Genomic DNA, 144,179 nt, shown 5'->3' with positions numbered 1-144,179 from the left:
CAAATCCCTCAGGGCCAGGGGCTCCTTCCTTCATTGTATCTGTCTGTTTGACTGAAAAGCAGCAATGACATATTTTTCTTTCAAGCTGGTCTCTCATCCAGGCCTTGGAGAAATATTTCCCCTCCCCCTCAATAGGCTTGAGTTCCAGGGATGAATTATAGTCAGTTGTCCATGATTTTGCAGATGAGGAAACTGAGAGCCAGAGAAGGTGGAGGACTGTCCAAGGGAGAATGGGATATCCTTCCAGGAACCCTGGCTCCTGGGTTTTTAATGAGCTTCCTACCCAGCATGGTCATTAAGTGGCAAGTGTTGACATTGAGAATAAACTATTGGTGGAAATGTAAAAGGCTTTTTTAAAGAGTGTGCTTACCAGGTGTGCATCTTATGGAGTATTTTCACTGTACTCCCCAACCCTTGGAAAGTGCTGGGCACAGGGCAGATGCTTCATCAGTTTTATTGAATAAGCTCAATTTCACATAATTATATCCATAGTGTCAGCAACACTATGAGGTATATTAGAACAGTGATTGTCACAGTTGGTACTTCACAGATCAGTAAAGAAAGAAAACATTTTGTTAGGAAGACTGTATGAGAATTGCTAAGTTTTAAGTTTACCCACAAGGATATATATATAAAAAAAAATGAAACAAATCTCTCCGTTCATCACCAAGGCTATCGGAGGTCTGTTGAGGACCCCACACAAGGGAGGTTCTACCTCTTGGAACATCCCTGCTTCAGCATCTCCCTAAGCCAGAAACCTGGGACAGATGAGTACACTTGAAATTCCTTCCTTGACCTTGGTTATGTTTTTGGAAGTCAATTTTTTGACAGACGGGTGGGGGAAGGTTTTGGGATGTTTCAAGTGCAGTCCATTTATTTTGCACTCTATTTCTATTTCTGTTCCCTGGTGGCTCCGTTGATAAAGAGTCTGCCTGCAATGCGGAAGACTCAGGTTCAATCCCTGGGTCAGGAAGATCTCCTGGAGAAGGAAATGACAGTCCACTCCAGTATTCTTGCCTGAAGAATTCAATGGTCTGAGGAGCCTGGTGGGCTACAAAGGGCTGGACATGGCTGAGTGACTGAACACTTATTTCTAGTATGATTTCATCAGCTCCACCTCAGATCATCAGGCGTTAGATCCTAGAGGTTGGGGGCTCCTGCTTTAGTTCCCTCTTTCATCTTCTACACAGCTCCAGCCTGCTTCCTCCTCCTCTTCCACCTGCAGAATTACCTGCCAGGCTTCTCTGAGTGTGACTAAGAGTCTCCTTCCCTCACTTCCTTTCCTCTGAGTCTCTTCTACTAACTGGGTTTCCCTGATCTCCATTTAGGCACTTTTGCCCCAGGTGGTGCTAGTGGTAAAGAACCTGTAAATGCAGGAATCCGATCCCTGGGTTGGGAAGATCCCCTGGAGGAGGGCATGGCAACCCACTCCAGTATTCTTGCCTGAAAAATTCCCATGGACAGAGGAGCCTGGTGGGGTGACAGTCAGATGTGACTGAAACGACTTAGCACAGCATACCAGAGGACCTTAGAACTGCAGACTCACGTGATTGTTCTGGCTCTTTGGAGTCCCTTGTCATTCCATGTGTATGTTAGGGTCAGCTTGTGTATTGTTTCCTAAAGGCCCCGAGAGGATAACAGACAGGAAGGCCGGGGGTCTTCAGACAGAGGGAATAGGCTGCAAGTGTCAGACGTTTTTTTCTCTCTCTCAAGCAGCCAGAGGAAACAAACTAGTGTTACATTTTTTCCCCTTCTCCATACAAATTTAAAAGGAGGTTTCTCTGAAAATTTTGTGTTGCCATGACGACTCCTGGCTCCACCTGAACTTTACTATTCTCAAACTTTGAGCTAAGCAATGCATTTTTTCATAAGGAAATGTTTATCTTAAGCTATGTTAATATACTATGTATTTCTACTAGATTCTGTCTTCAGGTCGGTTCCCCCTAAAGGCTCAGAACCGACTTGACAAACCAGTATGTCTTACTCATACCTTGTTCTCCTAATCTATGTTAATGAAATGATATATTTGCCTGGAAATCTGCCTTTCTTCAAGATTCATGTCAATCATTTTATGGCCCAGGGTGACTCATCTGCTGCCATTGTTATCTCAATGCATGTTGCGGGTGAGGGGTGTGGTACCATTCTCTGAGACATTGCCTTTCTTTCCTTAGCAGACTGCTAGTGGCTGTATAATATCTGGCTAAAGATCAGCAGGGGGTACTCTTACTGCCCCCATCTGAAGTCTATGTCAGCAGCTTTCTCTATCTCTTTTATACTTTAATAAACCTTTATGACACAAAAGCTCTGAGTGATCAAGTCATATTGGATCTTCATTTCAGATTGAAGATGCATTCCATGGTATTGCCATCTTAAGTCTTTCCATTGCTATAGGATATCTGTACATGTATTCAGGATATTTTTTTCAGCAATCGTGTGTAAGTTCCGGTGTGCCAGGCTTGTCATCCTCATTATATCCATGGCAAATAATTTTTATTAATGTTGACATTATTGAAAGGGAATTGTTTTTTTAAAATTACTTTTCAGATTATTATTTGCTAGTGTATACAGGTAAAACTGTGTAATCATTCATTTTTATCAGTTTGGACAGCATGATAGTTGTCTTTACTTTCTTTACTTTCTCATACTTTAAGATTATCCTGGCTTATATATGTACTGCCTCACCCCTAATCTCAGTCATTTATTCAAAGAACTTCTGTCCTTTTATTTATTTATTTATTTAACATTGAATTATTTTTGACTATGCTGGGTCTTTGTTGCTAGATGTCTAGTTGTAATGAGCAGAGGCTGCCCTCTAGTTGCCGTGCCATGGCTTCTCATTGCAGCAGTTTCTCTGGTTGCAGAACTTGGGCTCTGGAGCATGCAAGTACTTCAATAGTTGTACGGAGGCTTAGTTGCCCCTGGGCATGTGGAATCTTCTAGCACCAGGAAATGAACCCGGGTTCCCTGCATTGGTAGGCAGATCCTTTACCACTGGACCACCAGGGACATTTCCTATTCCCTTTCATTAGAAAACGATATGCAAAACATACATGTAGGAGCTAAATATACTCAGCTGACAATACTCAGAAATATATACATGTATTCCAGCTTACCTTTGAACATATTCAGTTAAAGGTAATTTGTGATGATGTCTCCATGGATCTTGTAACCTTTCCTTTTGTTTCTCTGTAACTTCCCATTCCAATGGTAAGATACCTGGCTTCCACCACTTGTCATGTATAGAATTCAGTGCTTGGCCCATGTGGTTACTGTAAAAGCTGTCAGACTGTCTTCCAAAGGGAGCTGTGCATTCATCCCACCAGTATCTTGAGTATGTTTCTGTAGGATAGTTTACTATCAGTATACCCTCTGTGGCCAGGTGTCTATTTCATTCTTTACCAATTATGAATGGGCTTGATTGCTCTAGTGTTCTTGGAGAATTTGAGTAGAGATTCTTTGTCAGATATGCATTTTTAAGGAAAACAATTGTATTTATTTTTGGCTGTGTTGGGTCTTTGTGTGTGGGCTTTTCCCTAGTTCGGTTGAGTGTGGGCCATAACTAGTGGTGTGCGGGCTTCTCACTGCAGTGGCTCCTCTTGTTGTGGGGCACAGGCTCACGGGCTTCAGTGGTTGCAGTATGTGAGGTCGGCTTTGTGTCTTCTAGTATCTAGAGCACAGGCTCAGCAGTTATGGCACACGGGCTCTATAGCATGTGGGATCTTCCCATAGCAGGGATCACACCTGCATCTCCAGCACTGGCAAGCGGATTCTTTACCACGGAGCCATCAGGGAAGCCCTCAGGCATATTTTTGATTCTAGTTTTCCACACATGTACCTGATGAGAGAGGCCAGGATCAAGAGGCCTGCCTGCTGGGAGTCCTCAGCCACAATTCTAGCTGTGCCATCCAAAGCTCTGGGGCCTTTGGTGAGCGCCTCAGCTTCCCTGGGACTGTTTCCTCCCCTCAAAAATGCCCTGCTGTTGGACTGTAGCCCACCAAGCTCCTCTGTCTCTGGGATTTCTGAGGCCAGAATACTGGAGGGGGTGCCATTGCCTTCTCTACAAGGTAGCATTTGGAAGATATTTTCTCCTGGATTGTGGTTTTGATGAAGGAAGGGGGATCCCTTCCAGGGCTTGAGAGTGAATTCTTATCTGACATTTTGAAATGAATTGTCTGAAGAGAGGAGTACCATCCAAGCGAGAGACTTCATTGGGAAGGGCTGTCAGGGCGGAGGGCAAGAAGGTGAGGGAAATGGAGAGAACTGCTCTGCCACGTGGCTCACCGTCTCAGGGTTTATGGTCATTGGGTTAGTTTCTGGTTTGTCTCTTGCCAGTCATTCTGAATTGGGATCCTTCCTGGGGGCACACACATCACTCAGCCGAGACGGATTCCAGCAAGGAGAATCCTGGGAAGTTGGTAGGACCTCTGGACTGCAGTCTCCCATCTCTTGTTGACCTCTCCAGAATCTTTGTTGGTGGTAGCTTGTTAGTTCCTTGTTCCTTACCAGGACCTCCTGTTGTAAGATGACTCCTGCAAGTGTTTTCTCTTCTCTGTTGCCTGGCAAGGGTGGGTGGTCAGTGGTTCATTTAACAGTTTGTCTTTTGGCTCTCTCGAATAAGGTCCTTCACAGAGTAAATGTATAAAATTGTAAAAGTCAATGTTTTAAATAATGTATATTCCTAATTTGGTAAGTTGGCTTTTTTGTTGTGTGTTAGAACTCATCACCAGACCAAAGGTCATGTAGATCTTTTGTTGTTTTCTCAAATTGTATAGTTTTTTAAATGTCCCTGGTGGTCCAGTGGTAAAGGATCTGCCTACCAATGCAGGGAACCCGGGTTCATTTCCTGGTGCTAGAAGATTCCACATGCCCAGGGGCAACTAAGCCTCCGTACAACTATTGAAGTACTTGCATGCTCCAGAGCCCAAGTTCTGCAACCAGAGAAACTGCTGCAATGAGAAGCCATGGCACGGCAACTAGAGGGCAGCCTCTGCTCATTACAACTAGACATCTAGCAACAAAGACCCAGCATAGTCAAAAATAATTCAATGTTAAATAAATAAATAAATAAAAGGACAGAAGTTCTTTGAATAAATGACTGAGATTAGGGGTGAGGCAGTACATATATAAGCCATAAAAAGGAACACATATATGTCAGTTCTAATGAAGGGGATGAACCTACAGCATTAAACAGGGAAGTCAGTCAGAAAGAGAAAAACATGGAATCGAGAAGGATGGGTCTGATGAATCTGTTCACATAGCAGCAATGGAGCTGCAGACATAGAGAGCAGACTTAAGGACAATGGTGGGGAACAAGAGGGAGAGGGTGAGATGAATAGAGAGAGCAGCATGGATGCATGTACACCAACATTTGTAAATAGACAACCAGTGGGGATTTGCTGTATGATTCATGAAACTCAAACTGGGGCTCTGTAATACCCTAGAGAAGTGGGGATGGATGGGATGTGGGAGGGAGATTCATGAGTGAGGGAACACACGTACACCTATGGATAATTCATGTGGATGTATGACAAATCAAACCAATATTGTAAAGCAATGGTCAATCAACAAAAAATAAATAACTGTTAAAAAAAAAAAAGGTGAAATAAACAGACACACAAACTTTGCAACTAACACCATAATTCAATTTAAAAAACTATACAATTTGAGAAAACAACAAAAGATCTACATGACCTTTGGTCTGGTGATGAGTTCTAACACACAACAAAAAAGCCAACTTACCAAATTAGGAATATACATTATTTAAAACATTGACTTTTACAATTTTATACATTTACTCTGTGAAGGACCTTATTCGAGAGAGCCAAAAGACAAACTGTTAAATGAACCACTGACCACCCACCCTTGCCAGGCAACAGAGAAGAGAAAACACTTGCAGGAGTCATCTTACAACAGGAGGTCCTGGTAAGGAACAAGGAACTAACAAGCTACCACCAACAAAGATTCTGGAGAGGTCAAAAAGAAATGGGAGACTGCAGTCCAGAGGTCCTACCAACTTCCAAGGATCCTCCTCTTGGAATCCATCTCGGCTGAGAATACATGTATATATTTCTGAGTATTGTCAGCTGAGTATATTTAGCTCCTACATGTATGTTTTACATATCGTTTTCTAATGAAAGGGAATAGGAAATGGTTTCTTTATCAGTGCTTTCTAGCTTGCTGACTACTGGTCTTTTATGTCCTTGATTAAGTTTGTTGCTAGATGTTTTATTCTTTTGGATGCAATTATAAGTGGGATTTTCTTAATTTTGTTTCTGATTGTTATTAGTGTATAGAAACGCAAGTGATTTTTTTATATTGATTTGGATTGTAAGTTGTAGTATTTTATATGATTGTAAATTGATCGGAAATTATTCAACTTTACTGAATGTAGTCTTAACAACTTTTTGTGAAGTTATGGGGAAAATTTTATTTGTAAAATCTGTTCCTCTTGCAATAGGTCATCCAGAGGACCCAAGGCATGGTGGTTACTAATAGACATCCCACAGTACTTCTTCATTCCATGTGGACTCCTTCAAGGGCAGTGAGCATCACAGCTTCCCTTGACCTTCGCCTGGGTAAGTCTTGACCTCTATAGGAAAGTTTCATGCCTGTCTAATCTGATTTTCTTTTATGGTATTGACTTGTTTGTTTTGAGATATAATTTACTTTCTGGGAATTTAAAATGTACAGAAAACCCCTAGCAATGGGAAAAAGTGCTCGCATTTGCCACATCATCTAAAATACTCTATGTGTTTTAAACAAAATGGATGCATTCTCCTGCAAAACCTGCACATAATCTCCAAAATCAGGAAATCATATGGTTTCTACAGCATAATGTAACCAACAGCCCCACTTCCATTTCAGCAATTGTTCAGTTGTATGAATATATCTTTTCTTCCCATCCTTTTATTTTTTTAAGAGTGTTACTGAGATTTTCAGTGATTTGGACAAAGTTGATGGATTTAAGCAGATATGGTGAATATGGGATCTGTGTGGCCTTTTCTATATGGATATTTTTCACTGAAGATGGTTTTAATGCTTATTCATGTTTATTCATGATACTCGGGGTTCCATTCGAATCAGTGCAGGGGTATCAGGCCTTATCTCGAGTGGATGGGAAAACCAGTGTCTTTGGCATTGTGGAATGACCCACGAGGGTTCCTGTCGAGTTTCAATGTGAGACCGGCCTCCTCTTGAGTTGCAACGGGAACGTCAGGATTCCTTTCCAGACAAAGCAGGGGAATTGACCCTCATCTCAAGACGAGGAGGGGCAAAGGAGCTCAGAATGAGGTGTGCTGGGAAACTGGGTGTTCCTCTCGAGTGAGGACGGGTATGTCGGGGAACTTCTGGAGTTGCATAAAGGGTGTTGAGTACCGTTTTGAGTTTCAAGAGGGAACGTGGGATTTCTCTCAAGATGATGCAGTGGGAAAGGGCCTCATTTCGCGTTGAGGGGAGAATCCCGTGGTTTTCCTCGAGGCTTGGCGGGAAGTTTGGGTTTCCTATCAAGTTGTGACATGGACCTCAGGGTCCCGCTTGTATTACCTCAGGGAAGTCAGGTCTCATTTCGAGTTGTGACGGGCACCTTGGAATGCCTCACAAGTCACTGCAGGGGAAATAGGCCTCATCTAGACTTGTGTCCAGAAACTCCGTGTTCTTCTCCAGTGGCGAGAGGGATCTCAGGGTTGCATTCAAGGTTCACCTGGGGAGTCAGGCCTTGTCTTGAGTTGAAGCGAAGCACTCTGCTCTTCTCTCCTTATTGCGACAGGTATCACCTGGAGCCCTTTGAGTGGCTTAAAGGGAGTCAAGCCTCCTATGGAGTTTTGAGAGGGAACTCGGGATTGCTATTTAGGCCCTGGAGGAAAAGAAGGGCCTCAATCTGGCAGTGACGGGGGAATCTCATGGTTTTTCTCGAGTTGTGGTGGGAAGTTTGGGGTTTCTCTTGAGTTATGATGGGGAAATCAGGGAGCCTTTCGTGTTGCCCCAGGGAATTCCAGTCCCCATTCCACTTGCAGGCAAGCGTGGGATTGCTCTCCAGTCATGGCGGGGGAATCGGGCCTCAATTCGTGCTGAAGGGGGAATCTCAAGGTCTTTCCCGATTTGTGGCAGGAAACTTTGGGTTCCCTCGAGTTGTGATGGTGACCTTAGGGAGCTTCTCATGGTGCCTATGGGAAGTCAGGAATCCTTTCAAGTTGTGAGGAGCCTCTCGGGATTCCTCTGGGGTTGGTGCAATGGAAGAGGGCCTCATCTCCAGTTGAGGCGGGAACCTCAGGGTTCCTCTCCTGTTTTGACATGGATCTTGGGGTGTGTCTGCAGTTTCAAACAGGGAGTCAGGTCTCGACTTGTGTTGAGGCATGAAACTCTGTTTTCCTCTCGAGCTGTAAAGGATGTTTCAGGCCTCCAGTCAAATTGAATTAAGGACCTGCGGCTTTTCTCAAATTTGCAACTAGGGTATCAGTCCTCCCTTCGTGTTGTGAGTTGATTCTTGGGGTTCCATTCGAATCGATGCAACGGAATCAGGCCTTATCTCGAGTGGATGGGGAAATCCATGTCTCTCGAATTGTGGCAAGACCCCTGGGTTTCTGTCCAGTTTCAAGTTGAGACTGGCCTCCTCTTGAGGGGCAATGGGGAGGTCGGCATTCCTTTCCAGACGAAGCAGGGGAATCGACCCTCATCTCGAGTTGAGGAGGGGAAAACGGGGCTCTTCTTGAGTTGTGGCGGGAAACTCAGCATTCCTCTGGAGTGGAGACGGGTATCTCAGGAGGCTTCTGGGGTTTTATAAAGGGTGTCAAGTTCCCTTTAGAGTTCCAAGAGGGAAAGTGGGATTTCTTGGGAAATGCTGCAGCATAAAAGGGCCTCATCTGGCATGGAGGGGGAAATTTCGTGGTTTTTGTGGAGGTGTGGTGGGAAGCTAAGGGTTCCTCTCGAGTTGCATGGGGACCTGGGGAACCCACTCGTGTTTCCTCAGGGAAATCAGATCTGCTTTCGAGTTGCTAGGGGGACCTTGGAATTCCTCTCAAGTCACTGCAGGGATGAGTAGGGCTTCATCTCGAGTTGAGGTGGAAACCTCAGTGTTCCTCTCCATTTCTGATATCGATCTCGGGGTTTCTGCAGAGTTTCAACAGGAGAGGCAGGCCTCGTCTTGTGTTGAGGCATGGAACTCGGCTTGCCTCTCGAGTTGTGAATGGGGTGTCAGGCCTCTTGTCGAGTTGGATTTGGAACCTGCGGCTTTTTCTGGAGGATGCAATCGGGGTGTCAGTGCCCTTTCGTGTTGTGATTCGATACTCATGGTTCCATTCGAATTGGTGCAGGGGCATCAGGCCTTATCCCGAGTGGATGGGGAAATCACTGTCTTTGGCACTGTGGCACAACCCACGAGGGTTCCTGTCGAGTTTCAATGTGAGACTGGCCTCCTCTTGAGGTGCGACGGGAAGGTCAGGAATCCTTTTGGGACAAAGCAGGGGAATCGACCCTCATCTCGAGATGAGGAGGGGCAAAGGGGCTCAGATTGAGGTGTTCCGGGAAACTGGGTGTTCTTCTCGAGTCAGGACGGGTATGTCCGGGAACTTCTTGAGTTGCATAAAGGGTGTGGAGTACCTTATTGACTTTCAGGAGAGAACGTGGGATTTCTCTCGAGATGCTGCAGTGGGAAAGGGCCTCATCTCACGTTGTGGGGAGAATCCCATGGTTTTCCTCGAGGTTTGGCAGGAAATTTGGTGTTCCTCTCGAGTTGCGACGTGGACCTCAGGGTTCCACTCGTATTGCCTCAGGGAAGTCAGGTCTCATTTTGAGTTGTGACGGGCACCTTGGGATTCCTCACAAGTCACTTGAGGGGAAATAGGCCTCATCTAGACTTGTGTCCAGAAAGTCCGTGTTCCTCCCCAGTGGTGACAGGGATCTTGGGGTTGCATTCAAGGTTCACCTGGGGAGTCAGGCCTCGTCTCGATTTGAAGCAAAGAACTCTGCTCTCCTCTTGAGTTTCAATGGGTAACTCCTGGAGCCTTTTGAGTGGCCTAAAGGGAGTCAAGCCTCCTATCGAGTTTTGAGAGGGAACTCGGGATTGCTCTCTAGGCCCTGCAGTAAAAGAAGGGCCTCAATCTGGTGATGACGGGGAAATCTCCTGGTTTTTCTCGAGTTGCTGCAGGAAGTTTGGTGTTTCTTTCGAGTTAAGACACGGAATTCAAGGAGCCTCTCGTGTTGCCCCAGGGAAGTCCAGTCCCCTTTCGAGTTGCGAGGGTGAGCGTGGGATTGCTCTCGAGTCACGGCAGGGGAATCGGGCCTCAATTCACATTGCAGGGGGAATCTCGAGGTCTTTCTCGCATTGCAGAAGAAAACTTTGGGTTCCCTTGAGTTGTGACAGTGACCTCAGGGAGCTTCTCATGGTGCCTGTGGGAAGTCAGGAATCCTTTTGAGTTGTGAGGGGTCTCTCGGGATTCCTCTATGGTGTTGCAATTGAAAATGGCCTCATCTCCTGTTGAGGCAGTAAGCTCAAGGTTCCTCTCCTGTACTGACCTGGATCTCGGGGTGTGTCTGCAGTTTCAAACAGGAGTCAGGTCTCGATTTGTGTTGAGGCATGGAACTGTGCTTTCCTCTCGAACTGTAAAAGAGGTTTCAGGCCTCCAGTCAAAATGAATTGGGGACCTGGGGATTTTCTCGAATTTGCAACCAGGGTATCAGTTTTCCCTTCGTGTTGTGAGTTGATTCTCAGGGTTCCATTCAAATAAGTGCAAGGGAATCAGGCCTTATCTAGAGTGGATGGGGAAATCCGTGTCTTTCAAAATGTGGCAAGACCCCCAGGGTCCTCCCCAGTTTCAAGCTGAGACCGGCCTCCAGTTGAGGTGCGACAGGGACTACGGCATTCCTTTCCAGAAGAAGCAGGGGAATCGACCCTCATCTCGAGATGAGGAGGGGAAACCGGGGCTCGTCTTGAGTTGTGGCGGGAAACTTGGTGTTCCTCTTGAGTAGAGACGGGTATGTCGGGGAACTTCTTGATTTGCCTAAAGGGTGTCAAGTACCATTTTGAGGCTCAAGAGGAAACGTGGGATTTCTCACAAGATGCTGCAGTGGAAAGGGTCCTCTTCTCACATTGAGGGGAGAATCTCCTGGGGTTACTGGAGTCGCGGCCGGAAGCTTGCGGTTCCTCTCGAGTTGTAACGGGGACCTCAAGCCACGCGTGTTGCCTCAGGAAAGTCAAGTCTCCATTTGAGTTGCGAGGGGCCTCTCGGGATTGCTCTCCAGTCGGTGCAGGGGCATATGGCCTCATCTCAAGTTGAGGTTGGAACCTCACGGTTCCTCTCCAGTTCTGACATGGATCTCAGGGTTCCTATGGAGTTTCAACAGGGGACTCAGGCCTCGTCTCGTGTGGAGACCTGGAACTCCACTTTCCTCTTGAGGTTTCAAAGAGGTGTCAGGCTTCCTGTCGAGTGGACATAGCAGTCTTTTTCTCGAGGTGCCATGGGGCTGTCACACCTCCCTTCGTGTTTTGAGTCGATGCTCGGGGTTCCAGCCAAGTCAGAGCAGGGGAATCAGGCTTATCTGGAGTGGCTGGGGAAATCGGGGTCTTTTTGAATTGAGGCATGACTCCCGAGGATGCACTTGAGTTTCAAGGTGAGACTGGCCTCCTCTTGAGGGGCAATAGCAGCGCCAGGATTCCTTTCCCGATGAAGCAGGGGAATCTACCCTCATCTCGAGTTGAGGGGGGGCATAACGGGACTCTTTTAGAGCTGTGGCGTGAAACTTGGTGTTCCTCTCGAGTGCGGTCGGGTATCTCGGGGACCGTCCTGAGGTGCATCAAGGGTGTCAGATACCCTTTCACATTTCAAGAGGGAACAGGGATTTATCTCGTGACACTGCTCTGGAAAAGGACTTAATCTCACATTGAGGGGAGAACCTCATGGTTTTTCTCGAGCTTCAGCGGGATGCTTGGGTTCCTCTCAATTTGCAACAGGGACCTCAGGGACCCACTCATGTTGCCTTAGAGAAGACAGGTCTCTTTTTGATGTACGAGGGACACATCGGGATTCCTCTCGAGTCGCTGCCTGCAAATAGGGCTGTGTCTAGAATTCAGTCGGGAAACTCAGTGTTCCTCTCCGGCGGCGACAGGGATCTCAGGCTTCCTATCAAGGTTCAACTAGGGAGTCAGGCCTCGCCTGGTGTTGAGGCATGGAACTCTGCATTCCTCTCGATTTGTCAAAGGGGTGTCAGGCCTCTGGTCGAATTCAGGAGGGGAATTTGGGCTTTTTCAAGAGCATAGGCAGGGCCTACAGGCCTCCCATTCTGTTGTGAGGGGATACTCGGTGTTCCATTGAAGCCGGTGCAGGGGAATCAGTTATTATCTGGAGTGCAGGGGGAACTCGGCATCCTGTTTCCTTGCAGCAGGATCCGTGGGGTTCCACTCGAGATTCAATCGGTGACACAGGCCTCCTCTTGTGGTGCGAGGGGAAGTTGGGATTCCTCTTGAGTTGAAGCAGGGAATGGGCCCTCTCTCCAGATGAGGTGGGCACATGGGATTCTTCTCGATTTGTGGTGGGAAACTCGGCTTTCACCTTGAGTTGTGACGGGGACCTCTGGGCCCCCTTGAGTTGCATGAAGGGAGTCAATCCTCCTCTCGAGTTTTGAGAGGGAACTTGGGATTGCTCTCGAGTTGCTGCAGGAGAAAAGGGCCTCATCTCGCGTTGACAGAGGAATCTCATGGTTTGTCTTGAGTTGCAGCGGGAGGCTTGGGGTTCCTCTGCAGCTCTCCCACCGAGAGCTCAGTGGGCCTCTCGTGTTGCCTGAGGGAAGTCAAGTCTCCTTTCAAGTTGTGAGGGCGAGCGCGGGAGTGCTCTGGAGTCACGGCAGGGGAATCAGGCCTCAATTCGCATGGAAGGGGGAATCTCAAGGTGTTTCTCTAGTTGCAGCAGGAAGTGTGGGTTCTCTCGAGTTGCCACGGGGACCTGAGGGAGCCTCTCATGTTGTCTCTGGGAAGTCAGGAATCCTTTTGAGTTATGAGGGGTGTCTCGGGATTCCTCTTGAGTCAGTGGAGGCAACTAGGGCCTCATCTCGAGTTGAGGTGGGAAACTCAGGGTTCCTCTCCAGCTCTGACAGGGATCTCAGGGTCCCTATGGAGATTCCCCTGGGGAGTCAGACGTCATCTCGTGTTGGGGCATGGAACTCCGCTTCCCTCTCTAGGTGGAAAAGCGGTGTCAGGACTCCTGTCAAGTTGAGGTAGTGATCAGGGATTATTTCTAGAGGCGCCACAGGGCTCTCAGTCCTCCCTTCATGTTGTGAGTTGATCCTTGGGGTGACATTCAAGTCATTGCAGGGGAATGAGGCCTTATCTCGAGTGGACGGGGACATCGGTGTCTTTTCGAATGGTGGCACCACCCCTGAAGTTCATCTAGAGTTTCACGGTGAGATGGGCCTCCTTCCTGAGGTGAGATGAAAATATCGGTATTCCTTTGCAGACGAAGTAGGGCAATGGACCCTCATCTCGAGATGAGGAGGGGAACTGGGGGTGGTCTTGAGTTGTGGCAGGAAACTCGGTGTTCCTGTCGAGTGGAGATGGGTATGTCGGGGAACTTCTTGAGTTGCATAAAGGGTGTCAAGTACCCTTTCGAGGCTCAAGAGGGAAGGTGGGATTTCTTTCTAGATGCTGCAGCGGAAAGGGGGCTCATCTCACGTTGAGGGGAGAATCTCCTGGGGTTACTCAAGTCACGGCCAGAAGCTTGGGGTTCCTCTCGAGTTGTGACGGGGACCTCAAGCCGCGCGTGTTGTCTCAGGAAAGTCAAGTCTCCATTTGAGTTGCAAGGGGCCTCTCGGAATTGCTCTGCAGTCGGTGCAGGGGCATATGGCCTCATCTCGAGTTGAGGTCAGAACCTCAGGGTTCCTCTCTAGTTCTGACGTGGATTTTGGGGTTCCTATGGAGTTTCAACAGGGGACTCAGGCCTCGTCTCGTGTGGAGACCTGGAACTCTGCTTCCCTCTCGAGGTTTTAAAGAGGTGTCAGGCTTCCTGTTGAGTGGACATAGGGGTCTGGGGCTTTTTCTCTCGGTGTCATGGGGCTGTCATGCCTCCCTTCATATTTAGAGTCGATGCTCAGGGTTCCAGTCGAGTGAGTGCAGGGGAATCAGGCTTATTTGGAGTGGCTGGGGAAATCGGGGTCTTTTCAAATTGAGGCACGACTCCCAGGGATGTGCTCGAGTTTCAAAGTGAGACCGGCCTCCTCTTGAGGGGCAATGGCAACTTTGAGATTCCTTTCCCAACGAAGCTGGGGAATCGACCCTCATTTCGAGTTGAGGAAGGGGATAACGGGGCTCTTCTTGAGCTGTGGCGTGAAACTCGGTGTGGCTCTCGAGTGGGGATGGGTATCTCTTGGACCTTCCAGAGTTGCATCAAGGGTGTCAGGTACCCTTTCACGTTTCAAGAGGGAACAGGGATTTCTCTCATGACACTACTCTGGAAAAGGGCCTCATCTCGCATTGAGGGGAGAATCTCGTGGTTTTTCTCTAGTTGCGGCAGGATGCTTGGGGTTCCTCTCGAATTGTGACGGGGACCTCAGGGACCCGCTTGTGTTGCCTCAGAGAAGTCAGGTCTCTTTTCGAGTTGCGAGTGGCACGTCGGGATTCCTCTCCTGTCACTGCCATTGAATAGGACCGTGTCTAGAATTCAGACAGGAAAATCAGTGTTCCTCTCCCACGGCATCAGGGATCTCAGATTTCCTATCAAGGTTCAACTAGGGAGACAGGACTCGTCTGGTGTTGAGGCATGGAACTCTGCATTCCTCTCGAGGTGTCAAAGGTGTTTCAGGCCTCTGGTCGAGTTCAGGCGGGAAATTTGGGCTTTTTCAAGAGGCTAGGCAGGGCCGACAGGCCTCCCGTCCTGTTGTGAGGGGATATTCAGTGTTCCATTGGAGCCGGTTCAGGGGAATCAGGACTTATCTGGAGCTGAGTGTGAACTCGGCGTCCTTTTTCCCTGCAGCAGGATCTGCGGGGTTCCACTCGATTCAATTGGTGACACAGGCCTCCTTTCGTGGTGTGAGGGGAAGTTGGGATTCCTCTTGAGTTGAAGCAGGGAATGGGCCCTCATCTCCAGATGAGGTGGGACACACAGGGCTCTTCTCGAGTTGTGGTGGGAACTTTGGCTTTCATCTCGAGTTGTGACGGGGATCTTTGGGCCCCCTTGAGTTGCAAGAAGGGAGTCAAGCCTCCTCTCGAGTTTTGAGAGGGAACTCGGGATTGCACTCTAGGCTTTGCAGGAGCAAAGGGCCTCATCGCACGTTGACGGGGAAATCTCGTGGTTTGTCTTGAGTTGCAGCGGGAGGCTTGGGATTCCTCTGCAGATACCACTGGGAACTCAGGGAGCCTCTCGTGTTGCCTCAGGAAGTCAAGTCTTGATTCGAGTTGCAAGGGTGAGCGCGGGAGTACTCTGGAGTCACGGCAGGGGAATCAAGCCTCAATTCGCATGGAAGGGGGAATCTCAAGGTGTTTCTCAAATTGTGGCAGGAAATGTGGGTTCCCTCGAGTTGCCACGGGGATCTGAGGGCCTCTCATGTTGTCTCTGGGAAGTCAGGAATCCTTTCGAGTGGTGAGGGACCTCTCAGCATTCCTCTCGAATTGGTGCAGGCAACTAAGGCCTCATCTCGAGTTGAGGTAGGAAACTCAGGTTTCCTCTCCAGCTCTGACAGGGATCTCAGGGTCCCTATGGAGATTCCTCTGGGGAGTCAGACATCATCTCATGTTGGGGCATGGAATTCTGCTTCCCTCTCTAGGTGGAAAAGGGGTGTCAGGCCTCCTGTCGAGTTGAGGTAGGGATCAGGGCTTATTTCTAGAGGTGCCCTGTGGCTCTCAGTCCTCCCTTTGTGTCGTGAATTGATCCTTGGGTTGACATTCAAGTCGTTGCAGGGAAATGAGGCCTTATCTCGAGTGGACGGGGACATTGGTTCTTTTTGAATGGTGGCACGATCCCTGGATTTCGTCTTGAGTTTAAAGGTGAGACGGGCCTCCTCTGAGGTGTGACGGGAACATTGGGATTCCTTGGCAGACGAAGCAGGGCAATGGAATCTCATCTCAAGATGAGGAAGGGAAACCGAGTCTCTTCTTGTGTTGTGGTGGGAAACTCAGTGATCCTCTTGAGTGGAGACGGGTATGTCAGGGAACTTCTTGAGTTACTAAAAGGGTGCAAAGTACCCTTTTGAGGCACCAGAGGGAAGGTGGGATTTTTCTTGAGACACTGCATTGGAAAGGGGCCTCATCTCGCATTGAGGGGAGAATCTCCTGGGGTTTCTTGAATCGTGGCAGGACACTTGGGGTTCCTCTCGAGTTGCGACGGGGACCTCAAACCCACTCCTGTTGCCACAGGAAAGTCAAGTCTCCGTTCGAGTTGTGAGGGGCCTCTCGGGATTTCTCTGCAGTCGGTGCAGGGGCATACAGCCTCATCTCAAGTTGAGGCTGGAACCTCCGGGTTCCTCTCCAGTTCTGACATGGATCTCGGGGTTCCTATGGAGTTTCAACAGGGCACTCAGGCCTTGTCTTGTGTGGAGACATGGAACTCCGTTTCCCTCTCGAGGGTTCAAAGAGGTGTCAGGCTTCCTGTCGAGTGGACATAGGGGTCTGGGGATTTTTCTTGAGGTCCCACTGGGCTGTCACATCTCCCTTCGTGTTTAGAGTCGATGCTCGGGGTTCCAGTTGAGTCAGTGCAGGGGAATCAAGCTTATCTGAAGTGGCTGGGGAAATCAGGATCTTCAAATTGAGGCACGACTCCCGGGGATGCGTTCGAGTTTCAAGGTGAGACCAGCCTCCTCTTGAGGGGCAATGGCAACGTCAGGATTCCTTTCCCGACGAAGCAGGGGAATTGACCTTCAACTCGAGTTGAGGAGGGGGATAACGGGGCTCTTCTTGAGTTGTGGCATGAATCTCGGTGTTCCTCTTGAGTTGGGACAGGTATCTCGGGGACCTTCCTGAGTTGCATCAAGGGTGTCAAGTACTCTTTCATGTTTTAAGAGAGAACGTGGAGTTTCTCTAGAGACATTGCTCTGGAAAAGGGCCTCATCTCGCGTTGAGGGGAGAATCTCTTGGTTTTTCTCAAGTTGCGGTGGGAAGCTTGATTTTCCTCTCGATTTGCGACGGGGATCTCAGGGACAAGCTCGTGTTGCCTCAGAGAAGTCAGGTCCACTACCCTTCCACCATCCTCGCACCATCCCCCCTGCACCCTCCCACCACCCTACTCCCATCCTCCCAGCACCCTCCCAGCACCCTCACACACCACCCTCCCACAATCCCTCCTGCACCCTCCCACCACCCTACCCCCATCCTGCCACGACCCTCCCTCCACTCTCCTAGCACCCTCCCACCACCCTCCGACCACCCTCCCACCATCCTTCCATCACCTGCCCACCACCCTCCCACCATACACCCTGCACCCTCCCACCACCCTCCCCTCATCCTCCCACCACCCTCCCACCACTCTCCCAGCACCCTCCAGCGTCTCTCCCACATCCTCCCACCACCTGCCCACCACCCTACCACCACGCTCCCAACACCTGACCACCCTCCCACCAGCCTTCCACCACCCGCCCACCACCCTCCTACCACACTCCTCACACCCTCCCACAACCCTCCCACCATCCCCCGTGTACCCTCCCACCACCCTCCCCCCATCCTCCCACCACCCTCCCACCACCCTGCCACCATCCTTTAAGCACCCTCCCACCACACTCCCACCACCCTATCCCCACCCTCCCACCACCCCCCCACCATCCTCCCACCCCCCCATAGCCCCCCACTACACTCCCACCACCCTCCCCCCATCTTGTCAACACCCTCCCTCCACCCTCCCACCACCCTCCCCCCATCCTCCCACCCCCCCCACCATTCTCCCACCCCCCCACACCCCCCCACTACACTCCCACCACCCTCCCCCCATCCTCCCACCACCCACCCACAATCCTCACACTACCCTCCCACAACCCTTCAAGCACCCTCCCACAGTCCTCCCACCACCCTCCTACCACTCACCCACCATCCTACGACCACCCTCCAATCCACCCTCCCATTCATCTTCTCAACCCTGTGGAGTAGGATGAAGTATGATGAACCTGTTTTCTTATACATACAATGGGAGGATCTAGCTCGATCTGTGGTTTATAAACTTGACCTTTTGGAGCTCTAGTGTACCTAGGATTTATTGGCTTTCTGTGTTGTGATTCTGGGTGAGATTTCATCCAAAGAAAGATAGAGGGACACCATATGGCTTCCCTATCTGCACCCCTCTGGAAAAAGTGTCACTGGGCCATATTCATTATTGCATCATCAGCGTCTACCTCATCCCACAGTAGACCCTCAATAAATACTATATAGAAGGAAACACAAGAAAGAAGGGAAACAAAGTAGATGAGAGGGATGATGAAAGTGTGGGTGGATAGGAGGAGAGATGGAAGGGTGGATGGGAGGATGGTGGGAGGGTGGTGGAAGGATGGTGGAAGGATGGTGGGAAGGTAGATGGGAGGATGTGAGAGGATGTGAGTGGATGGATGGGAGGATGGATGGGAAAGTGGTTGGGAGGGTGGTGGGAGGAAGGTGGGGGGGGGTAGTGGGAAGATGAATGGGAGGGTGGAATGGGGGCTGGTGGGAGGATGGTGGGAGGGTGGTGGGAGGATGGTGGGAGGGTGATCGGAGGATCGTGGGAGGGGTGGTGGTTGCCGTGGGGTTCCTGTCGTGTTGCAACAGGGATCTCAGGGACCGGCTCGTATTGCCTCAGAGAAGTCAGGTCTCTTTTCGCGTTGTGAGGGGCCTGTCGAGATTCCGCTCAAGTGACTGCTGGTAAATAGGGCCATATCTAGAGTACAATCGGGAATTTCAGTGTTCCTTTCTGGCGGCGACCGGGATCTCGGGCTTCCTATCAAGCTTCAACAAGGGAGTTAGGCCTCGTCTGCTGTTGAGGCATAGAACTCTGTGTTCCTCTCGATTTGTCAAAGGGGTGTCAGGCCTCTGGTCGAATTCAGGAGGGGAATTTGAGCTTTTTCAAGAGGATAGGCAGGGCCGACAGGCCTCCCGTCCTGTTGTGAGGGGATACTCGGTGTTCCATTGGAGCTGGTGCAGGGGAATCAGGACTTATCTGGAGTGGAAGGTGAACTCGGCGTCCTTTTTCCTTGTAGCAGGATCCACGGGGTTCCACTCGATGTTCAATTGGTGACACAGGCCTCCTGTTGTGATGCGAGGGGAAGTTGGGATTCCTCTTGAGTTGAAGCAGGGAATGGGCCCTCATCTCCAGATGAGGTGGGACACACGGGGCTCTTCTCGAGTTGTGGTGGGAAACTCCACTTTCATCTCGAGTTGTGAAGGGATCTCTGAGCCCCCCTTGAGTTGCATGAAGGGAGTCAAACCTCCTCTCGTGTTTTAAGAGGGAATGTGGGATTGCTCTTGAGTTGCTGCAGGAGAAAAGGGCCTCATCTCGTGTTGACGGGGGAATCTTGTGGTTTGTCTCTAGTTGCAGCGGGAGGCTTGGGGTTCCTCTGAACGTACCACCGGGAGCTCAGGGAGCTTCTCGTGTTGCCTCAGGGAAGTCAAGTCTCCATTAGAGTTGCGAGGGCCAGCGCGGGAGTGCTCTTGAGTCACAGCAGGGGACTCAGGCCTCAATTCGCATGGAAGGGGGAATCTCAAGGTGTTCCTCGAGTTGCGGCAGGAAGTGTGAGTTCCCTCAAGTTGCTACGGGGACCTGAGGGAGCCTCTCATGCTGTCTCTGGGAAGTCAGAAATCCTTTTGAGTGGTGAGGGGCCTCTCGGGATTCCTCTCGGGTTGGTGCAGGCGACTAGGGACTCATCTCGAGTTGAGGCGGGAAACTCAGGGTTCCTCTACAGCTCTGACAGGGATCTCCGGGTCCCTATGGATATTCCCCTGGGGAGTCAGACGTCTTCTCATGTGGAGACATGGAACTCCGCTTCCCTATTGAGGTGGAAAAGGGATGTCAGGCCTCCTGTTGAATTGAGGTAGGGATCAGGGCCTATTTCCAGAGGCGCCAGGGGGCTCTCAGTCCTCCCTTCATGTCATGAGTTGATACTTGGGGTGACATTTGAGTCGTTTCAGGGGAATGAGGCCTTATCTCGAGTGGACGGGGACATTGTCGTCTTTTCGAACGGTGGCATGACCCCTGGAATTCGTCTCTAGTTTCAAGGTGATACGGGCCTCCTCTGAGGTGCAATGGGAACGTCGGGATTCCTTTCCAGATGAAGCATGACAATGGAACCTCATCTCAAGATGAGGTGGGGAAACCGGGTCTCTTCTTGAGTTGTGGTGTGAAACTCGGTGTTCCTCTCAAGTGGAGACGGGTATGTCGGGGAACTTCTTGAGTTACTAAAAGGGTGTCAAGTACCCTTTTGAGGCACTAGAGGGGAGGTGGGATTCTTTCGAGATGCTGCATTGGAAAGGGGCCTCATCTCTCATTGAGGGGAGACTCTCCTGGGGTTTCTCGAATCGCCCCTGGAAACTTGGGATTCCTCTCAAGTTGCAACGGGGACCTCAAATCTGCTCATGTTGCCTCAGGAAAGTCAAGTCTCCATTCGAATTACGTAGGGCCTCTCGGGATTTCTCTGCAATCGGTACAGGAGCATATGGCCTCATCTCAAGTTGAGGCCAGAACCTCAGGGTTCCTGTCCAGTTCTGACATGGATCTCGGGGTTCCTATGGAGTTTCAACAGGGCACTCAGGCCTCGTCTCATGTGGAGACATGGAACTCCGTTTCCCACTCGAGGGTTCAAAGAGGTGTCAGGCTTCCTGTCAAGTGGACATAGGGGTCTGGGGCTTTTTCTCAAAGTGCCACTGGGCTGTGTCACCTCCCTTCATGTTTTGAGTCGATCCTCGGGGTTCCATTCGAGTCAGTGCAGGGGAATCAGGCTTATCTGCAGTGGCTGGGGAAATCAGGGTCTTTTTGAATTGAGGCACAACTCCAGGGAATGTGCTCGAGTTTCAAGGTGAGACTGGCCTCCTCTTGAGGGGCAACAGCAATGTCGGGATTCCTTTCCCGAAGAAGCAGGGGAATCGACCCTCATCTCCATTAGAGGAGGGGGAAAACGGGTCTCTTCTTTAGTTGTAGTGTGAAACTCGATGTTCCTCTCTTGTGGGGATGTGTAGCTCGGGGACCTTCCTGAGTTACATCAAGGGTGTCAAGTACTTTCACATTTCAAGAGGGAACATGGGATTTCTCTCGAAAGACTGCTCTGGAAAAGGGCCTCATCTCACGTTGAGTGGAGAATCTCGTGGTTGTTCACGGGTCATGGTGGGGTGCAACCCAGGAGATCCAAACTCAGGAGAAGCAAACCCAGGAGATTCTCCCCGTTCTGTAGGTTCTGTGGTGTCTTTTCCTGAACATTTTTCTGGCCAGCTAGCACACATTTGTGTACACACGCACATCTACACATGCACACACACACACACACACACAAACACACACACACACACACACAGGTTTTGTTCTTTTTCCGAGCCCAGGAAACTCTCACTTCAAGTCAACATGTGAAGCCCTGCAGCGGTAAAACCTGGAAAATCTGATTCCCGAAAATTTTCCCCTTTTTCTAAATCAGATCCAGATCATAGCTAGTCTAGGCCATGGGGGATGAAGAACCGAAGTCACACCTCCTGAGCTCCGGCCTGGATGGGCAACTCATACAGGCATTGGCCTGTCTGCATTTGGCAGATCAAGCCTGGGGGAAAGATTCTCACTTAATTTCGCAGAAGATGCTTCAGTTAGGGAAATGGGAGGACATGCCCACAGTCACAGGTCTGGAGCTGAGACTCTTTCTGTGTTTGGGGTCATAGAGCCTGCAGACTCCAGGAGCAAGAGTGTGGGTGGCAGCCGATCCTTTTCCTCTTGTCTCGTGACAGAGTGTCAAGGAGGAGGAAAAGACCCCCCTAAGAAGTACGCCATCAAACTGCCCAGGGACCTGACCAGCAAGTTTGAGCAGGGAGAGGAGATGAAGAGGAAGGAGGCGATCAAGGCTGAGGAGGAGAATAGGCGGAAGCAGGAGGAGGCATGCCTCTTGGTGGGTCCACCATCCTCAGCCCTCAAGCCATGAACTCAGCTCCAGAGAAGGGGCTGCTAGGAATGGGGAAACAGACACAGGCCATGAAGGGATGTGTTTATGGGCCCCCAGGTTCAAACCCCTCCTCCCTCTTCCAAAAACCCCGCCTCCACCAGGCCAGGCGGGAATCCCAGTGGTGGTCAGCCACATGCTAATACTACAGAGCTGTGCTGCCTGGGCCAATTCATTGTGTACTGTGCAGTTCTGGGGTCCTCCTTATTCCAGACCAGGAGCTCACTGAAGATATACCTGCATACACTCTGCATCCATCCTCCATCCACCTTCCCACTACTCTCACACCATCTTCCCACCACCCTCATACACCTTCCCACTACCCTCCCACAATCCTCCCACCACCTCCATTCCACCCTCCCATTCATCTTCCCACTACGCTCCCACCTTCCTCCCACAATCCTCCCACTACCCTCCCATCCACACTCACATCCACCTTGCCACCACACTCCCACAATCCTCCCACCACCCTCCCACCACACTCCCACCACACTCCCAACATCCACCCACCACCCCCCCACCCTCCCAGCATCTTCCCAGCACCCTCCCACCACCCTACCACCAGCAGCCCACCACATTCCCACCACCTTACCACCACCCCAACACCACCCTCCCAGCAACCTCCCACCACTCGCCCACCATCTGCACACCACCCTCCCACCACCCACCCAACATCTTCCCACCACTCTCCCACCACCAGCCCACCACCCTCACACCACGCTTCCACCACCCTCCCGCCACGATCCCACCATCCTCCCACCACTAGCAAACCACCCTCCCACCACGCTCCCACCACCCTGCCATCATGCTGCCACCATCCTCCCACCACCCACATACCATCCTCCCACCACCCTCCCACCACCAGCCCAACACCCTCGCTCCACCCTCCCACCACCCTCTGACCACTCACCCACCATCTGCACACCATCCTCCCACCACCCACCCCCCACCCTCTCACTACCCCACCACCACCCTCCCAGCATCCTACCAGCACCCTCACACCACCCATCCACCATCCTCCCACCACCCTCCCACCACCAGGCAACCACCTTCCCACCACGCTCCCTCCACCCTCCAACTATGCTCCCACCACACTCTCAACACCTACCCACCATCCTCCAACCACCCTCACACCACCAGCCCAGCACCCTGCCACCACCCGCCCACCACCCACCCACCAACTGCCCACCACCCTCCCACCACCCACCCACCATCTGCCCACAATCCTGCCACCACCCGCCCACCATCCACCCATCATTCTCTCAGCACCCACCCACGATCCACCCACCATCCTGCCACCACCCGCCCACCATCCGCCCATCTTCAGCACCCACCCACGATCTGCCCACCATGCTCCCACCACCCGCCCACCAACCTCCCACCACCCACCCAGCACCCTCCCACCACCCTCCCATCACCCTGCCATTCATCTTCCCACCATACTCCCACCATCCTCCCACCACTCTCCAATCCACCCGCCCATTCATCTTCCTACCCAGGTGGAGTAGGATGGAGTAGGATGAATCTGTTTTCTTATACATAAAGTGGGAGGATCTAGCTCGAGCCCTAGTGTATCTAGGGTTTATTGGCTTTCTGTGTTGTGATTCTGAGTGAAATTTCATCCAAAGAAAGATAGAGGGACACCATATGGCTTCCCTATCTGCACCGCTCTAGAAAAAGGGTCACTGTGCCATGTTAATTATGGCATCACCATGGTCTACTGCATCCAACAGTAGGCCCTCAATAAATACTATATGGAAGGAAAGACAAGAAGGGAGGGAAGCAAAGTAGATGAGAGGGATGATGAGAGTGTGGGTGGATAGGAGGCGAGATGGGAGGATGGATGGGGGTGGATGGGAGGGTGGATGGGAGGATGGTAGGAGGGTGGTGGAAGGATGGTGGAAGGATGGTGGGAAGGCAGATGGGAGGATGAACGAGAGGATGTGAGAGGATGTGAGTGGATGGATGGGAGAATGGATGGGAAAGTGGTTGAGAGGGTGGTGGGAGGGTAATGGGAAGATGAATGGGAGGGTGGACTTGAGGGTGATGGGAGGATGGTGGGAGGGTGGTGGGAGGGTGGTGGGAGGATCGTGAGATGGATGGTGGTTGAGGTGGGGTTCCTGTCGAGTTGCAACAGGGATCTCAGGGACCCGCTTGTGTTGTCTCAGAGAAGTTAGGTCTTTTTTCGAGTTGTGAGGGGCCCATCGGGATTCCTCTCGAGTCGCTGCCCCCGAATAGGGCTGTGTCTAGACCTCAGTCGGGAAGCTCAGGGTTCCTCTCTGGCGGCAACAGGGATCTCGGGCTTCTTATCAAGGTTCAACAAGGGAGTCAGGCCTCACCTGGTGTTGAGGCATGGAATTCTACGTTCCTCTTGAGTTGTCAAAGGGGTGTCAGGCCTCCAGTCCAGATCAGGCAGGGAATTTGGGCTTTTTCAAGAGCATAGGCAGGGGCGACAGGCCTCCCATCCTGCTGTAGGGGATACTCGGTGTTCCATTGGAGCCGGTAGAGGGGAATCAGAACCTCCCTCCTACCAACCTCCCACCACCCTCCCACCACCCGCCCAGCACCTGCCAACCACCCTCCCACCACCCACCCAGGGCACTCCAAATACCCACACACCACCCACCCACCACCCTCCCACCACCCGCCCACCACCCTCCAACCAGCCTCCCACCACCCTCCCACCACCCTCCCACTACACTCACAGCACTTTCTCAACACCCTCCCACAATCCTCCAACCACCCTCCCACAACCCGCCCAGCACCCGCCCACCATCCGCTCACCACCCTCCCACCACCCGCCTGTCACCTACCCACCACCCTCCCACCACCCGCCCATCACCCGCCCACCACCCTCCCACCCCCAGCCCACCACCCTCGTACTGCCCACCCAGGACCATCCCACCACCTGCCCACTGGCATCCCACCGCCCTCCCACCACCAGCATCCCACCGCCCTGCAACCGCCTCCCACCACCCACCCAACCAGCCTCCCACCACCCGCCTTCCACCTATCCACCACCCTCCCATCACCCGCCCAGGACCCTCCAAAAACCTGCACACCAACCCTCCCATATCATCATCCCAGCACACTCCCACCACCCGTCCGCCACCCGACCACCATCCTCTCACCACCCTACCAACACCCTCCCACCACTCTCCAATCCACCCTCCCATTCATCTTCCTATCCAGATGGAGTAGGATGAACCTGTTTTCTTATACATAAAATGGGAGGATCTAGCTCGAGCTCTAGTGTATCTAGGATTTATTGGCTTTCTGTGTTGTCACTCTGGGTGAGATTTCATCCAAAGGAAGATAGAGGAACACCACATGGCTTCCCTATCTGTACCCCTCTGGAAAAAGGGTCACTGTGCCATGTACATTATTGCATCACCAGGGTCTACTGCATCCCACAGTAGATCCTCAATAAATACTATATTGAAGGAAAGACAAGAAGGGAGGGAAGCAAATTAGATGAGAGGGATGATGAGAGTGTGGGTGGATAGGAGGAGAGATGGGAAGATGGGTGAGAGGATGGTGGGACGGTGGATGGGGGGTGGATGGGAGGGTGGATGGGAGGATGGCGGAAGGATGGTGGAAGGATGGTGGGAAGGCAGATGGGAGGATGAATGAGAGGATGTGAGTGGATGGATGGGAGGATGGTTGAGAAAGTGGTTGGGAGGGTAATGGGGAGAAGAATGGGAGGGTGGAATGGAGGGTGGTGGGAGGATGGTGGGAGGGTGGTGGGAGGGGGTTGGAGGATCGTGGGAGGGGTGGTGGTTGAGGTGGGGTTCCTTTCTAGTTGCAACGGGGATCTCAGGGACCCACTCGTGTTGCCTCAGAGAAGTCAGGTCTCTTTTTGAGTTGCGAGGGGCCCATCGGGATTCCTCTCGAGTTGCTGCACGTGAATAGGGCCGTGCCTAGATTTCAGGCAGGAAACTCAGTGTTCCTCTCCAGCAGAGACAGGGATCTCAGGCTTCTTATCAAGGCTCAACAAGGGAGTCAGGCCTCGCCTGGTGTTGAGGCATGGAACTCTGCATTCCTCTCGAGGTGTCAAAGGGGGTGTCAGGCCTCTGGTCGAGTTCAGGTGGGGAATTTGGTCTTTTACAAGAGCATAGGCAGGGGTGACAGGCCTCCCATCCTGTTGTAAGGGGATACTCAATGTTCCATTGGAGCCGGTGCAGGGGAATCAGAACTTATCTGGAGCGGAGGGGGAACTCGGCATCATTTTTGCTTGCGGCAGGATCTGTGGGGTTCCACTCGAGATCAATTGGTGACACAGGCCTCCTCTTGTAGTGCGAGGGGAAGTTGGGATTCCTCTTGAGTTGAAGCAGAAAATGGGCCCTCATCTCCAGATGAGGTGGGACACACGGGGTTCTAGTCGACTTGAGGCGGGAAGTTCGGCTTTCATCACGAGTTATGACGGAGATCTCTGTGCCCACTTGAGTTGCTGAAAGGGAGTCAAGCTTTCTCTCGAGTTTTGACAGGGAACCTGGGATTGCTCTTGAGGTGCTGCAGGAGAAAACGGCCTCATCTTGCATTGACGGGGGCATCTCGTGGTGTGTCTCGAGTTGTGGCTGAAGGCTTGAGATTCCTATCCAGGTACCATGGGGAACTCAAGGAGCCTCTCATGTTGCCTAAGGTAAGTAACATCTCCATTCAAGTTGTGAGGGCAAGCGTGAGAGTCGTCTGGAGTCACGGCAGGGGAATCAGGCCTCAATTCTCATGGAAGGGGGAATCTCCAGGTGTTTCTCGAGTTGTGGCAGGAAGTGTGGGTTCCCTCGAGTTGCCACGGGGATCTGAGGGAGCCTCTCATGTTGTCTCTGGGAAGTCAGGAATCCTTTCGAGTGGTGAGGGGCCTCTCGGGATTCCTCTCGAATTGATGCAAGCGACTAGGGCCTCATCTCGAGTTGAGGCGGGAAACTCAGGGTTCCTCTCCAGCTGTGATAGGGATCTCGGGGTCCCTATGGAGATTCCCCTGGGGAGTCAGACGTCTTCTCGTGTGGAGACATGGAACTCCGCTTCCCTCTCGAGGTGGAAAAGGGGTGTCAAGCCTCCTGTTGAGTTGAGGTAGGGATTAGGGGCTATTTCTAGAGGCGCCATGGGGCTCTCAGTCCTCCCTTAGTGTCGTGAGTTGATGCCCAGGGTGACATTCCAGTAGTTGCAGGGGAATGAGGCCTTTTCTCTAGTGGACGGGGACATGGGGGTCTTTTCGAATGGTAGCACAACCCCTGGAGTTCTGCTCGAGTTTCAAGGTGAGACCAGCCTCCTCCTGAGGTGCGAGGGGATCATTGGGATTCCTTTGCAGACGAAGCAGGGAGCTGGACCCTCACCTCGAGATGAGGAGAGGAAACCGGGGCTCTTTTTGAGTTGTGGTGGGAAACTCGGTGTTCCTGTCGCATGGACGGGTATGTTGGGGACCTTCCGGAGTTGCATCAGGGGTGTCAAGTATGCTTTCACATTTCAAGAGGGAACATGGTTTTTTTCTCGAGAAACTGCTCTGGAATAGGGCTTCATCTCGGGTTGAGGGAGAATCTCGTGGTTTTTCTCGAGCTGCGGTGGTAAGCTTGGGGTTCATCTCGAGTTGCGACAGAGATCTCAGGGACCAGCTCGTGTTGCCTCAGAGAAGTCAGGTCTCTTTTCGAGTTGCAAGGGGCCCGTCTGGATTCCTCACAAGTCGCTGCCCATTAATAGGGCTGTTTCTAGAGTTCAGTCGGGAAACTCAGTGTTCTCTCCTGTGGCAACCGGGATCTCGGGCTTCTTATCAAGGTTCAACAAGGGAGTCAGGCCTCGCCTAGAATGAGGCATGGAACTCTGCGTTCCTCTCGAGTTTTCAAAGGGGTGCCAGGCCTCTGGTCCAGTTCAAGGGAGGAATTTGGGCTTTTTCAAGAGCATAGTCAGGGGCGACAGGCCTCCCATCCTGTTGTGAGGGGATACTCGGTGTTCCATTAGAGCTGGTGCAGGGGAATCAGGACTTATCTGGAGCAGAGGAGGAACTCAGCATCCTTTTTCCTTGCAGCAGGGTCCGCAGGGTTTGACTCGAGATTCAATGGGTGACACAGGCCTCCTGTTGGGAGTGAGGGGAAGTTAGAATTCCTCTTGAGTTGAAGCAGGGAATGGGCCCTCATCTTCGGATGAGCTGGGACATACGGGGTTCTAGTCGAGCTGTGCTGGGAAACTGGGCTTTCATCTTGAGTTGTGATGGGGATCTCTGGGCCCCACTTAGTTGCCTAATGGGAGTCAAGCTTTCTCTCGAGTTTTCAGAGGGAACCTGGGATTGCTCTCGAGGTGCTGCAGGAGAAATGGGCCTCATCTCTCATTGATGGTGGCATCTCGTGGTGTGTCTCGAGTTGCTTCTGGAGGCTTCAGATTCCTCTCCAGGTAACATGGGGTACTCAGAGGGCCTCTCGTGTTGCCTCAGGGAAGTCAAGTCTCCATTTGAGTTGCGAGGACCAGCGCGGGAATGCTCTGGAGTCATGGCAGTGAAATCAGTCCTTACTTCACATGGAAGGTGAATCTCCAGGTGTTTCTCGAGTTGCGGCAGGAAGTGTGGGTTCCCCGGAGTTGCCACGGGGACCTGAGGGAGCCTCTCATGTTGTCTCTGGCAAGTCAGGAATCCTTTTGAGTAGTGAGGGGCCTCTCGGGATTCCTCTCGACTTGGTGCAAGTGACTAGGGCCTGATCTCGAGTTGAGGCGGGAAACTCAGGGTTCCTCTCCAGCTGTGACAGGGATCTCGGGGTCCCTATGGAGATTCCCCTGATGTGTCAGATGTCGTCTCGTGTGGAGACATGGAACTCTGCTTCCCTCTCGATGTGAAAAAGGGGTATCAGGGCTCCTGTCGAGTTGAGGTAGGGATTAGAGGCTATTTCTAGAGGCGCCATGGGGCTCTCAGGCCTCCCTTCGTGTCGTGAGTTGATACCCTGTGTGACTTTCCAGTTGTTGCAGGGGACTGAGGCCTTTTCTCAAGTGGTCGGGGACATGGGGGTCTTTTCGAACGGTGGCAAGACCCCTGGAGTCCTCTAGAGTTTGAAGGTGAGACCGGCCTCCTCCTGAGGTGTGACGGGAACATCGGGATTCCTTTGCAGATGAAGCAGGACCCTCATCTCAAGATAAGGAGGGGAAACCGGGGCTCTTCTTGAGTTGTGGTGGGAAACTCGGTGTTCCTCTCACATGGACGGGTATCTTGGGGACCTTCCTGACTTGCATCAAGGGTGACAAGTACCCTGTCGCATTTTAAGAAGAAATGTGGCGTTTTTCTCGAGACACTGCTCTGGAAAAGGGCCTCATCTTGGGTTGAGGGAGAATCTCCTTGTTTTTCCCGAGTAGTGGCAGGTAGCTTGGGGTTCATCTCCAGTTGTGACGGGGATCTCACCCACCGGCTCGTGTTGCCTCAGAGGAGTCAGGGCCCTTTTTGAGTTTCGAGGGGCCCTTTGGGATTCCTCTCGAGTCACTGCCCGTGAATAGGGCTGTGTCTAGCCTTCAGTTGGGAAACTCAGTGCTCCTCTCCAGCGGCGACAGGGATCTCAGGCTTTTTATGAAGGTTCAACAAGGGAGTCAGTCCTCGCCTGGTGTTGAGGAATGGACTCTGAGTTCCTCTCGAGTTGTCAAAGGGGTGTCTGGCTTCAGGTCGAGGTCAGTCAGGGAATTTGGACATTTTCAAGATCATAGGCAGGAGCGACAAACCTCCCATCTTGTTCTGAGGGGATACTCAGTGTTCTATTGGAGTCAGTTCAGGGGAATTAGGACTTATCTGGAGGGGAAGGTGAACTCGGCGTCCTTTTTACTTACAGCAGTATCCGCGGGGTTCCACTCGAGATTCAATTGGTGACACAGTCCTCCTCTTGTTGTGTGAGGGGAAGTTGGGATTCCTCTTGTGTTGAAGCAGGGAATGGGCTCTCATCTCCCGATGAGTTGGGACACACGGGGTTCTAGTTGTGTTGTGGTGGGAAACTGGTCTTTCATCTCGAGTTGTGACAGAGACCTCTGGGCCCCCTGGAGTTGCCTAAAGGGAGTCAAGGTTTCTCTCGAGTTTTGAGAAGGCACCTGGGATTGCTCTCGAGGTGCTGCAGGAGAAATGGGCCTCATCTTGCATTGATGGGGGCATCTCGTGGTGTGTCTGGGGTTGCGGCTGGAGGCTCGAGATTCTTCTACAGGTACCACGGGAAACTCAGGGACCCTCTCGTGTTGCCTCAGGGAAGTCAAGTCTCCATTGGAGTTGCGAGGGCCAGCCCGGGAGTGCTCTGGAGTCATGGCAGGGAAATCAGGCCTGAATTCGCATGGAAGTGGGAATCTCCAGTGTTTCTCGAGTTTCGGCAGGAAGTGTGGGTTCCCTCAATTTGCCATGGGGACCTGAGGGAGCCTCTCATGTTGTCTCTGGGAAGTCAGAAATACTTTCGAGTGGTGAGGGGCCACTTGGGATTCCTCTTGAGTTGGTGCAAGTGACTAGGGCCTCATCTCGAGTTGAGGCAGGAAACTCAGGGTTCCTCTCCAGCTGTGACAGGGATCTCGGTGTCCCTATGGAGATTCCCCTGGGGAGTCAGACGTCGTTTCATGTGGAGACATGGAACTCCACTTCTCTCTCGAGGTGGAAAAGAGGTGTCAGGCCTCCTGTCAAATTGAGGTAGGGATCAGGGGCTATTTCTAGAGTCGCCAAGGGGCTTTCAGGCCTCCCTTCATGTCGTGAGTTGATACCCGGTGTTACTTTCCAGTCGTTGTAGGGAACTGAGGCCTTTTCTCAAGTGGATGGGGACATCATGGTCTTTTCCATCAGTGGCATGACCCCTGTCGTTCCTCTCGAATTTGAAGGTGAGACCGGCCTCCTCCTGAGGTGTGAAGGGAACATCGGAATTCCTTTGTAGACGAAGCAGGGGATTGGATCCTCATCTCGAGATGAGGAGAGGAAACCGGGGCTCTTCTTGAGTTGTGTTGGGAAACTCTGTGTTCCTCTCTCATGGACGGGTATCTTGGGGACCTTCCTGAGTTGCATCAAGAGTGACAAATACCCTGTCGCATTTCAAGAGAGAATGTGGCATTTTTCTCGAGACACTGCTCTGGAATAGGGCTTCATCTCGGGTTGAGGGAGAATCTCGTGGTTTTTCTCGAGTAGCGGTGGGAAGCTTGGGGTTCATCTCGAGTTGCGACGGGGATCTCAGGGACTGGCTCGTGTTGCCTCAGAGAAGTCAGGTCCCTTTTTGAGTTTTGAGGTGCCCTTCGGGATTCCTCTCGAGTCGCTGCCCACGAATTGGGCTGTGTCAAGACTTCAGCCGGAAACTCAGTGTTCCTCTCTGGCGGCAACGGGGATTCGGGCTTCTTATGAAGGTTCAACCAGGGAGTCAGGCCTCGCCTGGTGTTGAGGCATGGAACTCTGTGTTCTCTCAAGTTGTCAAAGAGGTGTCAGGCCTCCGGTCGAGTTCAGGTTGGGAATTTGGGTTATTTCAAGAGCATAGGCAGGGCCGACTGGCACCCATCCTGCTTTGAGGGATACTCGGTGTTCCACTGGAGCCAGTGCAGGGGAATCAGGACTTATCTGGAGTGAAGGGCCAACTCAGCGTCCTTTTTCCTTGCAGCAGGATCCGCGGGGTTCCACTCGAGATTCAATCAGTGACACAGGCCTTCTCTTGTGTTGCGAGGGGAAATAGGGATTCCTCTTGAGTTGAATTAGGGAATGGGCCCTCATCTCCTAATGAGGTGGGACACATGGGGTTCTAGTCGAGTTGTGCTGGGAACTCGGCTTTCATCTCGAGTTGTGATGGGGATCTCTGGGCCCCCTTGAGTTACCTAAAGGGAGTCAAGGTTTCTCTCAAGTTTTGAGAGGGCACCTGGGATTGCTCTCGAGGTGCTGCAGAAGAAATGATTCTCAACTTGCATTGATGGGGGCATCTCGTGGTGTGTCTCGAGTTGCCGCTGGAGGCTTGAGATTCCTCTCCAGGTACCACGGGGAACTCAGGGAACCTCTCGTGTTGCCTCAGGGAAGTCAAGTCTCCATTGGAGTTGCGAGGGCCAGCCCGGGAGTGCTCTGGAGTCACAGCAGGGGAATCAGGCCTCAATTCACATGGAAGGGGGAATCTCCAGTGTTTCTCGAGTTGCGGCAGGAAGTGTGGGTTCCCTCGAGTTGCCATGGGGACCTGAGGGAGCCTCTCATGTTGTCTCTGGGAAGTCAGGGGTCCCTTCGAGTGGTTAAGGGCCTCTCGTGATTCCTCTCGGGTTGGTGCAGTCGACTAGGGCCTCATCTCGAGTTGAGGCGGGAAACTCAGTGTTCCTCTCCAGCTTTGAATAGGGATCTCCGGGTCCCTATGGAGATTTCCCTGGGGAGTCAGATGTCGTCTCGTGTGGAGACATGGAACTCCATTTCCCTCTCGAGGTGGAAAAGGGGTTTCAGGCCTCCTGTCGAATTGAGGTAGGGATTAGGGGCTATTTCTAGAGGCGCCACAGGGCTCTCAGGCCTCCCTTTGTGTCGTGAGTTGATACCTGGTGTGACTTTCCAGGCGTTGCAAGGGACTGAGGCCTTTTTTCAAGTGGACGGGGACCTCGGTGTCTTTTTGAAGGGCAGCATGACCCTTGGAGTTCTTCTCGAGTTTCAAGGTGAGACCGGCCTCCTCCTGAGGTGCGACGGGAACATCGGGATTCCTTTGCAGATGAAGCAGGGGATTGGACCCTCATCTCGAGATGAGGAGGGGAAACCGGGGCTCTTATTGAGTTGTGGTGGGAAACTCTGTGTTCCTCTCGAGGGGACGGGTATCTTGGGGACCTTCCTGAGTTGCATCAAGGGTGTCAAGTACCCTTTCATGTTTCAAGAGGGAACGTGGGGTTTTTCTCGAGACACTGCTTTGGAAAAGGGCCTCATCTCGGGTTGAGGGAGAATCTCGTGTTTTTTCTCGAGTAGCGACGGGAAGCTTGGGGTTCATCTCGAGTTGCAACGGGGATCTCAGGGACTGGCTCGTGTTGCCTCAGAGATGTCAGGTTTCTTTTCGAGTTGCGAGGGTCCCATCGGGTTTCCTCTTGAGTCGCTGCCCACGAATAGGGCTGTGTCTAGACTTCAGTCAGGAAACTCAGTGTTCCTCTCTGGTGGCGACAGTGGTCTAGGGCTCATAATCAAAGTTCAGCAAGAGAATCAGGCCTCGCCTGGTGTTGAAGCATGGGACTCTGCGTTCCTCTTGAGTTGTCAAGGTGTGTCAGGCCTCTGGTCAAGTTCCAGCGGGGAATTTGGGCTTTTTCAAGAGCATAGGCAGGGGCGACAGGCCACCCATCTTGTTGTGAGGGGATACTCGGTGTTCCATTGGAGTAAGTGCAGTGGAATCAGGACTTATCTGGAGCAGAGGGGGAACTCGGTGTCCTTGTTACTTGCAGCAGGATCCCCGGGGTTCCACTGGAGATTCAATCGGTGACACAGGCCTCCTCTTGTGGTGTGAGGGGAAGTTGGGATTCCTCTTGAGTTGAAGCAGGGAATGGGTCCTCATCTCCAGATTAGGTGGGACACACGGGGTCTACTCAAGTTGTGTTGGGAAACTGGCCTTTCGTCTCGAGTTGTGACCGGGATCTCTTGGCACCCTTGAGTTGCCTAAAGGGAGTCAAGCTTTCTCTCGAGTTTTCAGAGGGAACTTGGGATTGCTTTCAAGGTGCTGCAGGAGAAACCAGACTCATCTCTCATTGATGGGGGCATCTCATGGTGTGTCTCGAGTTGCGGCTGGAGGCTTGAGATTCCTCTCTAGGTACCACGGGGAACTCAGGGAACCTCTCATGTTGCCTCAGGGAAGTCAAGTCTCCATTGGAACTGCGAGGACCAGCGCAGGAATGCTTTGGAGTCACGGAAGGGGAATCAGGCCTCATTTCACATGAAATGGGAATCTCCAGCTGTTTCTCGAGTTGCAGCAGGAAATGTGGGTTCCCTCAAGTTGCCATGGGGACTTGAGGGAGCCTCTCTTGTTGTCTCTGGCAAGTCAGGAATCCTTTCAAGTGGTGAGGGGCCTCTCGGGTTTCCTCTCAAATTGGTGCAAGTGACTAGGGCTTCATTTTGAGTTGAGGCGGGAAACTCAGGGTTCCTCTCCAGCTGTGACAGGGAACTCGGAGTCCCTATGGAGATTCCCCTGGAGAGTCAGATGTCGTCTCATGTGGAGACATGGAACTCTGCTTCCCTCTCGAGGTGGAAAAGAGGTATCAGGCCTCCTGTTGAGTTGAGGTAGGGATTAGGGGCTATTTCTAGAGGCGCCACAGGGCTCTCAGTCCTCCTTTCGTTTCATGAGTTGATACCCAGGGTGACATTCCAGTCGTTGGAAGGGAATGAGGCCTTTGCTCAAAAGGACGGGGACCTCTAGGTCTTTTGGAATGGTTGCATGACCCCTGGAGTTCCTCTCGAGTTTCAAGCTGAGACCGGCTTCCTCCTGAGGTGCGACGGGAACATCAGGATTCCTTTGCAGACGAAGCAGGGGATTGGACCCTCATCTCGAGATGAGGAGGGGAAACCGGGGCTCTTCTTGAGTTGTAGTGGGAAACTCAGTGTTCTTCTCATGTGAACGGGTATCTTGGGGACCTTCCTGTGTTGCATCAAGGGTGTCAAATACCCTTTCGCGTTTCAAGAGGGAACGTTGGGTTTTTCTCGAGACACTGCTTTGGAAAAGGGCCTCATCTCATGGTGAGGGAGAATCTTGTGGTTTTTCTCGAGTAGCAGCGGGAAATTTGGGGTTCATCTCGAGTTGAGACGGGGATCTCAGGGACCGGCTAGTGTGCCTCAGAGAAATCAGGTCTCTTTTCGAGTTGTGAGGGGCCCATCAGGATTCCTCTCGAGTCACTGCCCATGAATAGTGCTGTGTCTAGACTTCAGTCGGCAAACTCAGTGTTCCCCTCCAGTGGTGATAGGGATCTCAGGCTTCTTATGAAGATTCAACAAGGGAGTCAGACCTCGCCTGGTTTTGAGGCATGGAACTCTGCGTTCCTCTTGAGTTTTCAAAGGGGTGCCAGGCCTCTGGTCGAATTATGTCGGGGAATTTGGGCTTTTTCAAGAGCATAGGCAGGGGCGACAGGCCTCCCATCCTGCTGTGAGGAGATAGTCCATGTTCCATTGGAGCCAGTGCAGGGGAATCAGGACTTATCTGGAGCAGAGAGGGAACTCGGCGTCCTTTTTCATTGTAGCAGGATCCGTGGGATTCCACTCGAGATTCAATCGGTGACACAGGCCTCCTCTTGCGGTGGGAGGGGAAGTTGGCATTCCTCTTGAGTTGAAGCAGGGAATGGGTCCTCATCTCCAGATAAGGTGGGACACACGATGCTCCTCTCAATTGTGGCGGGAAACTTGTCTTTCATCTCGAGTTGTATGGGGATCTCTGGGCCCCCTTGAGTTGCATGAAGGGAGTCAAGCCTCCTCTCGAGTTTTGAGAGGCATTCGGAATTGCTCTTGAGGCGGTGCACGAGAAAAGGGCATCATTACGCGTTGACGGGAATCTCATGGCTTGTCTGGAGTTGCGGCGGGAGGCTTGGGATTCCTCTCCAGGTACCACACGGAACTCAGGGAGCCTCTCGTGTTGTCTCAGCAAAGTCAAGCCTCCATTCGAGTTGTGAGATCGAGCGCAGGAGTGCTCTGGAGTCATGGCAGGGGGATCAGGCCTCACTTTAGATCACTTCCTCTTCTAAATAGTTTATGTATGTGGTTAGTCTTTCATGTCCAGTTCTTTGTTACCTCATGAACAGTAGCGTACCAGGCTCTGTCCTTGGGATTCTCCAAGCAAGAATACTGGAGCGGGTTTCCTTATGGCAATACTGGAGCCATTTCCTTGTCTAACATACATTATATAAAGTGCACAATATAATCTTCCAAACATCCCACTGAGGTTGATGCTTCCATTGTCTCCATTTTATGCATGGAGAAATGGAAATACAGAAAGTTTAAGTGATTTGCTCCAGGACACACAGCTCAGAACTGATTGAACTGTGACACAGGCCCATGCATTCTGGCTCCTGTTTAGCTACTGCCTCTCACACTAGTCTCTGAAGCATCCAGTTGTCACCATCAGCAGTGTTAGCTCTTGTAACCATTGGAAGATCTGTGGTCATTTACATATGTGGATATTTAAAGTGATGGCCGATGTGGAGCCTGGATTAAAAAAAAAAATTGTTTACCATAAGGTAGTTTTTTTGTCTTTCCCCATTTGAATAGTTTATAAATTTGTGTGTTTATTTGAGAAAATCTGATTTAAAGCATGGATGGTGTTTTTGAGTGCTAGTGGAGAGGTCAGTAACCTGCAGAGGGCAGACAGGAAGTATTTTCCCTTTGTGGACTGTAAGGTGTCTGTTGTAAAATCTCATCTCTGCTGTATGGCAGGAAAGCAGCTGTTAACAATATGCAGACAAAAGAGACAAAAACCAATGATGGCAGATTTACTAGGTTATTAGTAGTTAAAACAGTTGTTTTTTCTTTTTCTTTTTCTTTTTTTTTTTTTAGTTGCAAGAAGCACCAGATCAACTTACAGAGGCTGTGAGATGTGCTGAGAAAACACAGGATCACGTCCAAAAGTATGATTTAAAGCAGCATAGAAAATAAATATAAAGCAGATAAACAGTATAATATGAGAATAGATCAATAGTGATAATAAGCACATTATCGTGAAGCTGTGTAACATTTTAGCTTTGAGCTGTTTTGAGATGCATAATTTCCACCATTATTTCCATATTTTTCACATTATCCACAAGTGAAAAGTGAAAGTTTTAACTGCTCAGTCATGTCTGACTCTTCGCAACCCCATGGACTCTAGCCGTCCAGTTTGTCCATGGAATTCTCCAGGCAAGAAACCTGGAGTGGGTTGCCATTCCCTTCTCCAGGGGATCTTCCTGACTCAGGGATCGACCCTGGGTCTCCTGCATTTTCAGCAGATTCTTTACCATCTGAACCACCAGGGAAGGCATTAGTCACAAATAGAAAAACAGTACAGTGGCCAAATCATCTACTTTTCAAAATTCGAAAAACCTATGTAATTGAACCTGCAGATGTTTGTTTAAAAACAGTGTGATATTTTAAAAATCTATGTGTGAAGGAATGCTGTGGCAGTCCAAGGGTTAAAACTATGCCTTCCAAGGCAGAGGGTGTGGGTTTGATCCCTGGTTTGGGAGCTGGGGCCCCATGTGCCTCACAGCCAAAAAACAAAAACATAAAACAGAAGCGATATTTCAGTCAATTCAATAAATACTTTAAAATGGTCTACATCCAAAAAAAATTTAAAAATAAAAATCCATATGTGAGAATAATTATTTTAAAATCTGCATTTTAGGCTTGAAATTGAAAATGTCAAATTACAAACTACAGTCAAAAAGCAAGTGGGCAAAATTGAACAGCTTCAGAAAAACCTGTTAAGGACAAGATCGGTAAGTCAACCTCTTAATTTCTGTCATACTGAGAAAGGATTTTAACTTTTTTACTAGTAATATATAAGAATATTTTGGACAATATGAAAAGTCTCATTGATTAGCTTATTGCATTTTTATTGATACTGCTTGCTACTAGTACTGTAATTCCTCTGTAGAAGAAATCAACTGAATTCATAAAATTAATGATTTTTATAGTAAGATTTTAATTTAAAAAATTGTGACAGTCCAAACGCAATATTTTATATAGACCACATTCTGTTTATTCATTCATCTGTCAATGAAATTCCACCGTCTGCCTATTGTTAATAATGCTGCTTTGAACATTGGTATACAAACATCTGTTTGAGTCCAGAAATTTGAGTAATGATTTGATTGAGAATTTTGAGTTTGTTTTGTAATCCAGATCTTTCTGTGAGATTTCTGAGAATGAATCATTTTAAATATTGTAGTTTGTTCTCTTCATTAAGAATGAACACTATGTCCGTATAGAACCATTTTTCTGAACGACTGTATTTTTCATTTGTTGGATTTTTTTTTTTTAAGAGATGGGGCTTGCATGGAAATTTTTAAAAGATTATTTTAGTAAGGTGTGACTTAACAAAACCTGGAATATCTTGAACCATTGATGAAAATGATTTTAGAGCATCTCTAGAAAGTAAAATGTAAATATAGGCAGTGTTTAAAAAAACTTTCATTAACATTTAGTATTTTATGTGTAAAAGTCTCTATATTTAACAAATAAATGTTGGCAATTTAAATTCCAGAAAAATGATGAAATGAAAAATCATTTTAAGTTGTTTTAGGAAAAGTCATCAATTTTGAAATCTGTTCTTGGCATCAATCAGGTTTAAAAATTGTGTTTACTATAAATTCATATTAACTTGTGAACTCATGAGAAATAATATTTTTAAGAAAGAATAAGTCTCTCTAGGTGTTTAAAAATAATTTTCTTCAATTGTTTTTTTCTAAGTCTGAGGATGAAAAGGAACAATTAAAGAAATACATTGAATTAAAACAATCTCTGGAAAATAGCTTGGACCAAGAAAAGAAGAAAAACAGTGAGTTCAAAAAAGAGATTACTGGGTAAGATTTTAATATTTCTGATAATCTCAACTATTAATAAATGTATAATTTTATTTTATTTAAAACCTTAGACACAAATTCATTTTTTAAATATATTTTTATAATTAAACACATTGTCCTATTTCAAAGTTTACTGTGGAAAGTCAGCACAATCTGAAATGTTTTTGAGTGCAGCAGTGTTACACTTATCTCTAATGATTTCTAAAACAGTAACAACCGTGCCTCTGCATATAGTAATGTCACTCTCTTCCTCATCATCTATGCTGAATTTTTACTTCTGCAAAGTATCTTTGTTCTTTTTGGTAATCCTGCCTTCTTTTAATTGTGTTCCTTCCCTTCATCATTCAAGTAATTTATTATCTAAAAACCTACCTGTGTTACTGTTGAACAACATTAAAAAGTATCTTGATTTGGCTTATATTTTCTTTTTGGCCCAAAATTTTAGTTATAAAATGTACATACAAAAATCTATGTGTAACTTAAAGAATAATAAAATTAGTGACCATGTTTTGATCAGTAAGATAAAAAAAAACTGCTTCTGTTTTTTTGCTGAGTGCAGTTAACCCTCATCATCTACAGATTCAGCCAACCCAAGATCAAAAGTATTTAGGGAAAAAAAATTGAGAAAGTTCCAAAAAGCAAAACTTGGATTGGTCTCAAGCTGGCAACTATTTCCCTAGTGTTTACACTGTATTTATAACTATTTACAAAGCGTTTACATTGTATTAGATAATGTAAGTGATCTAGGGAAGACTGAAAGTATAAGGAAGATGTGTTTAGGGAAACTTGAGCATTTGTGGATTTTGTATCCACGGAGTGTTGGGGGATTTTTGAACCAATCCTCTGTGGGTGCCAAGGGACGATTATACAAAGGGTTCTTCTCTGATTCTCATTAATATTTTTTCTCTTTTAATTTTCTCTACATTGCTTTGCATTTTGTTAACAATGTGCTGGGCAAGATGTCTACATCTCTTAAAACAGTCTTGAAGAGATTGGTACCCTCTCTCTCTCTCTTCTGATTTCCTTTCTTCTAAAACTCTCAGCCTGGGTTATTTTCCGCTTAACTCAAGATCAAAAGATTTTTCTTTTTTTTTTCAATTTTGAGTGAGAATCTTGTTGGTTTTTTGTATCTACTTCCTTTTCTTTTTGTAGAGGCTGTGGTCAGTAGGAACAAACATGTCTTGTGTCTTTTTAAAAAACATTCATATATAATATCTCTTCATCTTTAGCTTGAATACTGATCTCTGGTTTATAATTAATATTTAATGATAAATTAATATTTCACACTAGCATGCTAAAATTGACATTAACTTATTTATAAGAACTCATATATTACATATATCACACACAGTATATTTTAATATGATAAATTTTTTCTTCATAATATTTATCTAAGATTAGAATTTAGTTATACTTTCAAGGAATATTAATTTGAACAATGAGCAAGGATTATAATTTATAGATTTGTTTGTTTTATCTGATAGAACATATATCTGTTTAATTATTAAATATCTGCTCTTAAAGAACTTACTCATTCTATACATTTCTACAGATTTAATAAACTCTTAAAAATGACAAGAAGGAAGTTAAATGAATATGAAAATGGAGAGCTTAGTTTCCATGGAGATTTAAAAACCAGTCAAACTGAAATGGATATTCAAATTAATATGCTAAAACATAAGGTAATTTTTAATCAGTTTTAGAACCCCAAAATCACTTAATTTGGGGAAATATAAATCATTCTATGCTTTCATCAGTGAAACACAGATTTGTCTACTAATTTTTTAGGTTGGACACCAGTAAAAAAGACAGCTTTTCCCTATATCATTTTGCAACAAAAAGGGCACACTCTTGACTCTCTCTGTCTTGAACCCTGGATGGTGATCTGAAGCTGAGCAGCACAGGATTAATGACCCCAAAGCATCCATTGTTTTTGGTGACAGGTTTGTTGAAATCTAATGAACATACCATGCAGTTCATTCATTTAAACTGTACACTTCAGTAACTTTATTATGTTTAAAGAGTTATACAGGTATTACCATGTTAGAACATTTTTATCACCCTCCAAAGAAATCACTGTGCCAGTTTTTCTTTCATGATCTTCCCAGCCTGAGGGAATCATGACTCCACTGCCTGACTGTGCAGATGTCCCTTTTCTGGACATTTCGTGTCAGTGGGATAACACAATATTGGATCCTTTGTGACTGCCTTCTTTCATTTAGCATAATATTTTCAAGGTCCATCTAACATGTATCAGTATTTCCTTGCTTTTATTGCTCAATAATATTCTATTGTATGGACGTACCACATTTGATTTATCCATTCATCATCTGATGGACCTTTGGTGTTGTTTCTACTTTTTGGCCAATGTCAGTAATGTTACTGTGAACATTTATGTCTAAGTTTTGGTGTGAACATATTTTTTCATTTCTTGTGGGAATACAGGTATGAGTAAAATTGCTGTATTACACAGCAACTCTGTTTAACCTTTTGAGGACCTGCCATACTGTTTTCCAGAATGGCTTCATCATTTTATATTTTTATCCAAAGTATGTAAAACGTTCCCATTTCTATACATTCCTGTCAACACTAGTCATTACCTGTCTCTGTGAGTATAGCCATCCTAGAAAGTATGAAATGGCATCTCGTGGTGTTTTATTTCTCTCTGAGGAGAGGACAATGAAGACTGAGTTCTAGATTAGTAACTACTCAAAGCTACCCATCTCTTTTAGAATTTTAGTAAATTGAGATGAGGTCAAAAGTCTGATTTTGGTAATTAAACTATTTCTAGTCATTTCTTATAGTTCAAATCACATGTCTCATTGCTTACTAGTCTTCATTGCTTTCAAACTTGAGCAGAAATTCTAAGGAGTCACACCTGCCTATATGTAAGAAATTGCCATTGAAGGGAATCCTGAAAAAACTTCTTCCTGAATAGTTCTTAAGTCTTCCTTCTAGTTATATACTTTTTCTCATCAACATTGTCATTAAAAATCTCACCTTTTATTATATTCCAGTTTAGAGGAGACCAGTTTCTACCTACATTTAAGTTATGTTTCTTTATTTTCTATTTTTCAAAAATCTAATTTTCTGTTTTTTTCCTATTCAGCTTTAAGTTTAGTGGCTTCAATAAACAACATTGGTTTCGTTCAAAATCTACACTTAGGAAAAGGTGGCCAGGACATCTGGCTTCTCATCCCCTCAGCTTCAGGTAAGGCAGCTCGAGGGCTGGGGCCTGGAATCAGGTGAACGTGTGTTCATTCCCATGTCTGATAGTTGGTATCTGTGGTTGGCTGGACTTTGGTGAAGGCAGACAAGTGAAACACCTACCCTGAACACCTAGGCTCTCTTTGCAGCCTGGGCTTACTTGCAACAGGGAGCCTGGTTCCCAGGTTGAGACCCAGGCAGAAGCTCTGCTGCCTTGTCTAACCTCACTTTGCAGTTCACACAGCATCACTTTCATCATCTTCTGTTCAATAGGAGCAAGTCACTTATACTTGGCCTATATTCTACCTCTTTTTACAGAATAACGTTTTTAAAACTAATGGGTACATTTAAAAACTAGCACAGTTACTCACTGGCCACAATTTTTTATATTCCTTCCAATGAAACATACCCTTTTCCCTACCCATTCCCTCACAAGTCTCAGTTGTTAACAGTGTCAGGCCCAGGCTCAAGTAGAGGTCTTACCGTCTTCATCAGGTATAGGTGGCACATGCAGATGAGGTTTCTGGGTGTGATTTCTAGAGTGTGACCCTGTGAGCACAACCCTTTCAGTACTAAGACTTGAGAACTAAAGGGACAAGTTATCTGCCACCCACACCCCCACCATTCTGCTGAATGACTCTCCTGTTCAGAAATGGGAAACGGGAGGCACTGTAGTCCATAGAAGCTCTGAGGTCCAGTTTGGTGCTGCTAGCCCTTTGATGAGGACTTGGTCCTGCCCATAGGAGTGCTTCTCCTTTGCTCTACCTTCTGGGCTCTGTGTGCTGTCCTTTTCATAAGAAATGACCTGTCTGTAGCTGAGTCATGTTTCTTAAATCAGCTTCCTCTTTATTGAACTTCTAAGAAAATCCCAAAGGCCTATTCTCATTTGTATGTCTTGGTCTCTGCTAGGCAAAGTTCTTTTTTTTTTTTTTTTTTTTTTTTTTGCTGCCAGGGTTCTCTTTAAAGCTTTTAGTGTCCTGTGAATTGGATTGGGGTTCACGTCATTGGAGAGGCTACCCTCACAAATCTTTTTTGAGAGAAGCTCTGCACCTTGGACTTCTTGTGAAGCTTTGGAGGATGATGCCTTTAAAATTCTTATGCCCTTAAAATCTTTAAAGGAATTTGAGGCACCACCTTAAGTCTTTCCAGGGTCTTAATGAAGTGTTTTACAGTCTACAGGCTTCACCTTTAGACCATGTTTTCCTGGAAGCAACCTAGGTTTGATCTTAGCCCAGAAGCTGTTTCTCTCTTTTAGCATCATGTGACCACTGGACATGTGAAGATGCTGTAAAGGAGATAACAGATATTGAAACCAAATATAATTGAGCCTGGTTCCTTTATATTTAATAGTCCCCCCACCTTTTTTTGATAGCTTATCCCTCTCATTGATGTTAATTTCAGCTGGTTTGTAGCAAGAGTCTCCTTTCCCCTGTGTTTCAATGTCGTTTTCTTCTTTTGTCTAGAAGCTGTCACCAGCAGCCTCTTTAAGGGCCATCAGGATTCAGTTTACAATGTCATGAAGCCCTTTGGGTTTTCATCTCTTTCTCTGCATCCATTCAGATCTCACCCACCTCCAGGTTGAAAGGCATTCTCACATCTTTTAGTTCTTTTTTAATGGCATTTTTAATATCAGTATCTGTGCCAGGTATTTATTGCCAGCATATTGTATAATAAAACACGTCAAAGCCTAGTGGCTCAAAAGAGCATTTACTTTGTGCAAACATTTTGTTGGGGCAAGGCTCAGTGAGTGAGGCCAGCTCATTTCTTTTCCAGTCGGCATCAGGTGGGATGTCGTGAAGGTGCAGACCAGAGTCATCTGAAGATTAGTTCATGTACATGTCTGGCAGTTGGAGCTGGCTTTTGGATGGGGCATTAGTTGGGGGCGGTCAGTGGGGGCACTGACAAGGTGCCCAGTATGTGGTCTGGGCTTCTTCGCAGCATAGTGACTGATGCTAAGGGTGGGCTTTCCCACAGAGCAAAAGTCAGGTTCCCCAGACTCTGTCCAGTAGAAATCAGTTACTGAGGCCTGCACATATTTAAGGGGAGGGAATTTCAGAGAAAAGTGTCAAAGAATTTGTAGACAGTTTCACTACCACCACCTCCACTCACCTTGACTTACCAAGTAATCATTCTGTCTAAAGGAAAGTTATTTGCAACTTGGTGTTACTGAAATTCCCACAAATTTTGTTTGTTCTTTTGTTTGGTATGTTCTGTTCTGTGAAAAGTGCCAAATGGTTACAAAAATGAGGCATTTTGTTGTTGTTGTTGTTCAGAAAAATGTATGGATCATCTCACTAAGTTATTAGGAGATGGGATTTCTTTAACCTTTTGAATTATTTTTCTTTGGAATGCAGTTCAAATTAGCAAAAACTATTTATAGTTCAGAAAAAGACTTATGGGATTATAATCCATATTTTTGTAAGATTTATTAATGAGAGTCTTATTTTCACAATCTTCTTTTGGGAAGCGTTTATTAACTCAATCCTAGATAACTCAATACAGTATCCCTCAAACTTCTTTAAAACATGGGGCATTAAGATGGGGGGAAGATGTAAGAGACATTCTACTAAGAGGTGACTTGTAGTCATTTTATGGAGAAAAAATAGAAAAGAGTGTAAAATCAAGTGCAAATGTTGTGTGACAAAGATGATGACAGGGAAGAATATATTTTGTGACTCTTGGTAGTTTGAACTTCTTTCTTGATTCTCTGAGTAATCCCTGGTCCTACATTCTACAATACAGATACCATCGTATCTATTTGATCCTGGGTTTGAGTTAGGCTGTGCTCAGTCCACTTGCCTCATTACTCTTTCTTGCAGATTGATGATCTTACAGCAGAGCTGGAAACTGCATCTTCAAAATGTCTGCATCTGGATGCAAAAAATCAAGTTCTCTGAGAGGAGTTATTATCTATGAAAGGAATGCAAAAGAAATGTGAAAAACTAGAGAAGAATACAAAGAAGTTGGAGCAAGAAGTAGTGCTCCTCAGAAGTCATATAGAAATGAATATGATAGAACACAGTCAAGTAGAGCAGTATAAATGGGAGATTGAAGAAAGGGCGAGACAGGATCTCATAGAGAAATTAAAGGAAGTGAACCTATTTTTGCATCTGTCATGTGCTTGAATTCACCTCATTGTAAATTATGTTTTGGATCTATACAGCTTATGTGTTACCTCTACTTCCCTTAGAGCAATTGGTTTGGTAGTTTTCTGGAAGGAAGGGGACACTTGTTTCTCCCTTTAAATATTTCCGTTTCCATCACAGTTATCACCAAATTGACCTATCAGAATCATTCTCACTAGAGAATCCTTTCATTTATAAATCCAATTGGTATAAAACAAGACTACTAGGAGGAAAAAATATTGTGGTTTAGAACTGGTACCATCCTCTTGAATTATTTTTTTTTCACGACTCTAATTTTATTTTATTTTTAAACTTTACATAACTGTATTAGTTTTGCCAAATATCAAAATGAATCTGCCACAGGTATACATGTGTTCCCCATCCTGAACCCTCTTCCCTCCTCCCTCCCCAATTCATCCCTCTGGGTCGTCCCAGTGCACCAGCCCCAAGCATCCAGTATCGTGCTTCGAACCTGGACTGGCAACTCGTTTCATACATGATATTTTACATGTTTCAATGCCATTCTCCCAAATCTTCCCACCCTCTCCCTCTCTCATCCTCTTGAATTATTTTTAAGTTGTCTTGTTCAATTTTAAAATTTTAAGTTGATCCTCTTGTTCTTTGAATTATCAGATTATATAAGCACCACTATAACAATAATTTCACTTTAATTTTATAATTCACATTTAATTCACTTCATATTGATGATAATTATTTTAAACTTCTGCTCTTTTTTTAAACTTTAAAATTGTTTTCTGAATCACTGACTCAAAACTAAAGAGAGCAAATATCATTTTCCAGGTTAATGATTATTTTTAAAATGTTATCTTTTTAAATTTACCTTAGATACAAGCAGCTCTCAGGAGAACTTAGAGCAGTTACAAGAGAAGAGTAATGCTTCCATAAGAAGTCAGATGGAACTCAGAATTAAAGACTTGGAATCTGAACTCTCCAAGGTGAAAACTTTGCAAGAAGATTCTCATAAAGCAGAGTTGGAAAAATATAAGCAACTCTACCTAGTAGAACTAGAAGTTAGAAAGTCATTGGAAGGTCAACTAGACAAGTAAGTCAAAACACAGAATCACAGAAAGTAAATTTAGTTCGTTAATTTGTCTCCAAAGCCTAATTTTTATAGAGCACAGTTCATGAGATTAGTAGGAAGTGAAAGCTAACTAGCTGGTCACTGCTAGAGGGCGGCCTAAGACAAACTATTAATATGGTGTCCTTTTAAGTTTTACCACACAGAGTCATATACGACTGAAGTGACTTAGCAGCAGCAGCACACTGCATAAAGCCATGCTTGTGAATTGGGGGCAATTAACACAGGAGTGAAAGACAGGATAATTCACAGAGTGGCTATAAATAGTATGGTGACCTGACCGGGTGCGGGTGTGGAGGATGGAAAGGGCAGATGGCACCTCCAGTGCCTATTCCAGGTTTCCCCACTGTCTGAAAGCAGAGCATTCCTAGGAAGCCTTTCATAAGCCAAAACAGCATACAGCAAAGAAGCAGGTACCGAAGGGCACGTTCTGCTACTTGAAGCCTAAAATGAATATGCACAAGTGAAGCACAGGTGTTCCCATATAGGGTTCAGGGTTGTGGTGACTTGACACTGAGATGTGGGGTATGGCTTCCAGGGAAGGAGTTCAGTGGGACCAGTCTCCCTGCTTGGGGAGTGTGATTCCTCTCACTGTAAAACGTACACTGAACCTTTTTATATGAAATCAAAAAGTCTCTTCAAAAAAAATTTTTTTTTATTATCAAAAATAGATGCTGACGTAGGCCTTTCCTATAAGTGAAGTAACATAAAATGAACTTTGGAAAAGCAGGGGATACTTGTAATTGTTCCTGGGGCTGTTTTAGCTCTTTTAAATCACCCATTGACTTTCTTGTCGTCCCCTCTAGATTGTGACTCTAGATGATTCCTTAGAGGCAAAAGCTTAATTTCTCTGAGGTCATGAGTGAAACGTGTATACAAGGGTGGTAAAAGCAAATGCTTGAAAGTGGTTTTGTTGGATGGGGTGTTTCTTCATTCCTGAACTGTTTCCTGGAGGCAGGTGTGTCCTAGAGGGCAGGAGGTGTCACTGTGGAGCCACCTCCCTTTCTCTCTGATGCCCTTTCTCTCCTTTCCCAACTGTGACTTGTTACTTGAAGAGCCCTTGACACATGTGTACTTCTTTAGAACAAGGTTACAACTATCATTGTTTACAGGAGGCCTGCTCTGTGTTTTCAGTGTTCAAACAGTTTATTGGGAATTTCATTTACTATATGGTAACTTTAAAATGCAAATCATTAAGTTGGTGTTTTCCATCTTCCCCAGGACTCATGAGAGGCTGGCAGTGATCAGCACCAAACTTGAGGTGGAGAAAGAGCAGAACAAATCTTTACTGGAGCCCCTTTGTGTTGGAAATTTCAATAATCCTTTAGTACTCAATGGAAATCTTACTCCAAGAGCAAACGTAGGTTTCTCTACCTCAATTCCATGCCCTTCGAATAACAGCATGGAGAATTACTTGACCAAAATTACTTCTATTATCTTTTCTCCACTGGGTTTCAGATTTCTGATATGAATGATCCTTGTTTTAAATTTGGTGAACTTCTGAACTTTTTATTTGACTTAATGCACACTAAGTAAAAGTCATAATTAGCTGTGCTAATAAAGGAGACAGAAATTTTATGTTTTTGTCCCAGAGTCCTTGATTTTAAGAGATACGTACTAAATTATTAAATTTCTTGAAAAGCTGCGTTTAAATTCTACTTTAGAAATGAAATCTTATTGCCTAGTATCCAAAAGTATTCTTTCAGATGTTTCACTTCCTTTCTAATTGATTTCAGTTGGCAATGGTTCATAATCATTTCCAAGCTCTGCTGTACCCAACGAAGTTTTTCTGCCTCTAAGCATAAGTGAATCACTGGCATCTAAACACTAACCACATATGGATGCTTTTTGTTTAAAGGAATCCTAGATAAATCCTTTTTATGAGTTAAATAAACTTACAATACTAAACCAAAACATTAGTTTCTAGTTTTAGCTTAACATTTTTTGTCATTTTCTTACATAAATTTTGTCATTTCTTACAAAAATTATGTTTTTGTCATTTCCTTAATTGCTATTTTACCTATAGCATTTTTATTTAAAATAAAAAAAAAACCACAATCTTGCTGAGCATTTGTAGAACATTTCTAGATTTGTAGTTAATTCAAACATTTAAACATTATAAATGAAGCTCACTTTATCTCTATCTTGATATCACCTGGATGAATGGTATCTAAGATAGCAATCATGGGGAGAGTCTTTAAATTGCAACCAGTTTTCACTGTTCAATCATTGTGATTAAAATATCCATTTCAGTCAGTGCACACAGGTTTGTAGTTTTAATGGTGTTTTCCTGATGTTTGTGATGCACGGAAAAGTAGCCCTTGTTAAATGCAGTCTCAACCTGTTTTCTCATTTGGCTTCTTGCCATTGTAGGAGAGCAATTAAAGTTTCTTTCACAGCATTGCATCTACATTGGGTCTTAGTGCTTGAGAGCTGTGAACCTGGAGGATGTGCTTTAGCTGTGCAGTCACAGTGGGCCTCCAAACACTTCATCCCAAGTCCGACTCTTCCCCACGCAGGCCTAAGAGGAAGAAGCAAATGCTTGACCCCCATCCCAGACACAGGCTGCCTACTGCACACCCAAGTTCACGGTGCTGTGGTCACATACATCTTTTCAAAGTAGAGATTTGGAACCAAGCAAGCACTTTGGGAAAAGTTCCTTCTCCCAAACTCACCAGTTAGGTAAATCTCCTCACCTCTCATAAGGAAGGTAGGAGTATAAGTCTTCACCTTGAAACTTTTCTCCTTCAAGTTCCCTGTCGTGTGTTTTTTAAAAAATGTATGCTTTATAAATTAACTATATCAAATGACTGCTACATATAGGAGTTTGACAATAATTTATTCTTGTTCTTGCCTTTAAAACATGATTTAGTTAGAAAGCTACTATGTCATGTCATGCCACAAGCATTATTGAACTATGTAAGAAGGTTTTACATATTCATTTTCTCTGCATTATAGTTAAAAATCTATGTGTTTTTTCTTAATCTGAGGAAGTAGCTGGCATAGGACTCTGGACTCAGTAAGAAAGTCATTGGCTTTCTTAGTTCTTTTGTAGAATTATGAACTTTGCCTAAATCATGACTCTCATGCCTTAAAAAACGTGTTTTTGTTTTTTTTTTCAAAGAAAACAAACTTTCCTTAAAAAAAAAATTGTGTGGAACCATATTATATAAAACAGAGATAAGTATAAAGCCTTTTAGCCAAAGGAGTGGCCAGAGGTCCTGCACTTGGGACTTCTCAGTTCCTCATCCCTGCAGTGACTCCTGTGGGACCTTCCCCTTCTATGGGACATAGTTTGGAAACGAACAGTTATGTGGTAATCCTTCTCACTAAACACCTTTAGAATAAAAACTTGTTGGTACATTGTTTCCTGGTGTATAATTTTCTCACCTTTCTGTGTTTTTGTTAAACGGAAACGTTTAAAGAAAATTGCAGGTGTGTTCTCCTTAATAACATTCAACTCAAACTACTTCCTCCATTTGAACAGGATCCTCACCTAGAAATAAAAATAAAGGTCTCAGAAGTATGTATTTAGGGCAGGAGCTGTTAGGGGGAGAAGATAGTAATCTTGTGGGTCATTCCTAGGATCATGGTTCATTCTCTAATTCTTTGAAATTATGTGTACTCTATAGACTGATATTTTGCGGGGAGCTGCCCGTGAGAACGGGGTCCTTTGTTTGAAGGACACAGCTCTGGGAGCTGCCTCAGTCCTTGAGGGTTTGCTTGCAAACATAGCTCTCTGTCCCACCACCCCAGAGATTAGGCACTTATTTACTGCAGACACCTGGAGTTCTGTGCAAACTTCTCATGCACAGAGAAATGTTATCTGGTGTAAGAAATAATAACAGGGTGCCATTCCCATGCTCTCAAGATTTCTTGTGACTGTTTGTAAGATGTATAGGTCAACAAAGAAAATGTTAACTGTCTTGTCTTTCTCACGCTCTTCTGTATAAATATAAGATGCTGAATAAAGTCAGTGTCAGACCGCTCCCCTTTGTGGAGACGTGTCTGAACCTCTCGACCCCATCTTTGTTGTAGTCTCTTGCTGTAGTTTCCTTTCTCAGCCCCGCCGTGCACGTTCTTGGGACCTGATTGACTTTGCCGGCTTGCACCGGCAATATTTATTGTACTTTTTATCAGATTAACATTATATATATATATATATATATATATATTCTCTGTTACTTATAAGAAGAATAAGTAGGAATGCATTTTCTTTTATTTATGTGATAATTTTTCTACTTAAGTAATCTTCAAGTTAGATCTAGTCTCTAAAAGTATTATTTAAATGTCACACTTAGTAAGCTGTATAACATTCCTATGATAATATCTCTTGCTTAACTTAAAGATAAATAATATTTGACTTATTTCAGATGCAGCAGGAGTTGGACAGGAGTATAACTAGAGAACTAAGAGAAGGTATGTTGCCAAAATGTATGAAATAAGTTTAGATATTGATTTCTGAAATACACTGTAAACAATAAATGGCATCTCTTTCCATTGTTTGGATAACAGATGCTATGTTAAATATTTTTTCTTATACATAGCTAATGAAAAATGTGAAAGCATGAGCAGTCATAGTGAAAAATATTCTTCTTCCTCATTTATTCATCATGTTCCAATGTTAAGAAAAAATCTCAAAAGGCCTATGTATTTCTATTTATTTCTGACTGTATCATTTCTCTACTACTGCCATCACTGTGGAACTGTCCATCTGCACCCTGATACCATTCTCAGAAAGCATGGGGTTCATCAATGTCTCAAGTGTCTGGTAGTGATTAAGGCTAGAACACCCAGACTCAAGCAGTTATGTTTGCATAGCTGTCACTTGGTAGGTGACTTTATAATTTCTGTGTCATTGACTTTGTCACTAGTTTATCTCTTGCCCTCAGGAAAAGCTCCAAACACCTGCATCAATTTGGGTCCTTCCAAAGTAGTTGGCCTTATCTCTTTATCACCTTATTCTGCCACTTAGCTGTGCATCTAATCAGCCAGACTATGTAGGATCCCACAGATTCTTTTCCTCACCTCTGGTCTTTGTGTACGTGCTTCTCCCCTCTGACTCTTGTACTTTTTCCTGTCCTTCAGGTAGTTACTTCCATAGCACCTCCACCAAAAAGATGGCAGTATTGACACAAAGCCGGCTGTCCCTTCTGAGTGTTCCTTGCACCATCTTGTATACCTGTCTTAGCATTTATGACTCTGTATGGAAATTGCTGGAAGAAGCACAAGCTGGAATCAAGATTGCTGGGAGAAATATCAATAACCTCAGATATGCAGATGACACTACCCTTATGGCACAAAGTGAAGAGGAACTAAAAAGCCTCTTGATGAAAGTGAAAGCGGAGAGTAAAAAAGTTGGCTGAAAGCTCAACATTCAGAAAACGAAGACCATGGCGTCTGGTCCCATCACTTCATGGGAAATAGATGGGGAAACAGTGGAAGCAGTGTCAGACTTTATTTTTGGGGGCTCCAAAATCACTGCAGATGGTGACTGCAGCCACGAAATTAAAAGATGCTTACTCCTTGGAAGGAAAGTTATGAACAACCTAGATAGCATATTCAAAAGCAGAGACATTACTTTGCCAACAAAGGTCTATCTAGTCAAGACTCTGGTTTTTCCTGTGGTCATGTATGGATGTGAGAGTTGGACTGTGAAGAAGACTGAGCACCGAAGATTTGATGCTTTTGAACTGTGGTGTTGGAGAAGACTCTTGAGAGTCCCTTGGACTGCAAGGAGATCCAACCAGTCCATTCTGAAGGAGATCAGCCCTGGAATTTCTTTGGAAGGAATGATGCTGAAGCTGAAACTCCGGTACTTTGGCCACCTCATGCGAAGAGTTGACTCATTGGAAAAGACTCTGATACTGGGAGGGATTGGGGGCAGGAGGAGAAGGGGACGACAGAGGATGAGACGGCTGGATGGCATCACTGACTCGATAGACGTGAGTCTGAGTGAACTCCGGGAGTTGGTGATGGACAGGGAGGCCTGGTGTGCTGCGATTCATGGGATTGCAAAGAGTCGGACACGACTTAGCGACTGAACTGAACTGAACTGAACTGAACTGATGGAAATTGTCTGTTCCTCTATTTTTACAGTCTATGGCATTATCATTTCTCAGGGTGACTGGGTCACCTTCATCTTTTAATTCCAGTGTTTGTCACAGCACCTTAGCAGATAGTTATTGAATAAATGAATAAAGAATGAGAAGGCCAGAAGCTTTGATACTCAGCCACATGTGGGACCATGGGCTGATTATATAATTGTAATCTTGTATTTTGTTTTCTGACAGTTATAGATATGTTTCATTTTTCAGAGCACTTAGAAATATCTCAGGTGTGTTTTTTTTGTTTGTTTGTGTGTGTGTGTGTGTGTGTGTGTGTGTGTGTTTTACTAATACTGTGTTAACTCAAGTATTTTTGATAAAGAATGTAATCCATTTTCTTTCCAGCTGCTGCTGAATTTGAATCTGAGTCTATGGATTGTCTCCTCTAGGGGCTACAGATAGGTCAAATCTGTCTTAGGACCTGCTTTTGAAAACATCACAAGAATATGTATAGATTTTGAAGACAAAATATATGATCTGAAAGATAAATAGTAAAAAATTTCCCTTCTGGACTGTTTTCATGACATTTTAGTTACTTCTCATTAAACACGATGAGAAAAATCTTTATTAAAGGGAAATATTTTTGCGTGTATGATGGAAATTTATATGGTATTTTAAAATACTACTTTTAAGTAGTATTAATATTACTTTTAAACAGTAGTGTCTAAGTCCTTTTGATACTAAGTATTTTCTCTGCAGCTAACTTAAGTAATTTAAAAACCAGCACTGTTAAGTTTTCCATATTCAAAGTGAAAGTGTTAGTTACTCAGTCATATCCAACTCTGTGACCAATGGACTGCAGCCCTCCAGCCTCCTCTGTCCTCCACTATCTTGTGGGGTTAGCTCAAATTCATGCCCATTGAGTTGGTGATGCTATCCAACGTTCTCGTCCTCTGTTGTCCCCTTTCTCCTCCTGCCTTCCATCTTTCCCAGCATAAGGGTCTTCTCTGATGAGTCAGCTCTTCACATCAAGTGGCTGAAGTATTGGAGTTTCAGCCTTAACATCAGTCCTTCTAGTGAGTATTCAGGATTGATTTCCTTTAGGATTGACTTGTTTAATCTCCTTGTAGTCCAAGGACTCTTGAGAGTCTACTCCCAACACCACAGCTCAAAAGCATCAATTCTTTGGCAGTCAGCCTTCTTTATTGTACAACTCTCATATCCATACATGACTACTAGAAAATAGTGTATATATGTTAACCCCAATCTCCTAATTTGTCCTTCCCCTCATGTTTCCCCTTTTATAACCATAATTTGATTTTCAGATCTTTTGAGTTGGTTTCTGTTGTGTAAATAAGTTTATTTTTATTAAATTCCACATTTAAGTGATGTGATACTTGGTTTTCTCTGTCTGAATTACCTCACTTAATATTGTAATTTCGAGATGCATCTGTGTTGCTGCAAATGCCATTATTATTTCTTTTTATGGCTAAGTAATATTCCATTTTCATTGTGTGTTTGTGTTTGTGTGTGTGTATACCGCATCTTCTTTATCCATTGTTCTGTTGATGGACACTTAGGTTGCTTCAATGTCTTGGCTATTGTAAATAGTTCTGCAGTGAACATTGGGGTGCATGTACCTTTTTGAATTATGGTTTTCTCCAGATATATGCCCAGGACTGAGATTGTTGAATCATATGGAAACTTTATATTTAGTTTTTATAGCAACCTTTATAGAGTTTTCTACAGTGGGTGTACCTAGTTGCATTCCATAAGCAGTGTAGAAAGATTCCCTTTACTCTACACTCTCTCCAGCATTTATTGTTTGCATATTTTTTGATGGTGGCTATTCTGATTGGTGTGAAATGATACCTTATTATAGTGTTTCTGCATTTCTATAATCATTAGTGATGCGGAGCATCCTTTCTGAGCATCCCTCATGTGCTTTTTGGTCATCTGTATGTGTTCCTTGCAGAAAAGTGTATTTAGATTTTATACTCATTTTTTGATCAGGTTGTTTGTTTTTTGATATTGAGCTCTTTGAGGTGTTTGAATATGTTGGAGATTAATTGTCTCCCATTCTGTGGGTTGTTGTCTGTCTTGTTTATGATTTCCTGCACTGTGAAAAAGCATTTGCGGTTAATTATATCCCATTTGCTTATTTCTGTTTTTATTTTCATTACTCTAAGAGGTGGATGAAAAAAGATCCTGCTGTAATTTATGTCAGAGTGTGTTCTGCCTATATTCTCCTCTGAGTTTTACAGGATGCATCTTATATTTAGGTGCTTAATCCATTTTGAGTTTATGTTTGTGTGTGATGTTAGGGAGTGTTCTAATTTCCTTCTTATACATGTAGCTGTTGAGTTTTCTCAGCACCACTTATTGAAGGGGCTGTCTTTTCTCCTTTGTATAGTCTTGCCTCCTTTATCCTAGATTAATTGACCAGAGGTATGTAGTTTTCCTTCTGGACTTTCTGTCCTGTTCCATTGATCATTTAATATATTTCTGTTTTTGTGCTAATACTGAAGCTTGCAGAGTAGTCTGCAGTCAGGGTACCTGATTGTGTCGGCTCTTGCTTTTCTTTCTCAAGATTGCTTTGTCTATTTGGGGTCTTTTGTTTCCATATACACTGTAAAATTTTTTGTTCTAGTTGTGTGAAAAATGCCATTGGTAATTTGATAGAAATTGCACTGAATCTGTAGATTGCTTTGGATACTATAGTTTGACAGTTATACAGTTATAATGTCACTTTCATTTCTGTATTTCAGTTTCCTCTCCTTCCTTTTAGTTTAGGTAAGGGTTTATTGATAGTGTTTGTTTCTTTCAGGAAATGAACTTACAGTTCTTGCATATGAGCACTGGGCTGGCACACCAGGCCTCTGTGCACATGGACAATGTGTTTAGAGGTGTTGCTTAGCAATGATCATTCTGGGATGAAAGATTCCAAACCGTTGAGCTTCCCAGCTGGGAGGTTGTGGCAGGACGGCTCTGGCTTACCTGTAGTGCTTGTGTTGGGTTTAGGGGACTGTGAAGGGCTGAGGGAGAGATGAGTTGTCTTTGGAGTTCGTAGGTTCTGTGATGAAGATTTTTGGCTTTGGGAGTAAGAAGGGTGTGTTGCCCTTTGGCTCCTCCATCAACCTAGTGAGAGACAGTGGTCATGGAATCAACTTCCAGCTGGGGTACCGCATCAGAGACAAAGACCTCAGAAAGATCCACAAAGCTGCCATTGTGGGCAGTGTAGCCAAAGTGCAGCATGTTCTGTTATTTGGAAAAAATGGCCTGAATGACAGGGACAAGATAAACAGGTAAGCGGGGTGGAAGGGCCTGGCAGAGATCTCTCCTGTGAATTTCCCCTCCAAGGCTCCTGGATACCTTCCTGGGATCCAGCACCCCGCAGACTTCATAGGCAGCAAAAAACCTTACCTGATTTTGGACCCACTTGTAATTCCCCTTATAGAGCTTTGCTGATAGTTTTGAAGTCATTTAATGAATGTCGGTAATCACAGAAATGAAATGAAACATGAATAGCATCTGTTTTTCCTTTCTTCCTCCTACTTTTTATTTGCATGGGTTAGCATCATGTACTCATGAGTAAAAGCTCTCAAGTTGTATAGCCTTCAAGAAATCTTCTGAACCTTCTGGCTCTCACATTTTTTCTCATGCAATTAATGAAAGCACTTCTTCATGGATCGCCTATTGTGGATCATGGCAGTGGACAGATTTCTGATGTTGTCAATATCTTATTTTTAATGTATACATTTTTTATACCCTAAGGTCATATATTAAAGAAAACTGCATAGTGAGCAAAATAATTCCCATGCCAAATCAACTTCTGGATTAAAAATTCTTCAGATACCATTCAATATCCATTTTATACTAGTGTACACTTAGGTATATGTGTTCTTTGCTGAAGGACCTTAGAAGACAGCTTTGAAGTAGGAAGCTGGCTGTGTCCTTGAATAGGAAGACATTTTCTTAGGATGTATGGTCTTTCTATATTTAAAGCAAATCAACATTTCATGGTTTTAAAGATTTTGGATTACATATGCTGTCTTTAATTGTTGTGATGAAATTAAAAATTTTGTATAGTAGAGGAAGATTTGCCCTTCTAGATATCAAAATGTGCTATAAGTGCCCACAAAGTGTTCATTTACTAACAACTGAAAAGACAGATAAATAGATGGAACAGAATGGCCAAACACCCAAATGTATGTAAAACTATAGAACTTGAAAATGATGACCTTTTTTGTTAGAAATGATAAACTGTGTGTAGATGGTGGAGAAATAACCTGGTAAAAGAGAAAAGTAACTCAATTTTTATCTCACCAAAAAGTTTCAGATAGAGTATGGATCAAACATTTTAAATATGCATAGTGAGAAAAGTACCAGAATAAAACTCAGATTCCTATTTATACATTTTTTATATGCTGACAGAGACCTTCTGTTTTTTCTATTTCTACTGTTTCTTAACCTTATTTTCTTTAAATTGGAGAATAATTGCTTTACAATGTTGTGTTGTTTTCTGCTGTATAACATCATAAATCAGTTGTAAGTATACATATATCCCCTTCCTTGTGAGCCTCCCTCCCACCCAAAAGACCTTTCTAAGAATGATTTCAAAAGTAAGAATTCTGGAGTTTCCTGGATTTCGGCATATGCACACACACACTCCCCCCCCCCCCACCCCCCCCCAAAAAAAAAAAGAAAATAAATCTGGATGTTGATTTAACATGTTAACAACACAAAACATTTAAAACTCTCTGTAGATCAAGTTGTCTATAGGCAAGTAGGCTTAGCAGACAGATCTTGTCTTTTTGGCACTAATAGGAATGTGGCACAGATAAAAATGATTTCTCACTTTCAATTTTTTTTTAGAATTTTTTTTGAGGATTGATATTTTCTGACAACTTTCAGCCTTTTCAGAAGTCAAGAGAATCTAGGGAGTTCCTTGGTCATCCAGTGGTTAAGACTCACTGCTGTGAGCCCAGGGTTTGATACCTGGTGGGGGAACTAAAATCCTGCCAGCTACTGGGATGTATTGTAAAGCATGGGAAATATAGCAAATATCATATAATAACTTTAAATGGAGTATAACCTATAAAAACTGTGAATCACTATGTTGTGTACCTGTAATATATAATAATATGTAATATGCATCATCTATATTTTAATTAAAAAGAAACAACCTTAGACAAAAAGACTTTATGGTAATTAAATCAACAGGAAATATGAGAAATGAGCAAACAAAAATGCTACCAATTATAGTTGTACAGACATTGTGAATTATAAATTTAATTCCAATGTCAGAGATGTTAAAATGTCAGAAAATGAGCATATTAGAATCACTGAAGCACAATGTTGTCTCTGATCCTCAAAATGTATCTGCAAAGGAGGTATGATATCCTTTGACTTCATTGAGATGTTGTCCTTGTAAAATAGAAGTAATAGTAATAAGTATGATTATATTACCTAACAGTTACTGAGCTGTTACCTGTGCCAGAAACGGTTCTAATCTCTTTGCATGGATCTCATTTAAGCATTGCAGTGCTGTCCTGTGAGAGAACTACTTCGCTGTCTCCATTTTGTTGATGAGGAAATTGAGGCACAGAGAGGCTGAGCGACAGCTAAGTGACAGAGTGAAAGTCAAATTCAAACCCAAGTTGAGCTGAATCTCAAGGTCATGGTCATTCTATTCAAATAAATTGTTCTTTCATTACTGTGTTAAGAAGAGCTAATGCTAATATATATTGTTCTTTCTCCAGAAGAAAATGAAATATGTGTTTTAGAGCGATAGGAATAGCATGCTATTGAATGTTTTCAATCACAGGAACAATTGTTTGTTTTGAAACAGTAACACTACAGTTTCCTAAAAACTCATCTTGCTTTCATAGGACTGCCTTCCACTCGGCCTGTGCCATTCAGCGGTGGTCACTCTGCTCCTGGAGAGAAAATGCCTGCTTAACCTCTGTGACAATGAAAACAGGACAGCACTGATAAAGGTATAAGGCAGCATACCATGTCCACACAAGGTGGATGTGATTTAACTACTGAGACAAAAAGTGAATTAATCTCATTTATATACAGCAAACCGGTGAAGCTTGTGAACTGTTTATTTTGAATTCCTAGAATTTACACTCTGTTTCTTGGCACAACACTGACATGCCATAGAATGCCAAGAAGAGGAGTGTGTGACTCTTCTGCTGGAGCATGGTGCCAACCCAAATGTCATGGACGTCTGTGGGAACATCACTCTCCACTACACTGTCTTTTGCCAGAATATATCACTTGCAGCAAAGCTGCTTTCCTGCGACGCCAATATAGAAGCCAGGAACAAGGTATATCTCAACTAACGTTATTTAAAAATATTTGCAAAGCACTTTTTCAAACTGCTGCTGTTGCTGCTGCTGCTGCTGCTAAGTCGCTTCAGTCATGTCCGACTCTGTGTGACCCCATAGACGGCAGCCCACCAGGCTCCCTCATCCCTGGGATTCTCCAGGCAAGAACACTGGAGTGGGTTGCCATTTCCTTCTCCAGTGCATGAAAGTGAAAAGTGAAAGTGAAGTCGCTCAGTCGTGTCTGACTCTTTGTGACCCCATGGACTTCAGCCTACCAGGCTCCTCCGTCCATGGGATTTTCCAGGCAAGAGTAGAAGTGTTTTATTTCTAATAATGTAAACAGGTTAAACTGAATAGTGTCCATCAAGCCCTGTTACCATGGAAACAACTGCAAAGCCACTGCAGGGGGAAAAATGTTGGATCCCACAGAGAGGGCAAAGCTCTATCTCCCAGCCAGCCGTCTACCCCAGAAGGAAGATTTCCTGTCAGAACGTGCCCTGGAGTGGGTGGTAGACTGAGAGCCCACAAGTGATGAAGACTTGGGGGAGTGAAGGGATGTGAGGAGTGGCTGCTTCCAGGGGCTCAAAGAATGGGTGCCCCTGGCGGTGGGTGGGAGAAGGAAGGAGACCCAGTGCCCATGAAGGGGATCTGGGTGAGTGCAAGTGGGCCTGGGAGGCAGCAGGCCTGGAGCCCTGAGCCCTTCAGGACCCTGGTTCTGAGATCCGACCAAGAGGGTCAGGTCATGTTTGACTCCCAGCAAGGGCGTTCACTTGTGCTGGTGACCGCTTGGTTTGTGATGGGCTCAGTTTTCCTTCTTTGGAAGCTCCAGCCTTCCCTGAGTGAAAGTATTTTGAAGGAACCAAATTGCCTAAGATTTCACTTTAAATTATGATATTTCTCAAGCATTACAGAGTAAAGCATTCCTTTATGCATTTATGGCTGGTATTCATGATAACACTGCACTTGTTAAAGGTAAAACATTTTCCAAATATTTTCCCCCACTTAAGGTTTTTGTTTTTTTTTTTTTTTTTTTTTTTGTAATCAGTCTAAAATAACACAGTAAAACAAAATTTGCCTCAGTAGACTTTGTCTTAAAATTCAAACATAACAAAAGCATTTTACAACATTTTAGAAATCTTGATGCTTTTCACAAATTCCCATTTTATGAAAAATGGTTTATATAAACACAGTTTCTCTCACATTGCCCAAGTCTTAAGAGGGTAAAAGGAAAGGAAAAGGAGCAAGCAACTGAAAAGTGCAAGTCAAGCTGGAATTTTGGCAGCTGTGAAATGCCAAGAAGAGGATTTATTTATTTTAATATTTATTTATTTGGCTGAGCTGGGCTTTGTTTCAGCATGTAGGATCTAGTTTCCTGACCATGGGTCAAACCCAGGCCCTCTTTCCTGGGAGCACTGAGACCCAGCCATGGGACCACCATGGAAGTCCCGAAATTTTGCTTTGTGCTTTTTATTCCCTTCAGTTTATATATTTCTTATATGCTTTTCAGTTTTCAGGAATAATAGTTGTTATTTTGAAAAAGAGTGTGAGTGAATTGTAAAGTTGCCTAGGTGCCAGTTTTAAGAAGACTCTGATCAAAACAGACTGACAGTGAACAGGTGGTGATTAAGTGGGAATTAAGAGAGAAGAACAGATAACTACCTGATATTATCCTATTCTGGCAGAACCATCCACTTAGATAAGAGTCTAGACTCTGCTCTCCCATCTAGAATATCTTGATGGGAAGGAAGTAAGGGGTTTATAAATAATGAGATCAGGTTGCCTTTAGGGTTTACTAGTCCCTGTTCTACCACTGTTTACCCAGGAAAATTTTAAAAATTGCAGTTTTGATGACTCTTGCCTCTCACACTTTTCTTTTTTATTCAAACCTTCACATAAGAGAAGGCATTGGCTGTGTGAGTAAGAGATGAGACTCTGGAGTGGTTGCTGCACTAATTCTCAGCTATATTTTGCTGGTAAACCACAATTGTTTGGGAAAACTTATTTTAAAAATGTATAAGCCTAGGCTGTTAGCTGTAGATTTTGACTGAGTAAATAGAGGAACGCTTGGATGTGTTTATTTAGAACTATTCCTTTGAGATTCTGATCCAATCCTTGATGAATAACTGTGGAGTGAATACACGTAATTTCTAAATGCCCCCTTCACAAAAGAAAATAGTCTCCTGAGGCGTTGGAGTTTGATCAGTGCTAGCTCCTTCCATCAGCTCCTTCCATCAGCTCCCTCCTTTCCAACAATATTAGCCTGACTTTTTCTCTGACCCTGTGCTGGAGACACTAAAAGGAGTATCTTTGGCAATATCTATGGGCTTGAACGATAACTCCTTTTCCTTCCAACCACTCATCATTCAGTGACACTCTGAGAGTCTTTAGCGATTTGCTCATGGCAAAGTCACTTCCTCTGTAGAGTCTGACTCTTTAAGGATTTTGCACCTTCACTTATCATCCAGGTCATTAGGTCAACAGATGTTTGTTACCAGCAGGGTTTTCCTGACTGCAGTAATAGTAACTCATGAGCCTTTTTTGGTGTCAGCTTCAGGACAGACTCTTGCAGGGTGTCTGTTAGAATTGCTGATCCCTGGCATAAGCAGATGAGAGCTTTAAAACCAGTGAAGTTAGTAACAGTAGAGAGGGGAATTGTTTTAAGCATTTATTTTTAGCAGGCTTGGAAACTCATGATCCATTTTATTAACAATCTAGAAGAATTCTAGAGATAAACTGTAGTTTCAACAGGCAGTGGAAACATTCTTGACTGTGAATTATGAGTCTTTTTAAAAGAATGTATGTTTAATTGAATTATGAGTCTTAATAGCCATATTTATTACATATTGGAACGCACTTTTATTGTGAAACATATGATACTAAAGAAAGGAAAGGTTTCACATACAAATATTTGTTTTATACCCACCTGTTTGGAAACAGCAAACATAAAACCAAAAGTGGGCCATAAACCAAACATGGCCCTTGGATATGTTTAGTTTACCTCCGTATATTGAGTCAACATTTCAAATTTAGGAGGCTCATGCAGAAATTCAGGCTTCTCCAAGGACCAAATCTGGACCCCCTTGTGCCCGTCCTACTTTTTGTCTGTGTGCAGAGGCCACTCCTTCTGTGTGGGACATGTGTTTTTGGGGTTACCAGCCTCACCTGGCTTTTTCACTTACTCAGGTCATCAGCTTTCCATCCATAAGCATTTGAGTTTCCAATTTTTGATTGATAGTTTATTTTGATAAATATTTGAAGGTGTTTAAAGACAGTCTAATTAATCTATAATTGATTTCATATTTTAAAAAATCTCTTAAGAATGGGATTAAATTTTTCAAATTAGAATTTTTAAGTTGGTTGTGGCAGTTTTGCACTGAATAACTCTCACAAACACACAAGATTATAAGAGACAGGTCAGGGAGAGCTGGTGGAAGAACAACTCCCCGAGAAATGTTGAGCATGCATGTATTGGTAATTTTATGTTGCAATCTTTAACTAAGAGCAGTAAAGCAAGACAGACACCAGAACTCTAGGATTTTGGAAGCTTCCTCCTGGTGGTCTGGAGGTAATCACATGAGAGTCATCAAGAAGGGTCTTTGAAGATAAGGTGGGGAGGGTGCTCATTCTGCATGCAGTTAGCATCTAGCTAATGCTGACCTCTCAGCCAGAACATCTAACTTAAGGAAGGGTGGTGGAAAGAGCAAGCAAGTAAGAGAGAATGAGGAAGATTAAATTCCAGGAGACATTTCTGAGAAAGCAGTAAAACAGGGTTCCCACAGTTGAATTTTGAAAAAGAAAAAAAAAAAATGTTTCTCTCTTTGCATGTTCATGTAGACAATAATATTCCCACTCGAATGTCTGTAAACCTTTTGAGTTTACTCATGGTCATCCTTGGATAGGTAATGCATGCTACAGATAGTATTATATATTTCTGCCTCAGCATTGTCCCTAAAATATGCAGTTGACACAGTAGCTAAATGATACCCTCGCCCCCTGCATTGGGAGCTTGGCACTTAGCCACTGACACCAGGGAAGTCCCAGAGGAGGAGCATATTAAAGGGAAAGAAGATGCACAGGGCAATGAGGAGGGGGCTCTCTTCCATTTACTTTCTGACTTTTATTTTTAAGTTCAGAGAATGTATTGCATGATTTTAATTTCAGTTTAAATATCGGTTAACTTTTTACATTAGAAATGGTTTTCCCTGTTTTCCAGGATGACCTGACACCACTGTTACTTTTGATACATGAACGGAGAAGGCAAATGGTGGAGTTTTTAGTAAAGAAAGAAGCAAATATACATGTGGTTGATAAAATGAAAAGGTACCGTTGTTCTTTTTCTTTTTAAAACCCTTAGTGCTGTTCCAGGATGGTAATGTCAAGATTAAATGAATAAGAGGATTCATTTGTGATCTACTTAGGTAGAAAATCAATTATTCTGACTGGGAATCATGAACAATATATAGCAGGAATGTATAGCAGGATTCATATTCCTTTAAAGTATTGACAGATGTCATATGCAACCTCTTTTTGTTTGGTTGATCTTGTAATAGCTGAGGTATTTCAAATTAGTTTTATTAGCTTTATGAAATATGGATTCTGCTTTTTAGTTTACCTCATGACAGTATCGAGTTTCTTGATTCTTTTAAAAGAATTCTTTAACCTCTACTTTGCATGTATATATTTTTACAAGATGCGTAGTAAACCTAAAATACTTGATTTTGTCTTTTGCATAACTCTTTGTTTTAAATTACTTTGTTTGAAGAATGCTGATGTTACTAGATTACAAAAGAGTCAGATACAACATAGCGAGTAAATAGCAACAGTCACAAAAAGGTGATTATTACTCACGGTCACCAGATCCTGTGGGCTCATCAGTTTTTATCCTTTCTCATTTTAGTACATTTTGATATTTTCACTTTTAATGCAGGTAGAAGCAAGAAAGATAGCTTTGATCCAATAAACAGTTCCGTTAATGAAGACAAGTCAGAGGTGAATGATACAGATGAAAATGATGAGCTTTAGATTCAAGCTAGGTTCAATGGCACCCCACTCCCGTGTTCTTGCCTGGAGAATGCCAGGGACAGGGGAGCCTTGTGGGCTGCCGTCTATAGGGTTGCACAGAGTTGGACACGACTGAAACGACTTAGCAGCAGCAGGTTCAATTCCTAGGTTTCCTACTGATTAGAGTTATCATCAGCAAATAAGTTTCCTGATACAAAAGGCAAATAATAATGCATCTTTCAAAGGTGCCTGTGTGTAAGAAATATTTTATATATAGTATTTCATTTTTAGCGCCTAGCACATTGCTTGTCCACATCATTAACTGCCACCATGACGATTTTTATTCCCATTATGATCAATATTTTTTATTTAAACCTGCAAGTAGCCTTTCCTTAACCCAAACTCTAGCTGACTTTGTAGCTGAATATATCAGACTAGGGAGGAAATAGGGAATTTAGCCCTTAAATAGTCATCTGCCTCAGATAAGTGACTGCAGCATTGTTTCTTGTCCATCAAGGACCTTATTATTATTTTTTTAAAAAACATTTATTTATTTGGCTATGTGGGATCCTAGCTGTGGGAACTCTTAGTTGCAGCATATGGGATCAAGTTCCCTGACCAGGGATGGAACCTAGGCCCCTTGCACTGGGAGCCTGGAGTCTTATCCACTGGCCCACCAGGGAAGTCCCCATCAGGGACTTTTGAAATAGTAAGTGCTGCTACCTGGCATCCCAATGGGACAGGAGGCTTCTTTTCTATCCCTTCATTTTAGCCTTGGAGGTAATTTGCAAAGATGAACACTTGAGCCTGTAAAGGGTCAGTTCTTCATGAAAGGGCAAGGTGTTCACGTGGTAAAGCATATCAAATTAACTGTTTAAGTAAGTCAACTCAACTTCCTGAGGCTGAAGTCATCTCTCTGTTGTTTTAGAACAGCCCTCATGCTTGCTGTCAAGTATGAATTAACAAATGTCGTCAGACTTCTTCTTCAGCAAGGTGCTGACATCTTTTCTCAGGATGTTTTTGGATGGACTGCAGAAGAATATGCTGTTATTAGTGGTTTTAATATGTAAGTGTTCACATTAAAATGCCAGTTCTCACTAAACTGCAGCCAAAAATAATTTTACCTGTTACTTGCTACATGACCAGTGAGAGTTCCAGTTTGGTGCAGGCAGTTTGGAGAATGGTGGTAAGATGTTCCCCCTCAAGAGCTGAAAACCAAGCAAAGGCCAATCAGTGACTCTTGGCTGTGGGCTCGGGGTGCTTTATCTCAGGACATGTAGACCTTGATCCTTAGAAAGCTTGACATTAGCTATTTCATTCCAAGTGTGACCTCTTGGTATGGCGTATGAACAGTGTCACAGTTGTGCCATTTCTAACTAGTTCTTTGGGTCTTGAAATATCTATTTCAGCAGCAAATCCTGTTTTCCCTTGAGGGCTTGCCTCTCTATACACTTCCACTTGAATTTTCCAATCCTGGAGGATTCCCTAAGATCGACGAAACAGTCCTCTTCCACAAGTCATTTGGAGGGGAGAAAATAGTTCCTTCTCATCATTCTGTTCCTTGCATTGCTACTGCTACAGCACTGCTGCTACAGCTGGTCTTGACTGGGTCTGCTTGGCAGCTGGATCTGGAGTCTGGATGTGGTTCTATAAAGACCCTTAATAAAATCATGTTAAAAGGAAAAAAAAAAAAAAAAAACAAAAAAAAAAACAACTCATCCTGCAGTGGGCTCACGATTGACCTTTGCTCCCAGGCTGCCCCTCTGGGTCCAGGTTCCCCAGCCTTTAAGGTGATGCACATGTCGACTTCAGAGTGAGAGCTCCTTTGTTCTCGTATATATGCTGTCACTCAGTCACTGCTGCAAACAAAGCTCCAGCACCCAGTTTGGGCAGCTGGGCAGCCTAGCTTCCCCCCTCACTCAGAGACCTTATGTGGAGCCCATGTGGAAGCCTAGATCTTCATGGTGAGGTGCCCTTGAGGCTCTTATTTATCTTTTCTGCTAGCAGATGTCAGTGGGGACCATTTTAGGCTGTCAGAGAGGGTCAAGTGCTCCTGCAGGGATTGAGCAGACTTCCCTTTCTCTTTTGTATCTAGACTTGAATCTCAAGGTGGCTTTCTATCTTGTGGGGGCACCTTTTCTTTGGTCACAGGTTCCCTGTCATCCTTCCCAGAGTAGTGGGTGCCAGCTTGCCTGAGATTCCCTAATTATGCTTGGCCCCTCATGGGATCTGTTTCCTGTAATAATGAAAATCTTCCAACAGATTTCTGTCTGCCTCCACCTTAAATGTTTTCAGAATCTGCCCCATAAGGAACCCATTCAGCAGAAATCCCTAAATCTCAAGTAAGATAGTTGGAATTTAGAGAGGTAAGCCCTATCTAGAATTTGCCAGTACCCACTGTAAGAGTAGGGATATGTCTTCCAAGTGAATTGGAGAGGAACATGGAGATTAAACATCATTGTCAGAAAGATCTGCTGGTTCAGAGTTTGAGTAGGTAGATAAGAAAGAGTAGTGGTCCAGGCCAGGTCTTGGTCATGATTAGTTTTCTGCTCTTGGTATAATTAGCTGCAATAGTGGAGGATCATTATGCTCTCTAATGTAGTGAATTCATATGTTATAAATAAATTTAGGTACACATTATCTAAAAGCTGAGATTCCCTAAATTACAAACCACAAAGAACAGCTAATCACTAGAATTAATAACAGTTTCATGCAACACTTGAATGTTAAACGTATGAAAAAGTACACATTGGGATTTACTTGGAATTCCAAAGTAGTTACGGCGATAAAGTTGAAGATGAAGTTATTCCACTCTTTGACTGTTTCTGCAAGCATTTTGTGGGTATATTATCGCATTACATCCTATTAACCCTTTTTTTTGAAATAAGGTAGTAATATCCCAGTTGTGTAGAGGAAGGACTTTGAACTGAAGAGAAACTCCTCCAGGAACAAAGAGCAGTTGGTTATAGAGGTAGGATTTGCAAGCTCGAGAGATTTTTAGTATGCCAAGCTGCTGCTGCTGCTGCTAAGTCGCTTCAGTCGTGTCCGACTCTGTGCGACCCCATAGACTGTAGCCCACCAGGCTCCCCCATCCCTGGGATTCTCCAGGCAAGAACACTGGAGTGGGTTGCCATTTTCTTCTCCAATGCATGAAAGTGAAAAGTGAAAGTGAAGTCGCTCAGTTGTATCTGACTCTTCACGACCCCATGGACTGCAGCTACCAGGCTCCTCCATCCATGGGATTTTCCAGGCAAGAGTATTGGAGTGAGGCGCCATTGCCTTCTCTGATGCCAAGCTAAATCTAGTTAATTATTGGAGCTGTACTGCCCTGAGTTCATGACTACTTCATCTTCCTTTTCTTTCTCCTTTCAGTTCAGTTCAGTTACTCATTCATGTTCGACTCTTTGGGACCCCATGAACCGCAGCATGCCAAGCCTCTGTGTCCGTCAACTCCCAGAGTTTACCCAAAATCATGTCCATTGAGTCGGTGATGCCATCCAACCATCTCATCCTCTGTTGTCCCCTTCTCCTCCAGCCTTCAATCTTTCCCAGCATCAGGGTCTTTTCAGATGAGTCTGCTCTTCACATCAGGTGGCCAAAATATTGGGAGTTTCAGCTTCAACATCAGTACTTCCAATGAACACCCACAACTGATTTCCTTTAGGATGGACTGGTTGGATCTCCTTGCAGTCCAAGGGACTCTAAAGAGTATTTTCCAAGACCACAGTTCAGGAGCATCAATTCTTCTGCGCTCAGCTTTCTTTATAGTCCAACTCTCACATCCATACATGACTACTGGAAAAACCATAACCTTGACTAGACGGACCTATGTTGAGAAAGTAATGCCTCTGCTTTTAATATGCTAAGTTGGTCTAACTTTTTTTCAAGGAGTAAGCGTCTTTTATTTTCTTGGCTGCAATCACCATCTTCAGTGATTTTGGAGCCCCCAAAAAACAAAGTCAGTCACTGTTTCCCCATCTATTTGCCATGAAGTGATGGGACTGGATGCAATGATCTTCGTTTTCTGAATGTTGAGCTTTAAGCCAAGTTTTTCACTCTCCACTTTCACTTTCATCAAGAGGCTTTTTAGTTCTTCTTCACTTTCTGTCATAAGGGTGGTGTCATCTGCATATCTGAGGTTATTGATATTTCTCCCAGCAATCTTGATTCCAGCTTGTGCTTCATCCAGCCCAGTGTTTTTCATAATGTACTCTGCATATAAGTTAAAAAAGCAGGGTGAAAATATACCTTTACTTTCTCCTTTACTACATGACAAATATAAGTTTATAGAACTTAGAAACTTGAAATGTATATGACAATTGAAGTTTTGATATTATCTCTGACATTGTCTGAAATGATCTAAGAATTTGGTAGTTGTTTTTCATATCAGTGTTAAAATATTATTTATTGCATTTTTAATACATAGCTTTCACCAACTGATTTCTGAATATAAAGAAAAGAGATCTAAAACTTCTCCTGAAAATAGCAACCCAGGAACATCATCTGATACCGAATTACTCTCAGTGATTCTACCATAGATAAAGTAGGAAAGAGGAAGTTTCAATAATGAAAGAACTATGAAAAAAGTAGTGTAAATTGCATGTGCATTTTATTTTTTTAATTAATTTATTTATACTCTAGTATTCAGAATTCTTTAAGAAGTTAATGGTAGGTGATTTAACATCAAAGACAGTATTGTCTGAAAAGAAATCCATCTCTTTAATATGGCCCCTAAAGTCCTATATTAGATCTTTGTGTAAATCAGAAAAAAAAAATTTAAGTGAGTATGATATATATTTCATCTATAGTCATAGTACAGCAGATTGGACGTCTTATGAAAGTGAACTTTCATTTTTAGAAATGGTTTGCATTTAGTGAATGATGGCTCAGACGGTAAAACGTCTGTCTACAATGCAGGAGAACCGGGTTCGATCCCTGGGTCGGGAAGATCCCCTGGAGAAGGAAATGGCAATCCACTCCAGTACTATTGCCTGGAAAATCCCATGGACAGAGGAGCCTGGTAGGCTACAGTCCATGGGGTCGCAAAGAGTCGGACACGACTGAGCGACTTCACTTTCAGTTTCACTGTGTGGTGATTAGTCTCACTAAAATAGCGACCATCATTAAACCTGGGAACTTGAATATTCCCTTTCTGGTAGGATAAGAAATGATAAACAATAACTGCAAAGCTAAGGCAGTGTGCAGCATAGCAGTGAGAGATTATTTCTGAAAGATACCTACCAATTGTACAGAAGGCAGAAAAGCAATGCCTGGTTGAGAACCATTTATTTTGCCTATTGTACCAAGCAGGTCTAGATAACCAACTTCATTCGTTGCAGATCCAGAGAGAGTGAGATAGGTTGACTTCATTAGGATCAGATATTTTCTTTTGTGTGTTGGCCAATTGTCATGAGAGTATAGTTTTGTAAGAACAAGATGTTCTCTTGCCATCAGTTAAAAGATTATCATAATAGATATCCAAATAGAACAACTTGGGACTCTGCAGGTTCTAATAAAAACACAAAAATACTTTGCATTAACAAAAACAGCATTAGGTCCACTGGATGTGGCATCTAGCACATTGTACAGGGTATCCAAGGACACTTTTAATGGAGTAGACCTCTATCTAATCAAAGGGGGCTTCCCAGGTGGCTCAGTAGTAAAGAATCCACCCTCCAATGCAGGAGATACAGCTTGATCCCTGTGTCGGGAAGATCCCCTGGAGAAGAAAATGGCAACCCACTCCCATACTCTTGCCTGGGAAATCCCATGGACAGAAGGGCCTGGTGAGCTGTAGTCCATGGGATCACAAGAGTCAGACACGATTTGGTGACTTAACAGCTAAAACATCTATCAAAGAACTGCAGGTTGGTTTATTACACTAGTCAGAGAGGAGATACAGAGATGACAGTGTCTTGGTCTTCAATATGCTTAGAATAGAGTTTGTCTCTGGTTAATTTCTGTATTTTTCTAAAGAAAATTTTCAAAGAAAACGTGCTTATTTATTTGTTCATTTGTTCACTAAACAGATGCATTTCAATTGTCTTTTATGTACTAAGCATTGTTCTGATGTCACAAGGTGAAAACATTTAAAAATCACTGCCCCTGCTCTCCTTGCTTAAGCTTGCAGTGCTTCTTTCCCCATGGAGTCACCTCATGTGAGTCATCCCTCCAGCATCAGATCATGACGACCCCTGGGAAATGTTGTCCAACAGCACCAGAGCCCTTGGTTCCCTCCATCCTTCCCTCCCTCCCCTTGTTCATCAACTTAGGATGTGATGATGTATGCCTTCCAAGCTGAAAAAAAACATGATTTCTATAAACATTTGCCATATAATGGGAAGGACTGATATAATGATATCCCTCACTAGTACACAGCACTCTTTGGACCATCTTGATCTGTGTGGTCCAGATACTCTTGAGCAATGGAAGGAGATAGTCTAGAGATTCTTTTTAAACATGTTAGTGTGTACACACACACACACACACACAGAGAAGCTGAACTTTTTAAAAAAGTTTTTAAAAAGTTATATATATATATATATATATATATATATATATATATATATATATACAGCAATTAGAACTTTTAGTGAAAAATTATTTTTAGGCTCTGCTAATACATTGGCTGTCACTCTCTGTTATGGAAACTAAGAATGAGTGTTAACTAGATATTTCATAGGTTGGGAGAGATGGATGCAGAAATAGGTAATGGAAAACTTCTTTGGAGACTTCCCTGGGGGTGCAGTGGTTAAGATTGTTAGTAAGACATCTTCCAATGCAGGTAGGGTGCATTTGATACTCAGTCAGAGAAGCTAAGATCTCACATGACCCAGGGTCAGACAGCCAAAACATAAAATAGAAGTTCCATTGGAACTAATTCAGCAAAGTCTTTAAAAGTGGTCCACGTTAAGAAATCTTAAAAAAATTAAAAAAAAAAAGATATTTTAAAACAGGCCAAATTTTATTCATGTCAAGAAAGTTCATTTAATATATAGGAAAACTTTCACTTTTTTTCCTTTTCTTCAAGGACACAAGCTCATTCATTTTTATTGTATGTTTTTGCTTTAAAGGTTTCCCAACAAACCTGGCATTGATTTAGGGCCTACATCAAATGATGAAGTCTTAGATTTTAAAACTAAGGTAAAGTGCTCTGTTGTGAAATTAGTTTTCCTGCTCAGAAATTAGTTTCATGTAGTATTTACTCTTATGATTAGACAGTGGAAGTGACAAAGAGATTCAAGGGATTAGATCTGATAAAAATAGTGCCTGAAGAACTATGGATGGAGATTCATGACATTGTACAAGAGGCAGTTATCAAGACCATCCCCAAGAAAAAGACAAGCAAAAACGCAAAATGGTTGTCTGAGGAGGCCTTCCAAATACCTGAGGAAAGAAAAGAAGCAAAAGGCAAAGGAGAAATGGAAAGATATACCCATTTGAATGCAGAGTTCCAAAGAATAGCAAAGAGAGATAAGAAAGCCTTTCTCAGTGATGAATGCAAAGAAACAGAGGAAACAATAGCATGGGAAAGGCTAGAGATCTCTTGAAGAAAATTAGAGATACCATGGGAAAATTTCATGCAAAGACAGACACCATAAAGGACGAAATGGTATGGGCCTTAGAGAAGAAGAAAATATTAAGATGAGGTGCCAAGAATACACAGAACTCTACAAAAAAGATCTTTATGATCCAGATAACCAGGACGGTGTGAGCACTCACCTAGAGCCAAACATCCTGGAATGCGAAGTCAAGTAGGCCTTAAGAAGCATCACTATGACCAAAGGTAGTGGAGGTGATGGAATTGCAGTTGAGCTATTTCAAATCCTCAAAGATGACACTGTGAAAGTGCTGCACTCAATATGCCAGCAAATCTGGAAAACTCCTCAGTGGCCACAGGACTGGAAAATGTCAGTTTTCCTTCTAATCCCAAAGAAAGGCAATGCCAAAGAATGTTCAAACTACCACATAATGGCACACATCTCACATGCTAGCAAAGTAATGCTCAAAATTTTCCAAGCCAGGCTTCAAGACTACATGAACCATGAACTTCAGATGTTCAAGCTGGATTTAGAAAGGGCAGAGGAACCAGAGATGGGAATACCAGAGCATCTGACCTGCCTCTGGAGAAATGTGTATACAGGACAAGAAGCAGCAGTTAAAACTGGTATGGAACAATAGACTGGTTCCAAATCAGGAAAGGAGAACATCAAGGATATAAATTGTCACCCTGCTTATTTTACTTATATGCAGAGTACATCATGTGAAATGCCAGGCTGGATGAAGCACAAGCTGGAATCAAGATAGCTAGAAGAAATATCAATAACCTCAGATACACAGATGACACCACCATGATGGCAGAAACTGAAGAAGAACTAAAGAACCTCTTGATGAAAGTGAAAGAGGATAGTGAAAAAGTTGACTTAGAACAAAACATCCAGAAAACGAAGATCATGGCATCTGGTCCCATCACTTCATGGCAAATAGATGGGGAAACAATGGAAACAGTGACAGACTTCTTTTTGGGGGCTTCAAAATCACTGCAGATGGTGACTGCAGCCATGAAATTAAAAGACACTTGCTTCTTGGATGAAAAGCTATGCCCAACCTAGACAGTAGGTTGAAAAGTAGAGACATTACTTTTCCAGCAAAGTTCTGTCTAGTCTAAGCTATGGTTTTTATAGTAGTCATGTATGGATGTGAGAGTTAGACTATAAACCGAATAATTGCTGCTTTTGAACTGTGGTATTGTAGAAGACTCTCGAGAGTCCCTTGGACTGCAATGAGATCCAATTAGTCCATTCTAAAGGAAATAAGTCCTGAATATTCATTGAAAGGACTGATGCTGAAGCTGAAACTCCAATAGTTTGGTCATCTGATGCGAAGAACCGACTCATTGAAAAATACCCGTTCTGGGAAACTTTGAAGGCTGGAGGAGAAGGGGACGACAGAGGATGAGATGGTTGGATGGCATCCCTGACTCAATGGACAGGAGTTTGTAAAACCTCTGGGAGTTTGTGATGAACAGGGAAGCCTGGTGTGCTGCAGTCCATGGGATTGCAGAGAGTCAGACACAACTGAGCAACTGAACTGAGCTGAACTGATGTTGATGTTTTCATAAAATTTGAAGAACAGTGTAGATGCATAAAAATATATTAATAAAATCATAGGAAACGGAGGCTTTGCTCATAGTATATCCTTAAGAATACTGATATGGGGGAGAAGCTAAGATTGCGGAGGAATAGGACAGGGAGACCACTTTCTCCTCCACAAGTTCATCAAAAGAACATTTAAACACTGAGTAAATTCCTCAAAACAAGTTCTGAATGCCGGCAGAGGACATCAGGCACCCAGAAAAGCAACCCATTGTCTTCAAAAGGAGGTAGGAAAAAATATAAAAGACAAAAAATAGACAAAAGAGAGAGGGATGAAGCTCCATCCTGGGAAGGGAGTCTTAAAAAGAGAGAAGTTTCCCAACACCAGGAAACACTCTCACTGCTGAGTCTGTGCCTAGCCTTGGAAGCACATAGGGAAACATAACAGGGAAGAAAAATAAATAAACAATTAAAACCCACAGATTATGAGCCCAACAGTAACTCCCCCAGCAGAGAAGCAGCTCAGACTCCTGCACCCGCCACTAGCAAGAGGGGGCTGGGCAGGGAGGCACGGGCTGCATCTCTTTGAGTAAGGATCTGTCCTGAATACTCCAAGCATTACCTGAGTGAACTAATTTGGGCTAGCAAACCAGACTGTGGGATAGCTACCACGTGAAAAGCCAGCCCTAACCTAAGCCACCGCCAGGCCCACGCACAGAACAAAGGACTGAACAGAGATAGCCGGCTGCAGACCATCCCCCTCCGGGGACAGGCAGCCAGAGCCCGAAGGGGGCAATCGCAGCCCCAGAGAGACATTATCTACAAAACTGTAAGCAGGTTTCTTTGCTAAGACTTGTTGGGGTTCTGGACGGTCAACATCCGCCTGAGAAGGTGCGCCAGTTGTACACCCAGAAAACCAAGTGGCGGGGAGGCGATAAGTCGCAGCAACCGTGCTCACCAAACACCTCATCACCTGAGCTTCTTAGACCTGGGAAGGGCACAAAACGCAGGCCCAACTGAGTCTGTGCCTCTGAGGACTACCTGAGTGCCTGAACCTGAGCGGCTTAGACCTGGGAGGTGCAGGCGGCCCAGGGCCAGCCTCGGGTTAGTTCCGGAGGAGCAACCTAGAGCCTGAGCAGTGTGGGCAGGGAGGCTACATGCGCTGTGAGTGGGGGCAGGCCCAGTGTGGCTGAGGCACTGCAAGCACACGCAGTGTTTTTTGTTTGCAGTGTCCCTCCCTCCCCACAGCGTGACTGAACAAGTGAGCCTAAAAAAATTTTAAAAAGTGTCCACCACCTCCCCCTTTGTATCAGGGCGGAAATCAGACACTGAAGAGACCAGCAAACAGAAGAAGCTATAACAGAGGGAACCGCCTTGGAAGCGACAGGCAATAGATTAAAACCCTGTCGTTAGTATTGACTACATAGGAAGGGACCTATAGATCTTGAGAAATATAAGCCAGACCAAGGAACTAGCCAAAAATGAACTGACCCCACAATACCCACAACAACATCAGAGAAAGTCCTAGATATATTTTTACTATTTTTACGATCATTCTTTCTTTCCTTTTTTTTAAAAAAAATTTTAAAAAATTTTTAAGTCCTCTATTACTCCTTTAATTTTCACTTTTATAACCTACTATTACTTTTCAAAAAAAAGACCCTATTTTTTTAAAAGCAAACTTTATATATATATATATATATATATATATATATATATATATATGTATATATATATGTGTGTGTGTGTGTGTGTGTGTGTGTATATTTTATAATTTTTGTGACATTTTTTTTCTTTTTCTCTTTCTTTCTTTCTTTTTTTATTCTTTTCTTTAACATTGTATTTTTGAAATTCCAAACTCTACTCTAGATTTTTAATGTTAGCTTTTTGGTATTTGTTATCAATTTTGTACCTATATTTTTTTGTATATAATTTTTGTGACTTTTTTTTTCTCTCTTTCTTTCTCTTCTTCTTTTCTTTAACATTGTATTTCTGAAATTCTAAACTCTACTCCAGATTTTTAATTTATGCTTTTTGGTATTTGTGATCACTTTTGTTTTTTTTTTTTTTTTTTTTTTTTTTAATTTTATTTTATTTTTAAACTTTACATAACTGTATTAGATTTGCCAAATATCAAAATGAATCCGCCACAGGTACACATGTGTTCCCCATCCTGAACCCTCCTCCCTCCTCCCTCCCCATTCCATCCCTCTGGGTCGTCCCAGTGCACCAGCCCCAAGCATCCAGTATCGTGCATCGAACCTGGACTGGCAACTCATTTCATACATGATATTTACATGTTTCAATGCCATTCTCCCAAATCTTCCCACCCTCTCCCTCTCCCACAGAGTCCATAAGACTGTTCTATACATCTGTGTCTCTTTTGCTGTCTCGTACACAGGGTTATTGTTACCATCTTTCTAAATTCCATATATATGCGTTAGTATACTGTATTGGTGTTTTTCTTTCTGGCTTACTTCACTCTGTATAATAGGCTCCAGTTTCATCCACCTCATTAGAACTGATTCAAATGTATTCTTTTTAATGGCTGAATAATACTCCATTGTGTATATGTACCACAGCTTTCTTATCCATTCATCTGCTGATGGACATCTAGGTTGCTTCCATGTCCTGGCTATTATAAACAGTGCTGCGATGAACATTGGGGTACTCGTGTCTCTTTCCCTTCTGGTTTTCTCAGTGTGTATGCCCAGCAGTGGGATTGCTGGATCATAAGGCATGTCTATTTCCAGTTTTTTAAGGAATCTCCACACTGTTCTCCATAGTGGCTGCACTAGTTTGCATTCCCACCAACAGTGTAAGAGGGTTCCCTTTTCTCCACACCCTCTCCAGCATTTATTACTTGTAGACTTTTGGATTGCAGCCATTCTGACTGGTGTGAAATGGTACCTCATGTGATCACTTTTGTACCAATATTTTCTTTATAATTTTTGTGACTTTTTTTTCCCCCCTCTTTCTTTTTCTTCTTCTTTTCTTTAACATTGTAATTCTGAAATTCCAAACTCTACTCTAGATTTTTAACTTTTGCTTTTTGGTATTTGTTATCAATTTTGTGCCTATATTTTCTTTATAATTTTTGTGACTTTTTTTTCTTTTTCTTTCTTTCTTTTCCTTCTTCTTTTCTTCAACATTGTATTTTGAAATTCCAATCTCTACTCTAGATTTTTAATTTTTGCTTTTCGGTATTTGTTACCAATTTTGTACCTTTAAGAACCCAATCTTCAGTACCCATTTTTCACTTGGGAGCGAGATTACTGGCTTGACTTCTCTCTCCCCCTTTGGACTCTCCTTTTTCTCCACCAGGTAGCCTGTTACTGGCTTGACTTCTCTCTCCCCCTTTGGACTCTCCTTTTTCTCCACCAGGTAGCCTGTGCCTCCTCCCTAACCCCTATCTACTCTACCCAACTCTGTGAATTTCTGTGTGTTCCAGACGGTGGAGAACACTTAGGGAACTGATTACTGGCTGGATCTGTCTCTCTCCTTTTCATTCCCCCCTTTTATCCTCCTGGCCACCTCTGTCTCCTTCCTCCCTCTTCTCTTCTCTGTATAACTCCATGAACATCTCTGAGCAGTCCAGTTGTGGAGTGCACATAAGGAAGTGATTACTGGCTAGCCTGCTCTCTCCTCTATTGATTCCACCTCATCTCATTCGGGTCACCTCTAACTCCCTCCTCCCTCTTCTCTTCTCCATATAATGCTGCAAACCTTTCTGGGTGACCCTCACAGTGGAGAAACTTTTCCTCTTTAACCTAGATGTTTTATCAATGGTGCTGTATAGAAGGAGAAGTTTTGAGACTACTGTAAAAATAAGACTGATAACTGGAAGCAGGAGTCTTAAGTCCAAACCCTGACTCCAGGGAACTCCTGACTCCAGGGAACATTAATTGACAGGAGCTCATCAAACGCCTCCATACCTACACTGAAACCAAGGACCACACAAGGGCCACCAAGTTCCAGGGGAAGACATACCAAGCAAATTCTCCAGTTAGCCCTGAGCTCCAATATACAGGCTGCCCAAAGTTACTACAAAACCATAGACATCTCTTAACACATTACTGGACACTTCATTGCACTTCAGAGAAAAGAAATCCAGCTCCATCCACCAGAACGCCGACACAAGCTTCCCTAACCAAGAAACCTTGACAAGCCACCTGTACAAACCCACACACAGTGAGGAAACTCCACAATAAAGAGAACTCCACAAACTGCCAGAATACAGAAAGGACATCCCAAACTCAGCAATATAAACAAGATGAAGAGACAGAAGAATACCCAGCAGGTAAAGGACCAGGATAAAAGCCCACCGAACCAAACAAAAGAGGAAGAGATAGGGAATCTACCTGATAAAGAATTCCGAATAATGATAGTGAAATTGATCCAAAATCTTGAAATCAAAATGGAATCACAGATAAATAGCCTGGAGACAAGGATTGAGAAGATGCAAGACATGTTTAACAAGGACTTATAAGAAATAAAAAAAGAGTCAATATATAATGAATAATGCAATAAATGAGATCAAAAACACTCTGGAGGCAACAAATAGTAGAATAACAGGCAAAAGATAGGATTAGTGAATTAGAAGATAGAATGGTAGGAATAAATGAATCAGAGAGGAAAAAAGAAAAATGAATTAAAAGAAATAAGGACAATCTCAGAGACCTCCAGGACAATATTAAACGCTACAACATTCGAATCATAGGAGTCCCAGAAGAAGAAGACAAAAAGAAAGACCATGAGAAAATACTTGAGGAGATAATAGTTGAAAACTTCCCTAAAATGGGGATGGAAATAATCACTCAAGTCCAAGAAACCCAGAGAGTCCCAAACAGGATAAACCCAAGGCGAAACACCCCAAGACACATATTAATCAAATTAACAAAGATCAAACACAAAGAACAAATATGAAAAACAGCAAGGGAAAAACAACAAATAACACACAAGGGAATTCCCATAAGGATAACAGCTGATCTTTCAATAGAAACTCTCCAAGCCAGGAGGGAATGGCAAGACATACTTAAAGTGATGAAAGAAAATAACCTACAGCCCAGATTATTGTACCCAGCAAGGATCTCATTCAAATATGAAGGATAAATCAAAAGCTTTACAGACAAGCAAAAGCTGAGAGAATTCAGCACCACCAAATCAGCTCTCCAACAAATACTAAAGGATATTCTCTAGACAGGAAACACAAAAAGGGTGTATAAATTCGAACCCAAAACAATAAAGTAAATGGCAATGGGATCATACTTATCAATAATTACCTTAAACGTAAATGGGTTGAATGCCCCAACCAAAAGACAAAGACTGGCTGAATGGATACAAAAACAAGACCCCTACATATGTTGTCTACAAGAGACCCACCTCAAAACAGGGGACACATACAGACTGAAAGTGAAGGGCTGGAAAAAGATTTTCCATGCAAATAGAGACCAAAAGAAAGCAGGAGTAGCAATACTCATATCAGATAAATAGACTTTAAAACAAAGGCTGTGAAAAGAGACAAAGAAGGTCTCTACATAATGATCAAAGGATCAATCCAAGAAGATATAACAATTATAAATATATATGCACCCAACATAGGAGCACCGCAATATGTAAGACAAATGCTAACAAGTATGAAAGGAGAAATTAACAATAATACAATAATAGTGGGAGACTTTAATACCCCACTCATACCTATGGATAGATCAACTAAACATAAAATTAACAAGGAAACACAAACTTTAAATGATACTATAGACCAGTTAGACCTAGTTGATATCTATAGGACATTTCATCCCAAAACAATGAATTTCACCTTTTTCTCAAGTGTACACGGAACCTTCTCTAGGATAGATCACATTCTGGGCCATAAATCCAGCATTGGTAAATTCAAGAATACTGATATGTTACTGATCTATTGTATATAAAGTCTAAATATATGTGTTTCTCCATATACCTTATTATACTTCTTTTTTTTTTTTTCATAAGGTTTGTTATTGACTAGGAATGTCTCACTTTTTCCTTTCTTCTTCCTCTTCTACCTTTTTTTTTTAATATTTACTGTTAATTTTCCCTTGCAGTACACATTTCTTCAGTGTCTGTTCTTTCAGTCCATCTCTCTTTGTCTCTATGTGAGCATGTTTGCTTATGGATTTCTATTTAGAGTGTGGTTTTCATTCATGATCATTGCCCTATGGGTTTAATCTTGCCTTTTTCCTGTTTCATGGAAGCAGCTGAAATTTTTTCCCTGTTTCATTGATCTCTAGCTGTTTGACAAACAGAATAGAAGTAGCTTATTGTGTTTGCAGTTCTAGCCCATCTAAATAAGGTTCTATTAAAACCTAAATTTTCACATTTCCCTTAACAAGTGATAATCCATGTATGTATTAATCATGGAAGCAAATTTCAAAATAACAATTAATTTAAATGTCATAGTTTTTCAATAGTGCTCTAAACTACTGGGGATAAATTATTACTCTAGAACATTTTGGTAGAGAAAGTAATCTAGTGGGTGTCCTAGTATTTGTATAGCAGCCAATTAGGGGTAAGGAGAGGAACATCTGGGGCTTCTGATGTAATCTGTCATAATTCTTTCCCCATGAGCAGATCAGTCAGTGAAAGAACCGGGATTTGAATCCACATCTGAATGACTCCAGAGCCTGTGCTCTTTGTGTTAGATCATAGAGGAATGGGGGACGTTATAATTCTTTTATTCAAGTTGATACTTGTTATATTCTTCAAGCTCTTATTTTCTTCTCCAGCATGTCCTGAAATCAAAGTTAACGAAGCTAATGAAGGCTTCTCAGCAATCCAAGAGAAACAGTAAGTTATTTGAAGACTGTCCTCCTGGTGTTATTCCTTGATTTGAAATGACACATGTTCTCATGTGCTCTCTCCTGTTTTCACTGTACTAGAAGCAAAACGTGGCATTTTGAGACCAGAGAGTACAACTTTTTCTTAGGACAATAATTCTGATAGTAGCGTTGAAGATGTGGTTGAAACATTTCCCAAACCATCACCCTGGTTTGAGGGCATCTGTCATCCTGCCTTCCCATTGCCTGAGCCTGTTTCAAAACTTCTCAAGTCTGTAGCAGGCCTTGGTCGTACAAAGATAAGTTTATTCTGTTTGTAACTCTTCTTTCCCTGTATTTGTTCACATATCAGTCCCCTGACCGTTATGGTGACAAAAAGGATCCCACCACAGAAATAGAAGCCCTCAAAGTCACGATATAAAATGATGTGATAATAAGAGCCATACATGTGCATGATTCAGATTGATAAATATTGGCATACTAAGTGTGCCATTATGAAAGAAAAGAATTACAAAGCACTGAGGAAAAACAACTAGATGAATATGAAGATGGGGGGAAGGATGAAGGGGAAGAATTCCTTTAAGAAGGACAAGATGAATATAAGATGGCATGAGGGTGAAGATGAGACAGATATTATACAAACACAACAGAAATAGTGGGGTCAGTCAGACCAGGAACTCTAGATTATAAATATGCGAGAAATTATTTCAAATTCAACTTAAGAAGAGAATGTGAGGTTGTACAAAAACAATGCTCATACTTTTTTGAATGACAGCTGATTTTTATGAAGAACTAAAAAAAATGCGTTCCTTATTTTTTTTGGTGGTTGTTTTCGAGGTTGGTGGTGGTTCTTGTTTTTTCATTGAATTGAAGTGTAGACAGTTTAAAATACTGTGTAAGTTTCAGGTATACAGCAATGTGATTTTTTTTTATACTTGTGTATGTATGTATGTGTGTGTGTGTATACATGTATATATATGTGAATATATATATATATATATATATATATATATATATACACACACACACACATATATATCTATATATTTGAATATAGTTCCCTCTGGAAGTTCATTTAAATTTGAAGTGATCTCTCTTTTTTAAAAAAATTCTCACTTTGAAATTAATGAAGCGATATCTTCTATTTAACCTAGCAAAACTTTCGTTTAGAGATAATTCAAGATGAGCCCTGTTTTAGGCCTTAGGAGATGTATTATGAATTAATAATTTCTGGCCCTTCTGTTTCTTGTGGTTTCTAACTTCAGTTCAGTTCAGTCGCTCAGTCGTGTCCAATGCAAATACTTAATGTACTTATTTAATTTATCTTACTGTTTGCTATAACCTTGGTGGGTGTTTTAGATCTTTCTGAAAATAAAGAGGAAATACATAAGCATTTTATCTATTCTTTTCACTAAAATTATAATTTATAATTTTATAAATGAGATTCTTAATCCCTCTTCATTAAATGAGAAAATTTTCAGCTGCAACAGTCTGAAAGAAGAAATGTAGAAGTATATTTTTTACCTCTGGAGAGATTCTGATTTATTTTTTCTGAATGTCAGCAAATAATGGGTAATTACATACGTTAAATGAATGAAATCACGATTTATGCTTTTTTCTTATATACACTGCTGCTGCTGCTGCTACATCGCTTCAGTCATGTCTGACTCTGTGCGACCCCATAGATGGCAGCCCACCAGGTTCTGCCGTCCCTGGGATTCTCCAGGCAAGAACACTGGAGTGGGTTGCCATTTATGTAGACTGTTATTATTAAATCATAAGGAAAGAAAAAATACCACGAGAGTTTATAAAATTATGGAAGATATTTTTTCTTTTAAAAATATCTCTAGCAACATGTACTTTCCACGTTATTTTTATTTTTATTTTTTTATTTTAATTAGAGGCTAGTTACTTTACAGTATTGTAGTGGTTTTGCCATACACGGACACAAATCAGCCATGGATGTACATGTGTTCCCCACATACATGTGGGATGTGTTCCCCATCCTGAACTCCCCTCCCACCTCCCTCCCCATCCCATTGCTCTGGGTCATCCCAGAGCACCAGCCCTGAGCACACTGCCTCATGCATCGAACCTGGACTGGCGATCTGTTTCACATATGATAATATACATGTTTCAATGCTATTCTCTCAAGTCATCCCACCCTTGCCTTCTCCCATAGAGTCCAAAAGACTGTTCTTTACATCTGTGTCTCTTTTGCTGTCTCTCATATAGGGTTATCATTACCATCTTTCCAAATTCCATGTATATGCGTTAGTATACTATATTGGTGTTTATCTTTTTGGCTTACTTCACTCTGTATAATAGGCTCCAGTTTCACCCACCTCATTAGAACTGATTTAAACATATTCTTTTTAATGGATGTGTAATATACCATTGTGTATATGTACCACAGCTTTCTTATCCATTCTTCTGCAGATGGACATTGAGGTTGCTTCCATGTCCTGGCTATAATAAACAGTGCTGCAATGAACATTGGGGTACACGTGCCTCTTTCACTTCTGGTTTCCTCAGTGTGTATGCCCAGCAGTGGGATTGCTGGGTCGTATGGCAGTTCTATTTCCAGTTTTTTAAGAAATCTCCACACTGTTCTCCATAGTGGCTGTACTAGTTTGCGTTCCCACCAACAGTGGAAGAGGGTTCCCTTTTCCCCACACTCTTTCCAGCATTTATTGTTTGTAGAATTTTGGATAGCAGCCATTCTAAGCAACGTGAGATGGTACCTCATGGTGGTTTTGATTTGCATTTCTCTGATGAGTGATGTTGGGCATCTTTTCATGTGTTTGTTAGCCATCTGTATGTCTTCTTTGGAGAAATGTCTGTTTAGTTCTTTGACCTATTTTTTTGGGGGGGGGTTGTTTATTTTTCTGGAATGAGGTGCAGGAGCTGCTTGTATATTTTTGAGATTAATTATTTGTCAGTTGCTTCATTTGCTATTATTTTCTCCCATTCTGAAGGCTCTCTCTTCACCATCCTTATAGTTTCCTTCGTTGTGCAAAAACCTTTAAGTTTAATTAGGTCCCATTTGTTTATTTTTGCTTTTATTTCCATTACTCTGGGAGGTGGGTCATAGAGGAACCTGCTGTGATTTATGTCGGAGAGTGTTTTACCTGTTTTCCTTTAGGAGTTTTATAGTTTCTGGTCTTATGTTTAGATGTTTAATCCATTTTGAGTTTATTTTTGTGTATGGTGTTAGAAAGTGTTCTTGTTTCATTCTTTTACAAGTGGTTGACTGGTTTTTCCAGCACCACTTGTTAAAGAGACTGTCTTTTGTCCATTGTATATTCTTGCCTCCTTTGTCATCAATAAGGTTTCCATAGGTGCATGGATTTATCTCTGGGCTTTCTACTTTGTTCCATTGATCTATATTTCTGTCTTTGTGCCAATACCATAGTGTCTTGATGACTGTAGCTTTGTAGTAGAACTCAGGCAGGTTGATTCCTCCAGTTCCACTCTTCTTTCACAAGATTGCTTTGGCTATTCGAAGGTTTTTTTTGTTTTGTTTTTTTTTTTTGTTTGTTTTTGTTTTTGTTTTTTTTTGTATTTCCATACAAATTGTGATATTATTTTTTCTAGTTCTGTGAAAAATACTGTCGGTAGCTTGATAATGATTGCATTGAATCTATAGATTGCTTTGGGTAGTATTCTCATTTTCACCCTATTGATCCTTCCAATCCATGAACATGGTATATTTCTCCATCTATTTGTGTCCTCTTTGATTTCTTTCAACAGTGTTTTATAGTTTTCTATATATAGGTCTTTTGGGTTTTTTTTAGGTAGGCATACTCTAAGTATTTTATTCTTTTCATTGCAATGGTGAATGGAATTGTTTCCTTAATTTCTCTTTCTATCTTCTCATTGCTCGTGTATTGGAATGCAAGGGATTTCTGTGTGTTAATTTTGTATCCTGCAACTTTACTATATTCATTGGTTAGCTCTAGTAATTTTCTGGTTGAGTCTTTAGGGTTTTTTATGTAGAAGATCATGTCATCTGCAAACAGTGAAAGTTTTACTTCTTCTTTTCCAATCTGGATTCCTTTTATTTCTTTTTCTGCTCTGATTGCTGTGGCCAAAACTCCCAAAACTATGTTGAATAGAGTGGGCACCCTTGTGGTGAGAGTGGTGAGAGTGGGTATCCTTGTCTTGTTCTTGACTTGAGGGGAAATGCTTTCAATTTTTCACCACTAAGGATAATGTTTGCTGTGAGTTTGTCATATATAGCTTTTATTATGTTGAGGTATGTTCCTTCTGTTCCTGCTTTCTGGAAAGTTTTTATCATAAATGGATGTTGAATTTTGTCAAAGGCTTTCTCTGCATCTGTTGAGATAATCATATGGCTTTTATCTTTCAATTTGTTAATGTGGTGTATTACATTGGTTGATTTGCAGATATTGAAAAATCCTTGCATCCCTGGGATAAAGCCCACTTGGTCATGATGTATGATCTTTTTAATATGTTGTTGGATTCTGTTTGCTAGAATTATGTTAAGGATCCTTGCATCTATGTTCATCAATGATATTGGCCTGTAGTTTTCTTTTCTTTTTTTTTTTTTTGGTGGCATCTTTGTTTGGTTTTGGTATTAGGGTGATGGTGGCTTCCTAGAATGAGTTTGGAAGTTTACTTTCCTCTGCAATTTTCTGGAAGAATTTCAGTAGGATAGGGTTAGCTCTTCTCTAAATTTTTGGTAGAATTCAGCTGTGAAGCTGTCTGGACCTGGACTTTTGTTTGCTGGAGAATTTCTGATTACAGTTTCAATTTTCATGCTTATGATGGGTCTGTTAAGATTTTCTATTTCTTCCTGGTTCAGTTTTGGAAAGTTATACTTTTCTAAGAATGTGTCCATTTCTCCCAAGTTGTCCATTTTATTGGCATATAGTTGCTGATAGTAGTCTCTTATGATCCTTTGTATTTCTGTGCTGTCTGTTGTGATTTATCCATTTTCATGTCTAAGTTTGTTGATTTGATTTTTCTCCCTTTGTTTCTTGATGAGTCTGGCTAATGGTTTGTCAATTTTATTTATCTTCTCAAAGAAACAGCTTTTAGCTTTGTTTATTATGGTCTCTTTTGTTTCTTTTGCATTTCTTTCTGCCCTAATTTTTAAAATTTCTTTCCTTCTACTAACCCTGGGGTTCTTAATTTCTTCCTTTTCTAGTTGCTTTAGGTGTCAAGTTAGGTTATTTATTTGACTTTTTTCTTGTTTCTTGAGGTAAGCCTGTATTGCTATGAGCCTTCCCCTTAACACTGCTTTTACAGTGTCCCATAGGTTTTAGGTTGTTTTGTTTTCATTTTCCTTTGTTTCTATGCATATTTTGATTTCTTTTTTGATTTCTTCTGTGATTTGTTGGTTATTCAAAACCGTGTTGTTCAACCTCCATATGTTGAAATTTTTAATAATTTTTTTCCTGTAATTGATGTCTAATCTTACTGAATTGTGATCAGAAAAGATGTTTAGAATGATTTCAAATTTTTTTGAATTTACCAAGGCTAGAATTATAACCCAGGATGTGATCTATCCTGGAGAAGGTTCCATGTGCACTTGAGAAAAAGGTGAAAGTCATTGTTTTGGGGTGAAAAGTCCTATAGATATCATTTAGGTCTAACTGGTCCATTGTATCACTTAAAGTTTGTGTTTCCTTGTTAATTTTCTATTTAGTTGGTCTATCCATAGGTGCGAGTGGGGTATTAAAGTCTCCCACTATTATTGTTATTGTTAGTTTCCACTTTCATACTTGTTAGCATTTGCCTTACATACTGTGGTGCTCCTATGTTGGTGCATATATATTTATAGCTGTTATATCTTCTTCTTGGATTGAGCCTTTGGTCATTATGTAGTTTACTTCTTTGTCTCTTTTCATAGCCTTTGTTTTAAAGTCTATTTTATCTGATGTGAGTATTGCTACTGCTGCTTTCTTTTGGTCTCCATTTGTGTCAAATAACTTTTTCCAGCCCTTCACTTTTAGTCTGTATGTGTCCACTGTTTTGAAGTGGTCTTTTGTAGACAACATATATAGGGGTCTAGTTTTTGTATCCATTCAGCCAATCTTTGTCTTTTGCTTAGGGCATTCAACCCACTTACATTTAAGTTAATTATTGATAAGTATGATCCTGTTGGCATTTACTTTGTTGTTTTGGGTTCGAGTTTATACACCCTTTCTGTGTTTCCTGTCTAGAGAAGATCCTTTAGCATTTGATGAAGAGCTGGTTTGGTGGTGATGAATTCTCACAGCCTTTGCTTATCTGTAAAGCTTTTGATTTCTCCTTCATATTTGAATGAGCTCCTTCCTGGGTACAGTAATCTGGGTTGTAGGTTTTTCTCTTTCATCACTTTAAGTATGTCCTGCCATTCCCTTCTGTAAAAAGATCAGCTGTTATCTTTATGGGAATCCTCTTGTGTGTTATTTGTTGTTTTTCCCTTGCTGCTTTTAATATTTGTTCTTTGTGTTTGATCTTTGTTACTTTGATTGATATGTGTCTTGGGGTGTTTCACCTTGGGTTTATCCTGTTTGGGACTCTCTGGGTTTCTTGGACTTGGATGACTATTTCCTTCCCCATTTTAGGGAAGTTTTCAACTATTATCACCCCAAGTATTTTCTCATGGCCTTTCTTTTTGTCTTCTTCTTCTGGGACTCCTCTGACTCGAATGTTGGGGCGTTTAGCATTGTCCCAGAGGTCTCTAAGGTTGTCCTCATTTCTTTTAATTCTTTTTTTTTCTCTCTGCTTCATTTATTTCTACCATTCTATCTTCTACATCACTTATCCTATCTTCTGTCTCCACTATTCGACTTTTGGTTCCCTCCAGAGTGTTTTTGATCTATTTATTGAATTATTCATTATTGATTGACTCTTTTTTATTTCTTCTAGGTCCTTGTTAAACATGTCTTGCATTTTCTCAATCCTTGTCTCCAGGCTATTTATCTGTAACTCCATTATGTTTTCAAGATTTTGGATCATTTTTACTATCATTATTCTGAATTCTTTTTCAAGTAGACTCCCAATCTCCTCCTCTTTTGTTTGGTTTGGTGGCCATTTATCATGTTCCTTTACCTGCTGACTATTTCTCTGCTTTTCATCTTGTTTAGATTGTTGTGATTGGGGTGGCCCTTCAGTATTCTGGCAGTTTGTGCTTCCTTTTTATTGTGGAGGTTCCTCACTGTGGGTGGGGTTGGACGGTTGGCTTATCAAGATTTCCTGGTTAGGGAAGCATGTGTTGGTGTTCTGGTGGGTAGAGCTTTTTTTTTTCTGTCTGGAGTGCAATGAAATGCCCAGTAGTGAGTTTGGGGATGTCTATGGGTTTGATGTGACTTTGGGCAGCCTGTATATTGAAGTTCAGTGCTATGTTCCTGCATTTCTGGAGAATTTGTGTGGCTTATCTTGCTCTGGAACTTGTTGGCTCTTGGGTGGTGCTTGGTTTCTGTGTAGGTATGGAGGCCTTTGGATGAGCTCTTATCGATTAATGTTCCGAGGAGTCAGGAGTTCTCTGGTATTCTCAGGTTTTGGACTTAAGCCTCCTGCCTCTGGTTTCCAGTCTTATTCTTAGAGTAGCCTCACGACTTCTCCATCTATACAGCACCAATGATAAAACATCTAGGTTAATGATGAAAAGCTCCTCCACAGTGAGGAACACCTGGAGAGGTTCACAGAATTAATGGAGAAGAGAAGAGGGAGAAGGGAGATAGAGGTGACCAGGAGTAGGAGAGGGGAATCAAAAGGGGAGAGAACAAGCTAGCCAGTAATCAATTCCGTATGTGCTTTCCACAGTCTGGACCCCTTGGAGAGGTTCACAGAGTTACAAAGAGAAGAGAAGAGGGAGGAAGGAGACAGACGTGACCAGGAGAAGAAAGGGTGAATGAAAAGGAGAGAGACAGATCCAGGCACTAATCAGGCTCCTAAGTATTCTCCACAGTCTGGAACACACAAAGAGATTCACAGAGTTGGGTATAGAAAAGAAGGGGGAGGGAGGAGATAGAGGCGACCTGGTGGAGACAAAGCAGAGACAAAAAGGGGAGAGAGCAATCAAGCCAGGAATCACACTCCCAAGTAAAAATGGGTACTGAAGATTGGGTTCTTAAAGGTACAAAATTGATAACAAATACCAAAAAGCAAAGATTAAAAATCTAGAGTAGAGATTAGACTCTGAAAAATACAATATTAGATAAACAAAACAAAGTCACAAAAATTATGAAATATATACATGAAGTTTGCTTTAAAAATAGGGTCTTTTTTTTTTGCAAGGTAATAGTAGGTTATAAAAATGAAAATTAAAGGAGTAATGTCAGGGGACGTTCAGCTTTAAGGAATCCAATATGTTATTCTTTTCTTTTGTGTGCCATTTCTCAAGGATTCTCTATTCCTCATCAGTTGCTGCAGGAACGAGCAGAGCTGCATGCAGTTCCTTTGGCTGAGATCCTGAGAAAGGGTGACCTGCTTGGCCCCTTCAGTGACTCCCTCCAGTGACCTCACTGAAACGTGATCTGCTCAGTTATGTGGATATGCAATGGTTTCTGGCCCGTCAAAGATGGTTATTTGCTTGGCTTTGTTTTTGCTCAGGTTTCTTTTTTTTTTTTTTTTTTTTTTTTACTGCCTAACACTGCCTTGTATGAAGATATATAAACATGCTTTTCTGCAAACAAAGCACCTTTGTTTCACTCGAAACTTGGGTCCCCTATGTACCTCTTCTCATCTACTCCAGTCCCCAGGTCCCAGTCTACAAAGACCATGACAGAGTTATAGAGATCTTACAAAAAAAAAAATTAATAATGATAATAGCAAAAATATATCTAGAAATTTTTCTGGAGCTGTTGTGGGCAGTGTGGGGTCAGTTCAGTTTCAGATAGTTCCTTGATCCAGCTTATACTTCTCAAGATCTATAGGCCCCTTCCAATGTAGTCGCTGCTAACTACAGGGTTTTAATCTGTTGCACCTGTCACTTCCAAAGCAGTTCCCTCTGTTTATTTTAGCTTCTTCCATTTGCTGTTCTCTTCAGTGTCTAATTTCTGTCCTGACACAGGGGGTGAAGGTGGCCACTTATTTAGGTTCACTTGTTCAGTACTGCTGTGGGGACAGAGGGACACTGCAAACAAATATCACTGGCATATGTGGAGAGTGCTTGCAGTGTCTCAGCAACACTTGGTTTGCCCCTGCTCATGGAGCATGCATTTTCCCACTCTACACTTCTCAGGCTCTAGGATGCTCTGCCTGGGAACTATCTGAGGCAGGCCCTGGGTTGCATGCACTTCCGAGGTCTAAGCCACTCAGGTTCATGTTCTCAGGTAGTCCATAAAGGGGCAGACTCGGTTGGGCCTGTGTTTTTTGCCCTTCCTAGGTCCAAGCAGCTCAGGAGACCAGGTGCTTGGCGAGCACTGTCTCCCCAGGTGAGGAATGCATCTTATCACCTACCTGGTCCCAGCCGCTCGGTTTCCTGGGTGGCAGTGGGTACACCCTTCTCCATTGTGCCCTATGTCTCTTCTGGGGAGCTGATCTCTAGCTGTGACTCTCCCAGCAGAAGTCAACCATCCAAAATCCCAAGGGGTTTTGGTTAGCGACTGGGTGCCTGCTTGCAGCTTGGTAGAGGATGCCTCTCTGGGGCTGAGTTTGCATCTTTCAAGCTCTGGCTGCCCCCCTCCTGCCTCCCTGTCTCCAGTTGGGGATGAGTCGATCCGCAGCCATCTAGCTGTCCTCTGGTATTCACTCAGTCCTTTGTTTTTTGAGCAGGCCTGGCAGTGCCTTAGGTTAAGGCTTTTCACAGGATAGTTCTCTCTCTCTCTCTCTTTTTTTTCCCTCTCTCTCTCTCTCTCTGGCTATCCATCAGTTTGGGTTGATATCTCGTGTTAGTTCCCTCAGATTGCCCCCTCAGGGCATTCAGGCCCAGTCCTTACCCTAAGCAGTGCAGCCCGCACCTCCCTGTTCAGCCCCTGCTTGCTGGTGGTGGATGCAAGCACAGGGAGTTCCGGTTAGGCACGCGATCTGTGGGTTTTATTTATTTATGTATTTATTTTTCCTCCCAGTTATGTTGCCCTCTGAGATTGCAAAACTCCCCACAGACCCGCCAGTGAGAATGTTTCCTGATGTTTGGAAACTTCTCCCCTTTTAAGACTCCCTCCCTGGATTGGATCTCCATCCCTACCTCTTTTGTCTCTCTTTTTATCTTTTATATTTTGTCCTACCTCCTTTTGAAGACAATGGGCTGCCTTTCTGGGTGCCTGATGTCCTCTGCCAGCATTCACAAGTTGTTTTGTGGAATTTGCTCGGCATTCAAATGTTCCTTCAATGAACTTGTGACAGAGAAAGTGGTCTGCCTGTCCTATTCCTCTGTCATCTTAGGACCACGCCCCCTCCCCCCCATATTATTTTTAAGAAACTTTATTACTTTCAGTGTTTATAGATGTTAAATTACCATGTCAATTCTTTGTTATGTGAAACTAACGTGTAAATTCTTCCATATAGAAAAGTTAGTCATTGTGTTACTTGTTTTTTTAGTTGTTTTTTTCTTTCCCAATGTGAATATTGAGTCCTTGTTGATCATCATAAATATATTTGAAAACTTTTAAACCTTCAACTTGGATAATCATAGTTTTACTCCTTTTGTTATATCTAGGTCATTCCTTTCAGAGAAGGCAATGGCACCCCACTCCAGTACTCTTGCCTGGAAAATCCCATGGATGGAAGGGCCTGGTGGGCTGCAGTCCATGGGGTTGCTAGGAGTTGGACACGACTGAGTGACTTCACTTTATTTTTTCACTTTCATGCACTGGAGAAGGAAATGGCAAAGCACTCCAGTGTTCTTGCCTGGAGAATCCCAGGGATGGGGGAGCCTGGTGGGCTGCCATCTCTGGGGTTGCATAGAGTCGGACACGACTGAAGCAACTTAGCAGCAGGTCATTCCTTTAATCTTTACATGCCATTCCAGAAGACATAAATAAGAAGTTACAGTCGTTAGTTTGCTGTTTACAGGGAAAGAGGCAGTAAACCATCTGAACGTTCAAATAGGGTTGTAAAAAATTCATTTATTCTTAAATTAAGGATAATTGCTTTCCAGAATTTTGTTGTTTGCTGTCAGACATCAACAAGAATCGGTCTTAGGTACACCCATGTCCACTCCCTCCCAAACCCCCCTCCAACCTCCCTCTCCATCCCACCCTTTTGAATTGTTGAAGAGACCCTCTTTGAGTTCCCTGAATGATAGGGCAAATTCCCATTGGCTATCTATTTTACATATGGAATTGTATGTTTCCATATTACTCTTTCCATCCATCTCACCCTCTCCCCTCTTCTTCTTCACCTGTGTCTCTAAGTCTGTTCTCTCTGTCTGTTTCTCCATTGCTGCCCTACAAATAAATTTGTCAGTACCATCTTTCTAGACTCCATATATATGCCTTAGTATCAGATATTTATATTTCTCTTTCTGACTTACTTCACTATGTATAATAGGATCTAGGTTCATCCACCTCAATAGAATTGACTCAAATGCATTCCTCTTTACAGCTGAGTATGTTCGTTTGTATATATGTACCACCACATCTTCATCCATTCATCTGTTGATGGCCATCTAAGTTACTTCCATGTTCTAGCTATCATAAACAGCACTGCAATGAACATCAGGGTGCATGTGTCTCTTTCCGTTTTGGTTTCCTCAGGGTATACTCCATGGAGTGGGATTGCTGGGGCATATGGTAGTTTTATTCCTAGTTTCTTAAGGAACCTGCATACCATCTTTCATAGTGGTTGTATCAGTTTCCTTGCCACCAGCAGTGCAAGAGGGTTCCATTTCCCCCCACACCGTCTCCGACATTCATTGTAGACTTTTTGATGATGGCCATTCTGACTAGTGTGAGGTGATATCTCATTATGGCTGAGTGGTAAAGAATCTGCCTTCAGTGGGAGACCTGGGTTTGATCCCTGAGTCGGGAAGGAGAGCATGACAACCCACTCTAGTATTCTCGAATGGAGGATCCAATGGACAGGGGAGCCTGGAAGGCTTCAGTCCTAGGGTGGCAGAGAGTCGGACATGACTGAAGCAATTAAGCAGCAGCAGAGGTAACAGACTTTTGAATCATGGCCATTCTGCCTGGTGTGAGGTGGTATCTCATTGTAGTTTTGATTTTTATTTCTACTGTGTTTTTTTTTTTCCAAATTGATGTTGACAAGATAGTGCATGAGGGTTGAAAGTATTGCTACATTTGGATTGTCAAGGTGATCTGCAAGGAACATTTCAAGAGAAGCAAAATCATGGTAAATAGTAATAAATATGTGGGTCTATAATAACAGCAGTTAGCTTTTAGTGATGTTTTAGTAAGTGCAAACCATTTTGCATAGCTTAAGTAGCACATGCAGAGTACCTTTATGGTAGCCGTACTTGAAGTAACATAAAGGAATGGTGCCCTGTTTGAAGGTGGCAGCTATGAAAGGAGATAAGAAGGGCCTGATCTCTTAGATGTGGCAGCCACTGCTTGGTGATGAAGCACCGTGTTTGAATTCAGCATCCTGGTTCTGTCATAGAGCAACTGTGGGATCTTGACAAAAACTGTCTTTTTTTTTTTTTTTTTGAGGTGTTGAGAACTGTTTTTATTTCCCCCTCCTCAGTACTACAGGTACAATTATACCTTTCAAGTGGATCATACAATTAAAATTTTTTTTTCTACTTTTGATTTTTTTTTCTTTTTTCTTTTTTTTAATTTTATTTTATTTTTAAACTTAACATAACTGTATTAGATTTGCCAAATATCAAAATGAATCCGCCACAGGTATACATGTGTTCCCCATCCTGAACCCTCCTCCCTCCTCCCTCCCCATTCCATCCCTCTGGGTCGTCCCAGTGCACCAGCCCCAAGCATCCAGTATCGTGCATCGAACCTGGACTGGCAACTCATTTCATACATGATCTTTTACATGTTTCAATGCCATTCTCCCAAATCTTCCCACCCTCTCCCTCTCCCACAGAGTCCATAAGACTGTTCTATACATCAGTGTCTCTGTCTTAACCAGGTTAAAAGTAGGGTATTTCTTCAAAAGTGATTAGGAAAACGTCATGCAATTCATTGTTATCATCCATTCTAGCAGAGTATCTCTGAGAGCCTTCCACAGAAGTATGTGGATCATTTACTGGTAACTGCTGGTCAAAGATGAAAAAAGACATTAATTGGACAAGTAGAAGGTAAGAACTCTATTTTATAGAAAAATCATTTGACAGAATGTTGATTGAAAATGTGAATGCTGATACATTCTAATAGGCAAAGAAAATCAGCTGTCAGATGGGTAGTGAGAAAACATCACTCATTATCAGAGAAATGCAAATCAAAACCACTATGAGGTACCATTTCACGCCAGTCAGAATGGCTGCAATCCAAAAGTCTACAAGTAATAAATGCTGGAGAGGGTGTGGAGAAAAGGGAACCCTCTTACACTGTTGGTGGGAATGCAAACTAGTGCAGCCACTATGGAGAACAGTGTGGAGATTCCTTAAAAAACTGGAAATAGACATGCCTTATGATCCAGCAATCCCACTGCTGGGCATACACACTGAGAAAACCAGAAGGGAAAGAGACACGAGTACCCCAATGTTCATCGCAGCACTGTTTATAATAGCCAGGACATGGAAACAACCTAGATGTCCATCAGCAGATGAATGGATAAGAAAGCTGTGGTACATATACACAATGGAGTATTATTCAGCCATTAAAAAGAATACATTTGAATCAGTTCTAATGAGGTGGATGAAACTGGAGCCTATTATACAGAGTGAAGTAAGCCAGAAAGAAAAACACCAATACAGTATACTAACGCATATATATGGAATTTAGAAAGATGGTAACAATAACCCTGTGTACGAGACAGCAAAAGAGACACTGATGTATAGAACAGTCTTATGGACTCTGTGGAAGAGGGAGAGGGTGGGAAGATTTGGGAGAATGGCATTGAAACATGTAAATATCATGTATGAAATGAGTTGCCAGTCCAGGTTCGATGCACGATACTGGATGCTTGGGGCTGGTGCACTGGGACGACCCAGAGGGATGGAATGGGGAGGGAGGAGGGAGGAGGGTTCAGGATGGGGAACACATGTATACCTGTGGCGGATTCATTTTGATATTTGGCAAATCTAATACAGTTATGTTAAGTTTAAAAATAAAATAAAATTAAAAAAAAAAAAAAAAAAAAACAAAAGCAAAAAAAAAAAAAAAAAAGATGACAAAAGGAGGGCAATTATGTATCTTATCAGGTGTCTATCACAGATTACATTGAGAATCCAGTTTAAGGAGCTAAATTATTAGTTCTTAGACTTACTTCGCAGTCCAGTGTTTAAGACTTTGTCCGGTTAAGACTCTCCAATGCAGGTGGTGAAGTTTCGATCCCTGCTCAAGGAATTAAGATTCCATGTGACACATGACCAAAAACAAATTATTAGTTCTGTTTCAAGATACTCTATGACCTAAAGAAAGTCAAGAAATAAGAGGCAAGAGGGAATGAAGGATGAGAGAGGCAGAGGGTACAGGGAGGAAATGAAGAAAAGGAAGCACAGGTCTGTGGGGGAAGGGGGCAATAAGTAATGAAGGTCTTTAGATAAAGGGAGAGTATTTGACATGGACGGTGATTTGGAAGTGAACTTCTGGCACCAAAATTTGTCAGAGAAGAATAGCAAAGTTCTCACCTCTTCCTGTTTACTCGTTATTAGGAAGACGTTCAGAACTGTGGTCCCTGGGCATGAAGAGCAGTGTGTCATCCTCTGGGGGAACATGGGCATAGGTTCTCAGCTGTAATGTGTGCAAATTGGTGTCATGCGAAATGTTGCTGCTTTCCAGCATGGTGTCACATGGGACAAAACAAGAGAGCTGGAAAGAAGGAGAGAGCAGGGGGTGTGATGGGGACACCAAGGAACCCACAGCCTCATAGAGAGTCCACTGGAAGGTTGGGGACACCAAGGAACCCACAGCCTCATAGAGAGTCCACTGGAAGGTTTCCAACTTCTAATGCCACGTCATTTTGAGGGGACATGTTCGCGTGAGGAAACAGAGGTTGAGATTTCCGGAGAATGAATTAAGTTGAAGTCATGTAGAAGCAGACTCCATGTAGATCAGAGTTTCTTAAATTTTAATTAGTCACTTGGGGACCATGTGTGAAGTGCACATGCTGAGCAGGAGGTCTGAGATTCTGTGTTTCTAACAAGCTCTCTGAATAACAAGGGTGTAGCCTTGCATATAGAGAAATCTGGAAGAAGAGCATTGGATAGTGCAGGACTTAACAGGATCAAGGATAAGCATTATTTTGTGTTTCTTTCTGAGCATGTTTATAGCCAGAGGGAAGCAAAGAGTTGAAGTAGCAGTTATAGGTGTATGATACCATTGCTAAGCAAAGAGGGAGAAAGAAATGGTAGGTGTCAGGGAATGTTTAACTTTAGGACTCCTGTATGTTGTTTTCTGTTTCTTATGAACCTTTTGTTCCTTATCAGTTCCTGGTATACAGGAACAAGTAGAGCGGCACGCTGTTCCCAGGACTGAGGTCATGGGATGGAAGGCATACATGGATTTCCTTCAGTAACTTTTACCCTACAGTAAAAATGTCTAGTCACGACCCTCTTACTCAAGATATGGATTGTTGTCTGGCCTTGTGGTGATTGTTATTCCTTGTTATTCCATTGGTAACCATTGCTTTACATCTGGCTTTTGTTCTTTTCTTAACTTTATTTTTTTTTGCCTAAAGTTTCCTTGTATAACAATATATAAACTCACACAAACATGAATAATGCACCCTTGTTCCACTAGAGACTTGGGTCTCCCGTGTCCTTCTTTGTCTCTTTGGTTGTTCTTTGGAGAATGGAGGCCTGCCAAGCTCACTTTCCTGCCCAGGCTTCCAAGACCTCCTTGAGAGGATGCCCTGTGCCTTACTGAGTGGTACAAGCCCTATTCTAAGGCTTTATTGGTTTTCCACATAACCCAGGGAATATTAGTCTCTGTCTTTTGCTTTCTTTTCGTCGACTCTGGTCCACCAGGCCCCAGTCTGTAAAGAAGCCCACAGGTAGGGATGATCCATAGAAAGGATGTCAAGGGGGAAGATTTAAGTCCACAGATCCAGAGATTACTACCCTTTGGATAGGAAAGAATCTAGTGAAAGGACAAAGGGAGGAAAGAAAGACCTTAGGGAGGTGAGTTTGGAGTTGATGAGGACACTTGAGAGAATTCCTTCTAGATGACTTCAGTGTATTTGCCCTGAAAAGAGATAAGATCATTATTGCTCCAGAGAATCCTGGACGTGGGAGGAGGTGCTAGAAGTGGGGGAAATCAAGCCCCTCCAAGTAACTCTTAGGTATCAAAGATATATGTTGTGCTGGTATTTGTTATTCAAATTAGATTAATTTGAAAAAGGAGACATTGACTTTTTTTTTTTAAAGATAGCTGATTCTTTGAAAGTTGTTTCATAGAAATCCTCTGAAGCATTAGCATGATGTATCAAACCAAACTAAATTTTGAAGCCAAACAGATTAATAGGGTTCATTCCCTAAATGCTAGAAATGCTTTTAATAAATACTACACTGATTTTGAAACATGCAAGATTTTTGATTTCTAATAATTCTGTGGCAATTAAATGTAGTATTTCCTTTTCACTATCTTTAGAGGATTCCTATGTCTATCTTACCAGTGTCCTAAGATCCCCCTAAAAATGAGACACTAAGACTGAACGCATTCAGTGCCAAGGCTGAGCGTTCAGATTCTGCTCGGTGCTAACTCTGAATGAATGTACAGCTGGCTTTCCTATTTACATGTAATTAACTTTGTGTCCATTTTTCCTTTTAGATTCTCCTGGGAAATATCCTAACATGAAGGTAAAAACGTTTATGATTTTTTCTTGAATTCTGAACTGTGGATCATCTCCTATGTACATTATTTAGTAATCAACTTGTTTCCAAACCCCATTCAGCCAGCAGTCAGAATGAAAGAGTCTGTTCCTAATAAAACAGTCAGAATTAAGGATTTACAAACATCCAGTTCAGGCAAATTTTGCAGTACACAGTTAACTCTGGAAAGAGGGACACTGAACTATTTGAAATGCTCAGTCTTCATACTTCTAATATTTTCTTTGCAAATGTAATTGAAAAATTGGACATACATAAAGCAAATGTTATTGTTGATACCTGTGTTTTGAAACAAAAGATATGTACAAGGACAAGTACAAGACATTTTTAAATTGTAAGCTGCAACTCAACATGTTTCTCTATATGCTTCGACACTCTGAAGTTCTCAGTTTGGTATCTCTATACTTCTCAGGAACTCTCCGAGATTAAATTTTAGACTCTAAGTTTTTTTTCCAATGTCCAAAAATGCTTTCTAGAACTCTAAACTTTCCCTAGAGTAAAACTTCACTTTCTAATATATCAGTTGTATTTCAGCTTATAATTGTTTCATTATAGTATCATTACACAGATGAATGTAGGCCAATCAGATGTTTTGATGAGTAGGCTGTGTGTGTGTGTGTTTGTAAGTGCATGTGTTTGTGTGTGTGAGTTTGTGGTGTCTTTGATTATTAGAAGTAGGGGAAGTAATCATACTTTAAAGACTATTGGAGGGTGTGGAGAAAAGGGAACCCTCTTACATTGTTGGTGGGAATGCAAACTAGTACAGCCACTATGGAGAACAGTGTGGAGATTCCTTAAAAAATTGGAAATAGAACTGCCTTATGATCCAGCAATCCCACTGCTGGGCATACACACTGAGGAAACCAGAAGGGAAAGAGACACGTGTACCCCAATGTTCATCGCAGCACTGTTTATAATAGCCAGGACATGGAAGCAACCTAGATGCCCATCAGCAGATGAATGGATAAGAAAGCTGTGGTACATACACACAATGGGGTATTACTCAGCCATTAAAAAGAATACATTTGAATCAGTTCTAATGAGGTGGATGAAACTGGAACCTATTATACAGAGTGAAGTAAGCCAGAAAGAGAAACACCAATACAGTATACTAATGCATATATATGGAATTTAGAAAGATGGTAACAATAACCCTGTGTACGAGACAGCAAAAGAGACACTGATGTATAGATCAGTCTTATGGACTCTGTGGGAGAGGGAGAGGGTGGGGAGATTTCGGAGAATGGCATTGAAAAATGTAAAATATCATGTATGAAACGAGTCGCCAGTCCAGGTTCAATGCACGATACTGGAGGCTTGGGGCTGGTGCACTGGGATGACCCAGTGGGAGGGTGTGGGGAGGGGGGAGGGAGGGGGGTTCAGGATGGGGGGCACGGGTGTACCTGTGGCGGATTCATTTCGATGTTTGGCGGAGCTAATACAATATTGTAAAGTTTAAAAATAAAATAAAATTAAAAAAAAAAATAAAGACTATTGGATAGCCATAATCTTTTGAAACAGTGATTCTGAAAGTTGTTGGCTTTAGGATCCTATTATACTTCTAAAAATTATTGAGAATTCCAAGGGACTTTTGTTAATGTCTATTGATGTTTACTGTATGGGAGTTCAGTTGAGTTCAGTCACTCAGTCGTGTCCGACTCTTTGAGACTCCATGGACTGCAGCACACCAGGATTCATTGTCCATCAGAACTCCCGGAGTTTACTCAGACTCATGTCCATCGAGTTGGTGATGCCATCCAACCATCTCATCCTCTGTCTTCCCCTTTTCCTCCCTCCTTCAGTCTTCGCCGGCATCAGGGTCTTTTCCAGTGAGTCACTTCTTCACATCAGGTGCCCAAAGTATTGGAGTTTCAGCTTCCGCATCAGTCCTTTCAATCAATATTCAGGACTGAATTCCATTCAGATGGAGTGGTTGGATATCCTTGCAGTCCAAGGGACTCTCAAGAGTCTTCTCCAACACTACAATTCAAAACCATCAATTCTTCGGTGTGCAGCTTTCTGTACAGTCCAACTCTCACATCCATACATGACTACTGGAAAAACCATAACTTGGACAAGACAGACTGATGTTGGCAAAGTAATGTCTCTGCTTTTTAATATGCTGTCAAGGTCGGTCATAGATTTTCTTCCAAGCAGTAAACGTCTTTTAAATTCATGGGGGCAGTCATCATCTGCAGTGATTTTGGAGCCCTCCCCCCCCCCCCGCAAATAAAGTCTGTCACTCTTTCCATTCTTTCCCCATCTATTTGAATGAAGGGATGGCACCAGATGCCACGATCTGAGTTTTTTGAATGTTGAGTTTTAAACCAACTTCTCCACTCTCCTCTTTCATTTTCATCCAAAGGGTCTTTAGTTCTTCTTCGATTTCTGCTATAAGGGTGGTGTCATCTGCATATCTGTGGTTATTGATATTTCTTCCGGCTATCTTGATTTCAGCTTATGCTTCATCTAGCCCGGAATTTTGCATGATGTACTCTGCGTATAAGTTAAATAAGCAGGGTGACAATATACAACCTTGACATACTCCTTTCCCTTATTGGAATCAGTCTGTTATTCCATGTCCATTTCTAGGTGTTACTTCTTGAACTGCATACAGATTACTCAGGAGGTAGGTCAGGTGGTCTGGTATTCCCATCTCTTTAAGTATTTTCCAGTTTGTTGTGATCCATACAGTTAAAAGCTTTGGGGTTGTCAAGAGAGCAAAAGTAGGTGTTTTTCTGGAACTCTCTTGCTTTTTCGATGATCCAGTGGATGTTGTCAGTTTGATCTCTGGTTCCTCTGCCTTTTCTAAATCCAGCTTGAATGTCTGGAAGTTCACATTTCATGTTCTGTTGAAGCCTGGCCTGGAGAATTTTGAGTATTACTTTGCTAGCGTGTGAGATGAGTGCAATTGTGCGGTAGTTTGAGCATTTTTTGGCATTGCCTTTCATTGGGATTGGAATGAAAACTGACCATTTCCAGTCCTGTAACCACTGCTGAGATTTCCAGATTTGCTGGCATATTCAGTGCAGCCCTTTCATAGAATCATCTGTTAGGATTTGAAATAGCTCAACTGCAATTCCATCACCTCCACTAGCTTTGTTCATAGTGATGCTTCCTAAGGCCCATTTGACTTCGCATTCCAGGATGTCTGGCTTTAAGTAAAGGATCACACCATCGTGCTTATCTGGATCATGAAGATCTTTTCTATATAGTTTTTATGTGTGTGTTCTTACCACCTCTTCTTAATATCTTCTGCATCTGTTAGGTCCATACTATTTCTCTCCTTTATTGTGCCCATTTTTGCATGAAATGGTCCCTTGGTATCTCTTATTCTCTTGAGATCTCTAGTCTTTCCCATTTTATTATTTTCCTCTATTTCTTTGCATTGACCACTGAGAAAGGCTTTCTTATCTCTCCTTGATATTCTTTGGTACTCTGCATTCAAATGGGTATATCTTTCCTGTTCTCCCTTGCCTTTAGCTTCTCTTCTTTCTCAGCTATTTGTAAGGCCTCGTCAGACAACCATTTTTCCTCTTTGCATTTATTTTTCTCTAGGATCTTCTTGATCAATGCCTCCTGTACAATGTCACGAATCTCCATCCATAGTTCTTCAGGCACTCTGTCTATCAAAACTAATCCCTTGAATCTATTTGTCACGTCCACTGTATAACCCTAAGGGATTTGATTTAAGTCATACCTGGATGTTTTGGTGGTTTTCCCTACTTTCTTCAATTTAAGTCTGAATTTGGCAATAAGGAGTTCATGATCTGAGCCACAGTCAGCTCACAGTCTTGTTTTTGCTGACTGTATAAAGCGTCTCCATCTTTGGCTGCAAAGAATAGAATCAGTCTGATTTCATCATTGACTATCTGCTGATGTCCGTGTGTAGAGTCTTCTCTTGTGTTGTTGGAAGAGGGTGTTTGCTATGACCAGTACGTTCTCTTGGCAAAGCTCTGTTCGCCTTTGTCCTGCTTCATTTTGTACTCCAAGGCCAAGTTTACCTGTTGCTCCAGGTATCTCATGAATTCCTTCTTGTATATTCCAGTCCCCTATATTGAAAAGAACATCTTTTTTCCGTATTAGTTCTAAAAGGTCTTGTAGGTCATCACAGAACCTTTCAACTTCAGCTTGTTCAGCATTACTGGTCAGAGCATAGACTTGCATTATTGTGCTATTGAATGGTTTGCCTTGGAAATGAACAGAGATCATTCTGTCTTTTTTGAGATTGCATCCAAGTACTGCATTTGGGACTCTTGTTGACTGTGATGGCTACACCATTTGCTCTAAGGGATTCTTGCCCACAGTAGTATACGTAATGGTCATCTGAGTTAAATTTACCCATTCCAATCCATTTGGGTGCTTTCCTGGTAGCTCAGTCGGTAAAGAATCTACCTGCCATGCAGGAGACCCGAGTTCTATGCCTGGGTCAGGAAGATCTCCTGAGGAAAGAAATGGCAACCCACTCCAGCATTCTTGCTTGGAAAATCCTATTGCCAGAGGAGTCTGGCGAACTACAAATAGCCCATGGGGTAAGAAGCATCGGACACAACTTACAGCTTAAACCACAAACCAGTCCGTTTTAGTTAACTGATTTCTAAAATATCGATGTTCACTCTTGCCATCTCCTGCTTGATCGCTTCCAATTTCCCTTGATTCATGGACCTAACATTCCAGGTTCCTATGCAGAAATGCTCTTTACAGCCTTGAACTTGACTCCCATCACCAGTCACATCCACAGCTAGGTGTTGTTTTTGCTTTGTCTCCATCTCTTCATTCTTTCTGGATTTATTTCTCCACCGATCTTTAGTAGCATATTGGAAACCTACTGACCTGCTGATGGGGAGTTCATCTTTCAGTGTCCTATCTTTTTGTCTTTTCATAGTGTTCATGGGGTTCTCAAGGCAAGAATACTGAAGTGGTTTGCCATTCCCTTCTCCAGTGCACCATATTTTGTCAGAATGTTCCAGTATAACCCGTCTGTCTTGGATGGCCCTTCATGGCATGGCTTGCTCATAATTTCATTGATTTGGACAAGTCTGTGGTGCATGTGATCAGTTTGGCTTGTTTTCTGTGATTGAAGTTTTCAGTCTGCTTGCCCTCTGATGGATAAGGATAAGAGGCTTATGGAAACTTCCTGATGGGAGAGATTGACTGACTGGATCCTGTTCTGATGGGCAGGACCATGCTCAGTAAATCTTTAATCCAATTTTCTGTTGATGGGTGGGGCTTTGTTCCCTCCCTGTTATTTGACCTGAGGCCAAACCATGGTGGAGGTAATGAAGATATGGCACCTCCTTCAACAGGTCCCATGCATGCACTGCTGCACTCAGTGACCCTGACCATGCAGCAGGCCACCTCCAACCCTCGCCTCAGCCAGAGACTCCTAGAAAATAAAACTAAAAAAGGTAAAAATACAGGCACACACAATAATAATGGCTAATTCCATTAGTCATTAGAGTTCTGATAGCACATATCCTGTCTCTGGAGAACTCCTGTGTGCACTCAGAACATAATTGATCATGGAAGTAACGTTTAGAGTTGTTGTGAAAAGAGTTTTGACCTCTTGGATCCCCTGGCCCAGTGGGTCTCTGGACTTCAGGAATTCTCAGAGCACACAACAGAACCACCATTTTAAACCATTGGCATGGTTGGATGTGAAATGATAAAGGGACCCTTGTGTTGACACGGGGTTTAAAGTTCCACTTTTACATTTCTTGCTTGTTTCTTTGATTTCTCTTAAGAAATTTAGACCTGAGAGTTCCTTTTTTTTTTTAAAGCAAATATTTCTATGCTGTGTTCATTCTTCCCTCATGGTGCTCTGTGCTCCTTGGATCCAGTGTGGTCCTAGACTTATCCTATTTTCACGTGGAAACAATTGGTCACCCACAAGACTATCATGTCTCATATAAGTTTATGATGTCTATCCAGGGCTTAAAAAGTCAGTCCTGAAGATATTGATAATCTGAGGAAAGACCATCTCATTGTAATTAAAGAAGTTGTCATTGGTGGTGGTGTTCAGTCGCTAACTCAGGTCCAACTCTTTGTAAGCCCATGGGCTGCAGCACGCTAGGCCTCCCTGTGCCTCACCATCTCCCGGAGTTTGCCCGAGTTCATATCCATTGCATCAGCGATGCTATCCCACCATCTCATCCTCTGCTGTCCCCTGCTCCTCCTCTTCTCAATCTTTACCAGCATCAAGGTCTTTTCCAGTGATGCAGCTCTTCACATCAGGTGCCCAAAGTATTGGAGCTTTAGTTTCAGCATCAGTCCTTCCAGTGAATATTCAGCATTGATTTCTCTTAGGATTGACTGGTTTGATCTCTTTGCTGTCCAAGGGAGTCTCAGATGTCTTCTCTAGCACCACCCTTTGAAAGCATCAATTCTTCAGCGCTCAGCCTTCTTTATGGTCCAACTCGCACATCTGTACATGACTACTGAAGAAACCATGGCTTTGGCTGTATGGACCTTTGTCAGCAAAGTGATGTCTTTGCTTTTTAATGTTGTCTAGGTTTGTAACATTAAAGTAGTAGCATTCATTAAAAGTGTTTTTAACACCATGGTCTCTAGAGCACACAGTATAATAAGGCATAATTAAGTGTAAAATAAGGTTCAGATCAGTTCAGTCGCTCAGTTGTATCCGACTCTTTGCGACCTCATGAATCGCAGCATGCCAGGCCTCCCTGTCCATCACCAACTCCCGAAGTTCACTCAGACTCACGTCCATCAAGTCAGTGATGCCATCCAGCTATCTCATCCTCTGTTGTCCCCTTCTCCTCCTGCTCCCAATCCCTCCCAGCATCAGAGTCTTTTCCAATGAGTCAACACTTCGCATGAGGTGGCCAAAGTACTGGAGTTTCAGCTTCATCATCATTCCTTCCAAAGAAATCCCAGGGCTGATCTCCTTCAGAATGGACCGGATGGATCTCCTTGCAGTCTAAGGGACTCTCAAGAGTCTTCTCCAACACCACAGTTCAAAAGCATCAATTCTTCAGTGCTCAGGCTTCTTCAGAGTCCAACTCTCACATCCATACATGACCATAGTAAAATAAGGTAAATATACATTTTCTTAATAATATATTTGTATGTTGAAAAATAGTCATGTATGGATGTGAGAGTTGGACTATAAAGAAAGCTGAATGCAGAAGAATTGATGCTTTTGAACTGTAGAGTTGGAGAAGACTCTTGAGAGTCCCTTGGACTGCAGGGAGATCCATCCAGTCCATCCTAAAGAAATTAGTTCTGGGTGTTCCTTGGAAGGACTGATGTTGAAGCTGAAACTCCAATATTTTGGCCACCTGATGTGAAGAACAGACTCATTTGAAAAGACCCTGATATTGGGAAAGATTGAGGGCAGGAGGAGAAGGGGATGACAGATGATGAGATGATTGGATGGCATCACTGACACAATGGACATGAGTTTGGGTAGACTCCAGGAGTTGGTGATGTATAGGGAAGCCTGGCATGCTGCAGTTCATGAGGTCACAAAGAATCGGACATGACTGAGCGACTGAACTGAACTAATGTTGAAAAAATTATTGGTAACGTTCTTATGGAATACAGAATATGTAATAGAAGTTGAGTGAATCAAAATCAGTAATACTAGGCAATTAAAAAGTAGAATAAATGAGACACACTAGTTTACATCTCTTCATGAATGACAGTGACATGTGCGATACTGTAAGCTGTGAAGGACTAGTGAATTTCAGGGGAGAGGAGGGCATGGAAGTGATTCTCTGAAGAAAGATTTTGTACAAGTTAGAGTTGTATTCTCACATTCTAATAAGTGGAGACTTTGTTTTCATATTTTTCAAATTGGGCTTCTGCTGCTTTGAACCTCAATAATGAGACTTGTCAAAAAGTCAGGCATTTGAAAGTTGATGGTCAGTGTGTGTTGGTGTCCCATTCAATGACCAAAAATCAGTCAGCATCCACAGAATTTGGACAGAAGACCATAATAGATAGAATGAAGACTGTAGCAGTGTTCCTGGTAGGGAATTACTCGCTCCGTCAGCTATGCAAGTCAGAGCTGCCAGGAAACAGAGGAAGCAAAGGTAATGCAGAAGCCCACAACACTCAGCTGTGGGCCACCTGGGCACGGCCTTACCAACCTTCTGATGGATCCAAATTAGATTCCGTGGCAAAGTCTACCTTGTGCTGACTCCTTTTATGCAGCCTACAGACAATCAATACCTCTTAGCAAGGAGTTTGCATTCTCCCTCTGACCATAGTAATACAATAAATAACAAAGAGAGTTAGAAAAACGTAAGTTCGTTCAGCGGAGAAGGCAATGGCACCCCACTCCAGTACTCTTGCCTGGAAAATCCCATGGACAGAAGGGCCTGGTGGGCTGCAGTCCATGGGGTCGCTAGGAGTCAGACACGACTGAGCGACTTCACTTTATTTTTTCACTTTCATGCACTGGAGAAGGAAATGGCAACCCACTCCAGTGTTCTTGCCTGGAGAATCCCAGGGACAGGGAATCCTGGTGGGCTGGCATCTATGGGGTCGCACAGAGTCGGACATGACTGAAGCTACTTAGCAGCAGCAAGTTCTTTCAGGCTGGTGTTTAGCATACACCTGAGAGTGGGTAGCAGGATTATGTTTAGAACTCTGGGACTAGTTGGGAGACTAGGTAGCCATCTAGAGAATGCCTTCTCAAAATGGGACTTTGTAGCAATGTTTTTATATGGTTATCAATTCATAAGTATTAGTCATGATTATATTCAGTATAACTGCAAAAGCAACTCTGATACCAAATACTAAAATATTTCTTGTGTTTTCTGTGACTTTGTATTTTTTAGAATTGGCGTTCCCAGTGGGAATGGGAGTCATGGGAAATTTGCTACATAGTACCTCCTTCTCAGCTGTGTCCACATAGTATATCAACTTGTTTTAATATTTGTAATGAATTAAGAGTTCACAAGGGAGGTTGGTATAAAGGAGTGGTGTATCACTTAAAAGCAGTATATAGAAAGTCAATTCTGATTCTACTAGGAAGCCCAGTCTATTGAGTAACCTCGTCTAAGAATGTGTTGTCCATAAATACTAATTAATTTAGTGCCCTTAATCAGTCATACAGTCAGGACTATGGTAAGAAATCATCCACTCTTTCTTTTTTCACTCCTGTACTTTTTTCTTTCCTATCCTCACCTTGCATTTACAGAATATTCTCAGTTATCTCCTAGAATAGTGACTACAGGCTCTAAACTTAACGTGTTTGTCTTTTTTTCTTTTAATCTATATAACTGAATCATTTGCTCTGTCTCTCCATGAGCTTGGTGGGTCCAGGAAAAACAAATTCAAAAAAATGCCTACATGAGTCCCTTCAACACTGGAAGATGTGAGATAGGAAAACTACAAAATAGATAGAAGCCAATTCAGTCAGTTCATGTAGATAATTTTCTTCTCAGTCAATACACTTAATAAAATAATGAGCAGTTATTTTATCCTTCAGGGTCCCTGGATTTGTACATTTATTGGTTTCTTAAAGATTTATTCTATACTGTACCCTGAAACTTTTATATCCTAAATATTTCTGTAAACACTCCCTTAGTTCAGGCCTGCATCACCTTGTTATTCCCAGTATTAATGCCTTCAGATTCACCTTCCTCCGGTTATTCGTATGCCCTTCAGATTCCTCCCTCACGTGGTGTTTAGAGTCACCAATCTAACTAATACAATTATGTAAAGTTTAAAAATAAAATAAAATTTAAAAAATAAATAAACAAATAAAAGAAAACAAACAACAACAAAAAAAAAAACACACGTGGCCATAATGCACTCTGAGTCACATTAATGTCTAGACCTCTTAAAGCACCATTGATGCTCTTATAATCTGACTTCTGCCTGACCCTCTATCTCTAGCCCTTTCAGTCCTTTGCTGTAGAATTCTGAACCGCTGCAGGCACCCTCGTCACTTGTCCCTATTGTTTTTCAGTCGCTCAGTTGTGTCTGATTCTACGTGGCCCCACGGACTGCAGCACACCAGGCTTCCCTGTCCTTCACCATCTCCCGGTGCTGCTCAACTCATGTTCATGGAGTTGGTGATGCCATCCAACCATCTCATCCTCTATTATTCCCTTCTCTTCCCAACTTCAACCTTTCCCAGCATCAGGGTCTTTTCTAATGAGTCAGCTCTTTGAATCCAGTGGCCAAAGTACTGGAGCTTCAGTGCCAGAGTCAGTCTTTCCAATGAATGTTCAGAACTGATTTTGTTTCAGATTGGTTGGATCTCCTTGCAGTCAAAGGGACTGTCATGAGTCTTTCCGAACACCACAGTTGAAAAGCACCAGTTTTTCGGTGCTCAATCTTCTTTTTGGTCCAACTCTCATATCCATACATGACTACTGGAAAAGTCTTTGCTTTGACTAGATGGACCTTTGTCAGCGAAGTAACGTCTGTGCTTTTTAATACACTAAGTTTGTCATATCTTTTCTTCCAAGAAGCAGGTTTCCTTTAAATTCATGACTGCAGTCACCATCTGCATTGATTTCAGAGCCCAAGAAAATAAAGTCTGTTTCTGTTCTCATTGTTTTCCCCATCTCTTTGCCATGAAGTGATGGGACTGGATGTCATGACCTTTGTCAGTCCCATCCCTTCACTTTGGACAAATATCTACCCTATGGTATGTGTGCTTGTCTCCCCATCTTGATACAGCATGAAATGCTTTCCCTCTCCTGCCCTCTGTTCCCTTGAACTTTGTAAGTCTGCACTCAGGCATTATCTCTAGAAAAGCCATCCCTGTTCCTTTTTCTACATTTTTCGTGAAACTCCAATGTCTAGTACTGAGCAGAAACCCGAGAAATACTTACTGAATAAGAGACACTGGGGCTCTGCATCAACATAGAGGGGTGGGATGGAGAGGGGGATGAGAAGGAGGTTCAAAAGGGGCAATATATGTGTACCTATGGCTGATTCATGTTGAGGTTTGACAGAAAACAACAACATTCTGTAAAGCAGTTATCCTTCAATAAAAAAAATAAATTAAAAAAAAAAAACACTATATATACCGAGGTGACTTTTAAGAGCTTGTCCTCTGTAGTCTAGGAGCCAAGAGGATAGACATGTAAAGAAATAATTTACAGTTCAAATATATATCTATCACTAGGAACATCTAGAAAGATACACTAGAAAAATCTTTAAAGTACTAAGGGAGCTACAAGGAAATGTGTACCTCTTTATCAGGGGAAAGATGGCAGTAATCAAAGACAACTTCACAAAGCAGGTTGAGCCTTAAAAGATGATAAGTAATTTGTTGGAAGAGTAAAGGGAAGCATTTCAGATGAAGGAACTGATAAAAACTAAAAAGTAAGAGGAATTCTGTAAACCATGAATAATGTTGCAGTTGATGCTTGGCATGTTGTTAAAAAGGTCCTGTTATGAAGTAGAGGAGAGAATGTATGGTGACTTTATATGTCTGTCCTGTATTTTGTTTGGTTTATGATTGTTTTGTTCGCTGATGTTTGGATCAATCTGTGACTGAATCTTTGCGCTGTTTGTGTGCCTGTAACCTGGTGACATCTGGTATTTCCCAAATGGTTTGTTTAAGTTATCAGGTCATTGGAAGTAGTTCTTAAAGAAGTAAATATTCAGCTGAAGATTAAGATTGATTTAATCTGTCGTTTCATACAATGTTTTAGATCTCTGTTTTAAATGAGGATTATGTCTTTTATCTAAACATTCTAAGTAATTTTAATTAAACATGCAGATCTGTCAAGATAACTAGACTTGGAAATGATAACAGAGGAAAAACAAGAAAAAACTTGATGAAAATGAAAATAACCATGCACAGGTATGTAAAACTGTAAATTTCAATATCTGGTGTAGTACTGTATGAGAAAATGTGTATCAAACAAGGCAAGTTAGAATGGAAAGATAAGTTAACACTGGTCACACATGAGTTAAAACAGAAGTTCAGTGAAATTTTGTGAAGAATACGAAATTACTGTTTCTCCTGAGGAAGAGCCACTATATGATAACCCTAAACAAGGAGTAAACCAAAAGGAAATAGCTCTTAATCTCACAAATAATATACCTGATTGTGAGGAAAAAGATGCATTTTGAGTATCTGTCTCTCTAGTATTCCAAGCATTTCCTGAACAAAAAGAACCCGGTCTCAAAAATGTTTTTCTGTGGTCTGTAAACTCTGGGTTCCTTGGATAGACTTGTCAGTCATTTTCAAAGCTTTGTTTCCCTGAAAATAAAGTAGACTTTGAAAATTATCAACTAGACATTGAACATGTGTTTATGAAAATTGAGGAGAGTTTTTATAATGATACAGAAAATAAAAAAGTAGGGGAGCCAGTAGTTATATTTGAAGTGAAAGACCAAGAGATTGATATGCAAATGTCACAAAATATGAGGCAAGATCCCACTAATTGGAAATTAGACACGGGACAGGCATGTCATTCTAGTCTGTGGCTTGTCTACTCTGGTAAGATGAAACACAGAATTCAAATAAAAATTCACATTCTCCTTGCTGTTGTTAAAATACTGATCTGAAAAATAAAGCAATACAGGACTGGTTCCAGAAGCCACTGCATGCAGATAATTGCAGCGCTAGTGACAATAAAAGCATGGAACCTGAATTAGAAAATGGGACTTCTTCTCCACCTAATAGTCACAGCGCATTTGAAGTGTATGTAAATGAAGAATTAGAGAAGGATATGCAGAGGTTTAGGAATGAAATAGACATGTTTCAAGTAGAGTTGCTGGCTCTGGAAAAAGATAATTTAACTTCCAAAAGGATTTCTCATTTTCTCTTGCTTTGGTTTTTCTCTTTCTTGATGATGTGGTCCATTTTGATTTTCCATTTATGAATAAAGTGGGGTCATCCAAAGAGGTAATTGTGTAGAAACTGATTATTATCTCAATAACAGGAATTCAGGTAACTATTTTCATGGCTTTTGTCCTTCAATCAATTCTCATATCTAATTCTTCTCTGTCAGTCTTCATATGGACTGGAAAACTCATTTAGCTATGTATCACGTGGTCTTCTGAGCCAGAATAAGCACCAAGGAAATTGCTTAAGAAAAATAATCAGCTAAGGTTTTGTGTCTTTTTTTTTTCCCCTTTAACTCTTTTGGGTTAAATATAAGTTATATTTCCATAGAATGGGACGAAAGCAGTGACTGAGAGATGGGACATGAACATGTGTTCCCTCTAATCTCTTCATTGTGGTTGAATATGTGTGATCTTCTCTGCTTTCCTCAATCGCTGAGCACTTAGATTTCCAGCATGGCCTCTTCAGGATCTTTTTAATAACAAATACATGTGCTCCCACATATGCTTTAATCAGCACTTTCAGATGTTTCTTTTGAGACAGACCTTTCCATTATGTTGTTCACTAAAATGTAGAAAGTTTTGACATGTGTGATTTTGTTACATAGATTGTGTGTGTGTGTGTGTGTGTGTGTGTGTGTGAAAGTTGCTCAGTCATGTCCAACTCTTTTTGAACCCTTGGACTGTAGCCTGCCAGCTCCTCTGCCCATGGAATTCCCCAGGCTAGAAAGAATACCAGAGCAGCTAGCTGTTCCCTTCTCCAGAGGATCTTCCTAACCCAGGGATCAAACCCAGGTCTCCCCAACTGAAGGTGGATTCTTTAATATTTGAGCCACAAGGGAAGCCCATAGGTAGTATAAACCCTGAGCAAAAAAAGAAAAAAAATTGTTTATCTACAAAGGAGAAGACTGAGTTCTGAGATGCTCTGAGATTTTTCTTTCTTCAGTAATAGGTTTTTAATTTTTTTTTTTTTTTTTTTTTTGCTGCTTTGTGTAAGAGGTGCTTTGACTGAGTTTGAACAACAGACAAAAAGACCAAAAAAAAAAAAAAAAAGAAACTAAAAAACTATTTTACTGTTAAAAAAAAAAAAAAAAAAGGAAACATCCCTACCACCAACTAAGGCATTGAGTTACTGTGCCAAAGTCATGCTTTTAACTTCTCTGATTAATCTGGTATATTCATTTGGTAATATATAACATTCAACGTTCCAGAATTGTATCATCTCTTTTGGTGCCATAAAATGCTAGGGAGTGCCAGTTTAGGGGCCTTAAACAAAACCTTGAACATTTTTTTTTTAATTTTATTGCTGTTTTTGGTAAATAGTGGGGCAATACTAGATAATTATTTCTATACCCTCTAGCTGTAAGGTTTGATTGTTATTGAATGTGGAATTGGGAAGCATTACTTATATTCCAGAATTCCACACTAACAACTCCTCAGTTTCATTCTGCTCCTTGTGTTTTGGTAAACTCTGGTTCATTTAATTTAGTTCACTTTTTTGCTATCTCCTGGATCCAAGTGAAAAAAAGAATTGTAAAAGGCAGAGGGGAAAGAATAGCTTTAGTGCAGAGAGAAGATTGTTTTTTTTCTGAGGCATGAAGGTGTCACATCCTCTACATCAGGTTGTTTAATGGAAAATCCAGGTAGTAAAGACCAAAGAGGACAGATTTTGTGTCTTTGTCTTTTTATTTCTCTGTCTCTGCCAGCCAGATGGGGAAGACTGAATATGAATAATTGCATATTATTAAGAAAGCCATTTTTGAAATTTTGGGGAATTGTGTCTTTTCCTCAAACAGAAAAGAGCAGATTTTACAAAAATTTCAGTGACTTGTAAGTGATAAAGTTAAAATAAACACAAAAATATTTTATCACTTAAATTCAGGGTGAGCACTGAGTCAAATCATAAAATTGCAAAGAAAGGTCTTTATAATCAATACATAGCAATTATTCTTAGTGTCAAACTTCCATTAAAGGTTGAAGAAGAAAAGAAGCACAAAAGTAGTGAAGTGGAAGTATGAGAGAACATATGTGATGCTGCTGACGAGAGTGGATTGTTTCAGCAGAGAAAGAGTGGAGGAAACAGCAACCAGGAGTTTCCTGCTATGCAGAATGAGGGTTCTGATAGGTAATCCTATATCGATATTTAACAGCACGTCCCTTGTTATGTTCCTATAAAATAATTTCTAACTTGAGCTAATGTTTGTGATGTACAGATTTTATATTTTACTAGAGATATGGTTATTTTTAATACTCTTGTCCTTTAGCCTTCTTACTAGAGTTCCTTTGTTAACATACCACCATGTTACATATTAGAGGATTCTGGATTTGACTGCATAGTTGCCTTAATCAGTGTGTTGTATATTTAAATTTGTTTTGTCACTAATGAACATCCTTTCATTTCAGTTGGAGGACTTCTTTCAGCATTTCTCATGAGGCAGGACTAGTGGTGATGAACTTCATCAGGTTTGCTTTGTCTGGGACAGCTTTTATTTCTCTTTCATTTCTGAAAGACAACTTTTTTGGAAAGAGTACTCTTGGCTGGCAGGTTTTCTCTTCTAGCACTTTGAGTATGTCCATGGAGGGAGGCCAAATTGCTGATGGTGGCTTGAGAACTGATGAGGCATCGGTCTTTCAGCCATGATGCTGCTGTCACCGCATTATGTGGGTGGATTAAAAGTGAGCTGTCCTCCCCTGGCCAAATATTTCCTTGGTTTCTTCTTTCATGGTATATGTGCCTCATGCCATTTAAAATACCACCTAAATTAAGTGTGGCTTTTTTCTGTGAATTCTCTTTTTCACTTATTTTTGGCTGCACTGGGTCTTTGCTGCTGCAGTGCTTGGGCTTCTCAGTGTGGTGGCTTCTCTTGATGCCTAGCGTGGGCTCTAGAGTGCTGGCTTCAGTAGCTATGTAGCACAGTTTAGTTGCACCATGGCATGCGGGATCTTCCCTGACCAGGAATGGAACGCCTTCCCCCTTTATTGGTAGGTGGACACCTAAGCACTGGGCCACCAGGGAAGTCCCTAAATTCACCATTATTATATTTAGAAGCAAAACAAAAAATATAGTGTAAATCTACTTATGACTCCCATGTCTAAGAGTCAAGGCACTTAGCCAGTGGTCTCCAGGTTTGCAGTGTAGCCCTTGAGGTTCTTCTCAGTGTCTTTCCAGCTGCATCTCTCTACTTTCTTCCAAGTATTTTATGCTCTTCCTTCCAGGTTCCTCAGAAACAACCCAGATGCCCTGTGCCTGATGTTTTTGCTCACACTCGAATCTTGAAGTAGAATGATTTTCTCCCTTTTCTGTTTCTCATGACCTCCTCTCTTCACTTCTTCTGCAAATCCTTCCTTATTTCACTTATCATTTTCATATGTCAAGTTTTATATATCATACTGTATCATAATCATATCTGTGTTTGAAGGGAGAATTTATTTTCTTTCATATGGTTGGTACTCTATAACTGTCTTGTGAATTAATCAATGACTTAAGATGGATAAGAGTTGGAATTTTATAAGAATTGGTTGTTTTTTTATTCTTTATCAGTTGAATTATTAGAAAACATTGGCTTTTTTGCGGACTTTTAAAAGTAGCAATCCAGGTTTACACAGGAAGGAAGTAAAGAAAAAGAACTATGACAAATGGACACCGGAAGAACATGTGATTGCACCAATATTTGAAAAGACCTGACTGGTGGTCTGCTGAACGTAAATTATAACAGCATTTTAAGGGAAGTGGATCAGGGTGATGACAGGTACATTCTCCAGAATCCTTGTTTGTAGGGGAAGAAATATTAGCACTGAATACTTCTTCTGGAAATAGAGCAGCATTATACAGTGCTCAGGCCAAGACGAGAGATTGCTCAACTCTAGTGGACGAACAATGCTGAAAGGTTAAGGTGAGGACCAGTGTGTTTGGCGGGGAAGTCATTTCAGTAAGTAGTCCCCTTGGAAGCTGGACTCTAATGAATACACATAAACATTCAGTAGGGAATGTTATTGGGACAGGCAATGAAGAACTGGATGGTAATTGAAGAGGAATGTGGAGTTCACAGTGTTACTTGTTTTATGTTAAGAAGGGAGCCTTTAGAGTGTGTATGTTATTGGAGGGAGAAGGCAATGGCAACCCACTCCAGTACTCTTGCCTGGCAAATCCCATGGACGAAGGAGCCTGGTAGGCTGCAGTCCATGGGGTCGCTAGGAGTCAGACACTACTGAGCGACTTCACTTTCCCTTTTCACTTTCATGCATTGGAGAAGGAAATGGCAACCCACTCCAGTATTATTGCCTGGAGAATCCCAGGGACGGGGGAGCATTGTGGGCTGCCATCTATGGGATTGCACAGAGCTGGACATGACTGAAGTGACTTAGCAGTAGCAGCAAAGTGCTATTGGTAATGAGCCAGCAGACGGCATGTTTATTTTGTTTAGTCTTATTTTCATTTCCAATACTAGAAAGCTTATTGATTGTGCGACAATATCTTTATTACAGTGAACTAATTGTACACACTACTTCTGTTCATATATCATTTTATGGTAAGGGCTTGTTCATTGGTTCTGAAGTGTAATATTTCTATGTAATGGAATATGCAGATGATTGCTTAAGTTAATTCTATCATATATAGATTTTCAAAAATTACATAATTGTGAATTTACAAACACTTAGGCTATACTGAATAGGATATGGTCATTCCTTGATGATTCTAGTTGACAGTAACATGATGAGTAGCTATAATTTTGTAAGGTGCTCTGAAACATCACATCATATTAACTTCATAGTTGTTTATAGATTCCAGGGAAAAGGGAATATTTTGTTTACATTCAGTAGGAAAACATTATTAGCAGTCTTTCACAAATTACTCCTTTTGCATGATAAAGATCTAAATGACAAAACCCGTTCTTCCTTTAATAAGTGTGTTATTAACATATAATGTGTGCTCAATACATGTATGCCAGATGCATGAAGAAACAGCAGAATGGGTGAATGAATGCCTACTGATGAATTTCTTTACAGAAAACAAAACTTTATTCACAGTAGATTTGCAGGCTTGCCTACCTCTGAAGTCTTTTTAATTTTTGAAAAATATGTTTTAAGATTCAGAAATCATTATTTATAGCTATAGCTAGACCTGAAATAATACTATAGATTCATTTGCTATGTATTACTTAAAAAGACTTTTCAATATTACTTTCTTAGCGTATTTTGGAAGAGCAGTGTTGAAGCCAGACTTCCTGGGTTTGAATTATGGGTCTGTTGGTAACATGCTGAGTGGGCTTGGGCAAGTTCCTCAGCCTTTGTGTGCTCCATTTCTTCCTATACCTATCTCCCAGAATGACTGTGGGGATGAAAATGCCTTTAGGACATGTCAGGTGCTTCTAAAAATGCATGGCCGCTGCATAGGGCATCCTCAAAAAGCTAATATCTTGGTTATTCAAATGGATTTCTTTCTTAGAAGGACTGAAGGAATACCTCCCAGATAGGTCATATTGCCATAAAAGTTAGTTCTTATGGAAAAGAACAGGTGCCAAAAACACTGGTATACTGTTTCCTATCACACAACACAAGTAACTTTATGTTTTTCCTTTTCCTTGGATCTAACTTTAATACTTTATTAATATTACTGATATATTTTCTGTGTCCTTTAATGCTGCTCTTATTTATTTCTGCATCCTTTATAGACAATTACTTGCCAAAGCAAAGAGTTTATATAAAAAAGAAAAGTTTAGGTATTGTTTGTATTTTTGAATATTTAATATTAGCCTGAAAAGAATCATTTGTTCTTTTAGGACTGCAAGGAAAACACCGTATAAGAAGAAGAAGGTATAGTACAAAAAATAAATAAATAAAGTTTCAAAAATATTATCCTTGTCAAAAATATTTTGTCAAAGGAATAGTGGTAAAATAGAAAATGTTCCTTTGTTGTAGAGAAGTTTACTTTGAACACATCATTTAGAAACACTGTTGATAAAGTTATCCTTTTGATAAAAATCTCTTCTTTTAAGAAATGTCTGTTTTTGTTTTGATATGGAGATTTATCACCTTTGTACACTTGGTCTATCTATATATACTTCAAGGGCATTGTGAAACAGTATTGTTTACGTGTAGGTCAAAGAACAAATTAATTACGTGAACAAACTAGATGACTTAACTCAGTCATCAGAGACTGTTTCTGAGGATGGTGACGTGCTTTACTCTACGAATTCCACGTTGCAAGTAGAACCTCTCAACGTGGGGTGTAAAGATAGGACCGCAGTGTAAATGTCAACGGAAAGCCTGTCTGTGTATAGAGTAGTGATATATGTACACCTTGTCAGTACTGCTCTAGAGCCAGGGATATGGTACAGTGCTGTGCATCTCAGAAGTTTGTTTTGCATTAAAAGGACATGAAAGTGAGTGTATACTCTGAGCCACAGGCCTATGATACTCTCACTCACTGTACCTTCTGTTGATTCTTCTTTCTTATGCCTTCACCTGTGGTCAGGTCAGCATCATTTTCCTCCTAGAGTAACTGAAATAATCTCAGGACTTCTTTCGCTTCCACTCCACCTGGCAGAACCTTGGTCTGCACAGCAACTGTAATTATTGCCTATTTTTAAACATTCAGGTCTCATCATGCTACCCCCTTGCTTCAAGCCCAACTGTTGCCTCTTTTTGGTGCATGGTTAAAGGTCACAATTGTTTGGTTCCATCTGGTTTTAGTTGTCACCCTTATTTCTACATGAATTCTAGAATCAGCTTGTCAGTTCCCTAAAATGTCTGCTGGTCTTAACGTTTTCATTTTCCTTCAGTTCAAAATACTTTGCACTTTCTCTTTTCATTACCTTTTTGATCCAAGGGTTATTTAGATCTGTGTGATTTAGTTTCCAAACATTGAGAGTTTTCCAGAGATCCTTCTGTGGCTCTTGCTTCTCATGATTCGTTATGTGCATCCAGAGGGGCTCTGGGGCTAGGACTGATTATTTCCTGCCTTGGAGGCAAGACCTTGCTGACTACCCTGTTCATTCTGCTGTTACCTAGGAATTTTCCAGCCTGGCTCATGAGAATAGATAGAATTCCTGGGACTGAGTGAGCACCATTCACAGGTTCCTATAGTCTTTTCAGATGGTTTCTGCCTGGTCTCAGGTGGTTTCTCCCAGATTGCCTCTGTTTCTTCCTCTGCTGAATACCCGAGGGGCTCCTCCTCAGATCTCCAGGGTCCTTTTTCTCTTTGTTCCACTTTCATCTCCATGGTTCTATTCTGTGATCTCTGCCCACTTTGGTTCACCAGACTGTCAGCTTCATCACCTCCTGTCAGGGAGTCTGGCTAACTCAGCTTCCATTCCTTCTCTTCTTGTTGGGACCTGGAAATTCTCTCAAGACAGTGAACTGGGGCATTCCTTAGGCTAACCTCATGTATTTCCAGGGTCATTGTCTTTCATTCCCTGAAGTCCTTTGTCATGAAAATCATTGTTTAATGCATTTTGTTGGCGTGGTTTTTGCTCGCTCTACTCAGGAAGGTAAATCAGTAGCTGTTCACTCTGTCTTGGTTAAAAACATAATGGCATCTGGAGACTGTCCACAGGGTTGTTCTTCCTACATTACTTACTACTTCCTGCTCATCCTTCATTTCTCAGTGTGACATCTCTTCCCCAGGGAAGTCTTTCCTGGACCCAGTCTATGTCAAGTTCTGTTATGTGATCATAGAACTCTCTTTTCTTAGAGTATCTATCTGAGCTCATAATTATTTTATTTGTCTTTGTCTTCTACTAGACTTCAAGCTAAACAAGACGCAAGGGGATCTGTTTTATTTTCAGAGCTTTAGAATAATGTCTTCCACATTATAGACCCTTAATACTTGTTCAGTGCATGGATGAGTGAACGGGAAATGCACAGTCCTTTATACTCAAAAATTACTCACATAAATTTCTGTTTGTTTGTTTTTCTATTTGTTTTCTTCATCGTACAGGTTCTGTTGGCTTGTTGAAAATTCAGGATACAATTCTTTTGCATGAAAGATTAGTAGATTTTCAAAGAAGCCACTGTGAACTACTTAGAGGAGAATTTTACAGAATGAAAAGTAAGGCTCATGGGCTACAAAAAGAGATGTCAGAAACCAAAGAAGTGAAATCACAGTTAGAGCATCAGAAAGTGGAGTGGGAATGAGAGCTCCAGCAGCTTGAGGTACTGTACCCCTCGCTTTTAAAGAAATATTTGAATTATTGTTTCCTTTAATACTGCAGAGACATAGACATGTTATAAGGACTCACTTATTCTCTAGGATTTTACAGAGGAGAAAGTGTTAGTAGTATTGTGGAGTGTGAAATTCTTGGAAATAATATAATATAGGTTCTTAGCAGTGAATGCTTCTAATAACTTAATGTATATTTTTCCAAATCATCATTTTCATGAGCATACAGAAGTCCACCATAATGGAAACCCCATTAAATGTTTACCAAATTGACTTTCAGTTGTTTTTTCACTTTCTTGTATTCTATTTAATACTGCAAGGAACACCTTTTCTATAAATTCATTTCTACCTTTCTAATTATTTTAAATACACTTTCTTTAATAATATCATATAATTTGGTCAAAGTATGAGAACTTAAAAATGGTCTGTGATGTATATTTCTAAACTATTCTTAGGAAAGTTTACATTACTTTACATTCCCATCCACAGATTTATGAAGTAGCCATTTTTCTCAAGAGTAAATGAAAACAAAATTTATGCAGTTTTATTCTTAGCCCTCTGTCTGAAAACAGTGACCATTATTAAGTGTTTTTCATTGTATTCCCCCCACGTTTACTATTTTAAACATTGTGAAGAGGGAACGAAAGTTATTGCAGCAGCGGATAATCTTATAATTTTCTAAGAAGAGTTTTAAATTTTGCAGATTCACCTTAAAGCAAGAAGAGGAGAATAGAAGAAATGCCGAGATGTTATATGAAAAAATTAGGGAACATTTAAGAAGAAAAGAAGACCAATATAGTAAAGAAGTTGAAGTGAAACAGCACCTAGAACTCACTTTCCAAGCAGTAGAAGTGAAAGTGAAGACTGAGAGAAATAATCTGAATCAGGTAGAGTAATCTTTGGTAAAATTTTCAAATTTCTAACACGATTTTTTATCAATATTATTTATAATATCCCCCTTTTAAAAAATACCATTTATTTAGTGTCATTTTGTTTAGTGTTACAGGAAATTTTAGGTTAATTGTTAAAAACAAAAGAAAAGAAATTCAAAGTTCCCAAAGTAACAAGGCCGGAAATAAGAATTGTATGATCCTGACATGCTGGGTGCACTTTCGCGAGCAGAGGGAGGAAGAGGTCACGTCAGTAGCTCACACAATAGATCCTGAGAAACCACAGGGTTGAGAATGGTGTAGAAACGGGAGGTTAAGCTCTCAGCCCTCCTCAGGCAACCAGTCCTTCAGCCTTGACGGACCATTCATGAGTGAATAGGTCTAGAAGAGAAGGGGCACTGGTAGGGACCATTGTGCCTAATTTTACATCAACTTGCCTCTGGCCTTCATTCTGGCAGGTGGCTGAGGGTTGTGGACCCCCCTCCCTCTGTGCCCATCAGCTCTCCAGTCCACCTGCCCCATGAACAGCTCAGAGCTGGCTCCAGCTTTCCCAGCTGCGTTCTCCCTCACAGCAGAGTCCTCAAGGACAGGTGTTAACTGGCGTCCTCGAGAGGTGCAGGAATTTTTTTCTAGCAGTTGGTAGAAACCAGACACTCTTGAAGTTGGTTGTCCTTCCTTCTGCAGAGTTTACTTCCACACCCGATGTCCCTCTCAAACACCGACTGCGTCCCATCCCCGAGGTCCTAGCAGCAGATCTCCCAGAACAAAAAGCTCTTGGGAAGAGCTCAGGAAAGTAGTATTTGTAATTCAAATCCATTTGTCTAGAGCAGGCAGGTAGTGACATACGATGGCCTCATCCAAGGAGAGGCCTTTAATATTTTCCATAGGAATCAATCTCAAATCTTTTGTGACTATCTCATAGGAGCAGGCACCCTGATTGTGGTTTAGGCAAGGAAGACCATGTGTGGTCCATCATCGACTATGCTACCCGACCAAGTCCCTCTGCTTTGGAGTGAACGTGTCGGTCACTCCATGCACGTCATCACCTTCAGTGTCTGAATCAGAGTCCATTCTTGGCTCCACTGTCATTTCTTTAACCAATACCCTGTCAATGATCTTTTACTGTTTTTCATTTTGTAAAAACTGTGATATCAGTTGTAAAAACACTTTTGAACACTTTAAAGAGTTGTTTCTTTAAAATAAACTTATAAATGTGCCTCTCCTGCACCAAGGGGCAGAAAAACAAAAACAAAAAAACTCTCGCTACCAATTAAAGATACTCTGGGTTTTGGTAATGATTTCACTTCTTCGATTGATCATTAGGTTAATTTATCACTTCCCCTAATGGTAAGGAGAAAACTATAGGCAGTTCAGAGACCACATTTTGGATGTGATTCTTCTACTTGTGAGAAAATGAGCACTCTGCTCTGTAAGTGTCCTATTTCAGTAACAAGGAACTTTTGAAAACAGTGATATATATGGCATAATATATATTTAGTGATAGTTATTAAGTATTTTTCATTGTATTTTCCCCATCTTACTATTTTAAACTTGGAGAGATAATGAAAGTTATTGCAGCAGCAAATAATCTCATATTTTTCTAAAAGCTTTCTAAATTTTAGCTTATTTACCATTAGTGTATGTACTATGAATGAAATAGGAAGCTTATTTTGTATTGATATATTTGTACTAGAGACATGTGGTTTTATGTAAGAAGACTAGTAGAGTCCAAAGACCTGGCGAAACGGCTGCAGCTTACTCATGTTTTTAACTTTTTCCTTTCCAGAATCATTATAGCTAATGGGTTAATTAATGTTTGTAGAAGTGCCTAGTACAGTTCGCAATAGGTGTAATTCTTATAATTGCCTATTAAAATGTTAAAAGGTAGCATATTCTCAAGGAAAAACTTTTTGTACAAATTTTAGTCTATGCCAAATTCAAACTTAAATTGAAGAAAGTAGGGAAAACCACTAGACCATTCAGGTATGACCTAAATCAAATGCCTTATGATTATACAGTGGAAGTGACAAATAGATTAAGGGTCTAGATCTGATAGATAGAGTACCTGAGGAACTTTGGAATGAGGTTTGTGACATTGTACAGGAGACAGGGATCAAGACCATCCCCATGGAAAAGAAATGCAAAAAAGCAAAATGGCTGTCTGGGGAGGCCTTACAAATAGCTGTGAAAAGAAGAGAAGCAAAAAGCAAGAGAGAAAAGGAAAGATATAAGCATCTGAATGCAAAGTTCCAAAGAATAGCAAGAAGAGATAAGAAAACCTTCTTCAGTGATCAATGCAAAGAAATAGAGGAAAACAACAGAATGGGAAAGACTAGAGATCTCTTTAAGAAAATCAGAGATATCAAGGGAACATTTCATGCAAAGATGGACTTGATAAAGAACAGAAATGGTATGGACCTAACAGAAGCAGAAGATATTAGGAAGAGATGACAAGAATATACAGAAGAACTGTACAAAAAAGATCTTCATGACCCAGATAATCACGATGGTGTGATCACTGACCTAGAGCCAGACATCCTGGAATGTGAAGTCAAGTGGGCCTTAGAAAGCATCACTACGAACAAAGCTAGTGGAGGTGATGGAATTCCAGTTGAGCTATTTCAAATCCTGAAAGATGATGCTGTGAAAGTGCTGCACTCAGTATGCCAGCAAATTTGGGAAACTCAGCAGTGGCCACAGGACTGGAAAACGTCAGTTTTCATTCCAATCCCAAAGAAAGGCAATGCTAAAGAATGCTCAAACTACTGCACAATTGCACTCATCTCACACACTAGTAAAGTAATGCTCAAAATTCTCCAAGCCAGGCTTCAGCAATACGTGAAATGTGAATTTCTAGATGATAAAGCTGGTTTTAGAAAAGTCAGAGGAACCAGAGATCAAATTGCCAACATCCGCTGGATCATAGAAAAAGGAAGGGAGTTTCAGAAAAAAACATCTATTTCTGCTTTATTGACTATGGCAAAGCCTTTGACTGTGTGGATCACAATAAACTGTGGAAAATTCTGAAAGAGATGGGAATATCAGACCACCTGACCTGCCTCTTGAGCAATCTGTATGCAGGTCAGGCAGCAACAGTTAGAACTGGACATGGAACAACAGACTGGTTCCAAATAGGAAAAGGAGTATGTCAAGGCTGTATATCGTCACCCTGTTTATTTAACTTATATGCAGAGTACATCATGAGAAACTCTGGACTGGAAGAAGCACAAGCTGGAATCAAGATTGCTGGGAGAAATATCAATAACCTCAGATATGCAGATGACACCACCCTTATGGCAGAAAGTGAAGAGGAACTAAAAAGCTCTTGATGAAAGTGAAAACGGAGAGTGAAAAAGTTGTCTTAAAGCTCAACATTCAGAAAATGAAGATCATGGCATCCGGTCCCATCACTTCACGGGAAATAGATGGGGAAACAGTGGAAACAGTGCCAGACTTTATTTGGGGGGGGGGCTCCAAAATCACTGTAGATGGTGACTGCAGCCATAAAATTAAAAGGCGCTTACTGCTTGGAAGAAAAGTTATGACCAACCTAGATAGCATATTCAAAAGCAGAGACATTACGTTGCCAACAAAGGTTTGTCTAGTCAAGGCTCTGGTTTTTCCTGTGGTCATGTATGGATGTGAGAGTTGGACTGTGAAGAAGGCTGAGCACCGAAGAATTGATGCTTTTGAACTGTGGTGTTGGAGAAGACTCTTGAGAGTCCCTTGGACTGCAAGGAGATCCAACCAGTCCATTCTGAAGGAGATCAGCCCTGGGATTTCTTTGGAAGGAATGATGCTAAAGCTGAAACTCCAGTACTTTGGCCACCTCATGCGAAGAGCTGACTCATTGGAAAAGACTCTGATGCTGGGAGGGATTGGGGGCAGGAGGAGAAGGGGACGACAGAGGATGAGATGGCTGGATGGCATCACTGACTCAATGGACGTGAGTCTGAGTGAACTCCGGGCGTTGGTGATGGACAGGGAGGCCTGGCGTGCTGCGATTCATAGAGTTACAAAGAGTCGGACACGACTGAGCGACTGAACTGAACTGAAGGCTCTTACTGTGAAGTAGATGTATAGGAGGTATCAAACGTAGTGTTTGTAAACCTAGAAAGTGGTGTTGTTTATTGAATTATAGTTGATTAACAATATTCTGTTAGTTTCAGGTATACAGCACAGTGATTCAGATATATATGTATATGTGTGTGTGTATTATATAAATGGGGCTTCCCTGCTGGTTCAGACTGTAAAGAATCTGCCTGCAATGCAGGAGACCTGGGTTCAGTCTTTGGTTTGGGAAGATCCCCTGGAGAAGGTGGAGAAGGCAATGGCACCCCACTCCAGTACTCTTGCCTGGAAAATCCCATGGGCGAAGGAGCCTGATAGGCTGCAGTCCGTGGGGTCGCTAAGAGTTGGACACGACTGAGCAACTTCACTTTCACTTTTCACTTTCATGCATTGGAGAAGGAAATGGCAACCCACTCCAGTGTTCTTGCCTGGAGAATCCCAGGGATGGGGGAGCCTGGTGGGCTGCAGTCTATGGGGTTGCACAGAGTCGGACACAACTGAATCGACTTAGCAGCAGTAGCAGCAGCAGCCTGGAGAAGGAAATCGCTACCCATTCCAGTATTCTTGCCTGGGAAATTCTATGGATAGAGGAGCCTGGCAGGTTATAGTCTATGAGGTCTCAAAGAGCTGGACATGACTGAGTGACTAATACACATACACACTCACTCACATGTACACACATATTCCCTTTCAGATTCTTCTTGCAGCATATTAAGTGTAATTCCTTATGTTGTACAGTAGATCTCTGTTGGTTATTTTATATCTACTAGTCTGTATATGTTAATCCCAACATCCTGATTTATCCCTTCCCCTACCCTGCTTTCCCCTGTGGTCACCATAAGTTTGTTTCCTGTGTCTATGAGTCTCTTTCTGTTGTATGAATAAGTTCATTTTAGATTCTACATCTAAGCAGCATGATATAACACTTGTCTTTGTCTGACATCACTTAGGGTGATAATGTCTAGGTCCATCCCTGTTGCTGCAAATAGCATTATTTCATTCTTTTTTTATGGCGAGACATTTGGAGAAGGCAATGGCACCCCACTCCAGTACTCTTGCCTGGAAAATCCCATGGATGGAAGAGCCTGGTAGGCTGCAGTCCATGGGGACGCTCAGAGTCGGACATGACTGAGCGACTTCTCTTTACTTTTCACTATCATGCATTGGAGAAGGAAATGGCAACCCACTCCAGTGTTCTTGCCTGAAGAATCCCAGGGACGGAATAGCCTGGTTGGCTGCCGTCTGTGGGGTCACACAGAGTCGGACACGACTGAAGCAACTTAGCAGTAGCAGTTTTCCATTATATAAATATTCCACATCAGATGCAATTTTTAAGTGTAGTCAGATCTATGAATCTTTTATTTTAAGCCTTCTGGGTTTGTTGTAGTTCAGACAGAAGCCTTTCCAGCTCTGAGCCTCTTGAAAAGCCTCTTGGAATTTCTTTTTTACTTTCGTGGATTCATTGTCTTCCATTAAATTTTTGAACCTTTGGGACTTTCTGCTTGTATAAAGTCTGAGGATTGAATTGAACTTTATTTTTTCCTGTTGGAGACACACTTGGTGCAGTCTTTTCATTGTATAAACATACAAGTTAGCCTTTCATTTCAGAAGAAATCATGGCATGTCACTTTACTGAGTACTAGCTAAACATCTCCTTTGTTTCACTTAGGTTTATGATCATTGTGAAGAAACAAAAGACCTGTTGCAAAAAAAAGCACATGCTGCAGGAGGAAATTGCCATGCTAAGACTGGAGATAGATGCACTGAAAAATCAGCACCAGGAAAAGGAAGAGAACTATTTTGAGGACATTGAAATTCTCAAAGTAAAGAATGATGATCTTCAAAAGGCAATAAACCTGAATGAAGAAACGTTAATAAAACTATATCCCACTATACAGGCCAGCTTAATGGTCTGAAAGCTAAGAATACAATGCTAAACTCTAAGCTGGAGAATGAAAAAGAAAGTAAACAAAGACTGGAAACAGAAGTGAAATCCTACCGTTCTAGACTGGCTGCTGCCTTACATGATCATGATCAAGGTCAGACATCAAAAAGAGGTCTAGAACTTGCCTTACAGAGAGTAAGAGACAAGTGGTTATGCTTGTGGGACAAAATGAAGTATGATGTGGCTAATCTAAAAGATAACAATGAGACGCTTTCCCAGCAACTATCTACAGTGGAAAGTATCTTCAATAAGCTGAAAATCAAGCTGCATCACACGAGAGATGATCTTAGAGAAAAGACTTTGATGTTAGAACGTGTCCAGAGAGATCTAAGCCAATCAGAGTGTCAAAAGCAGGAAATTGAACACATGTATCAGAATGAACAAGGCAAAGTGAATACATACCTTGGAAAGCAGGAATCCTTAGAGGAGAGATTATCTCAACTCCAGAGTGGAAACATGTTGCTCCGACAGCAACTTGGTAATACACGGAACAGAGCCAACAGTAAAGAGAAGATGGTCATTAGCATCCAAGACCAGTTTCAGCAGATTGTGAGAAAACTTCAGGCTGAATATGAGAAACAAGGTCTGATGCTGGAGAAAAGAAATAAGGAGTTAATCAAGGAATGGAATCATTTAAAAGAGAGAATGTATTGGTACGAAAATGAGAAAGCAGAAGGAGAAGTAAGCATCCAGAAGGAGAAATAATTCTCAGACTTCCTGAAAGAAAGTTCAAAGTGATTCTAGATTCTGGCTTAATGTTGAATCTAGTTGAATATAAAAAATACACAGGCTGTGAATTTATGGTCTCTAAACCAGCCTAAAAGCATACCTTGTATCCAGCAAATAAAAATTAGACCGAAGAAATCCTTTACTTTGAGTAGGGACATCATGTCGTTTATGAAATGTTAAGAGATTTAGTTCTAAATTGTTAACATAGAGAGGTACTAGTAATTTACTCTTTATTAAGGTAATAATTTTAATCTTTATGTTACCACATTTCAGTGCCATGACGAAGCAGATAAATGAAATGCTCAAACCTGAAACGAATATTTCAAAATGAAGCTTCAGTTACCTGGATTATCTTGATAGTCAATTCCAGGTTTCCCAGAGGCTGTATTTTATATATTGTACTTTGGCTTCAGTAGCTTGTTGTAGCTTTTTGTTATATTTGTTGGTACAATTTTCTTTTTATTCATGTCAATTTGAGTTAATATGGGAAACATTTTAGCCTTGAATCATTTATTCTTAAAGCCTCTCAAGTCTTCAAATGCATCTACTTATCATTAAATCATAATTTGGGACTCAGGTGGTGAACTTCAGCAAAACTATTCTTGATTTAATCTTCCCACTGCTATTTATGATTTAACATTTTTACAAACAATTTTCTCATAATTCTCATTTTAAGTATCAATTACTATGATTTGAATACAAGCTTTCCTCTAAAAATGAAGGATGGCAGGATTTGTGAGCAGCAGGAATGGAGTGAGTCCGGGAGAGGGTTGTAGGAGCTGCGGTCTGGAGGCAGGTAGAGGCCAGCTTATTGAGGCTCCTTGAAGGCCATGGGAGCAACCTCATTTTTTAAATTGAATTTTTCTTTTATATTGGAATATGGTTGATTTACAATTTTGTGTTAGTTTCAGATGTACAGCAAGTTGATTGAGTTATTCGTACACTATATCCATTATTTTTCAGTTCCTTTTCCCAGGTAGGTGACTACAGAATATTGAATAGAGTGGTTAGCCAAGGGCAAAGCTGGGGAGGAGGGATAAATTAGGAGTTTTGGATTAATATATACACACTACTAGATATAAAATAGATAAGCCATAAGGGAATGGCCTCATTTTTCTGCTGAGGTAGGAATCTATTGGAAAGATCTGAGCACTGGTTGGAATATGTGAAGATCTCTGAGTTAATCAAAGCTTCTAATAAAAAAGGAAAGGAAAATGTTTCCACACTGTTTCCACAGTGTGGAATTTTCCATCACTTTTCCCACCTACACACTCATTTCTTTCTGGACATGAGGTGGTGAAGCTCTGCAGATTTATTGGGAGGTGCAGTGTGTGGACAGTGAGACCGCATCCTTTTTCTGAGTAACTTAATATCAGGAAGGCTAGAGGGTGGCCCCTTCTGTGTCTATAACCAGAGTCAGTGAGGAGGAAAAAAGAAGGTGATTTGCTGTCTGTGGTGATAATTTTCAAATCCCATATATTGGAGTTATCTATTATTAATATAACATAATAGTAAAGTGATTTGATAAACTCAGTGACAGAGCATCTTATTAGGCAGTTGTGAGACAACTTCAACAAGAACTGGATGACTCTGTAAAAAAGCAGTCTATGTCAGAGGCTTCACTGAAAGTCATGTCATGTTATTGTACTAAGTTAGAAGCTGCGGCACAGGAGTTGAAGAACAATTGTAAACTACTACAACTACATCAACTCACAAGTCAGGTATGTATGAAATTGAATGTGTTGACAGTTAATATGTAGGATAAAGTGTTTTAGGACACTCATTTTCATGGTCAGCTTTCTTCTGTATTTTTGTTACAAGTAACTTACTACACTTTTCTTATCTTTATAATGCACTCGTTCCTTAAACTCTGACTTTCATCCTACCATTTGCATTATATTACTTTTTTCTTGTATTATTTACCCTTAGGAAAGTTGAGAATTATGCCTCATTATTCACACAAGTTGAGAGTCTTTTTTTTTTTTTCATTGAAACAATACTTTTTTAAGTGATAGTTGTATTACCATGATGAGGCAAGCCAGATTAAAATCAGAGGATAATATTTGTTTAATGGAATGTTCAGAAAATTATCATTTCTCATCTTTCCTTTTGTGAATGGCTGTAGAGTTCTGTATATATTTATTTCATAGATTTCAGAATAACTTGTGGAGAAAGGGTATTATACAAACCAGTTGAAGTTTAGGCATTGCCTTCTTTCCTTTTCATTTTAAGCATATTGTAAAAGCATGGAGGTACTCAGATGGTGTAGAATACGTACATCCAAACTAGAGAATTAAGAAGATTAGCTGGATGTTGCCATTGGATTCTTTTCTAAAGCTATTGAGTTATAATTGTGTATCATAGAATTCACCCACTCAGCATGTGTAGTTCAATAACTCTTAGTCTAGAGAGGTGTAACCAGTGACTACAGTCAATTTTAGAGCATTTCCATCACCCCCTAAAAGAAACCCTGCATCCCTTAGCCACCACCTGTGGCCTCCCATCTCCCTCAGCCCCAGGCAACCCCCCGTCTAATATCTGTCTCTGAAGACATGCCTGTCCTCGGTATTTTATATAAATGGAATCATGCAGTATGCTCCTTTGGGATTAGCTTTGCTCATTTGATGTCATGTTTTCACAGTTCATCCATGTGATACCAAGTATAAGTTCTTCCATTTCTGTTGGTTGTCAACAGTAAGCTAAGCCATGTATCCATCATCACTTGATGGAGCTTTGGGTTGTCTCCACTTTGGGACTATTAATAATGCTGTTGTGAACATTGATTTCCATGATTCTGTGCGCACATGTTTGTATTTCCCTGTGGTTGGATCTTATCCTTAAAGTTAGCTGGCTGATTTCACCTTTTCTTGGCCCTTGCTCAGACTGTCCTTTCTGTCTTTACAGTTTATTTTCCTGTTAGGTAGTCCTTCATTATTTCAGACCTGGCACCCAGTCTCTCCTCCTTCATGGAGCTTTCGTGACTGTCCAGCTCTTTGAGCCTTTTCACATCAGTGCTTGTTACCTAGTCTCTGAGGAACAGTTTAGCCCCTAATTTTACTGTTGACATTTCTTACATGAGGGAGAATCTTGGCTAAGTATCCATTGGTGTAACAGGGAATATTTATTAATATGCATAGCACTTGTCTTGCATAAATGGACAGTAACAAAGGATTACAAGAGTGAGGCATTTTTTGTTGTTGCTTTACAGAAAAATGTGTGGATCATCTCTGTAAACTGTTAGGAAATGGGATTTCTTTAACTTTGCAAATAATTCTCTTTGGAATGCAATTCAAATTAGCAAAAAGTCTTTGTACTTCAGAAAAAGGCTTATGGGATTAGAATCCATATTTACAAGATTTATTAATTAGAGTCTTATTCTCACAGTCTTCTTTTGGGAGGGACTTATTAACTTAGCCCTAGATAATACATTATCCCTCAAACTTCTTTAAAATCCTGGGACATTAAAATGGGATGAGGAGTAAGAGACATTCTACTAAGAGGTGACCTGTAGTCATTTTATGAAGAAAGATTGAAAAACATTATTGTAGAATAATAAAAGAGTGTAAAATCAAGTGCAATTGTTGTGTGACAAAGATGACAGTGAAGAACATATCTTGTGACTCTTGGTGGTAGGAACTTCTTTCTTGATTCTCTGAGTAATCTCTGGGTCTACATTCTACAATACAGATACCATCGTATTTATTTGATCCTAGGTTTGAGTTAGGCTGTGCTCAGTTAACTTTCTTCACTAGCAAGCAGTATCTTTTTATTCTTGAAGACTGATGATTTTCCAGCAGAGCTGGAAACTGCATCTTCAAAATGTCTGCACCTGGCTGCAAAAAATCAAGTTTTTCAACAGGAGTTATTATCAATGAAACTAATGCAAAAGAAATGTAAAAAAAAACTAGAGAAGAAGAAAAAGAAGTTGGACCAAGAAGTAGTGAACCTCAGAAGTCATATAGAAATGAATATGATAAAACACAGTCAAGTAGAGCAGTATCAACAGGAGACTGGAGAAAGAGCGAGACAGGATCTCGTAGAGAAATGAAAAGAAATCAACCTATTTTTGCAGGTTAATTTGTTGATCTGTCATATGCTTGAATTCACTTTCACTGTACATTACATTTTGGATCTATACAGCTTACATGTTTCCTTTACCTCCCTTAGAGCAGTTAGTTTTGTAGTTTTCTGGAAGGGAGGGAGGCACTTGTTTTCCCTTTAAATATTTCAGTTTCCGTCACAGTTGTCACTAAATTGATCTTTCAGAATGATTCTCACTAGAGAATCCTTTTACTTATAAGGCCAATTGGTAAAAAAAAAAAACAAAAAACAAAACCAAGATCATTAGGAAGAAAAGAAAATATTGTGGTTTAAAATTGGTACCATCCTCTTGAATTATTCTTAAGTCGTCTTGTTCAATTTTTAAAATTTTAAGTTGATCCTCTTATTCTTTGAATTATCAGATTATATAAATACTACTATAACAGTGATTCCACTTTAATTTTATAATTCAGATTTAATTCACTTGACATTAACGCTAACTGTTTTAAACTTCTGCTCTTTCTTTTTTTCACCTTTGAAATAGATCTCTGAATCACTGACTCAAAACTAAAGGCAACAAGTATAATTTTCCAGGTTAATGATTATTTTAAAAATGTTATCTTTTACAATTTGCCTTAGACACAAGCTGAATTTCAACAGATGGAACTCAGAATTAAAGACTTGGAATCTGAACTCTCCAAAATGAAAAGTTTGCAAGAAGATTCTAGTAAAGCAGAGTTGGAAAAATATAAGGAACTCTACCTAGTAGAATGTGAAGTTAGAAAGTCATTGGAAGATAAACTAGACAAGTAAGTAAAAACACAGAATCACAGAAACTAAATTGAGTTCATTAATTTGTCTCTAAAGCCTAATTTTTATAGAGTGGGGTACATGAGCTTAGTAGGAAGTGAAAGCTAACTAGATGGTCACTGCTAAGGGGGCACCTTAAGACAAAGTAATAGTACTGTGTCAAGTTTTTCCACACTATGTAAAGGCATACTTATGAAATGGGGGAAGTTAACACATGGGTTAAAGGCAGGATAAATCACAAAGTGGCTAAAAGTAATATAGTGACCTGACTGAGGGGTCTGGAGAATGGAAAGAGCAGATCCCATCTGCAGTGCCTAGTCCAGATTTCCCCACTATCTGAAAGCAGAGCACCCCTAGGAAGCCTTTCATAAGCCAAAGCAACATAAAGCAAAGATGCAGGTACCTGAGGACACATTCTGCTTGTTCATACATAAAATGAATATGCACAAGTGGAGCACAGGTGCTCCCAGACAGGGTTTAGGGCTGTGGTGACTTGATGCTAAGATGTGGGGTGTGTCTTCCAGGGAAGAAGCTCAGTGGGGCCAGTCTCCCTGCTTGGGGAGTGTGATGCCTCTTGCTGTAAAACCATACACTGAACACTATTTACAGTTTTGGCTTTTTAAATGAGACCAGAAATTGTCTTCAGATATTTTTTTCTCTATCATCAAAAACAGGTACTGACATAGGCACTTCATAGAAGTGAAGTAACATATAGTGAACTTTGGAAAAGCAGGGATACTTGTAATTGATCCTGGGGCTGTTTTAGCTTTTTTCAGCCTCACCCTTTGACTTTCTCATCCTCCCTTGAGATCGTGGCTCTAAGTGGTACATCAGAGCCAAAAGCTTAATTTCTCTGAGGTCATGAGTGAAACGTGTTTACAAGGGTGGTGAAAGCAAATGCTTGAAAGTGGCTTTGTGGGATGGGGTGTTTCTTCATCCCTGAACTGTTTCCTGGAGGCAGGTGTGTCCCAGAAGGCAGCAGGTGTCACTGTGAGGCCACCTCCCTTTCTCTCTGATGCCCTTTCTCTCCTCTCCCAACTGTGACTTGTTACTTGAAGAGCCCTAGACACACGTGTACTTTTTTAGAACAGGGTTACAACTATCATTGTTTACAGGAGGTCTGCTCTGTGTTTTCAGTGTTCAAACAGTTTATTGCGAATTCCATTTACTATATGGCAACTTTAAAAATGCAGAAAACTGCCGGGAGCCAGCATGAGGAACTCCGCCCGTGGCAAATGTCATGAGGAAGGAGGCTCAGCATACGCAAAGGTGGGATCAAGCCTCAGGAGTCTCCCTGGATATTCTCGAGCATCTACCCCCCAAAACCAGAGTTTGCCTACTTTACTGCTTTGCGCTCTTACCTCTGACTTTATGAGAGCTGTCCCCCACCACCATCTCACTGTCTCTGAAAAGGAGTTAACTTACAGCTCCAGTTAATAAATTTCCTGGGCATAATAGGAGTGTTTAAATCCAAACTCCTCTGATGGCTCTCTAACTTTCCTGACAAGTTTACCCGGACTCCTACAGCTATGCATATGATTGTTTACAGTCTCCCAGCCGCGAGAGGCACGGGAAGCTTAAGATATTCAAATAGCTTAGAGCCTCTAGGAGAGTTAGAAGCTGTCAGAATAAAACTAGTAAAAGATTTCATTGATGAACCAATGCTTGCTGCCAAGTTTCCACATCCCCTGTTTTGTATCCTTGAATGTGTATTAATTAATATACTTGGTATGTAGAAAAAATAAGTAGTGGCCTTGGTGTTAACAACTTTAGACCCTTAAGGTAATAAATTCTTTCCTTTGTTGTAAACCCACTGCACCTCTGCCCTATAGGAATGCAACTTTAACTAACACCTTTGGAGGATGGCGCCAAATGTTAAAATAATTACTCTTAGAGAAAATAAGTCTTATGGTTAACAAACCTTTGTCAGGGTCATAAAATGTTAACAGGCCTTCTGGCCAGAAGATGATGTAAATCACCTAAACCATTTGTATATGATAAGTTTGCAAAAAAGAAACCCTGGTTTTGATAAGGATCAAAGACTCCTGACTTTGCATGATTTAACACCCCCTATTATCCTCTATGTGCAACTTATGGTATAAAAGCCCCCATTGAAAATAAAACTACAAGCCTTGCTCACTGAAGCTTGGTATCCCCGTGTTGTTCTTTCTTTTCCTCCTTTTCTCTTCTGTTCTTCCTTCATGCTAAAATAATTTGGAGCGCGGGGGTCCTCTGTGACCACTTATTTGCCTGGGCTTCTAAGACCCACTTGAGACGGTGCCTAAGGTGGGGCACCTTCCGCTATTCAAGAGGGCGCCTGCGGCCTCTGTGTTCAGAGCTAACCTGATGTCACAGGTTATATTGATTTTCCACGTAAACCATGTTATTCAGCCTCTTTTCTCTGCTGAATTTTCCCTCTGAGCTATCCTCATTCTATTACTCTTTATATCTTTGATTAATATTTAAATAAAGCCAGTGAACTCACCGACACTATCTCCCCTTCAAATTCCCTGGATCAGCCGGGGCTGGACCCCGGCAGATAGTTCAGGGAAACATGAGTAAAGTTGGTGTTTTCCATCTTTCCCAGGACTCATGAGAGGCTGGGAGTGATCAGCAACAAACTTGAGGTGAAGAAAGAGCAGAACAGATCTTTACTTAGCCCTCTTAGGACAAGGCCAGTCCTAGAGCCCCCTTGTGTTGGAAATTTCAGTAATCCTTTAGTGCTCAATGGAAATCTTACTCCAAGAGCAAACGTAGGGTTTTCTACCTCAATTCCACACCCTTTGAATAACAGCATGGTGACTTACTTAACCGAGGTTAGTTCTGTTATCTTTTGTTCATTGGGTTTCAGATTTCTGATATGAATTATCTTTGTTTTTAATTTGATGAACTTCTGAGTTGTTTATTTGACTTATGCACACTAAGTAAAAGCTGTCATTAACTGTGCTAATCAAGGAAATATTTAGTGATTTTTTTTTGTCCTAGATTTCTTGTTTTTAAGAGATACTTTTTAAATTTCTTGAAAAGCTGCATTGAAATTCTACTTTAGAAATGAAATCTTATTGCCTAATAACTGAAAGTATACTTTAAGATGTTTGACTTATTTTCTAATTGATTTCACTTCGGCAGTGGTTCATAATCATTTCCAAGCTTTGCTGCACTCACCGCAGTTTATCTACCCCTAAGCATAAATGACAATGGCAACCCACTCCAATAGTCTTGCCAGGAAAATTCCATGGACAGAAGAGTCTGGTAGGCTGCAGTCCATGGGGTCGCGAAGAGTCAGACATGACTGAGCGACTTCCCTTTCACTTTTCACTTTCATGCATTGGAGAAGGAAATGGAAACCCATTCCAGTGTTCTTGCCTGGAGAATCCCAGGGATGGGGGACCCTGGTGGGCTGCCATCTATGGGATCGCACAGAGTTGGACACGGCTGAAGCAACTTAGCAGCAGCAAGCATAAGTGAATCACTGGCATCTAAACACTAACCACATATGGATGTGTTTTTATTTGAAAGAATCCTAGATAAATCCTTTTTATGAATTAAACAAACTTGTAATACTAAATCAGAAGATTAATTTCTGGTTTTAAGTTAACATTTTTTGTTATTTTCTTGTACAAGAGTATGTCTTTAATTGATGTTGTACTTACAGAATTTTGATTTAAATTTCTAAAATCTATCTTGCTGAGCAGTTGTAGAATGTTTCTAAATTTGTAGTTAATGCAACCATTTAAAAATTATAAATGAAGCTCACTTCATCTCTATCTTGACATCATCTGGATGAATGGTATGGGAGTCTTGAAATTGCAGTCAGTTTTCATTGTGTAATCATTGTGGTTAAAATATCCATTTCAATCTGTGCACATGGGTTTATCATTTTGATAGTGTTTCTGTGGTGTTGGTGATGCAGAGACAAGTAGCCCTTGTTAAATGCAGTCTCAACCTGTTTTCTCATTTGCCATCTTGCCGTCATAGAAGAGCAACCTAAAGTTTCTTCTACAGCACTGTGGCTATGTCGGGTCTTAGTAGTTGGGAGCTGTGAATCTGGAGGACGTGCTTTAGATGTGCAGTCACAGCGGGTCTCTGAAAACTTAATCCCAAGTCAGACACTTCCCCATGCAAGCCTAAGGGGAGGAAGCAAATGCTTGACCCCCATCCCAGACACAGGCTGCCTACTGCAGACCCAAGTTCATGGTGCTGTGGGCACATAACATCTTTTCAAAGAAGAGATTTGGAACAAAGGAAGCACTTCTTAGTTCCTTGTCCTAAACTCACCCGTTAGATAAATATCCTCTCTTCTCATACAGCGGGTAGGAATATAAGTCCTCGCCTTGAAACTTCAGGCTGAGGAAATGAAGTTCAACTGTAATTTCTGACCAGCTTTAGATTATAATTGAGATTACACTCATACTTTTTGTATAAACTAACTAATGATGAGAGCTTGGATAGAAGTATGCTAGACAGTAAAGAGAGATCTGTTGCATGTTTTAAATTTTGCTCTAAATAACCCAAAATATGGATAATTCAATGTTGACTGATTTTAGTTAATCAGGTTTTATCTGGAGGAAATGAACATCCTTTTAAGAATGAATCTTTTCAGTTTTTGCCTGCTTGATTCAAATAAGGATTTTCTCCTTCAAGTTTCCTGTCTTGTTTTTTAAAAATATTTATCCTTTCTAAATTATCTATATCAACTGCTACAAATAGGAGTTTGCTATTGATTTATTCTTATTTATGCATTTAAAGCACATAATTTAGTTCGAAAGTCATGTCATGCCACAAGCATTGTTTAATTATATAAGAAGGATTTATATATTCATTTTGTCCATGTTATAGTTAAAAATCTATGTGGTTTTTCTTAACCTGTGAAAGTAGCTGGCACAGGACTCAGTGAGAATGCCATTGGCTTTGTTACTTCTTTTGTAACAAAGTAACAAAGTAACTGAAGAAGTAACTGAAGTAACAAAGGCTTCTTTTGTAGAATTAGGAACTTTGAGTAAATCAATGAGTCTCATACCTTACAAAAGTTTTTTCTTCAAAGAAAACAAGCTTCTTTCTAAAAAAATATTCTGTGTGGAACCATGTTATATAAAATGGAGACAAGTATAGAACCGTTTAGCTAAAGAGTGGCCAGAGCCTCTGCAGCTGTGACTTCTCTGTTCCTCAACCCTGCAGTGACCCCTGTGGGACCATCCACTTCTATGGGACATAGTCCGGAAACTAACACTTATGAGAGAATCCTTCTCACTAAACATCTTCAGAATTAAATCTTGCTGGCACATTGTTGTATATTATACAACATACATGTATACATGTGTATATACATTATATACATTTTCTTGTATATAATTTTCTCACCTTTCTGTGTTTTCGTTAAATGGAAAAGTTTAAAGAAAATCACAGATGTGTTCTCCCTTATTAACATTCGACTCAAACTACTTCCGCCATTTGAACAGGATCCTCACCTAGAAATCAAAATAAAGTCTCAGAAGTACATATATAGGCCAGGAGCTTTTAGGGGAGAAGATAGTAATCTTACAGATCATTCCGAGGATTATGGGTCATTCCCTAATTCTCTGAAATTATGTGTACTTGATAGACTGATATTTATTGTACTTTTTATCAGATTAATCTAAATAGCATTCCATATGTATGTTCTCTGTTATCTATAAGCAGAATAAGTAGGAATTCATTTTCTTTTTTTTTATGTGATTTTTTTTTTCTACTGAGGTAATCTTCAGGTTAGATCTAGTCTCTAAAAGTATTATTTAAAAGTCACATTTAATAAGTTATAAACATATAACTTGTTTATCTTAAAGATAAATATTTGACTCATTTCAGATGCAGCGGGAGTTGGACAGGAGTATAGCTAGAGAACTAAGAGAAGGTATGTATGAATTAAGAGAAAATGTATGAATTAAATTTAGACATTGATTTCTGAAATACACTGTAAACAATAAATGGCATCTCTTTCCATTGTTTGGATAACAGATGCTATGTTAACTACTTTTTTTATACATAGCTAATGAAAAATGTGAAAACATGAGCAGTCATAGTGAAAAATATCCTTCTTCATTTATTCATCATGTACCATAGCTTGAAAAACAATCTCTGAAGGTCTGTGTATTTCTTTTTATTTCTAGATGTATCCTTCTTCTACTTCCTCCATCCCTGTGGAGCTATCTTCCTACACCCTGACACTATTCTCAGAAAACGTGGCGTTCATCAACTTCTCAAGTGTCTGGTAGTGGTTAAGGCTAGGAACCCTAGGTTCAAGCAGTCACATTTGTGTAGCTGTCACTTGGGGGGTGACTTTAAAATTTCTCTGTCACTAAATACATCACCAGTTTATCTTTTACCCTCAGGAAATGCTCCAAACACCCACATCAATTTGGGTCCTGCCAAAGTAGTTGGCCTTATCTCTTTACCACCTTACTGTGCTGCTTAGCTCTGCATCTAACCAGCCAGACTATGTAGGATCCCACAGATTCACTTGCTCACCTCCAGTCTTTGTACGTGCTTCTCCCCTCTATCTCTTGTACTTTTTCCTGTCCTTCAGGTAGCTACATACATATCACCTCCACCAAAAAGCTGGCAGTATTGACACAAAGCTGGCTTCCCCTCCTGAGTGTTCCTTGTGCTGTCTTTTATATCTTAGCATTTGTGACTCTGTATGGAAATTGCCTGTTTGTTTGTTTTTCTAGTTTAGGGCATATCGTTTTTCAGGGTGGACTGGGTCACCTTCATCTTGTAATTCCAGTGCTTGTCACAGAACCTTTGCATGAATGCATGAGTATTCATCAGTTCACTTAATTGCATGAGTACATGAATGAATAAGGACAAAACCAGGAGCTCTGATACTCAGCCCCACATGCGACCATAAGCAGATTATAAAATTGTAATCTTGATTAGTATGTTATGTTGTGTCATCTATAGATATATTTCATTTTTCAGAATACTAGGAAAGGTCTAAGGTTTTGTTTGTTTGTTTTACTAATCTTAGTTAACCCAAGTATTTTAGGTAAAAAATATAATTCTTTCCTTTTCTTTCAGTTGATGCTCAGTTTGCATCTGATGCCTTTAGAGTATCTTCTTGAGGATCTACAGATGGGTCAAATGTGTATGATGACCTACTTTTGTAAACAGAAGAACAAGATATACAGATTTGGAAGGAAAAATACATGATTTAGAAATATAAATAGGAAAAGTTTCTCTACTGGACCATTTCCATGATATTTCATTGTTTCCCATTAAACGTGATGGGAAAATATTTTTGTATTATGTGTGTATGATGAAATTTTATATAGCATTTAAAGTGATGTTTCTCTGCATCTAAGTTACTTTTTAGCAGATTTAAACATCAGCACTGTTGAATTTTCCATATTCTAAGTGATAGTGTTAGTCACTCAATTGTTTCTGACTCTGTGTGACCCCATGGACTGTAGCCCACGAGGTTCCTCTGTTCATGGAATTATTCAGTCAAGAATACTGGAATGGGGAGCCATTCCCTTCTTCAGGGGCTCTTCCAGATCCTGGGATCAAACTGAGGTCACCTGCATGGCAAGTGGATTCTTTACCATTTTAACCACCAGGGACGCCCTTTACAAACTCAGACTGAGCTCTAATACCAGCTATTTAAACAACATCCAAACAACCATACTTGTCATTAATATTTAGTGGTGTTGATTGATAGCAGTTTTGTATTTTCCAGTTTTATCACTACCTAAAGATTTAGATACTGCTGTTATGGCTTCTGTCAACGTTTTGATGTGTTACAATTGTTAATAGTGGCATAAAACTTACTATATGTAACTTTAAACACAGATTCATAGGCCTTTCCTCATGGAGAAAAAAGATTTGCCTGAGTTTTTGCCTTTTAAATGAATTAACTTTTTATAATTTTTATTTTTAATTAGAGGATAATTACTTTACAATATTGTGATGGTTTCTGCCAAACATTGACTTGAATTGGCCATAGGTATGTGTATGACCCTTCCCTCTTGAACCTCCCTCCCCATTCCACCCCTCTAGGTTGTCATAAAGCACCAACTTTGGGTTCCCTGCATCATACAGCAAATTCCAAAAAGACATGTTCCCCAGTGTTCATTGCAGCACTACTTACAGTAGCTAGGACATGGAAGTAACCTAGATGTCCATCAACAGATGAATGGATAAAGAAGCTGTGAATTATTCAAGTATACAAAGGAATGCATTTGAGTCAGTTTTAATTCACTTTTGATTTACTTTTGGAGGCAGTGTTAAAATTAGAGAAAGTTCCTCTGGATAAATAAGATTTGCCTATGACTTTTCACCTTATCTTTACCTATCTACCAATCTATCTATTTTTGCTTTGCTTTTTGGAGAAACTCTTGGCAGACTTTTTTTTTTTTTTTTTGAGAAAGCACCAGACAAACAGACATTATCACAAAACTCCCCTAACTCCCATATATCCTCCTAAGGTACCATTTATCCTTCCTAAATGTTATTTGTTCTCCCATAAGTACCTTGCCCAAGTACCTGTTATTCAGAAGATGCCTTTTTTCACTACTTCCTATCATTTATTAAGTAGTATATCAATGCCCAGTAATTCCATTAATGCTGAAGAAGCTGATGCTGAACGTTCTATGAAGACCTACAAGACCTTCTGGAACTACCACCCCAAAAAGATGTCCTTTTCATTGTAGGGGACTGTAATGAAAAAGTAGGAAGCCATGAGATACCTGGTGTAACAGGAAAATTTAGCCTTGGAGTCCAAAATGAAGCAAGCAAAGGCTAACAGAGTTTTGCCAAGGGAATGCACTGGTCATAGCAAACACCCTCTTCCACCTACACAAGACAAGACTCTACACATGGACATCACCAGATGGTCAATACTGAAATCTGATTGATTACATTCCTTGCAGCCATTCAGGTATGACCTAAATCAAATCCCTTATGACTATACAGTAGAAGTGACAAATAGATTTAAGTGATTAGATCCAATAGAGTGCCTGAAGAACTATGGATGGAGGTTCGTGATATTGTACCGGAGGCAGTGATCAAGACCATCCCCAAGAAAAAGAAATGCAAAAAGGCAAAATTGTTGTCTGAGGAGGGCTTACAAATAGCTGAGAAAAGAAGAGAAGCTAAAGGCAAAGGAAAAAAAAGGAAAGATATACCTTCCTCAATACCGAGTTCCAAAGAATAGCAAGGAGAGATAACAAAGTCTTCCTCAGTGATCAACACAAAGAAATAGTGGAAAACAACAGAATAGGAAAGACTAGAGATCTCTTCAGGAAAGTTAAAGATACCAATGGAACATTTTATGCAAAGATGGGTGCAATAAAGGACAGAAATTGTATGGACCTAACAGAAGCGGAAGATATTAAGAGGTGGCAAGAATACACAGAAGAACTGTACAAAAAGGTCTTCATGACCCATATAACCACAAAGGTGTGACCACTCCTCTGGAGCCAGACATCCTGGAATGTGAAGTCTCGGCCTTAGGAAGCATCACTATAAACAAAGCTGGTGGAGGTGATGAAATTCCGGTTGAGCTATTTCAAATCCTAAAAGATGATGTTATGACAATGCTGCACTCAACATGTCAGCAAATTTGGAAAACTCAGCAGTGGCCACAGGACTGGAAAAGTTCGGTTTTCATTCCAATCCCAAAGAAAGGCAATGCCAAAACATGTTCGAAGTACCGCACAATTGAACTCATCTCACAGGCTAGCAGAGTAATGCTCAAGATTCTCTAAGCCAGGTTTCAATAGTATGTGAAGCTTGAACTTCCAAATGTTCAAGCTGGATTTAGAAAAAAACAGAGGAACTAGAGATCAAATTGCCAACACTCAGTTGATCATCGAAAAAGCAAGAGAGTTCTTGAAAAACATCTACTTCTGCTTTATTGACTACACCAAAGAGTTTGACTGTGTGAATCACAGATAAACCTCTGGAAAATTCTTAAAGAGATGGGAATACTAGACCACCTGACCTGCATCTAAGAAATCTGTATGCAGGTCAAGAAGCAATAACTGGACATGGAACAAGAGACTGGGTCCAAATCGGGAAAGGGGTATGTCAAGGCTTTATATTGTCACCCTGCTTATTTAACTTATATGCAGAGCACATTATGCAAAATGCTGGGCTGGATGAAGCACAAGCTGGAATCAAGATTGCTGGGAAAATATCAATAATCTCAGATATGCATATGACACCACCCTTATGGCAGAAAGTGAAGAAAAACTAAAGAGCCTCTTAATGAAAGTGAAAGAGGAGAGTGAAAAAGTTGGCTTAAAACTCAACATTCAGAAACCTAAGATCATGGCATCTGGTCCCACCACTTCACTGCAAATAGATGGAGAAACAATGGAAACTGTAAGAGACTTTATTTTTCTGGGCTCCAAAATCTCTGCAGATGGTGACAGCAGCCTTAAAATTAAAAGATGCTTCCTCCTTGGAAGAAAAATATATAACCAACCTCGATAGCATATTAGAAAGCAGAGACATTACTTAGCCGACAAAGGTCTATCTGGTCAAAACTATGGTTTTTCCAGTGGTCATGTATGTATTTGAGAGTTGGACTAAAAAGAAAGCTGAGCACCGAAGTATTGATGCTTTTGAACTGTGGTGTTGGAGAGGACTCTTGAGAGTTCCTGGGACTGCAAAGAGATCCAACAAATCAATCTTAAAGGAAATCAGTCCTGAATATTCATTGGAAGGACTGATGCTAAAGCTGAAACTCCAATACTTTGGCCATCTGATTTGAAGAACTGACTAACTGGGAAAGACCCTGATGCTGGGAAAGATTGAAGGTGGGAGGAAAAGGGCATGACAGAGATGAGATGGTTAGATGGCATTGCTGACTCGATGGACATGAGTTTGAATAAGTTCTGGGAGTTGGTGATGGACAGGGAAGCCTGGCTTGCCACAGTCCATACGGTCACAAAGAGTGGGACACGACTGAGCGACTGAACTGAACTGACTGATATCAACCCCCAGTTGTAGTCACCCCTTACAATCACATTTCTTTGTGAACCTCTGCATGTTATTGTTTCGTTGCTCAGTCATTTCCAACTCTTTGTGACCCCATCGACTGCAACACACCTTGCTTCCCTGTCCTTCACCATCTCCCGGAGTTTGCTTATACTCACGTCCATTGAATCGAACAGGCCATCTAATCTTCTCATCCTCTGTCACCACCTTCATTCCGGCCCTCAGTCTTTAGCAGCATCAGGGTCTTTTACAATAAGTTGATTCTTTGCATCAGGTGGCAGAAGTATTGGAGCTTCAGCATCAGTCTTTCAAACGAATATTCAGGGTTGATTTCTTTTAAGATTGACTGGTTTGTTCTCCTTGCTGTCCAAGGGACACTCAAGAGTCTTCTCCAGCACCACAGTTTGAAAGCATCAGTTCTTCAGTGCTCAGCCTTCTTTATGGTCCAACTCGCACATGTACACATGACTCCTGGAAAGCTTGAATATTTTGGAGATTAATCTCCTGTCATTGCATCATTTGCAAATATTGTCCCCCAGTCTGTGGGTTGTCTTCGTCTGGTTTATGATATCCTGTGCTGTACAAAAGCTTGTAAGTTTAATGAGGTCCCATGTGCTTATTTTTGTTTTTATATTCATTACTCTTAAGAGGTGGGTCAAAAAAGATATTGCTATAATTTGTGGCAGAGAGTGTTCTGCCTATGTTCTCATTTAAGAGTTTTATAATGTCTATCCTTATATTTTGGTCTTGAATCCATTTTGAGTTTATTTTTGTGGATGGTGTTAGGGACTGTTCTGATTTCATTCTTATACATGTAGTTGTCCAGTTTGCTCAGCACTGCTTATTGAGGAGGCTGTCTTTTCTCCATTGTATAGTCCTTCTTCCTTTGTCCTAGATTAATTGACAACAAGTGCATGGGTTTCTCTCTGGACTTCCTATCCTGTCCCATTGATCTATACAATATATTTTTATTTTTGTGGCAGTACCAGTGTTTTGATTACTATAGCTTATGGTATAATCTGAAGTCTGGGAGCCTGATCCTGTCAGCTCCTGCTCTTCTTTCTCAAGATTATTTTGGCTCTTCAGGGGGTTTTGTATTTCTATACACAGTGTAAAAAATTTTGTTCTAGTTCTATGAGAAACACCATTTGTAATTTGATACAAATTGCATTGAATCTGTAGATTGCTTTGGTTAGTAGTTATTTCGACAGCAGGAAACTGTTTATTCAGAGTGGTTCTAGGTATGTGGTGGCCACCTTGAATTAAATCAGATTCAACCAGATTCATTAAATCAGATCTGATTTTCCAAGCCTGTGGCTCTTTGTGTCCTGCAGAAGGCACCAAATGACTGGCCAGAGCTCTGATGCTTTGGGAAACATGAGATGTAATTCTAAAAGGCCAGCATCTTAAAGCATTCAGTGGTCTGTCTGCGACCCTTCCTTTTGCTTCATTTTAGTGTAATGTGGGTCAAAAGAAGAAGCAGACAGGAAAATGGTTGCCTCTCCTGGCATGTGGTAATATTGTGGAATATTAAAATGTGAGTCAAACACAGAGAGAGCCCAGTCAAGAAGCACCTAAACACACAGGATGTGAGTATATACTTGGTCTTCTGAAAAAGATTATACAGTAAAGAATGGAAGTTATGAAACATACTTCAAAAAAAAAAGGTAAAGAGAAAATATTTTAGAAAAAAAAACTATGAAAAGAATAAAAGTTGGAGATGAAAGAGAGAGGAGAGCTCAAGGGAGCAAGAGATCAGGGAAGGTGGATAAAAGTACTGACATGGGAACTCCAGGTGGTAAGATCCTATTCCTCTATTTCTTGCAGTTGTAGTAATAATAATTGAATTTCAGATGAATATCATATAAATATAGGACAAGAAAAAATACACCAGGTCATCTGAAACCAATGGAATTCTTTATTTCAAGGGACTATATATAATTTTTATATATTATATTTTACATATATCTTATATACTGCATTGTATGTATGTGTGTATATATATATGTATATATTTATATATATAGATAGATGTCTGCTGCTGCTGCTGCTGCTAAGTCGCTTCAGTCGTGTCTGACACTGTGCAACCCCATAGACGGCAGCCCACCAGGCTCCCCCGTCCCTGGGTTTCTCCAGGCAAGAACACTGGAGTGGGTTGCCATTTCCTTCTCCAACGCATGAAAGTGAAACGTGAAAGAGAAGTCGCTCAGTCATGTCCAGTTCTTTGCAACCCCATGGACTGCAGCCTACCAGGCTCCTCTGTCCCTGGGATTTGCCAGGCAAGAGTACTGGAGTGGGGTGCCATGGCCTTCTCTCTCTCTATATATATATATATGTGTGTGTGTGTGTGTTTACATACACATACATATACATAAATGACAGTGTCAGGTGGTAAGTTTCAAATTTTTAGTGATACCAAAGGGAGTGTTGCAGGAATTTAGGAGGAAGTTGCGTGGATATGCACTACTATGGTCGGGAGAGAAGGACACCAGCTCTGGGAGGGGCTGAGACATGGCCTGGGCCCTGACTGATGGGAAGTGAACAGGATATTTGAGATGGATGAACATAATTCGCTTCTTATGACAGTTGTTTGGCAAGGACGTTATGAACATCCATAAATCTACACTAAATATAGAGTGGCAAAACATGGCCAGAGATTAAAAGAATAATCTTGCTAACTACATTTGGAGGAGTTATAATGGATGAGAAGTCAGAAGTTCCTGATTCAGCAACATCATCTCAGTGTTTTGTCAGTGTTTTGGTGCCAATAGTACCATTTTTTTTTTAAGTTTAATAAGTTAATAAATGATAGGAAAGCTTGACATGACATTTATTATATATATATAATATATATATTGTATTGTATATATATCCTGCTTGATGCTTTAAAAAGTTAAAATTATGATCATAAGATACATGAAGGGTGTAGACAATTAGCATCTTAAGACCAGTATCAAGACTATTTGGAACCAAAGGAGGAAGATTAGTCTAATTAAAAGTTACTTCTTGTTTAATAAAGAGAGCTATATTCCTCAAGACTTATGCTTAGACATATTATTATTTTTAGCTATATTTTGCCTATCTTATTACATGAAAGAAATTTTAATCTAGTTACTTTGTTTTCTTTACCCAGCTTTTCTTCCCCAGCCCTCTTTCAAAGCATTAAAAACAAAATATTTGAGCTGATTTTGTCCAGGAATTTTCACCGTGCATGTGGAGTATCCTGCTTGTGGCCTCCCTGTGTGGTGTTTATTCCCTGGTACTTTACTGGCAGGTTTCTCTGAACCTTAACGTCTAGAACACATGACCTGAAGTGCTGAGAGATCTCCCCCTTCAGTTCAGTTGCTCAGCTCTTTGCGATCCCATGGACTGCAGCACACCAGGCCTCCCTGTTCATCACCAACTCCCGGAGTTTACTCAAACTCATGTCCATTGAGTCACGCCATCCAACCATTTCATCTTCTGTTGTCCCCTTTTTCTGCCTTCAATCTTTCTCAGCATCAGGGTATTTTCCAATGAGTCACTTCTTCACATCAGGTGGCCAAAGTACTGGAGTTTCAGCTTCAGTATCAGTCCTTCCAATGAATATTCAGGACTGATTACCTTTAGGACGGACTGGTTTGATCTCCTTGTAGTCCAAGGGACTCTCAAGAGTCTTCTCCAACACCACAGTTCGAAAGCATCAATT

The 144,179-nt window shown here is 41.9% G+C and overlaps 1 protein-coding gene and 1 pseudogene across 1 annotated transcript; both read left to right on the top strand.

Annotated features, from left to right (window-relative positions):
* Positions 1–26,395: 26,395 nt before the first annotated feature.
* On the top strand, positions 26,396–47,803 carry LOC129629980 (ankyrin repeat domain-containing protein 26-like). The gene is made up of 7 exons (XM_055550219.1): positions 26,396–26,701; positions 36,491–36,561; positions 37,314–37,407; positions 38,381–38,493; positions 41,603–41,704; positions 45,672–45,888; positions 47,146–47,803. The coding sequence occupies exons 1-6, from the start codon at positions 26,690–26,692 to the stop codon at positions 45,718–45,720; spliced, it is 441 nt and encodes a 146-aa protein (XP_055406194.1). The 5' UTR covers positions 26,396–26,689; the 3' UTR covers positions 45,721–45,888; positions 47,146–47,803.
* A 7,246-nt stretch (positions 47,804–55,049) lies between these two features.
* LOC129630282 (ankyrin repeat domain-containing protein 26-like) lies at positions 55,050–136,704 on the top strand (annotated as a pseudogene).
* The last annotated feature ends 7,475 nt before the right edge of the window (positions 136,705–144,179 follow it).

The sequence above is a fragment of the Bubalus kerabau genome, chromosome 16 (genome assembly GCF_029407905.1).
Source record: "Bubalus kerabau isolate K-KA32 ecotype Philippines breed swamp buffalo chromosome 16, PCC_UOA_SB_1v2, whole genome shotgun sequence".
Lineage (NCBI taxonomy): Eukaryota > Metazoa > Chordata > Mammalia > Artiodactyla > Bovidae > Bubalus > Bubalus kerabau.
Note: the sequence above shows the minus strand (reverse complement) of the source record. Positions and strands in the feature narration are given on the sequence as shown.

Coding starts and splice junctions, on each gene's coding strand:
- LOC129629980 (XM_055550219.1), top strand. Junction 36,562..37,313: donor ACACAGGATCACGTCCAAAA/GTATGATTTAAA, acceptor TCTGCATTTTAG/GCTTGAAATTGAAAATGTCA. Junction 38,494..41,602: donor TTCAAAAAAGAGATTACTGG/GTAAGATTTTAA, acceptor TTTCCTATTCAG/CTTTAAGTTTAGTGGCTTCA.